Below are 140,207 nucleotides of genomic sequence, written 5' to 3' on the forward strand. Positions count from 1 at the left end.
GTTTATATCAAAACAGAGGGTAAAAAAAACAATTAGAGACGAAGTTATTATTGAGTAAGCAGCCATTGCAGAAGGTGAAGAGGTCCTTTACTAAGCTGCAGCAAGAAATGTGCTCCACTCATCTCGGAGAATTAAGAGCATCCACCCTATTGAGGCAGAGAAAGACCGGAGAACAATAACATTACTTTCCCTTCACCGGTCCTGAGTGAATGGTGGCTCCCGGGGGAGAAGCTGAGCAGTGGATGGATACTGTAAAAGCGCATCAGGAGGAGAAAGACACAAGACAATCTGCATTATTTGTAGCCTGAGTGTTGGGGAGCAGACGGGGGGGTGTATGGGGCTATAAGGCCACTACTGGAAAGGGAAGCGTCTCCTTTCATCCCTTGAGTTCAAAGATGATCTCGAGGCTGAGTTGTGTTGATGTCTGCCAGACTGAGATGAGAGATGTTTTAGGGTCACGTCAGCTCGGGATATTTTGGACCAATCCATCCACTCGCAGAGGCGGGACAGAGAGGAGGAGGGAGTGATGATGGTAGGATGAAGGGAGGTCGACGGGCCCAGCTTTGACCCTGTTCATAAAGCCCTATTGTACAGTCCTGAAGAGAGGGGAGGCCTCTCTCTCACCGCTGTGTGTGTGTGTGTGTGTGTGTGTGAGAGAGAGAGAGAGAGAGAGAGAGAGAGAGAGAGAAATAGAGAGAGCTTCATCATATCAGCTTTACATCATTCAAGACATTGTGATTAACATTGTATTGACTGTAAACATATACTGTATATGACACTGTAAATTACATGATATATTTTACTATTTTGTCGTTAATTTATAATATCTTGTTTCAGACAGATGTGTCTGAGGCTCTGGCAGAAAGAGCAGATGATGGTGTCTGTTGGTAACATAACATTAGGACAGCACCCCCTAGTGTTCAAGATAGATTCTACACCAATAAGGTTTCTCCTCTCACTGTTTGGCATGTACTGTCTTGGATTTCTTTGATGGGATTGCCAATGGGTGCGCGGTTCATGCTGTCATTCCAGGTTCTCTCCTGGTAAATTGATAGTTATTGACCTATTGGTGACTGCTACTCTGTTTTCCCTCATCCACTGAGTCTTACTGTCCTCTACCCCCCCACACACACACACACCTCACCCAGTTCAGTTCATTCTGTCCACTTTCCTCACCCCCCAATTCAGTCCATTTTGTCCACTCCGCGCTGTCCTCACCCCCTAGTTCAGTTCATCTTCAGCAGAGCACTGTACATTCCTTTTCACAACAAACACTGGGGCACCAGGGATTTGGATTAGAGTGTGTGTGTGTGTATGTGTGTGTGTGTGTGTGTGTGTGTGTGTGTGTGTGTGTGTGTGTGTGTGTGTGTGAGTGAGTGAGTGAGTGAGTGAATGAGTGAGTGAGTGAGTGAGTGAGAGAGAAAGAAAGAGAAAGAGAGGTAGACAGTTGAATCACCCTACATGAGCATCAGCCAAGACTGGAACAATGAGTTCCCTGTTCGATCCCCCCCTACCTGCCCCCCGGGGTTTGTCCCAACATGATCTGTTGTAATCAAGAGGGCAGAACAACAGAGAAATGAGCACGGATAAAAGCAACAACTAACATTCACGTTGTCAGATGCTTATTTTAATGAGTTTTGAAATCCCCCTACAACAAAAAGACTTTAGATTAAGCATGGACAAGGGGGAGTGATGTTTATTGCACAAGCTTGGTCATAAAGAACCCACAGAGTGCCACACACACACACACACACACACACACACACACACACACACACACATACACACGGCCCTGGGCATGAATTGACTTTCATTTGCAATAACAATAACGTCCTGCCTCAGCTATTTGGCAGCAGGGAACACAAGCATTTTGTTTGGCCAACCAGAGAGACAGCAACAGCAAATACAAAATATTGATAAACTTAATTTCTAACCAAATGGGGAAAAATAAAAATCCATCATTATTTTAACACAATCGTTACAGCAATACTGTTTTCACATTACCGGTAATGGCACAAGAACACACACAACACATAACAATTGGTTATTATTAACAAAACAACACGATTGGACCCCAGAAATCCCAAATAAATAAGATTAAAGACTTTGGTTAAGTTGGTAAAATACAAACAGATGAGTATAATTATCTAGTAGCAGTTACCAAAGAACAGAATAGCAAAAGGCACATGAGTGAGGCAATAATAAAACAATAATCAGATTGCACTCAGTAGAGTGCATACCTCCGCCAGCACTATGCAATTGTCAAGATATGCCAGTTCCACATGTTGGATTTTCACCAAAAGTTAATAATTTTTTCCATACCCCATTACCAACCTGTTTTACATTAGGAGATACACACAAATTCTTGCCACTTTTAAGCATTTTAGCCAATTATGGCAACACCACAGGGTGTAAGCACTATATGTGTTCAGTGGCCATTAGGGCTGCCCTTCTACCATTGTACCAAATTTTGGAAAAATTAGCAGGCGGTTATGTCTAAACTGGAAATGAGCTCTCCGGTGCCCATATGTTGTTTGATTGGGCCGATAATGGAGGGTTTGCCTCTTCTTATGTCTGCTGGGCCCTGTGGGTCCGGTCGCCTAATCAGTAGCAAAACAATAATGTTTCAAGAACCACTAATTTCTACTTTTTCTTGAGCCACTAATTTAAGTGAAAACAACCCCTGAAACATGGCACCAAAACAGAACAGCAATGAATATGGATTTTGAGCAGTTTGACAACAGCTTCTGGTATGTAAGGAATGTACTGTATGTGGAATGGAAAACTGTTTAATCTCTGTATGGAGCGTCTCAATGATCTGTCAGAGCTGCTGATCTAAACAAGACACACAAGGCAGGGCGTCTTCAGGAAGCAGGAACCTGAAACATTAGCAGTGATGTGCTGCAGTGCCTCCATGGCAGGGTACAATGAGGTCTGAGGTTACTTTGTCTGTCTGACTCAGTGTTGTTGGGTCATTTAGAGTCACAGTGAAAGACACGGTAAGTTAAATATTTTCCTAAAATCTTCAATAAAACACTTTTACACCCAGATGTGATTACAAACTTAACACTGCACAAGTCAACAGCACCCAACCATATAGATATTCAACATTCAACTTTCAATAAATATATTGATAAAGTATGTCACAATATGTTCTGAATCATATTATAATACCATCTGCTCTTCTCTTGGTAAGATCAGGCTACTCTTGTGTGTAGTGAACACACTTTCATACATATAATGGGTTTGGCATTTGGCACCGGAATAAAATATATTATACTTTACAATAAAACTATAATGTTGGTAGTAAACTAAATTAGAATCTGCATTGTATAAAAATAATTGGCATATCATAAACACAAAATCATTAAAGGCTTTGTCTTAGTTATGGAAGTTATCGCAGTTTATGTGACTGTAAACTGCAATCTGGCTCCTCTGGCCTTCAAGCCATATTAGGCACGCAGGAAGAGACAGAGAGCCACACTAACTCAAGAAAATAGAGTATGACACCTGTATACTTGCAGTAAACATCAGTAAAACAGCTGTGAATGAGTAAAAATGATAATGTTCTTCACTCCTGGTCTTGTCAGGTGCCTTGGTGCTAGAGCATCAACAAAGCCCGGCACACACTGCAGCTCTCCAAGACCAAGACTGAGCTTCTGTTCTCTAACTGTCGGGCTTGCACTCGTCTGCAGCCCCTGTCTATGAGTTCTTTGACTTCTTGGTTAGCGTATTAAGTTCAGCTCTCTGTTGCACCCCCTCAGTGGCTAGGTTTATGTTAAGGAAGAAGGTATACTGATCTCGGATCTGTGCCTGAGGGCTAGGGAGCAGGAAGCTGCTGCCCTTTGCGGCCCTTTAGCGTCTCATTCTGTCTTCCAGACCGTATTCAGAACCTTCACCACCTCCTCGTAGATGATGAAAACTATGGCCACGTCCAGACACACACGGCCCAGCCGGGGAACTGTCCCTTTATAGAAACTACAGGGGGAGAGAGAGAGACACAGAGAGAGAGAGGGAGACAGAGAGAGAGAGAGAGAGGGAGACAGAGAGAGAGAGAGAGGTGAATATAGGACATTGGGAAAAGGCACGTCTGTCATTCAGCATATTCTTATAAAATACAGATGGCATGTCTGGTCTATTATAATAGGCTACTGGCAGACTACTAAATAGGTTAGACCAGTGATTCTCAACCTTTTTCATATCAAGGACCCCTAATTTAGTACACATTAGACCCCCATTTGATGAGATTTTGTCTCTTGGACCCAAATCTGAGAATATTTTTATTGTTAGATATGATTTTGTCCAGAATTCCATGACTATCTGTGTTGTGGGTAGAGAGATAACAGTGAAACTATGATCAAAAGTCATTCTTCTACATTTTCTAATTGTATTAACTTCTTGTAAATGAAATAATGCTGAAGTTTAACACTTCATCAATTTGCTGGGGACCCCCTGGAACCCCCTCAAGGACCCCTGGTGGTCCCTGGACCCCACGGTGGGAACCACTGGGTTAGACCAAAGCTTTGTTAGGTTTCATTAGGCTATCATTCATAGATTTAGTTTGTTTATTTGTTTTTCACTGTTTTTCAATTCAATTTGTTAAGTATGTTTGATATCAAGGTTGAACTCAAATTCACCAAAGGGCACACAAAGGCTGGCCCAAACCTTGTTTATGTATGACATTACATACTATGCTTTTTAGAAACAGTTGAGATAATGAAGATGCCTCAAGGAACACATGTAGGTTTTTAGGAAATGAGGCCCAGAATGAAATGATGCTAAAATAAGGCCAATGAACATGAAACAGCATCATTTGTAGACTGACAGAGATGGAAACTCCCTTTGATGAAAGGGGACACGCTGGCTGTAACACCGACCCTATAAAGTTAAATCACATTAACCAGAGTAGAGGTGTACTCACGCTTTTAGGCCCTCATGTCTCAGGATCTTAACAGCACAGTCCAGTGTGCTTTTATACTTATGTGCTTCCAGACCCTTGAAAAGAAAGGAAATAGCTTTGTTATTCCTAATCAATGTCAATAGGTGGCAACAACTTGACAAATTCTGATAAACAGACCAGGAAAGAAAACATGTATGGGTGAACACATGCTTTGTAATAGCCATCATGTTGTGGTCTGTACCTGCATCCTAGTCTTGATGACATCTAGGGGAGTGTTTCCAAACACACTGGCTGCTCCAGCTATGGCTCCAAACAGTCCAGTTATTACAGGATTAATAGCTTTGTTGGGGTCATCGCCTAGGGAAAGGACATGACATAAGAGTAAGTAAGAGTCACAAGTCTGGATACTTGTTTAATGCTTATGCTCAGCAATTTTTGAAAGCATTTTTTGAAATCCCCACTAGAGGTCAGCACTGTAATATGAAAGTAAAGACACTGGCCTTGTTTTACAAAGGGAGAGTCCATATCATCACTGTCGGGTGAAAACCTTGTATCTCCAAAATGTCAACTTTTCAGAAACTAAGTGTACCGCCTTGTTTTTAGTTTGACAACCAGGTACTTTTGAGTTTATCCAATGGGGTCTGAAAGGGTTTCAAAAGCCCAAGAGGTCCTACAACTTTCTCAACCCATAGAGAAGCATGTAATCCTTGAGAGGTTTTCACAGGACAACAGTGATATGCTCCAAACTGATCTTAAATATGCATTTATCTTCCCACAAAAGTCAGTATTTAGCAATTTGAACTTGATCAAACCCGTGAGATCGTTCTTACGCCTGGTCTGAATGTGTGCACACTCATTTTAAGTGGTTAAAGCTTTGTTAAAACATGTTAAAGACACACTGGGTGACACAATAGCTAATTTTTTGTTATTTGTTGAAACCTACCACACACAGTACACAGACCTAATTTTAATTGTTTCAAATAAATAGTGTGTTCTGTTGAGGACATGGATAGAGCATGTTAAGCAAACGACTAGCTGCATCAGAATGAGGAAGTGAAAGCGCAGATGAGCACTCAGCAGCACTCAGTATTGGTCTTCAAAGTAGAATGCAAATCAGCCGGTATGACTGCATTTATGCAGCAGGCCTACTTCCAGAAAGGTATTCATTGCAGCGCACTGCCACAGTTGGCTTTGTTTTGGTGATCTCAAATCGAAACTGGAAGAGAATTTAAATAATCAAACCGTCAAAACGTCAAACCATCAACCATCTCAACTCATTTTCTAGCCCTGACTTATTGTTGGTTTCTTGTTCAAGTATCTCCTCCACTAATAAACAGACAAAACACACATACACACTCACACACACACTGACCTTTGTACCAGTTCCTGAGAGAGGTCATCACATAAAAGCGAATAGCCTGGTTGGAGCCTTGTTTCAGGACGGTGGCTGTGAGGCCCTGGTATGTCCCACTCAGACCTGCCAGGCAGGAAGAGACAGAGCCAGAGAGGATGAATTCATTAAGTTCTTCTCAAATTTAGTACACATCATCATCTAAGGTACACTTTTTAATTAACGGTATGATTTCAGCTGCATTACCCCGTCTGAACAGTAGATGTCAGGTCAATTCTATGCGTTGAAGCTTTTCTTTACCTTGTGCTCTGATGATCTCTCGGACTCCATGGACGAAGCCCTTGTATTTGGGGTTGGCTGAGCTCTGGTCATGGATGAATTTAACCTTGGGAGATAAAGCAGGGACAGGATGATCATCAGCTCCAAAGCAGAGAATGAGCGCTTTATGAGAGCTTTATTATTGTTTCCACTTGAGAGACGACAAAGTTTAGTCTGGCTCTCTCTGTCAAGGGACGTGTACTTTCTAATGAAACTGAATTCAGGGAATGTGCAGGGTCACACTATCAAACCTTCAAAATCAGCATTTCCAAAAACAGACTGCATGACTGACAGACACTGCTTTAGAATAAGCAACACCTGCCCAGGTTCAAGTATTTCCTTTAAGCCTACAAACAGGATAATCTGTTTCATTGTTCTTTATATGATGAGCTGAGAAGTGCGATTTATAGTAAAATTGCTTCTACTTCTGATTATTTCTTTTGTTTAGATGGTTCTGAAAGTCCTGACATATGTTTCAGAAAAGGTGGATTCTACTGTATGTGGCACATGTTACATGTAAAGCCTTGGAAGCACTTGCACTATACTTTGTTTGCATAATACCTGATCTTCTTTAGGAACACGTTTGTATGGATGTTTTTTTGTAAGCTGATGTTAACTGGGCACCCAGAGTGCATGACACTGAAATCAAACAAATCAAATCAAGAATCATAGACCATAGACCAGTTGGTAATATACCTTGATGGTTTCCATGGGGCAGACCACAACAATAGCCTCCATCACTCCAGCTCCAAGCCCACACAGCAGGCCTCTGGTGCTGTCCAGCCGGCCAGACTCATCCTTCGCATGGTTACTGAGAAACTCAAACACCCCGAACCTGAGGAGGAGAGCAGAGACAGCAGGGAATTATGGGAAAAGTTAACACTGGACTGTCCAGGACTGCTGTAAATTAAGTACATGTATCATACAGCGATTTTTGTAAATACAGACTTTAATTTTGTTTCTTTTATTACTATAGGCGGACAACAGAAAAGTGGACAAACAGACACAAACACCTTTGTAAAAACACACAGCACATTTCTGCAGAACAGGTCTATCGGTGACATACAGTTGCCTTAAGGCCTATTTGAAAGACCAGTCTTGCTTGAAATATCGGCAGCTCTAAAAACACAAACATATTCTCACTGACAAAATCTCAAACTGGGAGACAAATACAAAAAACTGTAATGTTGTTTTTGTGGTGGCACATCTGCACCTGTTGCTGGAGCTTGATTTTGCTTCTGTGAAGCTGGGAGAGAAAACCATTCTACAACCTGATGAACTTTTAGTCAACCAAGATTATCTTCAAGTTAAAGTCTGTTTGCTGCAAAGGCTGAGGTAACAAAATAAATAAAAACAGATGATCTTGCAACAGGGAGATAATGAGATTCCCTGTGTTATTACCACTAAAACAACTACAGCGTGAAAAAGTGCCAAGCAGCATGAGATCATTACGTTGCACCAAATCAGCAGAAATCAGGTGGCAGGAAGGACATTATGACTGTCATGGAGAAATGAAAGGAAATACATGGATACACCTGAAGGCAAGAAACTGCTTCCTTCAAACTCAGAGACAAACTGCTGGAAGTGCAGAATTTGCTAGAGGCTTTTATTTTATTTGTCCTGCACTCTTCCTTGTTAAAGATGCACCAATAAACTGCAGTGTCTCCGTAACCAACCAACGAGCGCCCGGCAACAGCTGCCATGGAAGCCAGCCCAGGGACAGGGAGAGGGAGAGAGAGAGAGAGAGAGAGAGAGAGAGGGAGGGAGAGAGAGAGAGAGAGAGAGAGAGAGAGAGAGAGAGAGAGAGAGAGAGAGAGAGAGAGAGAGAGAGAGAGAGAGGGAGAGGGAGAGAGAGAGAGAGAGAGAGAGAGAGAGAGAGAGAGAGAGGAAGTGTGTGTGTGTGTTTTAAGTACCACTGCAATCAGAAAATGTTGTGCCAGCGAGTCCTTCCTTAACAAGAAAGGTTATTTATAGATGGAATTGAATTGTGGTGAAGGCAGGACACTGTCCGTTTAGAGAAAAGGGGCGGGGAGGACAGAAAAGACGAGAGGGAGGACAGACGCTTGCTATTGATGAATGCGTTGTTTTCCTGTGTGTCTGCTCTCAGTCTAGCCCACTAGTTACCTGCCATCTTCACACATCTTGCAGGATTCATTTCTTAGGGTTGGATCACGCGTGCGTTACGTTTAGGTTTCTCTACGGAAAGCTCTGCTCATTAACCTTCCTTCCACATCTATTCCTCTGCCTCGCTCTTCGCACAGGTTTGGTATTTGCTTTGAGTGACGGGCGCACAATTAACTGACTCCCACTGTCAAACAGGAACAAACGCACATAAAATAAAAATACATCCGCTCATCTCTTTATCCGCACAACTCCCCCACTGCAACCACATTTTCAGTTTGGGAGATTCAGCAAAAGATGTATTCCAAAGGTAAATTCCAATTTTACCCAAAGAGAACCCTAACCCTGTTTTAGAAAAGTGGCTGACTCTCCTACAAGTAGTAACTTAGCTGGACCGCAAGGAGATGGCAGTGCACTTAATCACTAACCTTGTGAAACAAATACTGTTCATTAAGCCACTGGAGAGAAATATGCTGCTGCCAGGCCGGCCCCCTTGCCAATTTACTCTCCAATTTTTTCTCTACCAATTTAACTTTAACAAAACTTTACGGTTAGAATATGACACATCATGTTTGGGCCGACATCCATGGACTGCAGTGAGTCATTCTGGACAGCGCAGCACTGCCCAATCTTCATTAGTGGCTCTTTCTACAAGGTCAGACAGGTGATTAGAAGTGGAGGGGAAGGAGAGAGGAAAGAAATAAAGGAGGTTGGGCAGAAAGGAAAAGCTGGAGAGAGGGATGTAGATGTAGATGAAGGGTTAGGGGAAAAGGTCAATGGCTCCCTTGTCTGTCCCTCTCCTATCTCTTCAACAACCCCCCCCCACCTCCTTCAAACATCCAGCAGACTGTATGGCGCATGATGGTGCACAGGCAATCAGTTAATGGGACGGGGGGGAGAGAGGGTTGCTGAGGAGAGGTGGATGAGAGAGCAACGGAGAGATAGTAAGGGGGAGGGGAGGAACGACAGAGGCAATAGAAAAAGCACGGATCGAAAAACGGACGCAGAGGAAGCGGAGGGAAATGGGATGATGTTAAAAGGGATTCTCCATAAATCAAATCTATCTCTGTCTCCAGTGTGTCAACGTTGACCTCGTCTTTCCATCTCGCCACCATGTTTCTTTTCCTTTTTATTCACCACTTTAATCGTCTCTGTATTGCCTAAACGATGGAATAAAAATCCATATAACTTTCTCAATGTAGCTAGATGTCAGTAGCAGGCAGATGACACGGCCTGCACCTCTACACCCCTCTATGCCACATTTCTTCAGTGATAGCCTGCCTTAGGGTGACACACAAACAGAAACAAAACCCTTGTGACTCCCTCTGGAAAGGGTGCTAAAGGCTGACTGACAGAAACACACATGTGCACAGCCACACACACAGCCACACACACACACACACACACACACACACACACACACACACACACACACAGTGACAGAATACCCACACAAGGCTCCCCCTCTGTACCCCTATTGAGACCCTGCCTGAGGTTGAGTGGCAGCTTTGCTCCGCCTGGCTGGGCCTGTCTCTCCACTATACAGACAGCCTCTACCCTCTAGCATAACACACACACAGACACACGCAGACACACAGACACACACAGAGAGAGAAAGAGAGAGAGAGAGAGAGAAAGAGACCAAGAAAGGGTGACACACTGAAAGTGCCTGTCTGGCACATACTTTTGTGCAATATGTATGGGTGTGTGTGTGTAGGTGTGTGTGTGTGTGTGTGTGTGTGTGTGTGTGTGTGTGCGTGTGTGTGTGTGTGTGTGTGTGTGCGCGCACGTGCGTGTGTGTCTGTGTGTGCGCGCGTGCATGTATGGGGATAAATGTCATTGCTGTGAAAGAATAACATAATTACACAGAAGGCTAGTGTGGCATTTATGCCTTGCATTGTGGGTAATGGGCTAGAATAATTGGAGTGTGTGAGTTAGTGGTTCCAGGTAGAAGATCCCAACTGCCTGGTAATTAAACTGGCCAGAAAGCTCACTTTATTTCAGCTTTTACTCCTCCCAAACTAACAGTTATGGATTTACTTACGATTGTTACTCACAGATGTTAGTAACAGTCTTGATTGCTTCCTTAAATATGGATTATTAAATATATTTAGATATAAATATATATATGAATATAAATGTGTATAAACATACACATGAGCATATTTGCTATATACTGTATGTATAAATTTAATGTATACAGTATGTGTGTGTGTGGGTGTGTGTGTGTGTATGCGTGTGTGTGCACATCTACCATGGTTGCAGTCTGGGGTGTGACAGGATCTTATTTGAAGATTATGAGCGTCTGTGTGTACAGTGTGTGTCAATGCCTTGTGTGTTTTAAAGGTCAAAGGTCATGACTCCATATCAGCAAAAATCACACCCATAAATGCTGCTAAATGACACGCAGTCCAGTTTCACCACTCATGCAGCTGCAGCTCTTTGGCTTTGCATGGCAGAACTGTGGGAGTTATGTCACATACCTGACTGCTGATTTGGGTATGGATCCATAGAGCAGTGAGCTGAGTCCTCTGTACAGTCCTCTGATACCGTGACCCTGTACCGTCTGTTTCACACAGTCACCTGGAGGAACACACACACACACACACACATACTTAACACCATATAAAATGCCCACAAACACAAGCAATAAGCTAAAACTTTGAACGCCGCTATGCAGGTATACAGTGTTTACCCAACAAACTCAACTTACCTGTTAAGTGATGAGAACATAGATACCAAATTCTTTAGCATACAATATATTGAGTGATAGTAGATGACCACCATAAGGAAAAATAGGCCTTTTAGTAATAAAAAGTTGTTAGTGGTTTTTATTATATGGCCTGTAAATTCATTAATTTAAAAAATGAAATATAATCAAGTCAATAGAGCTGATGTAGCCAGATTTATTTTTGGAATTATTTCAGTGATTACAGTGATTTTTAGCTGTACAGTCTCCCATTGCTATGTGAACAAGGAGAGTCAAGGAGAGTAGCTCAAAACAGTATGTTATTTTTGTATCATATCTTGTGTAAATTTTACCAATCTCAAAGTTGGCATTTAAAATTACTTACCATTTAGCTTTACAGCTGCAAAAAGTTCTAATTTTCTCACTTTTCAGATAATGCTAGTCGCCTACTATCACTCAACACAGTGTATGCTAAAGAGTTTGCATGGAGCAATGGAGCGAACGATCTACTGGGGACACTTGGATGATGTTGGTGTCTATGTTCTCCACACTTAACGGGTAAGCTGGCCAACGGGCCAATCTCCCAGAAACTTGGTGTATTTCTTTAAGCTCACTTCTGGCTCTTGGAAACATCAGTCCAGTAATTCAGTTCAGCTAGCTAGCCAGATATACAACCGAGCAGGAAAAGCAACAGCTGTCTTGAGCGCTCATTAGGAAGGTCTCCGATCCTCAGAGCTCCAGCCAAGAGTAACAGATTCCGTGCGTGTGTATATGTAGTGTGTGTGTGTGTGTGTGTGTGTATGTGTGTGTGTGTGTGTGTGTGTGTGTGTTAGAGAGAGAGAGAGAGAGAGAGTATTTGTGCATGCCCGTATGCATGTTTGTGCATCTGTGCATTGGTCTGTTCTCTGTCATACAAACAAGCGCGGTGACAGCCTGCCAGAATCTCTAATGCACCTGGGGATGATGGGTAATTAGATAATGAGCTCCTGAGAGAGGTAAGAGAGGCAGACAGACAGCCGGATGAGCTACATAAGCACACAGACAGACAGACAGACAGACAGACAGACAGACAGACAGAGATAGAAATTAGATATGTACCTAATTCTTACTCTACAGTATAGAACACTTGGGTTCAACCGATATGGGTTTTTGAAGGCTGATACATTTATATATTTTGGCTGAAGCTGTTGATAACCAATATTTTGTAATATCTTTGCATTTAACCACTTTAATGCCAAAAACTTACAAGGATTCAGTGTTTCACTCGGTATTTTGTTCTTTTCAGGGTGGAAAAGCCTCTGAAACAGAATCTAGACCATGGGACACTAAAACTCTCCAGTCAAACCCGGACTAATGAAATTAGAGTTAGCAGCAGGGTGACCTAACTACAGAAAATATTATTGAAAATTTAAATGAATACATAAAATATGCAAAGAAAATATATTTTCGTTGCAGGTTTTGGAGACTTTAGAGTTTTTATGTAGCTGTAGTAGGAACCTCCATCATAACGGTGGTGAACAGCATGACTGGCTGACATCTGATGTTTAATAAAAGGCCAATATTGGCCTGATATATTGGCAAACTAATATAGCCATCTAACCTTAAGGGAAAACACAAATACACACACACACACACACACACTAATAATACTCACCTATTCCCCTGTATTTGGGAGGGTTGGCCTTCTCGTCCAGCTGTAATTGGGTCTTGACATACTCTGTGGGGAAGGTGATGCAGATCTCTATGCCACCTGCGATTCCACCTGAAAACAACACAGATAGGTAAATCAAATCAGGGTTTATTCATATGAAGAATATTCTGAAGAGGCATAAAACCAACTGGAAGTGATACGAAAGCGGGTGTTGGGGAGGGAAAGTAAAGGGCTATCTCACCAGACAGGCAGCACTGTTAATATACTGCCGAAATTTAGCATACTATGTACCTGGCTGCAGCCTAACCGAGCCCGATTCAGTGCCCCGTCCCCCTATGAATCACAAGGAGGTGCCATTACGTCATGGATCATTACATTGACTCCACAAATGGCTTTCCTCCATAAACATTAAAACCACTGCAGCCGTGAGAGGAATAGTAATGAGCTGGATAAAGATGAATCAAAAATGTGTCAGTTTCCGCCACGGACAAACTGAACAGCGACTGTACTGTTTGATGAATGAACAGTGAGTCAATACACACAGACATGATAAAAGAAGAGAAGAGAGGTTTTGTACCAAGAGAAAGAAGGAAAGAAAGAAAGAAAGAAAGAAAGAAAGAAAGAAAGAAAGACAGACAGAAAGAAAGAAAGAAAGGTGTAGTGTGTAGCCCAAAAGCCTGCACAGTCAATGAGTTCAGTAGATGAGGACAAGTGTCTAAAAGCAAGGCTAATGCACAATACGGATGAGTCACGAGGGGAGGAGGGAGGATAGAGAGAAGGCTCACATTAATTAAATTAGCTGCTCTGCCAGCGGGGAGGGGCTCCATTACCCGGGCCAAGACCCTCCATTAACTCAATGACACAGACACACACACGCACACAGAGCGAGGCAGATACACACACATCATGCAGTGACACGGGTGAATACATACATGCCTGCAAATAAACGAAAGAAATTCTGTTTAAAACCCTTCCAGTGCCACACATTCATAACTCCGCAGGTTAATTGTGAGAAACAGTTAGGCGATGTGTTTCTGTGCCAAGCCTGGAAAGCAGAATACATAAATATGTCAGAATAGGCTGTAGTTCCCAGCAAAAAACAAATCCCAAGGCGCTCTGTCTCATTACAAAAATTAAAATGCCTTTATTCACATGGCAAGTCTTAGTCTGGCCTTCATTAGGGAAGTAGTTCCAATGGGAAGTGGTTGCAATGACTCACAGCGCCTTGGACATTTTTTTTTTTTTGCTGGGAAATCCTTATTTTTACTGGATCTTAATGTATATTTACAAAAACTTCCCATGCACTGGCCTATTCCGACTCAGCGGTTACCAGCATCCAAACAGCACCTGTCCGTTCTACACTGACGTCCCAGTGCAGCGCTCCTTTGCTTCTGGTTTTTGTCTAATACAAATATTCAGCTCTATGACTTGGCCCGCCTCGCTTCTCACTGCTGCCACCGCCTTATGCCAAGCAAGCCTTTATCACTGCAGCCCCTAGCAGCAATGCATTCACTTCAGATAAAATATATATATTTAACCCAGGACATATAGACATGGGAGGATTTTAAGTGGCTGACGTTAACATACCAACTTGATACGGGAATATGCAATTGCTTTCCCTATACAATGCATGTACAAAACATTAGGGATATCGTCCTGATAATGAGTTGCAGCCTCTTTTGCACAATCCACATCTCAGTGTCAAAGTTTAAAAATGCTTCCCTAACTCATCTGCTTCTCTTCATCTGCATCTCCTCCTTTGTGATTGGTATAGATTTAATAAGGGAAATCAATAAGTGATAATGGCTTTTACCTGGATTCACCTCATCAGTGTACTTAGTGAAAAGTGTCATTCATATTTTGTTCATTCAGTGTAGTGGCCAAAGCTGAATGATGATGTTCATGTGATCACACACACACACACACACACACTTAAACTTTGATCGCCAGGGAAGTTAGTTCTAATTCCTCTAATCCATAGCGGAGTAGTTAGTAAATGTTGCCCAGCCAAGACCTAAGAAGGATCACATGAGGTTTATGACGCTCCATTCCAACCACACTGATCCCGGCTCTATGGGTCAGTGTGTCTTGGGGAAGAAGGAACAATAAGCCTCATTCATCTGCTTCAGCCAAGACAGCGCTGCCTCTGAAACGGCGCCGCGTGTGAAGGCTGACCAGGAGCCGCTAAGAGGTAGTGACTTAGCAACCATTACAGACGCAGCATACATGATCAATCCTCATCTCACACAGAGCGCTGGCGGAGTCGTGGCAGCTTGTTTGTCTTCTAGTCCATTACGTAGCCTACACACACTGACACCGTCGCTTGAGTGCACACATACATTACACACACACACACAAACAGACGCGTTTAAAGATGAAACCTTAAATGACTCCAGTGCAGCTGCCAAACGTGGGTAGATACAACGGCAAAATATGCCATTAATCTTTATCTTCACAACCGCACTCTCCTCTCCTGTTCTTAATTTTTCTCTCCCCGGTCCCTTCCTTCCTCTCTTCCTCATCCCGCAGCCACTCTTCTCCTCAGTGTGCCATAAAATCGATGCATTCACACAGGTCTTCGGCGCTTGCTATTACACAGAAAGCAATGAAATCTGTCATTTTATGTTTGGAAACAGAAATGGCATTGGAGTGATATTGCACAGAGCCAAAGTGGCAATAAAAAAACAGCGAGGTGCCAGATGTGTTTCTACCAAGTCTTGGTACACAAAACTGTTATGATGACACTACTTGCCTCCCTTCTTGAAAATGTAAAAAGCAAAATAGCAGCTTTGTCAAACCTTAATTAAATCAGACAGACAGACTGACTGACTAACTTGATGTACTGGGCAAAGGTAACTCTCTCTCACAGCCTGTTTCCCTCTCTCTCTCTCTCTCTGCCAGGACGAGATAGATTTATAGCTTAATCAACACCCTACAGACTTCACAGCTGGGCCCCTGCTCGCATTTCTGCCACTCAGTTTACATGTGAGCACACACACACACACACACACACACACATTCATGCATGTACACATATGCACACACACGCAAATGCACAACCTCTCTCCTTGCAGCTCTGTTGAAAAGCAGCGAGTGTTCCTGGGAGGCAGAGAGGCAGCCAGGTGAGCAGGCAGACAGCCAGAGACACAGAGAGGGAAGGAGGGAGGAACAGTTTTTGAAATCCTGTCCTGCCTGCTTGGGCGATCCTAATGAGCATCCCCCACATCTGGTCCATGAAGAAACTTCCTATTTTTTAGGAAGAAGTGACAATCTAGCAGCGTAAAAACATGAAACTAATCTCAGAATCTGTCAGGTTCTAAACGTTTTTGAAGATCAAGGCCGCACTGAAGACAACTCAATTCATTCAGCTTCATTTCCTTCAAAATATCGAGATTTTCTAACTAGCGACAGAGCCAGACACTCCGGCTTGCTGCCTTCTTCAGCAGCTGCGGTGTTGCAAATTTTAAAATAAGGAATAATTTTTGAGTGAGTGCATTTCCTGCTAAATTCAATTCAGACTATAAAAAAAATCAGCCAAAACACTGAACAACAAATGTATCCATGTGCATGCTTGTGTGCGTGCGTGTGTGCATGTGCATACGTGCACGTCTATGTATGTGTGCGTTATGTGCATGCCAACAAATTAATAAGCAGTTTTGCAGCTGAATTTATCTATTATTCATCCAGATGTTCCTTATTTAGATTATTAGTTTCTCCTTAAGACAGACATTTTCTCTGGAGGGCTGAGAATACAGGAGAGAATCTGAGGAAGAGATGTTGTTATGTCCACATCCCCGGTCCAAATGGAGAGCGTAGCCAGAGGACTGATGTACTTCAAACATGAGGTAGCTTATTAATAGAGCCATACTATTTCTGTTTGCCTCACGCAAAAGATGAAAAGAATTATTCATCTAACGTCTGGCCTTTTAGGCTTCCTCTGTCCAAAACAACATTCCCTGACGCTACACTGATGCTTAATTACAGGAGGGATGTTGATTAATTTTACATGGCAGCAGTTTTAACTGCTTATGATCCTCCGGTATACAGACTGTATACAGATCTGCATGGGCAGGACAGCTGCGTACAGGTTGTTGTGAAACAGTGTCTACAGATGCTAACAAGGCTGCTAGGAGCTAAGAGCCTCCAAGGAACTCATGATATTATATGAGACTGTAAATATAATACTGTGCTGTCTGTCATACTATCTAAATTATGTACTATAATCTATGATGCTGTTTGTGTGTCCATAGACGCATTACACTGACATCTAGCTGATAAACACTGAAGAATTGCAGAGCAGTGCCTTGTGATTTGTTGTCTCTCCTCCTGGTACCCGGGGTTTGTGAGGAGCGGAGCTGTGGAGGGGAGTGGACTGTGTGTCGTCTGTACTGTGAGGAAACAGGGAGTGAGCGCACACTTTGATGAGCCCTCTGAGCCTGAGAGGAGACAGCCACTCAGAAAACCTAACTGGCTGCCCTGAGGGGACAGGAGAGAGAGACTGAAGGGACGGGAGCGGGCAAAAGAGAACGAGGAAAAAGGCGAGATACAAGACAAGCCCGTCTCAGTAGAAAATTCTGTTCAAATCAATGATGAAATCGTGATGCAAAGGCATTGTCTCTTTCCCTCCGTGCCTCTCTCTGCCTCTCTGACCCGCCTCTCTCCTGAACAGACAGGGTTACGCACGGTTTATAAATGAAAGCCACAACAGTGAAGGCATGCACAAGCACAAACGGACGGCAAATCAAGACCAGAGACCCATTTAGCCCTCTCTCTCTCCCCGAGGCCACACAGATAAGACTATCTCCCTCCCTCCGTGTCTCAACTTCAGTCATGACCACTGGCTGTTGAGAAGAAGAAGGCTTGAACTAACCAATGGGAGCAGAGAGAGAGCTCAGATACCTCTAAGAGCTTTGGAAATGTGCCCTCCTTGCCATTGTCTAGGTACTATTAGAAATGAAGGCTCTCTAATCCATTAAGCTTTGACCTTCCACTTCTTGCTTTGTCTACTCAGAGCCTTTGGGCCTATAAAAGTGACTGTCTCTCTTTCTCTCTCTCTCTCCCTCTCGCCACATAGGCATACAGCTAAATATAACACATAAATCTAAAGTAGCATCAGCATGTCAGAGCACTGGGAGAGGTGTCGATGGGATTTATGAAGTGCCACACTTTGTGTCAGGAGGAGTTTGTATCCTGGCACAGTAAACCACTCGCTGCAGGTTTTGATGGACAATATCTCAGGTCAGACACAAAGGAACAGTTTACTTGATAGCGTCTATCGCTGAGTCATCTGAGTGGAGCTCTGGTCCAAAAGCTGTAATTTCATCAACCAAGTACAGGTGTTGCAGCACACACACACACGCACGTGCACATGCTCACATTTCATTTCAAAACCTCTAGAAAACTGTAATAAATCAATACTTTCTTGACAGTGAGGCTGGGAGGAGTCAGAGGGAGAAGAGGGAGCAGAGAGTTGAGACAGAGAGAGAATGCAATAGTGCCGTTGTTGCAAAACTGGCCAGACAGGCTTGAGACGAGCTAAATGAGACAGAGAGAGGAGGAGAGCAGAGCAAGGCACCGTATCCAGTCTATCAGGCTACTGGGAGTGATGGGGGAGGGGAGAGGTCACGCCACGGGCCCATTTCTATTCCTCAGCAGCTGATTGGAGGACATGAGTCAGGAGAAGGGAGATGGCAAAACATACACAGGCATGCTGTACTGCAAAAGTTGTGAACTAAAATATATATAGGAGTTAATGGTAAAAGTCTGTTTTGGAGTTTTTCCATTCACTTCATTGATCACCAAATCATAACAGCTCTATCCATTTTTATAATCCTTTTTTTTATCATTTTTTGACACACTGTTCTGTTTTTCTGGGTTAGTGTTGCAACATCACAAGTGTCTGGGTTTATATGGAGCCTGATATTCCAATAAAAATCAGAATGAAAGCCCAAGCAGAATAAAAATGCCTCAAATGGACTAGGCTGTTCAGAATTAGAAAGTTAGAAAGAATCAGAAAGTTTTCACCATGTAAACCGACTACTTTCATTGGTTGGGACACACGACATTCCTTCTGTACATGTTCGTTCACTCCGAAATTACGAAAAGTCTAAAACATTCATTCTGATTACCTGCTTTGATGCATGTAAAGACACCATCATTTCACTTCATTTAGCATTTGTGTACACAGTTCAATTCAGAATGATAAAATATTCTGCATGTAACTACAGCCAACAGACACAGCTGAAATCAATAGAGTGGTGCTGTCAGTATATAGTATAGTAGCCTATAACAGCACCTCTGAGAGCCTCTTCATTAACTAGACCTGCTGCACCCTGATCATCTCAACATGTGACCGGCACAGGGTCGGGGTGGGGGGTGTGTGTGTGTGGGGGGGGTGTCATGTCTGGCACAGCAGCAGCAGGGGGAAGCCACTGAATCACAGAAATGACTAAAACAACTATGACTGAAGCAGTGAGAAGACAGTATAGATACGTATTATCTAGATTTCATAAACTGATACAATAATGTCAACGTTTCTTGTGTTTCATTCCCACAGTGCTTTGCAGTCTTTGATTCTTGCCCCACAGACAACCTGGGACCTTGGTGGAATCGCTGCAGTATTGTCAAAGGAGTGAGCGTCCCGTCCTGCTGAATGGCCTTTTGCATCCCTCCACTCTAACAGCATTATGTAAAGTGCACCAGAGGTGATCTTTAGATTAGAGTGATAAAATCCCGTCAGTGCAGCACTCCAGATTTGACCATGACAGTTTGAGGCTACAGGGCGCCTGCTTACCGGAACAGAGAGACAGAAGAAGAGAAACATTGCTTTCTTCTTGGGCGCTGAGCTCTCAAGGCCATTTAATTTTAGTTGTTTTGTTATGTTTTACACTGCAACAGCTTCTAGTGGACTTCTAGGACTGATAACACAGGATCAACATGGTCAACTGCACTGGTTTGAAGGATGAGTAATCAATTAGATGCAAGTGGCAGTAGGGAGTGGACATTCAGTGGCCTACCTTTGTAGTTAAACATTTTTTACCAGTTGTTTTACCAGCTCATTGCCTATCCTTAGAAACAGAAATTGTAGCTTACACTTTCTCTGTGTAATTCTAACTCTAAATACTAACTACTCTAAATACTAATTTCAGGCTCAGCATCACCCAAAGTGGAATCTGAAACGTGTCATTAGAGAAAGAAACGCCCAGGTTATCCCAGGTCATCCCAGAAAAAAGCCATAAAGTCAAAAGAAAGAATTATTCTATCCTTTGGTAATCTTGTTCTAGCATTGTACTAACTATATATATATGTAGAACAAGATTACCAAAGGATAGAATAATTCTTTCTTTTGACTTAATGGCTTATTATATAGTTATATACAGTATAACTATATGAGGCAGAATATTGGATCCCTATATGAATTATATAACAAAAAATCAAGCATGCCTACAATATAACAATATTTGTAGAACAGAACAGAATAACAATATGAACCCCTGTGAAGTGGCGTGGTAATTTTGTTTAGTTTTGTATAAATCTCTGGGGATTCCAGTAGTTTGTAATAACTGGCACGTTACTTTTTTGGTGAGTGTATCGTTATTAAACACACTCAGGAGTCGCATATACAATCATGATGTCTGCAAACTACAATGCACAATTAAGGAAAAATCACTATATTATTCCAATATTTCTATAAGCACTCAAAGCGTGTCTGTATTGAATGGTGCGTGACCTTGCAGCCTATTACTATAGGAATTGTGTGTTATTTGTTCCCTATAGTAGCTGCATGCTGTTTTAAAGTTCAGCTGTGATAATTGTATAGTGTTTCTAAAATGTAAATGCACACTCTACGCCTAGTTCGCTCCGCTGAGAACCAAAACAAACAGGAGACAAAGTATCAGAAACAACAATACTGTCTTGTAGCATTTGTGTCACAACCCAGTGACTCCACTCATGTTCGCTTGTATACACGGTACAGGCATGCACAGTGAAATTTTGTCCAACTCACTCTTCCGTGTGCTAAATGATCAACTTACCTGCCAAAATCGCCTTTCCCGGGTGCGTTAATTTCGCTTTCCCCCCCGGGGCCGCTGCCGCCAGACACCGCGGTCTGTGGAACGGGCTGACAAATGTTGCTCTTCCCTGCATGATTACTGACAACACACAGCAGATCTGCCGAGATGCGTCTAGTCTGGCGAGTCTGGTCTAAGTAGGTACAATTTTTTCAAGTGGACTAAAGCGCGCAACACATGGACGCCTGGTGCGCTTTCGTCAGTCCGGCTGGATGATGCTGATCAGTGATGTGTCCGGAAACCTCGGCGGATCCCTGTGTTGACAGTGGGTGGATACTGGGACCAGCGGTTGGTAAACTGGGCGGTTATTTTACAGCTGGGAGAGACGAGACTGGCCACTTTTGTTCCACAACAGGAGAAGGGCGGGGCTCGGTCTCTCTCTCGCTCTCTCTCGCTTCATTACCATATGAATTTGCCTCTGCCAGGAAGAATAAGGACTGTTTTCCCTGTTATTACACCCTTTACTAACAAAACCATAAATGTTTCCCAAGCAATAGTCAGTGGATGTCCAAACTGCCTAACCACACCCTCCCTCGAGAAATCTGGACAAAGGAGCTGCTGGCTCTCACAGAAACCATCAATCAAGTCTTGTAGCTTGGTTACCAAAGTGACAGTCTGGGTCCAACAACCTGGAAATATGAAAAGGGCGCAGCAGATTGCCAGCATAAAACATTAATTCAATACTATAACTCACTTCTCTTTTGTGTACACAGCTGTCAACTCCGGCCCTTGATAGTACCTATTATTATCCCCCCACACACACCCCCAAAAACACAGACCCACACCCACTGAAAAGAGGCCAAATCCTCCAGAGAGGCTGCTCTCTCCTGATGTGAACGAATGAACAAACTCCACAGACGACACTGTGTGTAAACTTTATTTCTCTTTCCGTATGCATGACTTGTGCAGATAAAGGGAGTGCTTGTGTGCAGCTCGGGTTTTGCTTTTCCTCTCGACAAATCCGAAGTTGACACAATGGTGGGGCAGAGCTCAGTGTATAATACAGAACTGGAGGACAGCATACCCACAAAAATGCTCTCTTGGGACCTTCTCATTGGTTGCTTCAACAGGAAGTAAACAATCTACTAAACTGTCGCCACTTTTGAGCAGCCTTTGCCACAGAGCTTGCCGTTTATTATCCTGCTGTTTTTGTATTTTGTCCTTTTCTTACAAAAATCATTATGCTTTTTAAGACTACAACAATACACTATAGACAATACATATGGTACGGTATTCCATAATATTTGACTTCTTTGATTAGTTAGGTATTTCAATATATCTTTAAATTATACACTGCTTTCAGTACAATAATGATTATTTTTTTGAACCACTGGCACCAGGATGTAAGCATGTGAGCTATGTTCCCCTACATTTCATCTCCTCAGTCTGTTTGCTATTGGAGCTTCATCACCATTCTCGTTAGTTGGGTGAGAAAGTAAAGGTTCCAAAGTACATCACTTGATTTTTGACACAACATTAGTAATACTTGATATACTCGAGTGTAACATGAAAATTGTGCTCCTGGTTGCAGCATTATATTTTGGCAGCACATGCACAGACAACAGCACATAGCATTTTCTTTTTCTTTCTTTTTTTTTTTTTTAGATTTCACCTCCTCTTTTGTCCTTTTTGTCACAATCATTGTGAAACTCCAGACTTCCAGGATCGTAGAGGTGAACAGTTGACTGATAACGGCATCCACTCTGACTCGGCAAAAGGTTACGGCTGCACGGGGGGGGGGGGCATATCGGGGAGGGGCAGGGGAGGGTGGGGTTTCATTGAGTGTCTCTTGGTTTGGTGACGAATCCCTCGAAGGCTTGAGAGGCTACGCACACACACACACACACACACACACACACACACACACACACACACATACGTAGACAGTACCGTAACCTCAGAAACAAGTGTTCTTAGTCCGTATACAGCATTGCCTTGTTCAGAACACTTCGTACCTGTTGCAAAGGACAAACAGAACTATTGCACAGTTAACTGTCTTATAATCGGAGCACGAGACAGTTGTGAAAATAAACATGAATAATGACCCAGGTTTGCCACCTCCTCTAAGTATAAGGCCTTAGCAGTGCTTCTGGAGGGAGGGGGAGGCGCCTGTCCTGTCCTGTGCTCCCCCTCCCCTCGACTCCTCAGTAACAAAGTCTCTCCCTCATCAGTGCTGTATCTCTAGGAAAAAAAAAAAAACAATGATCATCAAGAGCTGCTCTATGGTTAATACAGTCTACATGGAAGAGCGACGGGATAGCTGGATAGTGAGTGGTTTAATGTTGCTAATGTTATCCTCGGTATATTATTTCCTCTAGGAGCTGAGAGGCGACTTCATGCTGTGTCATTAGGTGATGTAGTTATTATCGTCTGGGTGGGGGGGGTGGGGGAGGGGGGGTCCAACAGCCTTGATGCCATCCTTCTCTATTGAAGAGGAGAGAAACTGGGTGCAGAGGAAGGACAGATGAAGCGCTGAGTAGCAGTTTCTATGAACGGGGCTGGGATCCGTCTCCGTGGGAATGACAGTCGGGTGTGGTGGTGGTGGTGGTGGTGAGGCGTTCAGGGGTCTCCGTTCTGTAGGTGGGCTGGTTGTGACCCAGAGCAGCAAGATTGGGTGTGGTTCAGGTCCAGGGTGTGTGAGGGGGGGGGGGGGTTGGGGGGGGGGGTTCAAGGGGATCAGGACTACATGTTGAAACCGTACGCGGGCTGAGCAGGGTATCCCGGGGCGGTGTAGCCGTAGCCTGGGTACGCCGGCTGGGGAGCCACTGGAGCCGGACCGGCAGTCAGCATCAGCTGTTGACCTGCTCTCACACACATACACACACACACACACACAGATATTGTGTTAAACTTGTGTTTTACAAAAACCCAATTTGTCAATTCATTAAAATGATAATCAGTGAGATTGCTGTGGTGTTTCTGCACTGCACTTCCCAGAGATCACCTGTCAATCAAACAGTGTGTCCAGTACTGTGACCTTTATTTCCTTGGATTTTCTGTTGGTGAAGTTTGAGTTTCTGTAGGTGGCGCTCTTTCCTTTGTCTTTTCATGCTATCGCTGCTCATGCTAACTACTTAGTTCTTCTATGTATTCCAAACAAACAGCTGTTGCTGCTTCCACTAATGTAAAACACATCGCTTCCTGTGCACCAGAGGATTTTTCCTGGTGGTGTGCCAAAAAGGAAATGAACTTAATGACAATATATAGCCTGACAACTTCCTTGTAGAATCAATGGATGATTATGGCTTGAGATAACAAGATCACAAACAAGTGTGATCTCAGTTCATTACGGGGCAAGTAGGTAGGAACTAGGAAGGCTACGTTCAATCTTTGCAATCCCGTGAAATGTTTTTGAAGCAAGCGATAGGAAAACAATCCTCAAAAATTCATAAAAACACTAGGAAACAGCTACCCTACACCAGATTTGTAGAACAGCATGTAAAAGCTTTCATGAACTGTATATAGGTTGAACCACTATTGTTATTTTCATTACAGTGCTATACAGCCCCCTTAGACCAGTGTAAATTTGGTAAATGCTGGATTTCAACAGCAACAGACACTATTCACCCAGGTTTTGCCACAATTGGGCCAGTAGTTTCTGAGGTATTGTGTGTATATAATGAACAAACAGTTGGCCAGAGACAGATAAATGGTCCAACTCCCCCTGTTTTCTCTTCAATTTACCCACCAGAAGCGTCTGTCGCTCTGGGTGATCTGCTGTCAGTAAACCTACCAAACACTATCGGCTGAGGCTCCGTCACCTCCTCTTCAGTTTTCCTTTGGCTGTCGGACTCCTCCAGTTTGTCCACCTGAGGGCAATGAAGACAAGAGGAGAGATCAGAGGCGGATTACTCACACACTGTACAGAATGCAACAAACGGCTGCTCTAATACATTGTAGGTATCCTGCAGAAACCGTGTAACTCCAACAACTCCGCTTGTCAGGGCCTGCTGGAAAACTGGATGATTTTCCAATGTGTGTTTTGTTTTTTAAATGCATATTCCAAAGTTTAGCTTGGCCACATGGACATAAATCTTTTCCTACATGTGGAGGACAATGTCAACCATCAATAAAAATTGTAATATTTGAGATGCAAGATTTTTGCTGGACACCTACAATCTATAATTCACAGTGATGTGCCTTTTTCAGTTTTTTATGACAAATACAAGAAATTTCTTATTTGATGTACTACAGTAGACCATAAACTCCAAGTCTGTGGTTTGTATAACTACGGTAAAGTACTGTATTATCAAGACTTGAGTAAAAATTGATACATATTAATAGTACACACACACACAAGACTTGTCACACTACATATACATTACAAAGTCCACTTGTGAAGTACAATACTACACATAATTCACGGTGCATCTATACTGAGGCTACCTAAGAGAAGATGCCATGCAGGTTTGGTGAGAATTTCTACTACAGCTTCCAGTACAGGTGAGAGGCCGTGTTAAGTTAATTGTCTATGCACAATTAAAAGCAGGAAGGGGTTCTAGGTTAAAGAAATATTTCATTGTGTGTTCAGTGAAGGAGAAGCTGTACATGCCTATATGCTGATGCTACATTTTCAGCCATTCACAGTCGCAGTCCCATATCAGTAAACGACAGTCACAGCTTACACATGCTTCCCATTCATGGCTGTAAGCAGGCCCTCCTAACAAAGTTTCACTGAGGGTATTCTGCAGGGTTAAAAGCAAGCTACAAATGATTAACTCATGTGTTACAATCATCCTTGCCAGGCATATTTGTGGTGAGTTGGCTGTAGTGCTGATTTTGCTAGTTGCTAAGTGCAGAGAAATGCTCAGGCATTGTGCTTCATCTACATAGTCAGCTAAATACAAAAGGCTAAACAAAAGTTAGCAAGGTTTCTGATGTAAGTCAGGTTCGATTATGTGAACAATGGTTCAACTCAGTTCATTTCGATTTTTTAAATGTAGAATTTCTCAGTCATAATTTCAAGTAAAAGACCCCAAAAATAAAACAATTAACTATAAAGCAGTTTTCTGTACATGACTACAAAATACAGTGTGTGAATGGTAAGAATTCCTTAACTGTATATATGGAATAGTACAACGCAAGTATAAAAAAATGGATATGATTATAGTATATACTGCAAAACGTCACTGGGTATGCTGCCTGTTTGACTGCCCACTGTAAGATGGGGGCCGTGGCTTCGAGAGACGTCTTGCGTGACAGTGCTGCTGTCTCTTGCTAGGTGTTAAACTACAGGGAATTAAAAAGGAGTCAGTATTCTGTTTCCTCAAGGGCTGCAGTGACTGGCTGCTAAGTTTGATCTCCAGCAGTTTAACCAGTGATTTATGGACCAGAGCGGCTGGTCCCTGGGAAAAAAATTAATAACTATAACTGATAAATTGAAAGAAGCTCCACAGGGAGAGGAATGAGGGGAGCCCAGAGCCCTTGAAGTTAGTGGTTGTGCTGATGTATCGCATAACAATTTTAGACTATCACTTGTTAACCTGGAGTTAGCAACCTGGGGATGCATCTAACAAGTCTAGAGTGGCTCCCTCTCCGCATCCACTTTGTCTTTGGTCTTGGATTTTGGAGCAGCACAGATGAAAAAGACGAGATCAGAGAGAGATAAAAAAAAATGCCACATAACACTAGATGCAGCCCCAAGAGAGAAGAGTTAGAGGTGAGAGGAGAGAGGTAAGAGTTAGGCCTGGTTAGACTAATCCTGGTCCTGAGGAGCTGTATAGTGCACAGGCTTTGCTTCCAGCCATCAACACAGTGTTTGCATTACGGGGGTCTCAGCGGGTTCAAACCTCCTATTTTAGACCACACTACCTCCTGGATACAGTGAAAATCTAATAGTCAGAGGAGCCCATGTTTCAATTCAACAATCAATCATCAGCAAGAATCACATAATGCTGCGGAGCTGGAAGGGAAGCTAGGGCCTTCCAATAATCACTATAGCCTTCCTGCCTAGTGCACATGGCGAGCCATTTCATGTGCACCCAGGGTCTCATATCAGCAGTGCACATCTTCCTCAGTTGTTGCACATTTACACAAAAGTCATTCCTGTAGCTAGTTGTATTTCCATTGTTAACCAAAAAGCCTATGTATTCCTTCATACAGTGGTTCTTAACCCTTTTCCCGTCATGCCCCCCTTTGAGCATTTGAGTATTTCACCCCCTAAGTCGTAATACTAACTTATTATACTGTAGTTACAATAAATAGGTCAGAAAAACCAAATAGACAATGCAACTTAAGCTCAAACTGAGCCATTTATTTGTTTAGCCTGCTACTATGTGTGTTTACACTGACACTCAATAGACAGTGGTGCTTGGGCCAAATACAACAGATTTTTATTTTTTCATGAAGTTGGTTCTGCTCCATTTTCCCACCCGTCTTGTCGCTCCCCCTGCAGTTCTCTGGTGCCTCCCCTAGGGGGCACACACCACCAGTTGAGAAACACTGCCTTCATAGAAAGTATTAACTGCTTACTGTAATTTCAATTGGGCTATGCTTCATTTTCGCTGTTAATCAAGCATGTCTGTCTCATCTGACAGTGAGTCATGTCACAATTTGCAAATGGAAATTTCATTAACCAATACCCGCAAGGAAAAGAGGTTCCCCCAGGAGAGTAATTTCAATACTGCTTACACAAACGCACAAGTACATTTTTCTAGAATGTGTTGTGTTGCTGAGCCAGAACAAAAGCCTGCACACAGTATAGCTCTCCAGGACTAGGGCTAGTTAGGCCATACTCAGTCTACAGTCCATGCTAGGTTCCTACATCAGAAACCTAAGGGATAAGTTACAACAAAAACAGACAAAACACAAAAGAGAAATAAAGAGGGCCAGAGACCGTCACCTTCTCTGCAAACTCATCAACCTGGAAAAGAACCCACAGAGATGACCTCACATGATCTCACATGGCTGCAGGGTAACATTATAGGAAATCATGACGACCATGTTTTGGAGGGAGTTCAATGTCACTGACAAACAGGAAAAACTACTATCACTTAAAGGGGGAATGCCGCCCTTTTTCAGTGGTAAAATATGTGTCCTCTAAAGCCCATTTTTCAATACCTCCAGAGATAGCATCAAGGACTACTGTCCACCTTTCACCTGTAGGGACAGGTAATCTACAGGAAATTAATCATCTGAGAAAAATAAACCAATTTAGTTCAAAGGGAAATGCAGTCTGCAGAACTATTCTATTTTCTGAAAAATATGTCCACTAATTAATAAACTTAATTTCAAAAACATGTTTTAGCAGTAACTGAAAATAGCAATAGTAAACTGTCTGCACTGTTTTGTAGTGGAGCACTAACCTTGCTGAGATACTCTCTCATGACCTGGATGAAGTACGGCATGGCAAAGTCCATGATGTTGTGTCTCCAGGCCAGCTCCAGCACCACATCGGGGTGCAGCAGGTCATAGGAGGCGAACAGGCAGGCAGCGAAGCACTCCTTCCTGCCCTCCTCCAGGAACCACTGGAGCAGAGTCTCTGCCAGCTCAGCATCCTTCGACTCTGCAGCGTACAGCATAGCATCCTGGGAGAGCCACAAACACGCACATGACTGATTATGAGAAACATGGAGGACTACATGCAAGACTGGTTATAGATGTCATCTAAACAATCGTGTTTAAGAGGAGGGATGGGCTACTGGTGAGGAGCAGTGAAGTGAGCTGGCCCACATTACTATCTCAAGACAAAAAGTAAGTTAAAACAAACAGTGCCATCTATGGGAGCAAGGAGGTACTTGAGAATTGAAAAGCACTTGTTTTCTCAAATATTGTCTGTCAAGGTTGGATTTTCTACCTTGTAGAGTTTGTCCTTCTTGCAGAGCTCTACACTCTGTCTCCAGCGGTTGTTTCCCTTGTACAGGTAGGCAGCAATGCGTCTGAACTCAATCAGTTCATGTTTCTCTAATCTCTGTGCCAGGCCAATGGTGTCGAAGTTGTCGTACGCATCGATGGACGCTCTCAGGCCCTATGGACACACACACAGTAAAAAAAAAATTATACCTCAACCCAAAATGCTTCTTGGTGCAACTAGGCCCCTGTAGTTGGCCCTCAGTAGTGCCCCCTAGTGACGGCAGAAGCCAGGTCCAGGAGTTTCAACTGAGTGACAGAGTAACATTTATCATTTTAAACATGCCAGGTCCAACAAACAGTCTACAACATGATTAACATCAGTAAAAGAGTGACTGGCAGACCTGGTAGTCTTCCTCCTCTGTCAGCAGGTTGTTGAGAGCTTCATTGACTCCCTTGTTGTTGTGACTCTGGACAGACCGCAGGTAAGGCTTGACCAACTTCAGCTGGTCAACCTGGTCAAACAAACACACCATGTCATCTCAACACTATTTTGCACTGTATACCAACTGAACAGAAAAACAGCAGTTGAGATGACCTAATGATTACCTTGGAGAAAAAGGTGACGGCTCGGCTGTGGTCTAACCGCGGGGACAGAATGGTCAGCAGGTCATTCAGTAGCAGAGGCTTATACTCCAGATAGAAGGAAAGGGCTTTATAGTACAACTCCACATTGGCAACCTGAGGAGAGAAACACACGTAAACATCACCAGAAGTGAAGGTGTTTGAAAAGAAGATACTTCAGCCACACCTTGATCATTTAAATAGGAGCCTATAGGTTACCTTAGCAATAATGTCTTTGAACTGTCCCTCTTTCCATGCATCCGTCGGATGTGACATCATCGTGATGACAGCGTTGTCGTACTCCTCATATTTATCATAAAGGAAAACCAGCTCCGCCCATAAGTGAGACTGCTCCGCTGCACGTAGCACCTGATGGGCAAAACATAGGAAACAGAGAGCAACGTTCAAGGTTCCCGCAGCCATTTGGATATCAAATTCATTAACCTTTCAATGATTTTCAAAGTCTTGTTTGGTGAAATTCAAAGACTTAAAATGTATATGTTTTGGGGTAAGACATGACACTGGTCAAAATTACAGGGGTCTCATTTATTACTCATGATCCTGTCAAGTCAAGAAATCACAGTGCTGCTATATCAACGCAAATATCCAACACAGGCTCTTCCTCAGGATGTGAAGTGTTGATCCTGAGGTCCAGAGAGCTGAGGCATATTGATGAATTTGGGTGCTATATTTTAATTTAAAAAATCAAGTACTTTCAAGGCCATCCATTCATCTTCACAGACCTTTAAGAGTTTTATTTTTCTGAAGTCCAGAAACTTTCAATGATTGCTAAGGCCCGTGAAAACTCTGAATGTTGCATATCGTTGCTGTTGGGTGAAAACCAACCAAACAACAGCCTTATTTTTAGCTTGATCACAATGCATTTTTAAGATGATCCAATAGGTTTTGAAAGGGTTTCATATGCCCAAGAGGTGAGAGAATTTTTTCAACACCTAGAGGAACGTCTAATCCTTAATTTAAAGTGAAAACATGAAAATCAGGTTCACACAACAACAGCGATATGTCAGTACATTTTCAGTATGATCAAGAAAACACACAAAAAAATACTTGTTTAGAAACACACAGACACACACAAACACACAAACACACACACACACACACCTTTGGGATGTTGACTCTGGACCAGAAGAGCTCCAGGTGCTCCCTCATCTTCTGGGGTTTGAACTTGGAGTAGAGGATGGCCAGCTCGGTGAACATGCCCATGTGGGCCCTCTCCAGGCCCAGGGCGGCCTCCAGCAAAGCGATGAGCTCCTCAAAGTATCCTCGGTCCTGGTAGTAGCTGATCAGGTCCTCTAGCTCATCAGCATGGATCACTATGTGAAGGCCACAGATCTGTGCCAGACGAAACTCCTCGCCGTCCACACACGCAAAACACACCTGATGGCCAGAGGGGAAGAGAGGAGAATTATCCAAGTAGAAAGGAAAAGAGTTGATGCAAAAGAGGATAATGAATGATGTATAAAACCCAGCAGGTGCAAAGGCAACTAAAAAACAAAAAAACTCCCTGCCTTCTCATAAAAAAAATCCTCAGATCTACACACTTTCTCAGTGATGCTAAAATATGGTTAAAAACAAACCAATCATGAACACAATAAGTGTAATTATTTCATATTCATTTTAATGGATTAGACTCACTATCAGTAAGTCATGTTGTAAATTTCCTGTGGTTTTATACACACTGCCTTGTAATGTTATAATGTTTGTTGTAGTGTATGTATATATCATTCTATTTTGTAAGATTTGTATGTATATTGTACTTTTGTTCACCTGCCAGGCTGCGGATGAAAATTTGCCATCTAGCTATATCTCTGTACAATACATCAGACATCTTGGAAGATAATGTTTCAGTGCACATGCTCCCTGTTAAACTTATATATAAATGAATAAACAAGTAAGTACAGCAGCAGGTAGTATACCTCCTTCCATGTCCGTGTGCTGTTGGCTTTCCTGGCGCTGTCAACAGCTGCCTGGTACTCTCCCAGGTGGACCAGCGTGGATGCCAGGCGAGCAAAGTTGGACACATTGTTATACAAGAGCTTGGCCGCTTCGTACATACCCTCCTCATAACACCTGTCGCCCACCTGGAGGGAGAGAGAGAGAAAACAGATGTATATGCAGCTACTAGTGATTATTCAGCATCCTGACAAAGGCAAACAAAATGCACATTTTGCTAGAGCTCAACATAATCCTCTTAACGTAACACTGCAGCTGCGATGCTTTTTCTTACCTGCTGTATGTGAGCATTGTTGGGCCCACTGACAAACTCTTCCAGCTCAGCCAGACGGTTTGTCTTGGCTAAAGCAAAGATCAGCTCCGTCTCCACATAAGACTCCCTGGCTTTCTTTCGAGCCATCTGGAGGAACTTAACCAAGTCTTCCCAATTATCTGCAAAATAACAATAGTTCAACTCAGATCAATCGCACAAGAAATGAAATCCCTGCCTCTGATAGAATCAATATAACCATTTGGTGTGCAGTAGAGTTATACCGGAAAGCAAAGCCTTACTGTTCTTGCTGGCTGCATTGACCACCTCCATGTATGCTGAGGGGTCATCAGCTTTAATATAGGAGTCAATGGCCTCCTTGACCAGGTCTCTTTGGAGCTGAGCTCTGGCCAGCTGGCTCCACACCGCAGGCTCGTTGCAGCGCTCGGCAAACTCATAGGCCCGGTCTAAGTTCCCTATGTGCTCTATCAATACCTGGAGAATGGAGAGGAAGGGAGAGCTGCATTAGATCATCTGTCGTACTTACAGAGTGATAATACACCAGGAATAAAAGTCAATTTTATCGATTCTAATTTACAGTTTATATCCAATATCCACTAAAGCGTGAGTAACCTGAAGCATTTCACTAAAGGCTGTTTTATAGTTCTGCGTCGTAGTGTCGTCATTTGCGGCGCCGTAGGTGTCTACAGCGGTGTGAGCCTTTATAGTCCTGCATTGGTGATTCTGTGCATAGAAGACCGAAACACTAGATGGCAGCGTTGTGCTTTGTCAACACAGAAGTAATAACAACAGAGGTAGTAGTGTTCTCTGAAACTCATGTTCTGGGATATTTCTCGCCACAAATTCAGTGACATCTAGTAATCTTTATAATTTGGGGATGAGGTGTCGTACAAATTAACGTATTTGTGAACCTCCTCAACTAACCAGATACAGGTAGGAGAAAATATGAAGCGTGCAAATCACAGTTCTTGCGGTCTTGCGTTGCCCTATGCGCAATAGCATTGTTGGAGATGTGCAAGTAAGCTAAGACCTACGGCGTAGCTACGGCAACACTTCGACGCAGAAGTATAAATAAGCTTTTACTGGTAACACATCCACTTTACCTGTATGGCTGAGGTGTTGACATCAAACTTCTTGAAAATGGCAAAAGCCTCCTCAAAGAGCTCATTGCTGATAGCAATGTTAGCAATATCTGGAGCGTCATAGTTGTCTAGCCTGTTGATGTACTCCATCACGCGAGTGCGGTCCGCCTTGATGGCTGTCAAAATCAGCAGGTTCTGGAGGTTTCTGGGGGAATACAGAGTACAGAAAGGTGATTTGAAAAAAGAGAAAGGGCTGTAGCTCAGTTATTCCATTGCTGATACCGCTGAAAGAGTCAGATGCCTGTCAAGGCCAGCTATGACTTTGCGGTACCTGTGCTCGCTGAAGACAGAGTTATCGAGTACAATCTTCTCCAGCAATTCAATCAGCTCGTTGGGCAGGTCTGCTGTCATGAAGGCCTTGACTGTGACTGACACTTCCTCTGGGTCCTGGGTCTCAGACAGAGCTGTCTGCACCACCTGAGATGGAATAAAATAAGGAGTAAACAAGAGTAAACATTTGTAAATTAACACCCAGTCACTGCCTGCATCACTAAGGAGGGGAGCTGGAGAAAACCTGACCTGGTCGATGAGTTGTCTTCTGTAGGGGTTGTTCTCCTCCAACACGTTCGCCCATAGTTCTGGATCTTTCCGTCGTACCAGGTAGCGAGCTTCGCTCTTGAACAAGGAGTTCTCATTGCACACCTGCATCAGAAATGAAACGTAGTGATGAACACACCCGAGACTCAGAATCAGTGATAATGACATATCAGCAACAGTATAAAAAACCTTTTGTCTGGGATTATGCAAATCATCATCTGAATGTTATGCAACGTAAATTAAACTACACACTTTGATGAGGTCCAGGTCACACTGGCCTCTCTCATAAGCCACACAGGCCAGGTGGGGGTCTCTCTTCTCACAGTAGCGTCCGACCACAGCGCTGTCGTAGAACGGGTTCTCCTTCAGGAAGCGCTCAGGTGTGTTGTTGCTGTCAATGTAGATCTTGGCCAGTGCGTTGTGGGTGGCAGGCTCCTCGCAACCCTCATGGATACGGGACTCCAGCCACGGCAATAAAAGCTTTAATCTGAGAAGAAATGGTGAAAACAGCTTGTTTTGGTATAACAGCCTCACTACATAACATACACCATTTGGAAGATGCTTTTATCTAATGCGCTTTACATTACCATGAAGGCATAAATGTTTAGCATAGGTGGCCCCAGAAATGAACCCCCTAACCCTGCTGGTGTTAGTGACATGTTGCATCCATTGAAGTACACAGGATAAGGTGTGCAGGCTGACCAGAAATAGTGAAGCCCATTCATGAGTTAGTCATAAAGTACCTGTTCCTCTTCTCCACCTCTTCCACCAGCTCATCAGTGGAAAACTGCCCTCTCACCACCATGATCAGGTTCTTAATGACGTCCTCAGCACAGTCCACATCCAACAGACCACCTATCACCACTGGTAAACGACTGGGGTTCACCTGGAAACAAGCGTGACAAATTTCAAATAAATTGGAAAAAATGGCAAGAAGCAGCTCAAATGAGGAGAGACAGCCTGGCAGTAGATATGGCACAATACCCAGAGAAGTAATGTTATCAGAGAAGTATCAGAAGTAGTCTTGATCTTACTTTCTGTACATAGATTTCGATGTACTTCTGTAGACTGTTGCGGTAGAGGTAGAGCACCAGGTCATGGACGAAGTCAAAGCGATCACACACAATGATCAGAGGGAGCTGGTCAGTAAGCTTGGCCTCCTAATTGGAGAAGAAACACATGAGGTTTTAGTGTTGACTGGATGATGATTACGTTGTAGACTCATTCATTACACCCTTATGTAATGTAGTGTTTTGTGATTAAACTATATGAAAGAGGCAACACATCACAAAGTTGCTATTGATTGATAAAATCAATCATAAATTCAATGGCATTGGGGGAACTTTTCACCTTGAGGAAGTTTTTAACCCTCTCTGGGTCGTAGCAGTTGCTCTCTCTGCAGATTCGCTCCACCTCTTTGATCTGGCCGGTCTTACAGGCAGCCTGGATGTACTTAAAATGAACGTCAGGCTCCTGGCTGAAATTCACAATCGACCCGAGGAAGTAAAACAAGCCTTGAATGGAGATGGCAGGGGGGGAGAAACAGCGTGAAAGTCAGCTCTGTCAATTCATTATTACATACAGCCTGCACAAAATAGGAAATCACTCATTTAATACACTCTCTCGTTTGAGTCCGAATGAACACGACCCATGGCCCATTTCAAAGCGTAAAAGTCAACCCAAGACCCAAACCCTAAAACCAAAGACCAACTGCAAGCACACCCTTTCCCCTCATGTGTGACCTACCCTCGTAACTCTTGAAGGACTCAAAGAGCTCCACCAGCGTCTGAGTCCCCAGCTGCTCATGATACTTAGATGCTACCTGGACACACAGCTGCAGGTTCTGCCTGATGTTAGCCGACAGCATGGCCCTCAGGCACTCGACCGAGTCCTCGACTGACAAAGACCCAAAGAAGTTCACCAGCCACTAAAGAGAGAATCGGTGAAAAATAGTGAGGCCAAAGGAGTGAGACGGGGAGAAAGGGAGAGAGCAAGGGGGGGAGGGGAAGGTCAATAGGCACTTTCACACATCATTAACAAAGAATAAAAAGATGGCTGCTGCCAGGAGAATGACATCCACAAGCGTGAACGCACATCGACACGCATACCTCGGGGTTGAGCAGATGTGTGTGCACCACAGCTCGCTTGATATCATACAGGTCGGTGTAGTGTTCGAGAGCTCTCTGCAGCAGACCTGCCTTCTCACACAGCTGAGCTACGTGGGCACGGTCATAGTGGGTGAACATCTGGTTCCCCAGGATCGCATCTGCTACCTAACAAAGTGTACACACAAACACACACACACACACACACACACACACACACACACAACATGTTTAATAAGAGCAGAGCTGTAGCTGCTCTAATAGTCACGGCAGTCACATTAGTTTGAATGTCCATTGTACCTGGGGGGCATGTATGAGGTTCATCTCAAGCAGGCGTGTCTGTAAATGTCCCTCGGCTGGGCGGTTGTTCTTTAGAGCATCCAATAGGAAGGAGGTACACTGCTGGATCAGATTGCCCTCCATGAACACATCCACAATCTACCAATCAGGAGAGAGAAAGAGAGCAAGGGAGGGGGATGAAGAGAGAGCACACAGCGAGGAGAAATGATAGATTTTTTAATTCCTATTTTCTGTGAACCATACTGAGTCAGCATATACGGTCCTATAAAGCGCTCTATTCACACGCTATTAAGGATCACAGGCCTGTCGGCCAGATGTTCCTGCTTTCTTAGTTTAACGACACGTGGGAAGGCCACAGCTGAAACAGGGCCGGCTGCTTAGCTTAGAGAAGCATCAAGTCAAGTTTCCTGGTTGAGATCAAGACTGAGCAGAAGGGATGATGTGGCCTTAAAAGGAGGAGAGGGTCACCGACTCGGTGAATTCCTGGCATTGCTGGCACATCTGGAATAACACAGAAGCAGGCTCCCACACTGGGCACATTGTGTGTGTTTGCGTGTGTGTGTGTTTGAAATAGAAGGCATGTGTAGTAACTGCGTGTATCAGAACTAGAAAGTGGCTAAGATGGTCATGTTGGTGTGTGTGTTACCTGGTTGATGTTAGCCAGCGGCTCCTCATCCTGGACCAGCATCTGGGCAAACTGCAGTCCTTGGTCTGGACTGACGCGCATCACATTCCTCAGCAAAAACACCCAGTCTGGGGTGTAGCCCACCTACAAAAAGAAGGTAGATCAAAATGCACTTTTTGATTCAATAATTAATGATTCAAACAAAGTAATTTATGGACACCTATTATGTTCTGTACAACTTTAAAGCTCTGGATGAAGCTAAAAAAAAACTATGAAAAACAAACAAAAAAAAAAACATTCTCCCACAATGTCGCTGTTTTTCCATGCTGGGTCACATATGCAGTGAATAAATTTGAGTCAGTTTTTCCACGCATAGTTACTAAGCAAATAAGGGAAAGGGAAAGGCTTCAGAGCTCTCGTTACCTTTTTGGCATACAGCACTATCTTCTGGAACTGGCCGGTCTCAGCAAAGCACTGGATGACCTTGTTGGGGACGTTGGCTCTGAGATACACACTAAGGGCTAGGGTGGGGTCAGAAGCCTTCACCAGGTCTCCCAGCTCCTCTGAGCACTCCAGCTACAACAGAGATACAATCAGTTAGCGCACATAAATGTGTTAGCAATCATCAGTCATCAATGTGTAGGAATCAATCATATACAATCAATCATATACAATCACAGAAGACAGAGTCATCAATGTGCAGGTGATTCTACACTGTAAACATGCACAGTTCAAGGGTTAGGCCTTTTATTATTCTTGGGCGATGCCAAATATATGTAAACAACCCATGTTGCTTCCATCTTCTAGTGCAGTGGTTCTCAAACTGGGGATCGGGACCACCCAGGGGGTCGTGAGATAGTTTTGGGGGATCGTAAAATGGATTATGGGATGGGAAAAAACATATCTATCCTATACAAATGTATTATTATGTGTAATTTTTTAGATTTTTATTTAGATTTGCTTTTTGCTTATGAAATACTAAATAGTTTTCAGCCTCTAGGCCTTCTCTGCTGATCAAATGAAACAGCCTGAAAAGGGAAAATCATTTTTTGGGTGAACTGTTCACCACTCTGCATATGCAGGCTGTGACAGGGGTCGTGAGTAGGCATTGTTTAATTTTAAGGGGTCACGAGCCAAAAGGTTTGAGAACCACTGTTCTAGCGTACCAGTATCTAAATCACTAAGAAATTAGGTTCTGCTATATATCTTATTGATCAGCCCAAGCTTACGATGGGTGCCTTGTTGTTCCAGTACTCCAGTCCTACCTTGTCCTCCTTCAGCCACTTCTCCAGCAGCTGCTTGCGGCCCTGCTGGAGGACGGGCCTGCACAGCTCCAGAGACTCAAACTTGTTGAGTTGGCCCTGGTCCAGCAGAATACCAAAGTACTGCAACAGGGGAGAGGCCTGGCCCGGCTGGGCCGGCACACTCTGGAACTTACGGATGGTCTCCGCCGTCCGCAGGATACCCTGGAGGGAGGATGAGGAGAGGGGACAGTGGAGGAATTATGGGTAAAGGAAAAAACAAGGGAGCGGAAAAGGAGGGGAATTTCGTTGAATCTTTTGAACTAGTATGTGTTGGTTATTGTGTTATACATACTCATATATTAAAGAACAATTCTGCCCACAGTCAATATTAAGCCCATTTTCCAGTGTGCCTTCTCTTCTTTCTAAAAGTTCCTGTGGATTTTCACAAGCTGTCAGAGAAACAGTTATCATGCAACTTATTTCCCTACTTCTAGATTTGCTTTCATTCAACTCCAAACGACATCAAAACCAAATTTCTGAGTAAACTAAACGTAGTAATGTAATACAGAGTCTACAAATTTTAACTAAGCATAAAAAAAAACTTTATTTTGTGAATGAAAAAGTAGTTCCTATCCAATTCCTATTCAACAGATTTGAACATTTTTGAATTAATATGTGCATTCAAAAAGCCTTCATTGGACAAACGTTAGCTGAAAATGTAAACACTGGAACAAGGAAGTAGGCAAAGAAAAATGTAGACATACAAATCAGTTGGACCTAATGATAATTAAAAGTTTGTTTCTTATCCACTATATGAAAAGCTAGCTACAGGTTACCACACAAGAAAACACAGGAATTTCATAAGAGAGAGAGAGGGCACTCTGGAAAATGATCTTAACGCTCACCATGGCTGGAATTATCCTTATAATGATATCGCCGTACCTTAGGTGCCGAGGCAGCAACCTTAGCAGCCTCTGAATAACTTCCCTGGGCAAACAGAGTGTTGAACTTCCTGGCGAAAAGCTCCTCAGCCCCAGCTAGGTTCGACCTCACAGCCATCCTCAAGCCCAGGTCGGGGTTTTGCAGGACGTTGGTGGCATAGTTCACAATATTCTCCTCTTCCACACACACTGATAACACCTAGAAGGAGAAAGAGAGGATAGATACAGATATACTGTACATACAAGGCACTTAGAGGAGTAATGTAAAGCTGCCATGAAAGGAGGCAAGTCCAATTAAGATATATTTAAATTATTCAACTCACTAATATAATAGCAGTGGAAGTTGCAAGAAGGGGAAGGACATTTTAACAAGACAGCATCAACAGCTGCATTTTGGAGAGACTGTCTAGCAGCACTAGGCCCTTCATAGTACTTTAAAGGTACATTAAGTGAGATGTTTACTGTCCTCTTACACATAATGACCATAATATATCTGCAGGGTTTTTAAAAGGGTTGTTGATCAACACCAATGACTAAACGATTACTTTGCTAGGCTTTCAAAAACTAATTTTCCAGCCCATAGTTTTGGAAACACACACACACACACACACCGCATTTCAACTGCTCAGAAATGGAGGACAGGGCTACGAACAAGTGACCGGTGTTGCAACCCATTCCTTCTCAAGCGAAAAAAGCTAACTACAAAGCAGTATTATTGTGCTTCGTGATATATTACCTCTTCTCTTGACATTTCTGTTGGATATCTGCTGTAATTAGCTGCCCTACTCGTACTATTGTGAAAATGTAACTTTTGCATTTCTGTCCATTACAGGCTACCGTAAGCTGCACCAAAGACCTGTTGTTCATGTCGTTGCAATTCCAGTAGAGGTTGATAAAAGTCAGAAATTACTTAATGCCCCTTTAAGGCCAGTTTCTCACCTGTCCCTTCTTGTTGACCCCAATAATTCCAGAGGTGGGTTCATGAGGGGAAGTTACAAAGATGGTTTCTGCACTGATCCGGTTCATGTAGATACACACTCCAGACTCCAGGTCATACAGATGGATATAACCGTACTTTGTGATCAAGTATATTACACCGTGCTTAGTCCCAATCTGAGGAGAAAGATTAGAGACAGAATTAAACACACGTCAGTCATACTTACTCTACCCAGAATGAATGAGTATTAGGTTTCCTTCCTTACCTGCATGGCTACAGGGAAGTCTGTCTGGGCCTCTGGAGGGAAGAACACATCCACTGCTTTCTTAGCAAATGGCTGGTTTCCTGTAGCTGGCTGACCAACCTCAATGATATGCAACTGGAACGCGAAAAGTCATCATACATGTGAAGAAATAACCGAGGTGGGCAGGCAACCAAAACAAGGCAAACATGAATGTGAAAGAAAGCAGAGGTGAGTCCATGAGTCCAAAAATATATGATTTGTATGAGGTTCTTTGGCTGAAAACATTGGAGAGCTCATTTTGGTGGTGTAGGGCCTTTCTTGGTAAATTTCTGGAGCTATATAAAAACATTTTAGAAAAGAGGTTCTACATAGCACCACAAAACACCCTAAAGTTACTAAGAATGAAACACCAAGACTGGTCCCCCCTATGATCTTAGCCAAAGAACTGCTTTCCCTTTGTTTTAGAGAGTAGAATTAATACACTAAGGTAGATAGCACATGAAATCCCTGCATATTATCTAGAGCCCCTCACCTTTCCCCCAGCCTGAGAGCGCACAGCAAAGCAGAAGAGGGTGGAGGGTTTGGCATTTCCCTCCACCTTAAACTCCCCGAAGGCTGCCGCATGGCCCTCGATGGGCTGGGATACCTTCCTGTCCACAGAATACAGCTGCATCGCCCCAACCACACGATTTTGCTGCAGGACAGACAGAAGAAACAGAGAAATTAAAGGTGAGACAGTGTAGATGAGGGACCAGAGAGTAGATAATCCATGCTACTTCATCTCAGAGGGATTTTTCTGTCCACACATGTACTGTAGGAGGAATGAGTGCATGTGTGTTTTCATACCTGTGCAGAAATCCCTATCAGCAGTAACCACTTCTGTTGTTCGTCAGTTCTGTAGTTGATGATCTGACATCCCGCCAGACTGGCGTGCCGATCGAATACTTTGGCAGGCTGGGAATCTCCCTCCATGCTCCAGTGATAGACGGCTGTATCGGTCACCAGGGCGACGGTGTTAACCGATATCCACTTCCAGAACATGACCTCCTCTGTCATGGTGTGAGCCTTCATCTTACTCTTCATCTCAATGTTGAAGATCTGCAGTGTCTTGGCAGCTGAGGGGGCAGGGAGGTAAAAAGATAAAGTATGATCAAGTGAGACAGACAGCTAGCAACTAGTAACTTCTCAAGTTTCAAATCTAAGCAACAAGGCATGTGGCTAACAGTCCCTCCCAATAAACCATGTAACCACAGTCTAGATTCAAAGTGTTTCATGACAGGGAGTAACAATGTTTACATATTTATCTGTCTGGCCCTTCCCAAGTGCAACTGACCACTGGAAAGGTAGAAGGCTGTTTTAAGAAGATTATAATGACTAGTTAAAATTGTGGATACTACTGGTAACTATGGCATGAAACCATGGCAATGTTCCTGTGGTATGTGTATTATTTTGTTAGGCCTACGACCAGTAAGGAACTTGATTTGAACATAAAACTAGATTAAAGAGGAAAGAACAGGTGAGGTAATGGTGATTCAGGTGCATTGTGGAGCTGTTCTGCGGACCACCATCCACACACACACACACACACACACACACACACAGATATAATGATACACGTATGGCATACCTTATATGCTGCAAGGAGAGATCTAGACATGGATATGGCTGCCTGGCACACGCTCACACAGGAGTGGAAATACAGACACACACAGTACCCCAACCTTTTTCAGTGTGTGATATCTGATGATGCATACCACACATACACTCTACCAGCATACAGCAAGTCATGCTAACACATGTATAGTTCTCATAAAAGTATATGTGCCAGCAGGTTATATTGTGGTGGAGTTGGGGTGTGAAATTGAGACCAGCTACTGGGAATGTGTCTGCAGTGGAAAACATATCCAAACAATTGTCTGTCTTTTGATTGGCTACTGGTCAGAATAGTATTTGAGAGGGGTATGGGGGAAGCTTTTATGAGAGAGACATGGCTACTGTATCATCACAACAGAGTGCCAGACAGGCAGACAGGCAGAAAGCAACTCACCGTCTGAGAAAGGACAGAAAGCAAGGGAGAAAAAGCAAAGTGTCAATCAGAACGTGAGAAGACAAGGAGAGAGAAACCATAGGGAAAGAAAGAGCAAGGACATATTATCCTCAAAACGTGGGAGAGAGAGAGAGAGAGAGAGAGAGAGAGAGAAAAGCGTTATAGCCAAATCATCCTGATCAGCGCTTGTGTTTGTGCTCTAAGGGCCAGATTCAGTGGCAGAAAATCGATTTGCACGACCAATTTAGTACATTCCAGCAATAGAACTGAGTGCACTCTACATATTTATAGCGTTGACAGAGCATTAGTCATCTCATGACCATGGCATTCCTGCAGCAACACTAGATAACTAGATTTGTTAAAACTAGAGACAAATAAACAACAGTGTGAATGCCATGCACTCTGAAGCAGACATCATTCTATTAGGTTGTTGTCCGAGAAGTTAAACAACAATAATGCCCACAGCTCTTGCCGTAAAACTAATAATCACAGCGGCGAACTGTTTTTCCTCACAACAGCACGGTATTGACTGTGAGGTTGTGACGTCTCACCATACACACTCTACCTTTAAGGGCGATGACCTTGCTGGCGGGGTTCATGATGGCACTGTCGGCAGAGATCGGCCTTCTGATCGGGTTGGTGGGGTCAGACATGTCTACTATCACCACCTGGTTCTGCTCGCCCACCTTCTCTCTGATGCAGATGAACTTGTCCGACTCCATGGTCAGGTAGCTGAACCCAATGTTGGCTGGGTTCACCCCCAGGTTCTGCAACTGGAAACATCAAAGAACACAAGCGTCAACAATGACAACCTTTAACATAATCATCGGAAAGGACTACTGCACAATAGTGGGCCTATAGCCGCCTACACTTGGGCTAAAAATAAAATTCAGTTAGTAGTGGAATATCCCAACTTGAAGGAGTTGAGACCTTTGAAGGAGTCATACAAAAACTAAAATTGCAGTGGGAAAATAAACATGGCAGTAGCTGACATTTGCCTCGAAGGGGGAAACCGTAAGAAGCCGACCCAAACTGTGTTTCTATTAAAATAGCAGCAGTTCTGTTCCAATTTTCCAGGGATATTCTTGAAGGTTGTTTTCCAGACGGGAGGTTTGGTGGAACATACAGCCAGGGAACAAGCGTGGGCACACAGCAGACAACAGGATATTAACTCAAGAGAGCTTTATTTTACACTCTTATTATAGCTGGTAATACTCTCCTGCATTGACTGAAGCTTTTTAAGAGCCATGTTTGATGACAGAAAATGTTTTTATTGTAATGCAATAACCATCATCACAACTTCAATAATACTGGAATAGTATAGCATTACTTTATTTCAGCAAAGCCTGTGATCAAATCCTGACCTGACACTCTCTCAGCTATGTAGGCAGCCAGCTGTAAGAAAAGGTCTAAGGTTTACTAAATCATCTAGCAAAAACAGGTCTGAGACAAACACCAAAGATTCCCCAGTAGTGATCTGCTCAAACCAAGAATGAATTTGAATCTGAATCTTTAGTAAAGCACCATCAGCAAATCCTATTCATTATTCAGCATATTTACTTTCCTAATGAGAAGAAGCCCCAAGACCTGACGATGCACTAAGTAAGACTGAGTTGATGTTAACTTCCCCTATGTCACATCTTGGTAGAACTAACAAATGTCCATCTTGGTTAATGGGCAGTGAACAGAGGAACAGCTCTGTACATCGTCAACCTAATTGTGAACTGAGAGGGCAGATCAAAACACGCAGCCTCACTCTGACGACTGAGCTGGGAATAGCTGACTGTATTATGCAGTCTGAGGCAAGCGGAAAGGAATCCTTACGCTAATCACAAGGACTGTACTATCTGCCCATTGGCTTGTAGCGCAGGAGAGCCGATTCTGACTGCTGAGCCCTTTAAATCATTTTAGTCATCTACAAAACAGGAAGGATGTAGTCTGGTCAAAGTGGGCAGTGGGTTACAAAGATCATATAGAGAAGTTGTGGTCTAGCGAGTGAAATGTCCATAATGAATCATATCCATAATGACATTGCATCCCACCCATGTTCACTGGAAAAGGGTCAGATTTTGAGTTCTCCATACAGACATTGTCAAGTCTATGTGAAGTTATGGGGGGAAGTATGAGAGCGAGACTTGAAAAAGGGCACAGAGAAGACCTGAGGCAGGATTACAGCCATATGCTGCATCTCTTCAGACTGCCAGAACTATCTCCGGGAGGAGAGGGGAGTAAAACGACAATAAAGATAGCAGAGGGAAAGATAAGGATGGGAGTCAAGACACCGTCTGGCATCGTACTAAAAGCGGGGGTGTCAGAAGACAGCCAGCAAAGGGAGTGTGTGGAAAGCAAGAGTGATAGATATACCTGAAGAATGAAGGAGGAGGAAGGAGAGCCAGGGAAAACCCATGTCTGTACAGTACAGTTCCAGTAACACAGGCCTTGGGCAGTCTACGGGTTGGGGTGGGGCGACTGACTCACCGGAAGAATACCCCCCCACCCCCTTCTTAGTAGAACATTCCAGACTAAATCACACTTCTACCACAACCTACTGTCTCCAGCAACCCGCTAACTAACAGATCCTCACACACACACAGACACACACACACACAGTCTCCATGCTATAACTTCTCTCCCCTAAGCAGTAACCCGTAGTACAGCTAAGATTAAGCTTACACCAGCAATATATAAACATTACTAACAATAAGACAGAAAATCACTGGTGATACAACTTGAGGGCAGTTGGTGAGTCATGGATTGGGTGGATGCGTTGCTGAGGCACTGACACGTTGTACTATTTTACAGCAGAGGGGTTTGGGTCCCTGAGGAGAAATGTGGGTTACACAAACACAATTAAAACTGAGGAATGTAGCAAACAGACCTGAAGTGTTACTAGTTATATTCTGTGGGGCTGAACATGCAAAACCACAGCTTGCACTGGAGGTATTATATATTGTTACATTAGAATAGGTAATCACCATTACCATAGCCATAATCTAACACTAAAGAGTAGGTGTGCGAGTCATGAGTAGTATTTTTGACATGCATGCAACACAAAATTACGTCCCCTCTATGTGAATGACTTTTGTAGCCATGCAGTCTAGATTCATGATTGAGTTTTGATGACTGAAGACAGGCGCTCATCAAAGTCCTCACCAGGCGCTGTCACAATCACAGATGTGTTCTGTTCAACTGAAAGTGATGAAATCACTTCCCCGTCCTGCTTCCTATCCTGATGTGATTTGCTAGGCTTAAATGGGCCTGCTTACCTCATCCGTCTATTGCATCCGTTAGTTTGACGTGATGCCATCATTTCATCAATACAGAGGCAGGACACCGCCGAACACTGCAAGTAACCGCAATGTAGCAGGTTGGACTCCGCTAACCTAACTTGACAGGACAATGTTCATGAGCTTTGAAGCTGCAGGACATTTTTGCACTTAGACAAGCCACTGAATAGGCCGTTGCACAGCCAGCACAGTAGCAAAGCCACGCAAGCTGCAAATGAGTCTCACATCATCACTTTCATAATTCAACTAACCATTATCTGTCCTCGTCTGCCTTCATCTTGGCACCGACATGATCCAGGGAACCTAACCACAGTTTGGAGACCACAGCGATGTAGCCTACATTCTGTTCCACACATCCAAGTACCAACTAGGGCATTGAGCGCTAATCCATTTAGTCAAATAATTACACACTCTGACCTGCTCACACACAGCCTCACACACAGCCTCACACACAGCCTCGACTTGGGATCATAAACCAGACCAAGATAAGTAAGCAAAGAAAACAAAGAATAACAATGGAGAGTAACTTTACACACAGCTTAGCGTTAATTACAGTGTAAGGTGGGTAGGCCATGTATAGCTACTGGTGCGTGAGTGAGAAAATGACTAGTATCGTTTCTCCCACAGCTAGAACAATAGCTGTGAGATCCACAGTTCATCCTCCATGTCCGCATTAAACATTGCAGTAGTGTTAAGAATTGCTTTTGAATGGAACAGCCGAGGCTTTTGGAACAAATCGAGGTTATCTCATACAAGGGCTAGTTTACCAAACTGAGCTACAGTCCACCCTTTAGCACAGAACGCTACCTAAACCAGGACCTGGGTCTGTGTTGCCGGTTCCAGCTGGTAACAGTCCTGAACCTCGGCCCAGACTGCAGGGAGAGAGCTGTAAATACCAGGCCAAGAAAAAAGCTAAACAACTTGAGGCCCAAAGTCCTGGGTTTGCAAATTCCAAGCATTTTTCACTCTGCTGGAGCCACCTAGATTCACAGGGGGATACGACTGGGGCAACCGTGATTTCACGGTAGTGGTGGAACGAAGAGCAGTCTGTTGCTCATCAATGTCCAAAGGCAAGTTTTTTTAAGCAGACGTATAAGTGAAATTTATGCGCAGTCGAAAGCAATTTGAGCCAATAACCCAGAAGTTGCAGGCACTGCACTGCCCTCCATCAGGTGCAGTAGTGTACCAGCCTGTCAGGAAGAGATGAGACTGGTAGCAAGCTCTCTTGGCTGGCACAGTTTAGTGGATAAAGGATCTTTGGCTGAGGAAGTGGGGCTACTGGCCAGAGGAAGGGAGCAGGGAGGGGGTGGGGGCTCAACGCTTTTTTCTAGTGAAAGGCCATTTCACTGCCTGCTGTTACCATAACAACAGGCTACAGAGGAGGGTGGTGGGGTGGGGGGTGCAAAACGCGTCACAAAGTTTCTCTTTGGCTGCAAGACACCCAAGCCATGGGCTGCTATGGGACAGCGATTATTAAACAAAGTCCACTGCTCTCCCAACCAGAGCAAAGAAGAAATGCCACCACAGCCACCCAAATGACTGGCTGGTTGTTTTCCTTATTCAGCACACACATTGTGAAAGGGTGACTATTCTCTATTCTGTTTTCACCCAGGCTATATCTGTGGAGATTGCCAATCTACGGCTCTAGGCCCTTTGCTACTATATAATGTTGATGTTGGGGATTTTCAAGCTGCTCAGATGCTTTGAAACACTGAAATATCAAACCAGACAGTGCAGAGAACCCGGGTATTTGTAGGGGCACATGGGCCAATGTTGTTATGAAGGTTACAAGTGACAATATGTTGCTGCAGAACATGACAGTAACACGGTAGCCACAAAGCTACATGCAAGTGTCATTCAGGTTTCAGTTACAATGTTACCGCGAACAGCTGAGCTCAGTTGTCTGCAACAAAGTGTCAAAACACTGCAGTTTCACCGGCGCCAATGCAAGATTGGAAATGACAGCGGCGTTTTTCCACTTGAAGAAATTGCGGCGTATTCACATTGGTCCGCATTAGAGCTGTGTACGATCTGACTGTTCAATTTTTACAAGTCATCATCTGCCCGGCAGGAGAAAACTAGGCCTGTAGCTATATTGAGCACCACCCTGCAGCCCTATTTCAGATTCCTTTTAAATGCGACATGTGCTGTGTCTGTGTGGACCGACAAGGACGAGGAGCTGCGCAAAAGACATAATCCTGAATTAATTTTAGGGCTTTTTGCGTCTCCTTACCTGCAGATGTTCCTGAAATCGTATCGGCAGAATCTGAGCCATTTCTTGAGGATTTCTCTGTCTGAAGAATCCGTAAGGAAGGAAAGGGGAAGGGGACAGCAGGAGGAATGGATGTGGTCTTGTACTGTATGTGCCCTAAACGTCCCCAAAAGTCAAATATGATGGGCAGTAGGTAGTCTGGGCGGCTTGCGTTGGTATCACACGAATCCAGTGACTGCTCCCATTCAGTAGCCCCCTACAACAATCCTGAACCAAAAACTCCGCACCTCCGCTAAGAAAACTAGTCCACTTTAACTACTATTCAGCCCCGTGTGTAAACCACTTCTTCGTCAGACCTCGTAACGATGCAGGACTACCCTATAATATACACACTGAGTTATTATAAGTGGTGAATTCGCAGAAGCAGCCTGCGCAGTGGATTTTCTCATGAATATCAATGCAGTGAGGAAAAAAATCGGATGTGCTCTTTGTACCCCTCCGCCGCAGCCCCTTCCCCCTTCCTTTCCACCAACTTCGAAATCAGGGCTCGTGACAAGCGCCCCACCTTTTCATGATTTCTGCTAAATCAACACCCCCCCTCCACTTCCAATAAAGTGTGTTGTGTATAGATGACGCATAGGACTGGGGATTGCTGACGTTTGAAAGTAGAATTAAAGGGATCTGAAGCTACTTCCATATCACTAATTGTAGCCCATGTATCTCATCTATGGGCCTGTACCCTTCTCTCTTCTCATCATCATCATCATCAGTAGCAGCAGCATCATCATCATCATCATCATCATCATCATCATCATCATAATCATCATCTGTCAGCAGGTTATGCACAAATTTAAAAAATCGAATCTAGGACAGAATTCAACCTAAATTAGAATTTAAAATGTTATTCATATCTTGGTCGTGTTTGGGATTGTTAAGCGCTAAAACCAAACTATTAACCAACAGTCTATTCTGTTATCAAGCCACATTTTCTGGACATGTGGGAGACTGACTTCTGGACACACAGAATAGCCCACTTATGTATACTGTGAAAGAAACAAAAAACAGTGAAAATACATTGTTTGGTCTATTTAATGTTCACAATCACTTAGAGCTGTAAAACAAAGCCAGGTTGATAGATACTTCCTTTTGAGATCAGCAAGGCCAATACACCACTGATGTGACTCATGTTACACACAGGATGCAGACAGCACACACAGAGTTTCAAATCTAAGATGCTCAATTTCCCAAGAATCAAGCGTACCGTACACAATGCAATTTTAACTTCTCCTATTAACAGTGATGCACTAAAACCACTAGATTAAATTACATTTAATAGCAAAGAAAAAAAACAGGTACTATATGGAATAGGTGGCACATTTATGAACACCCAGGAAAAGAGCTAGTTGATGTTATCATTTAACAAAAAGTTGTAACATATTAATAGTGAAAACACATAAATGCATATAGTACAAACACTTGTGAAAACAGTTGTATTTACAGTAGATTATAATGTGTTTACACTGCTAACAAATTGTATGAGGGATTGTTATTTAATTACTGATAGAGCAGTGGCCTAGTTGACATGAAATTACATTTTCTCCAAGTTAAAATGGAATTGAGCCTTATTGAAAATTAAAAAAAGATATAATTGTTATTTCTTATAGTGATTCTATGAGATTTGTGTAGCAAAACACTTGTAGAAATAGTTTAGGGATCTGTTGGGTTCAGAACTAGAGAATGTATCAACCAGCAATAATGTGCAGAGCTCCAAGGTGCCTCACCCGGACCAAATTACTCTGGTTCCAGGAAGTTATTTAGTGCTCATTGATAGCATATGCAAATATTTCCCCATGGCCACAGTTCCATTCGGTTCTACATTGTCAGTCGGTCCTGAAATCTATCATGTTATGTGGCCAAACAACTTAAAATGAATGCTAAAAAAACTTAGTAGGTACCTTAGAACATGCCAATGCCTAATGAGCTAAGCTGATACTCCATGATGCTTGTGTAATTTTATGACTTTTTGGCTGATTGCAGCTACTATCCAGCATCATGACTAGTTTTCAAGATTGGATGAAATCCATGCTACACAGCACATTTTCTAGTGTTCATAAGTGTTGATTTTTCAGTGGCAATTATTTGAAGTGTTGATTGGAGAGCTGTTTGTCCTCTCATGGTGCTGATATGGTTCCGGGGCAGCTGTTCAAAACTAAACGTGTTAAATTAACTCTGAAGGGTGTGGATAGTGTTGATCTTTTAGTTAAAGAACGCTGATGCTTTTGTAGTGTAGTATGCTGCTAGGGCCAAAATCAGGTGGTTTGACACTGGGAGTGAGGTCACCCAGACAGGAAGCTGGTGTAACCAGTGGTCTCTGGTCAGTGGCCACTGGGAGGCAGTTCACATCCAGCTCCTGTGTTTGTCTCAGCTAAAACCACAAACCCTCGGCTCACCACAAACCAATCCTCCTCTGAAAAGGATCCATCTCAAGAGGGGATTTGACAACAGGTGCCTTGTTAGCAGCGGGTTTACTCCAGGGGGCTTTATCAAGAAGCAGCGTTCACATTATACTTACTCCCCTAAATGAACTCCACACACCACAGAAACCCCATCTGAAGAGCTGGACTCAGTTATAGTATCTGGGTCACAGCACCACTGTAACTGATGCTTACTGACCAATAACAGCAATTCCAGCAGGCTTAGTTTAAACTATAGAAACCTGTTCACCACCACATGAATACAAAGGTTTAATATGCAGTGCCACTTGAAAAGGATCCACCTCAAGAGATGAAGCAGGTGTATTTTAACTTAGTACTGGGTCTACATTACACAATTCCAACAATATCACACTAGAATGAATTACACCTTTAACGCAATATACAAAATCAACAATTAGACACAGAACTAAACTAAACAGGAAACCTTAATTATAATTTACACACTGAAAATCCACACATGACTATAATGATAATGATTGATACATGCACAGGTGTTTTTCTTCATGGTTCACCACACATGACCACAGTCATGGGAATGAGAAGTATAGGCACAAAGTGATATGGATCGAGCTGTACGTAGGAGAGATCATGTGATAATGTGATGTCACAGTAGACCTACAGTATGTGTATGCTCAATGGTGCTGTAGCCTAGTTGTTGTCATGGGAATGTTGTGATCTGACAGTAAGAATATTAATTCTCAATCCGAAGGCTGAAACATTCATACCTAATGGCTATTATAATAACACAGTCAGTGACACTTTTTCCTATTTAGTAGAGGACAGTTAGCCTATGTGACAAAGTTAGGCAATTATAGCTAAAACGATGACATGATGTAAAACAACAAAATCACTTTTTGGGCTTATATACTGCCTTCATGCCATGTGGGAATAAGGCATCTTGGAGTAACTGTTTGTGAGCATTCACTGTTTGTGAGCATTCACTGAAAGGTTTCAATGTTGCAATATCAATTTCAATTTAATCGCAACATGAAGACTTTATATTCCCTGTATGTCTGTTACTTCACTGTTAGGTCTGACTACATTTTGGTGAGCGCTGTACAGTCTTTCCAAGTGCGATTACCCTCATATGACCATATGAACACACAACGTGGGAGAGGTTGTGGGTAATGTAGTTTTAAGAGCGAGCGGGGTGCGTGAGGTACGTAGTGTGCTTGGCCTGACTCTTGCTGTCAATCAGAAGCAGCTGGTTATTCTTGTGGTGAGAAATGATCTCCTGGAGACTGCTGAAAATCTGAGAGAGAGAGAGAGAGAGAGAAAGAGAAAGAGAGATGAGAAGACAAGACAAGATCATCCCTCTGTTTAGTCTGGGAAGTGTATGGTGAAGGAATGCTTACTAAGTTGCATTCCTTCCACTAATGCTTTTCTCCTGCATCATAACTCTGTCCCTTTTGTATACTCAAACTATTCCTCTTTGTTATGTTGTTTATTTCCTTCTCCTCTTTCCCTCTCTCTGTTTGGACACCGCTCTTCTTCTTCTACTACTCCTTCTCTCTCTCTCTCTCTCTCTTAGTGTATTTCCCCCTCTCTCAGTCCTGCCTCCTTCATCCTCACCTCTTCATTCTTCTTGCCCTCCTTTCCGAGGGCGTAGCCTTGTGTCTCCTCCAGGAAGCGAATGGGAATGTTGTACACCTTCTGCCGGTAGAGCACAGCCAGGGTGAACGGCTGCCGGGCGTTCTGGGCTGAGCTGTGCCGGATGAGGAAGGCACCGTCCTGCAGCACAGAGAGAGAGAGAGAGAGAGAGAGAGAGAGAGAGAGAGAAGAAGAGAGAGGGTGAGACAGAGTGGAGAAAGCAAACAGAAAGGAAATGGTAATAGGAGGGGGGGAAGACAAAACCTGACAGAGGATAGGAAAGAACAAGGGGGGGAGGAGGAGGAAAGGTGAAGAGGAGGATGAGGGCGAGAGAGAATAGGAAAGGAAAAACCCCACGTGAATTAACCTCAGCGTCATTATGTAACGATCTTCTTCCCCTTATACTCTTAATACATTTTTTTTTTTTTATTCTGATTGTACAAATGGTTTAACTACTGTTGACAAAATGCGCTTTGGACAAAAGCGTCTGCTAAATGACGTAATGTTATGTAATGTAATGAAAAACAAAGGAGAGGGATAGACAAAGAATTCAGAGTGTGTAAAAACAGTGTACATGTTATGCACAGTAAATACCAGCAATTGAAATATTACTATCATCGCAGGCCAGAGGGCGTTTCACTAAGCTGGGGTTAAAGGTTACACAGAGGGCTTGAGTGTGTGTGTCAGCTAGATCCTTAGGCTAACACCCCCCCACACACACACACACACACTCCCGCCCTTAACCACTAACTACCACACACACACACACACACGCATACACACTGAAACACACAATAATTAATACATTGTCTGTCTGCACAGCAACCTTGCCATAAGCCTGTGTGTTTTCTTGGTTGTGAATAAAAACAAATTGTGGCTGAAATTACTCTCACATCATTAGCTGTTCATTTTAGCATGAAATGAGACAGGGCCTCTCTGTAAATCAGGACAAAGGGACAGCGAATCCCTCATATAATCACATAAAAACTGTTTACCTTACCTTGTTGACTCTCAGCAAGAGGTCCTCAGCAGTCTTTCTCTTGCAATCTCTAGCAAACCATTCTTTGTCCTGTAATATATCATGACATAAATATATCAACATCAGAGCTTAGAACCATTACTCAGTGACTCACACTGTATTTTCTCAGGACTGCAGGGAGCCATACCTCATTTCCCGCCTGTTTGGAAGCTTTCATACCACTAGAAGACACTTAAACGAGATAGAAAACATGTTATGTGTGAAGTGAGGGTTTGAGAATTCCTAATTTAGCCACAACCGCGTGGTAAAATGAGTCTGATCCATGCCATGTTATGGATTACATTATAGGGAGAATCCAGCTGACCCCAGATGATCACAGCCATCCCTTAGGATTTTCAGCTTACCTGCAGGCTTAGTGTCCACTATTGGCGGAGGTGGAGGGCTGAAATAAAGACAGCAAGGCTAACATGAACATTGAATTTAATCCTGATATATGCATGCACTCTTACACTGATGGGATCTACTGCAGAAACCAGTTGGAAACAAATGTTCCTCCGTGCAACTTTACAACTTGCAACTAATGTGATATATGTACAGCACATAGCAAAAATCCTCTCCCATCTCCCTTTAGTACCTGCATTACAAATCCCACTACCGCCCTTCATTCCTTGCCTCTAACCTGGGTTTAGCTTCCTTCAGGTTCACCGGCAGAGGGGGCTTAACACCAGGAGTCGGTGGAGGGAGTTTGCCAGGAAACGTGGGGCGTCTTGCATCTATGGGAGGAGCTGGAGCGACAAGATATGTTGCTTTTCATCATCGTGATCATAAATGGTTGTTTTGGATGTGACAGGGTCTGTATTAAAGGTTTTCATGCACAAAGGAGATGCTGTTCTTACCTGTTTTTACCTCATTAAAGGAAGGCAAGAGTGAACTCTGAAAGAGAGCAAATGATAAAAGAACAATGAAAGAGATCAAAATGTTTTGCTGTTATTGAAGGTGCAGTCTCATACTAAGGAGTTGAACTTAAACACACAGGAGTAATGAAAACTTCAAATATTCAGTCTGTATCTTGGCAGGCTTCTCTTTAGATGAGATTATAGAGGATCATAATAATCAAACTAAGCACTGAGATGAGACACTGAACAGAGATACTCACAGACTTTGCTCTGGGAACTGGAGGCTTCATCCTGCAGATAGAGAGAATATCATTTTCCATATGCTGTGAATACTCTATTAAGCACATTTGCATTTTTCTGTAAATACTAGTCTGATACGACATGGAGCATAATACTATGCAGACAGGCCATATCCTAGACTAGGACCAGGTCCTGGTCAGGCAGCTGGCTCAAAACTGCTTTGACCCAAGGTGAGGTGTACTTACATGGGTATGTGGGAAGGTGCTGCTGCTGTCTTGGGAGGAGGAAGCATCCTCATGGGCCCACAATGGGCGGGAGGGCAGGCTGAAGAGCAGGGAGAAGGGAAATTAGCATTTTCACCAGACTGAGTTTACCTTAAGTTACATCATCTGCAAATGAAAGCCGTCTTTCTTCTGCGCAAAGTTAGTAATCTAAGTGATATATCTGTAGCCATCAGCTGATCACTCTGCACTGTTTATGCAAACTTATAATCAGCACTGCAGAGCTAGTTTTGTGGAGTTTGATGTAGCAGGAGTGACTGCAACCTACCAACTGTTGGCTCGAGATACAGGTCATCATTATCTCCCTGAAACACAGAAGTACAAACATCAGCACATCATGATAACACAGGGGAGGGAGTATAATAAAGTTATCAAATTTCAGTGATACTCACCTGCTCTTCATTTGGATCCAGATACACATCTGAAATGCAGAAAGGAAATATCAGCAATGCTCTTTACAAGTAGCTGTTATGGTGTAATACAGTCCCCTAGTGGTGAAATACTTCCCAAACACTTCCTCCATAGTGGACTATGAGAAAGAGCATGTACCAGAACTCAGTCAGACAGACAGTTTGTCTTTTTGTTAGTTAGCCCATCTGTTAGTTAGTTAGTTATTTAGTTAGTTAGTTATTTAGTTAGTTAGTTAGTTAGTTGGTTGGTTGGTTAAAGTGGTAATGCTTGAGTTCATTTTTTGGGCAACATCTTTGGTGCTGAGTAGTCATTGCTGTGGTGTTTTTGCACTTCACAGAGATAAATTTGCAATAAATTTGTTGATGACTTTTGAGTTTGTGTGGGTGCCGCTCTTTTCTTTATTTGTTCAGCCACAGTGTCTATCTCTGCTCATGCTAACTGTCCAAACAGCTGCTGTTACTGCTGATGGAAATGTAAAACACATCTGTTCTTGTGTGTCAGAAGATTTTTCCCGGGGCCTACCAGACACTAGGTGTTTAGAACAGCAAATATAAAAACTTTCATGAACTGGGTATAGGTTGAATTACTGTTTTGCTATATCAAACAGGGATAGAGAGAAGCAAAACAGACACTTATTTATGTGGACAAGTCTTAAGTCAGATCTTTAGTTGTCATTCTTTGCACAGTTAACACCCAAGTGGAATATTTACCCTCTTTCCAGTCCACATAACCAATGTAAATCATTTAGACATTCACAGGATGTGTGAACTACCTGCATGAAAGACCTTTTTTGTATTGGTAGCAGTGATTACCTTCCTCAAAGTTGGAGGCCGGGGCCCGGGTGGGAGCGGGTGCTGGAGCAGCGGCAGGACGGGCAGGAGGAGGGGCCATCTTCTTCACGGGAGGCTTTTTCCCAGGCTTCTCTTTTCTATCTATCTCAGGGGCTAGGGGGGGAAGGGAATGGATGAAGTGGGAGTTGAAGGAAAGGGTTAAACAGATAAAGACAGCTGGGATATACAGTAAAAAAAAAAAAACACTGACAGTGGCTAATGAATACTGATGAATGACTCACGTTTGTTGCTGTTGGGATCAAAGTAGAACTCCTCATCATCATGTTGAGGTGGCTGTTTCTGGATGAGAGGGACAAGATAATTTAATTTGAACCAATACAACAACATGAGACACTGGGTTTTAAATGCTTTGACTGGCATGACATGACGGCTAAATGCACCGACAGATGTCACACTGCCAGGACACTGAACTGTAATTACCGAGGCCTTGCCCATTGGTCTCACCTTGGCCGGCCTGGGTGGAGGAGCAGCCTGCCTTTGTGGAACAACAGGATTGGACGACCTCTCTGGAAAGCCAAGTATCATCATATAAGGTCATATCAATGAAAATGGTGATTTTTATGATGAGGTATTGTCAAAGGTATCTGTATCTGAACTATTATTTAATATCTGTAATAAATGATTCAGTACAGCGCTGTTACCCAGATAAACATCCTCTTCCACTTGTCTAGGCGGGACTTTCACAGCCGGACGTTCACATGGAGGTGCTTCGTACATGTCCCCATCCTCTTCATCCTGCCATAAGCAAATACACGGGCAATTATCTTAAAGGTGCATGTGTGTAGCATTTTAGCAAGAAATCATTCCCACATTAATTTTGAGATATTAGTATAAATATTGTTGACACTGAGAAGTTTCTCAGCGTTTACCGGCCACTGGGTCGGATTTTGCAGGAAATCTGCTGGATTGCTTTACAGCACAAAACACGAAGAGGTTCACTGTTTTTCCAGCATAAACAGAGCTTTGGTAGATGGGGGAACGAGTGAAAGGCTGATGGAAAAATCACTTCCAACATGTTTATCCTTTTCAGTAAAGCAAATGAGAAAACAAACACACAGAGCGATACCAGGGATGAGGAGGCGGAGGGTGGACAAGTAGCAATATCCTCTTTCTGACAGAAAGCAGCAGGGTTTATGGGAAATGTGGTTTTAATTCTGAGAAACACAGCGCTAGCACTGACAATACCACTGGCGTGAGATAGAGCCTATCAATTGTCTCATTTATTTACGGTAATTATACCAAAGTATTACAACTAATTTGATAATGTTATATTGATGTTTAAAAATGCTACATGAAGCACCTTTAATAAGAAGTGGATATCTGAGAAAACATTGTCGACTAATTACATTCTACTTACAAACTCATCCTCTGGCCAGCCAAACCCTGCATTGTTATCTGAAACAGAGTGAGACAGAGAGAGAAAGAGAGAGAGGTGGGTATCAAAAAGGAAAAGTAGAGGCATACAATCCAATAAAATAATAAGCAAACAAGTCATTTAAACATTTTCTTTTTTTTCCCCCTCATTAAAAAATCTCACCTATCCTTTTGGGTGGAGCTGGAGGCCCGCTGTGTCTGAGAGGAAGAGGAGAGAGAAGCTCATACTGCAGTCTGCACATTCTCCTTTGTTGTTTTGTTATTATCACATGCATGATGTCATGCTTTCTACCCTTATTAAAGCGTAGTATAGTCCCATAGAATAATACATGAATGACAAAGGTAATTTGGCTATGCAAATCGTTACTATACTTACAGGTTCTTCAGTTTTCCAAAGAAGCTCTGAAAGCACAGAAACCACAAATTTGCATTCAAAGACTTACAGAGAGAGAGGCGAGTGGAGGCGGACAGACGGGGACACAGGGATGCTCAATTTTTTAAGCTGTCTCTATGTGACATCTCACAATTAAGTGCTCTCTTTAGATGAAAGCAGCATGTCTGGTTTATCATTTACATGTAGTTAAACTTTACCAATCAGCCCCGTCATCAGACCTATTACCAGATCTGGATCGATGGCTGCTTTGTGGTGAAGGCCACACAGATAGTCAAAAGAGCTTTATTACTGTAAGAAGACAAGGCGTCATGTTGCCATTAGATACGGTAAAAACACTGCTACCCCAAACTTCAGTGGGTGGAGTCATTCTTACAATAACTTATTTTGTCCTGCAATGGTTATTTGAGAATCAATATTGCTGTATGTGAGTCCTGCTGTTCTGAAGCACAAATTAATCAGTGAAATCACAACAGTGTCCATCTGTAGGGATAGAACTGAGGTTGTACTGTGCATTATTTCATCGCCATGGTGAAGCGGAGATAAATACACTTGTTAAGGGTAAATCAGGAAGTGGCGCTATCTCTGTTTTCCCACAAAGCCTGTTCTCAGCCGGCCGCCATAGAGGAAGTGTTGATGTAAATGACCGTGGATGGACAGACAGGGAGAGGGGGAGGGATTAAAGAGCTGTTAAGATTTTTCGTTAACTGTTTCTCTCTCTGCGACTCTCTCCCACACTCTCTCATAGGCACACACACACACACACACACATACAGAGCATGCCACACACCTGTTGATTTACTGTATCTGGTTAATGATGAGCAGGTGAGAGGTGGGAGAAAGGACAGAGCTACATTCATCCAAAATTCAGGATTCGATAATTTATTGCCGTATCATCATAGCTGAGGGAAATTTGCCGCGGTGTAGCTCCATTAAAAATAAAGACACAGATGACAGTGAAGTTCATGAGATACCATACATACGCACCTAAAAAAACTCATATACCAAATCCACATCTACACGTTACATTCTAACACAGTGCAATACAGTGCAAACTACTGAGTAAAATAAGATTGCCCACGCCTTAATAAAGTGACCTTGTGCCTTACAAAAGCCCTTAATTAGTTGCTATTACAGAGGCATGAGGTTCGACAGTGCTTTGAATCCAGGTGACATATATGGAGCTCACAGCCAATGATCTTAGGGTTAGCACACTCTCAACGACAGACATATACATTTCTGTTCTTCTACCATTTGTCCATTTGTGGCAATTTCTTACAACTAATATCAACAATTCCAAAAAAATATCAGCGTTTCTATCTCTGTTCAAGTAACAGCAACAGTGTTCTGCTGTGTGCTAACCATAATGTTTTACTGCTACCTGCAGTAACTTCTCTTCGATGGGGAATTTCAGAGGAACAACAACACCACCTTTCATGTGACTATGAAATTAAATCTGATGCAAACAAGGGCAAGACACCGCGAGTACCATCATTCAAATGTTTCATTATTCAGCCAGTAGAAATTATGTAACTGTTATCACGTGTAATGGCACTGGATAAAAATGACAAGCTATTTTTATTTTGCATTGTGATAAGATACTACAGCTATGTAATACATTGGGCTGAACATCACAGGTATTAGGCCATCGTACCCAGAGGAGACAGTAACTGAACAAGCAGTAGCCATTAAAGTATTGATTGCAATAATGTCTCTATCTTATGGTAAAAGTGAAAGTCATCCTTACAGTGTTCTGTGTGTTCTGAAACCCAACTGAAGGGAATAAACCTCTCATGTTGCAGGTGTTTACAGACCATGCACAGTGTTTTGAATCACATAAATGGTACATGCAATACACCCATAGTTTTTGAGGTGGGCACCAATTCATAATGCAGATGAATAGAGAACACAGAGATTTACATTAGGCTTGGAGATATAGTTGCATTTCCACAAAGCATTTACTTTACATATGATAGATGTTAGATGTCAAGGGGGCAATTTCAGTGGGCATGATCTGTGTGCTTTGAAACGCTCGTCAGAAATTTGAGAACTATAGACACATTTCCTTCTGAGATGTCTGCACACAGTAGGGTCTTACTCATTGTCTCTAGTTCTAGTGCAGTAGACACCTGACTGGCCCTCGCCCCCCGTACATTATTTTAATATTTACTTCCAACCTATGACCATGCAGGGAGTTGAGATGAACCTCTGGGTAAATAGTTCAACCACAAAACAACTTAGCCAAATGAATTCTTGGCACTAGACAACAGAATTATAACTGTCCAAAAATGATCACCATCTCACAACTATATTATATCAAGTTTCTACTGTTCAAGTTCACCATCGACTTGTAATAGTAAAATGAGACAAAGAAACACAGCAACTGACCTCCAACACCATCTGTAAGTGAACCACACCTTCCAAGCTATGTTCATGTTTTCCTGCACCCTACAACCCTATTGAAATGTATTGTTGTTGGCAAAAAAGGCAGAACTGAAAGAACTGAAGTCTGAGTGACAAATTATACAAAATCTTCAACAAATACTGTATGTAGCAGTGTCACAATTTGGCCCAAATGAATTTCTGCATGCTGGATTTTCCTTTTATTTGTATTTGAGAGCACCTGTACCAACTGTCATTCAGTTGTATAAAGTTGAAATAATAATTACATAACAAATGTAAATATTCTGAATATGTTTAACTGAAAAATAGATTGAAATATGATTCATTTAAGTTACTCAATAAAGAAATTGATTTTATGGAGGACTGCTGAAGAAAGTTTGCAAAGAATAAAAAACAAAAAGCTACATTCATTTGAGTGTTTAACAAGCTTGCCTGATCTCTCTGAGCTTGAAGCTTCAGTGCCCTTGCAAAAACACTAGCTGTCCAGTAATTTCCACTGTTTTTCTTAGTTTCCACACAATCACACTGTTTCCAACCACTTTAACAATGTAGGTCTTCTTTTACACAATCTTTCCCCTATCAAACAGTCTAAAAGGAGAGATGTTAAAATAAAGAGGAAAGTTTACAGTGGACTCATTTACAGTGGTAAAACTGTCATCAACAACCCTGACTCACTTCCTTCTCACACCGCCCAAGGTTTTCAGAATACAAACTAAAATATGACAAAATTAAAACATGTACATTACCATTGTCATGATTTAGGATGAGTCCCACGGCTCAAGTCATGAGGAAATGTCCTTTGTTTTGGGTCTCAGATGCAAATGGTTATGAGATTGAAACAGAGCGATACAGAGTGAATGTGCAGAGCAGCTCTACCTGTCCTCATTTGCATTTCCTACCTGTGTGAGACAAACAGTCTCACCTGCCGCTGGCCAGTCTACCTTTAAATGAGCTCACACATGAGTGCAAACCTGCAGTGTGCAGCTGTAGCCACTGTACACTTTACACTGGCTCCCAGCTTCCCTACAGTGACCTGCCAATGGGCGTAGAGCCATTTCTGCATTTGCTATCACTTGCTGTAACTGGTAAAGGCTTCTCTTCCATCATCCATCTGCCAGCCAAAAAGGAAATTATTAACCTTTGTTACACACACACACTAGTGATAACAAACTGTCAATGAAGCCATTAGTAAGTCGTCATTAAGTAAGACATTAGCATTTTTGTTTAGGTATAAAACACAAAAATCAAGTGAGAAAACACAATAATTGCCTTGCATATGGATTTATACCAATTTATACTAATCACCAAATTATCCACTTTACCTTTTTTACACAGTACTTATCTTACACCTATCAAACAGCATGGAATGAGCAATAATAATTCCCCACTGTGTACATAGTGCACTCACAATGTTATAAGCTCTTTCTTTGTGTCATGTTTTGGTACTGCCTCACTGTACACTGTTCTTTTTGGTAAGAAGGCCGGTCATTATTATTATCTAATATCACTGCTGAATTACTGATGAAAGATCAGTGTGGTTAGCTGGAATTATAGCTTCCAAGAAATCACTTGCTCTTAGGTACAAACCATCTCATGATCTGTTATTTGCACACAGGATCAAAACATTTCATGGAATTGTACATATGGAGGTTTTAGTTGGTAAGATCCATGGATCCAAGTTGAGCTGAAAGTGGCTAGCCTAAGAAATCTTTTCTGTCAAGTATGGCTCTTGCAGACATTGTTCACAAATGTGGTAATGTGTCATGTGTGAGATACGGGTGAATTGAACTATAATGATTAACCAAACCACTGATTTAGTTGATACCAAGACACTTTGTCACTTTACTCCAAACAAGTTGAATTTAGTTTTTCCAGCTCAGAGTTTCATCAATCATGACTCCCAGGAATGTGCTTGATGAAACTTTCCTTGGAAGTTAGTTGCCTCAGTCATTCTTAAACTGTAACTTACTGGGAAAAGTTTAACTTTAATGGTCTCATAATAATATTGAGAGCATTTTGAAAAATAGGCTTTACCATGATTAATGTTTAAACCTTTCGCTAATAATTAGGCCTTCTCACATTAATTTGTCAGTGATTTATTGATGGATATAAAGTGTCACAAACGGGTTGGAAAAAGTGTGAAACATAAAGAGATTTATTCAAAACATGATTTATTGAAAATGGAGTATGTTTGCCAGATGTGGTTATAATGGCAGTGACAATAAATTATTAAACTACACACAAAACATCACACATTAAAGTCTCTAGAAAACAATATAAAATACACATAAATATTAACTTAATACAAAACATCTAAAACCCAATTTCCCTTGAGAGTCTATCACATAGCAACCCTAAGAAAGATGAAAAAAGGAGTCTAGCTTTGCAGTCAACAAGCAGTTCAGTATAGTACAGACAAAACTCCTCCAAGTCTTTGCCAATATAAAATCAACATTCAAACAACATACATGCTAAATGCAGAAGTGCTCTGGGAGTTTATGCCCGGTCGTCTCTTCCCCTCGTCTATAGTGAATCTGAAAGAACTGGACACAGTTTTGTTGAGTGGAGTGTAGCCCACAGTTTCCTGTTTACACCTGTCCGAATCTATTCACATCTACAAGGGGACCGAGTGACCATGGAGGAGGGAGGAGGAAGAGGAGGAGGAGGAGGAGGAGGAGGAGGAGGAGGAGGAGGGGTTTTTGGTGCACAGAAGGCATAGTCTTTATTGAATCTGAACCAGCAGATAGTCTTGTGGTTAGTATGAAGGTCTGGTACTATAAAAAATAACCCCAAGCCCCAAATAACCAAATGATGGAGAACACAACAAATTTATTCAACATAACCTTATATCTAGATGATGAGTCTGTAATACAATCCTTGCACAAGCTTTTACAAAAATCCGTTTGGGGGTAGCGAAAACATTCCTATGTGGCTTATTGTGAAAAGCAAATGTTGAGTGGAGTGTGTGTCCTTTTGGATTATAAGTGCTACTGACCTAACATCTACCCTAATGACTTCATTCCATAAACTGGCATGAAGCTAAGTAGAATGAGGCTAAAATCCATGTGCCACCTGTCAGTGGAAAGGAATGTGCTGTGTCACATGTCTAGCAGACGTGACATTTCTCAACTTTCCTATCATTTCCCTGCAGGTTCTCTGACTGAACCCGCAGCTTGGTGATGATCTGCCCTCCACGCCCCACGCTGGGTGTCAGATGGAGAGATGGAGAAGCAGAGACTCGTATAAAAGTACAAAAAATCATGACCCAGACAGCACAGGAGGAGGAGAAAGAGCTTAGACGAAAAGTAGTGTTCTGAGCTTCTGTCCATGTCTAGCATCCTTATTTAATCAGCAGAGTAAAGAACAGCAAACGGATGTGACAACGTGGAGTTACACTGAGCATTAAAAACACATCACTGAGGTTCTTCTTGTGCATCTCGGTAGGAGTGGTGTTGCTGGCCGCGTTTCGGAGCTCCATCGGTTTGGTCGGTGGATTTAGATCAACTGGTAAGCAGGCTCGAAACAGAACCACAGTCCTGCCTGTTCTGTCTGTCTATCTGCTCATCAGTAAGCTTGTCTTTGTTGTATTACACACTCTATCTATGGCTACGTTCGTCCAACAGCGTCTTCTTTGCTCTCTCTTTCTCTCTGCAGGCATCTGGTAGATCCTAAACAACCTGGTTCGCCTTCATTTTGCCATTGATCCAGTTAATGTAGTGGGTGACGCGGGTGTACACCCCCGGCTTGTCCTTCTGCCCGCAGCCGTCGCCCCAGCTGATCACACCCATCAGAGTCATCCTGCCGGCGTTCTGACAGACGAGAGGGCCGCCAGAGTCTCCCTGCACATGAAGCCAAAAAAAACAGAGAGAGAAAGAAAGAAAGAGAGAGTGAGTCATGTGTACAACCAAACAAACAGAAAGCCCTATGCCAATGAGCAGAACAGGTCCCTGCCACTAATTTTACAATGTGGTGCAATGTCTCACCTTGCAGGCATCATCCAGGCCGCGGGTGTCACCTGCACACAGCATGTTGGGGGTAATCGTGCGGCCGGACAGCACATCGGGGATGCAGCGCTCCTGGGGCCACAGGCGAACGTAACCTCTCTTAACGCGCTCCGAGTATTCTGCGGAAACTGTGGAGAGAGCGGCCGTTGAAATCGATGTTCATATAGAAGGTGTGAGAGCACCTACAGCTAAGTGGAAATGCTTGTGGAGAGGCTAGTTTGTATGTATATCGCCCTCTGCTGGTCAGTCAAATAAGTGTAATGACTCTGCACTGAAACATCTACTGTATATCCTCATGCTGATCAATTAAATATTCTTCAATCTGAATAGCGAGCGTCAGTCATTTTTTAATGTGCAAAGCCTTTCTTTTTCCTAGATTTCCATTCTCCACACTGTGGTACACACCTAATTCTAAGTCTTGAGCACAGTGTTTTTACTGTTTAATTTTGAAAACCAAACATACTATCTGAATCATATCAAATAGATAATGTAACGTCTGTATGTATAATGGGTATGCCACATAATCAGCAATGCAAAACGAGAAAATGAGATGTATTTTAAGGGGATGTGTTGCTTACATTCTGTGTCTTTTCCATAGCCAGAGATCTCGCACTCAGTCCAGTCCGGCAGCACCAGTCCTGGTTCAGGTAGACATGCAGGCAGAACCTCCGGAGAGTTCACCGCACAGATGCCAATGTCAGTCTTCAACTTCAACAGGGCTGAAAGTGCAATGTGACCAGAGGAAAGTTAGACATGGGGAGAATGTCGGGTGAAGACGGAGAGATGATTTAAAGTTTTAACAAGCCTTTACTGCACAATCAAGGTTCCATATCGTCACTGTTGGGTGAAAACCTTGTACGTCCAATGTTGGCGATTTTCATGTTTTGCTTAAATTGAAGGATCACATGCTATAGGATGAGATAATTCTACAACCTTTGGGCTGATGAAATCCTTTCAGTTTGATAAACCAAAAAGTGCATGACCGTCAAGCTAAAACCAAAGCTGCTTTTCTTAGTTCCTGAAAAGCATTTTGGCGATACAAGGTTTTCACCTGACAACAGCAATATATTGAATATTACATATATGGAAGATTTAATAAATAAGTACAAAATTGTTGTCTCTTGAAATCTTTACTCACCTATGTCATTGTCAAAGCTTTCATTGTCAAATTTCTCGTGGATCCAGAACTTCTCGACCTCAAAAATCTGCTCACTGGTAGAATTCTGTTTCCGAAACGTTCTGCCCAGAACGACCTGCAACTTCTTCGCGTCAGAGCTGAGACTGAAACGGGACATGTTTGTGAGTGTGACATATGGGAAATATGTTCATTTCTATTTCTGTGTGTGTGTGTGTGTGTGCAGGTGAGTATGAGTCTGTGTACAGTTCTTACATGTCCTCAAAGCAGTGTGCAGCTGACAGGACCCAACAGGAGTCAATGAGGATTCCTCCACATCGGTGGAAGTGGTTTCTGAGACGGGACTGGTAAACATTAATGGCTGCCTGCCACGGCTGCTCCGTGATGTCGCTGTCCCGGCCCCCAAACATACGGAACGAGGGGCGGCTCAGGGTGTTGTCAGATCGCTGCCCACATGTTCCTACAGAGAAGGACAGGTTGCAGTACCCCGGTTAAAAAACAGATTTTAGTGTTCTTGATATTGGTTGTTTGAGATATATACACCACAAACGTAACAAGAAACAGTGGAGGAAGAATATAGAAATAAAATGGGTCTGCTGGATGAATTCTCTGTTATTTTCAGCGAGTGTAAATATATCCTACCTCTGTCATTGTTGTTAGTGGTGGGGCCGCGAGGGCCAAGAGTGGTGATAGTACCTGGATGCCTCGCTGAAAAAAAGGCAAAAATTATGATTACCATGACAGTACATCACAGTCCAGAGGATTTTATTCATTCCATTTCTGACAGATAGTTGACTTATAGTGCAAGTCTGACCAATCTCACTGCCATGTATCAACATCATCATAAAGTTAAAGATTTTGCTGTGCTGTCACTACGGAAACAAGGATACTTACAGCATTTGGGTATGTCGCACAGCTCCCAGGTCAGCTGCAGGTTCTTGTAGATGTGACACCATGGACCATCATCACCGTCTGGATTCCTAGTGGATAAAGGAAGGGGAAATGCGGGGTAAGCTTCTGATGAAAAGTTATTCTGAATTTTCTGTGTGGGAGGAGTGCATGGGGGCATATGTGCGTGAGCAAGCACTCGTGTGTGTGGGTTTGTGTATGTGTGGGTCACTACTGTGTATTGTATGTGTCGGTGTGTGTACCTGCAGTAGCTATGGCTGCCCAGCCCCAGTTCCAGGGCGTCAGATCTCCATGCGTTGTAGAACTTGCGCTTGATAAGGGGGGAGTCCCACGGGAGACAGCGAGAGCCGCTCTTAGTGACGGTTGTTGTGCCTCGGTAAGACGGGCCAGAGCCCAGCACACACTCTTGGTACTTATCTGGACCCAAACACAGAGAAACAGCGAGGTCTAAGCATTTAAAGTATTCACACGGGGGGAGAACTATTTCAGTTTAAGAATTACTAAATATTTTGTTTGGTAAAACCTCACCTTCTGGACACTTGGGCAAGGAGCAGAACTCCCAGTCAATCTGAGTGCCTTTATAGATGTAACACCAGGGAGTGTCGTCATTGTCGGGGTTGCTGTGAGGGAGAGGCAAGGAAAACAAGTAAACACTTCATCCCCCATGAATGATGTAGTCAGTTAGTAACAAGATGCATCATTGCTCCAAGTGTCATAAAAATCAGACCAGTGGTGTAGCAGTTATGGCCTTTCAAAATTAGAAATCTTGACCTTTGATTATAGCATCCACATCAGGCCAATCAGTGAAACAACGCCAGAAGAATGTTTTATGTAAAGTTAGACCAGTGATGTCTGAAATATTTGAGAGAGATTTGCACTTCATTCCTAGGAAAGCTCCAGCTAGTGAATGTACTAAACTAAAACAGACTGGTAGCGTACCGGCAGAAGTTGTGGTTGCCCAGTCCAAGACTGCTGGCGTCTGGTCTTTTTGCTGTAAACCTCCTTCCCCTCAGAGACGTCGAGTTCCAGTTGATACACTCAGCTCCTGTGCGGCTGATGCCCCACGTCCCGCGGTACCCTCCGCCCTGCCCCACAACACACTTCTCATTGGTGTCTATGGGGGAAAGAGAGGAGTTATAGTATAGTAATATGATACTTTCACTCATTGAGTTATGACACTGGTATCAGTCTAAAATTATTGGCCAAACATTCCAGTTTTCATTTGTTTCATATTTAGTTTGACAAAATAAAAACTTAAAACTACTAAAACTACTAAAAAAATGAAAAAACTATGACAACAATGTTACATGTGTGCACAATTCAGTTTAAATTAAATGAATGTGTTGTTAATAACTCTTCAGGGCGTGTTTGGTTTTGTCCTAATGGCAGTTATATGGTATTTTTTCAATTTGTGGTTGCAACCAATGACGGAACATAAACTATGATGATCATAAATGAAATCACATTTATTGAGTCTGGCTTCTCTCAACTCATTACTCTTTAGCTGAAATCACTTGGCTGTAAGAATGGGGTTAGCATAATTATTGTGTTGAGTGGGTGGGGTGTCCAAAAGCCTCAAGAAGTCGCCCGCAGAAAAAACATTCATATCCCAGAATTTCTTTCCATGGTTTATGATCCTTTCTTTTCCCCCTCAAAACCACAGGTTCACGACACCTATGAGTCACAAAGTGAGTCTGTTACCCTATCTTAATCAGTGTTGTGTCACGGTTCACACTGCTATGGACATGGCTGGGTTTAGTCTGGCATTACAATCAACATCAACAGTATCCAAACTAGACACAGGCAAATGTGAGGCGTACTCTGCATCCATCCATGGCTTACCAGCTGCAGAACAGTTTACAGAGGAAGTGTTTTAAACAGTAGTCCAATATACGGGAGCAATTAGACTAAATAATGTTTTTAAGAGTTTGTTGAGTACTTACTGATCTCACACTGAGTCCCTCTGAAGCCTGCAGGACACTGGCAAAGGTAGTCTGAAGAGTACACCGCCTCCTTACAGGTCCCTCCATTATAGCACCGAGACGCGTGGCAGTCTAAAGGCGGCAGATAGTGAGCCGGTGAGTTCGTTTGTGATTTCATTCACTATTTCAGCACAAGTGATAATCCTAACAATCAGAATCAGAATCAGACTGATTGGCCAAGAAAGTTTGCACATACAAAGACTTTGACTTAGGTCACATTTAACATAAAAACAACACAAAAAGTATTTGTATGAAAAAGTAGTATATAGCAAATTTCAAAGTGGAAATTAGGGAATAGGTCATTTTTTTAGATAGTTTATAAGTAATATATAAGTATAAGTATAGAAATACATGTACAGTATGTACATGGTTTGCTGTTGGAACCTGACTGATTTCAATATAAGTGTTTTCTAACATAGTAGCAGATGTCTTCATTAGCCTGACTTTCAAAATATAACATCATTTCACGCCACTCTGTGCTTTTAATCAAAAGGGGCTTTTTGTTTACCAAAACTGGTTCTAAGCGGTTGCTACACCATCAACAATCCAGTATTTTCTTTATTATTTTAAAATTTCTTAAAGGCGAATGTACAAAGTAATGGCGCCCCACTCACTTCTAGTGGTATGAGCTCACAGACCATGCAGTTTGGCAGACTGAAATGTGGTTGTAATTTGTCTCAGGGAGGGGCGTTTATGCCTCACAGAATTCGTCAATGGGGGTGAAAGTGCGTATAAGAGCTGGTCTGGCAAGAGTATTTAAAACAATCTTAGACTAAACTACGCCCACTCAAAAACACAGAAAGCCAACGGTTCTTCATTTTGAACTACGAAAATAACAGAGAATAGGACATGTGAATGAGAGGAGGGCAAGAAAAAAAATGTCTAAGGATGTAACAGCAAGTTACAGAAGACAATCAGGAAAGGGCAGGCAGGCAGATAAGCAGACAAACAGACTAAACAGCAGAAGAAGGGCAAATTGTACTGGTTGTGAACACAGATAAAATCTGGGGAGGTAGGAAAGAAAACAGAAAGGCAGACAGTGGAAAGACAAGCGGGTCAGCCGATGTGTGTGTCTGTGCGTCTAAGTCTCACTCACTGATGACGGGCACATAATGACAGCGCTCTCGTCCTCTTAATGCACAGCGGCAGAACTCCACACGCTGTCCCCTCCATCGCAGCCATGTGTCCCCATAACTACGCACTGCTGACGTCTGACTATCCACACAATGTGCTGCGAGAAGACACACACACACACACACACACACAATAAAAAATTAGGCAAACAAACAAGAAGATACACACAAACATAATCATTATTACATGTAGAAAAAGAGGGAATAAACATGAAGGTAATGAGTACCAACACACAGAGGGAAACAGACACATGAAGGACAACGGAGAATTAACAGAATCTAAGTGTGATGATGATGATGATATTAGTGAAGACAAAGAGAATGAGTGATGGGGCTCACAGGAGTCAAAAGAGGGTGAGGACTTGTCGACACGAATAATCAAAAGGGTCCGTCTGGGAGTCTTCCGGTCAGGCTCACCTCTGTAAAAGCGAGTCCCTCTCCTAGTACGTAGGAGCTTGACCTGGAAGAGAGGAGAGGCATTTAGCATGGCAGATGTCTCACAGTCTCACAGTGCAGCAGTGCATGGATGACGATGAATAAATACTGGTAACGAAAGGAATCTATTTAATCTGACAATACTGTTGTCTTTGGATGAACTACTTACATTGTCCGCTAGGCCGCAGCAGAGAGCAGACAGGAGTATTAGAAGTACAAATGTTCTGGTCATGGCTTCAAATGAGGACTTCAATCTGCTGGAAATGGAATAAAAACAATTATGAGAGACAATTCCTGAAACAAAGACCATTTGCACGAAGGTGAGGCTCTGATGTCTAGAGTAGCGGTGCCTGAAAAAACAAAATCAACATCTGAAAGGCGAGACGAGCGTCAGAGGTGTCCAACGTTGACCCCTTTCCTGCAATTCTTTTCCTTGTTGGCTCGGTATCGATGGCAGGTTTACAATCGGAGATTTCCACTGCTGCCAATACACACATACTGTATGTTTTTATTCCATTCCATGTATGTATTTCTATCAGTGGAAATCTCCTATTGTAAAGCTGTCATCAAGCCAACAAGGAGAAGAATTGCAGGAAAAGGGCCAGCACTGGACGCCTCTTCTGCTTGTCCCGACTTTCTAATGCTCCTGAGTTTAACTTCCTTCCTCTTTCCCCCGCCTTCCTCTGACTCTTCCCTCGGGCCGGAGAGACAACTGGGGAGGAAAGGGAGGGCAAGGTGGGATGAATGTGGGAAACGAGGGTAATTTCTAGTTCCTTGAAGTTGTGTTGGTTTCCTGTGAGCATGGTAGAGTCAGACCGGAAGTAATAGCCCAGTTACGGGCCTGACCTGATTGGATCATTCAACAGAGTGAATGAGTTCAACAAGTTTGTATTGCGTTTGAGGGCTCAGCGATACTCCTTACCTTCCTTCCCCTCAGACCCAATTCCCTGATTCAATTTCTTGTCACTTTCCACCTACCAAAGGCCCTACTTCATACAGTATAACCAACGTATCATCATAACTTCTGTATCTCTTTCCCGCGGGGATAAACAGGACGCGGATCATCTTGACTTTACTATTTCAGAAATGAAACGCTGACCACCACATCAAACAGAGGCCATAAACAAAACAATTCGGACAATCCTAGAGCCAAGACCGGAGCACGCAGAAGGACTCTGCACCATCTTGAGAGCATTCCATCTTTAACAGAGCAAAGCACCAGATGCAGCTGGATAAAGTGACTCAGAGCTTTAAAATGAAAGGGGAGAACTCTTTGTTGCCCGGGGTTATAAAAACATCTAGGAGAGATGTTTAGACTTATTCTTCTTTGTTTAAAAGGAGCTGCATTATGTAGAAAAGTAATATAGAGGATAGTGCCTGTTGCCCCTCAGTCAAGTGTGAGTAAACATGAGTCACACAAGGGGGGTGGTGGGGGGATTTAGGAAGGAAAATGGGGAAGAAAGATCTAAAGGGAACACAGGAAAGAGAGGAGAAGAAAGAAAGTTGAACATAAGACTGAAAAATCTGATCTCAGTTTTGCTTTAAGAACAACTAAGTTACTTAAAAAGCCAATTCTACAGACAAGTACACACACAGACACAAACACAGACACAGACACACATCAATACCCATCTGCATACATGCATGCACTGACACTTCTATTCACAGGCCCATTTTTACACGCTGTTCACTGCTGGCTGGTTCTTCACTGACTCATATTCTGTGGTTGACTGAGCTAATAGAAAACAGTGTAGTGTTTTGATTTATCAGTGAGGTAAAACGGCCACGTTGGCAAACACACACACACATATACACACACACACACACACACACACATACACACAATGTGCTTTGGAACGTAGAGCTAATCAACTCTCCCAGACACAAAGATTCACTGTTCATTCTCCTCATTGTTACTGGAACAAAGACTCCCTTGCAGGATTTTCACTTTGAAAACACACACGTACATACACACACACACACACACACACACACATACACACTCACCATTAAGAGGACAGGTCCCTTGAAACTAGCCTTGTGTCAACCAGATGAAAACCCTGTTGCTCTGTGCTTTCACCCCCTAACTGAACCTCATTGGCAGGACGTCAGTAACAGAAACGGCTCTGTCTAGTTTCCTTTTTGTTTCCTTTGTGCAGCTGTTCAGCTCTGTTCAGTCGCCCCTGTCTCCCCCCGTCAGCCAAAAACATGTGTTTCCTGCTAAAATACTGTCAGCGTGCGTACAGTGCACAATCGTAAACATGCATATATCAAACACACACACAGGCACACTTACACACATCAGACATCAACATATGTTCATCCCACCCATTTTAAAGTCTGTGGTATCTGTCAGGCAGAGGCCCTGCTTGGGCGCCTCCAACACCGCAGGATTATCAGCTGCTCTTTGACAACCCCACAATCCAGTTGGCCTGAGTTTTAGCTGCTTTTGTGGCCTGGTTCATAACGCTTAATGCATGCTCACAGACATAAACACATAAAACGAACATAATGCACAGACAAAATCTTGGTAAAGTAAATTTCTGGTTGAGGCAGCAACTTTTTTAGTTTTATGTAGCATACAGTTGAGCTAATTTCCTAGAGGGGATTAAGGCATTTGTCTGTCACACCCAATGGGTTAATGGCTGCTTTTGACATTATGGAGAAGAAATGTGTAGGACCAAGTCTATTGCATGAGGAACTGAAGAGAGCGTGGCTCTCTTAGTAGGTCAAACCTGAATGGAACAAATGAAAACAGCAGCGGAGTAGGAATTAAGCCAGAGCCAGACTGTGACTCAGCATCAACTTATGACAGCAATTTTAAGACGCACCACGTTATTGGAGCACACATGCACACAGATAAGACAGACGGGCACACACAGAGAAACACAGATGCGCACACACACACAGTTAGATTTACGTCCAGAGCTAGTAGTAATGGGTAACCCTCTAACGCTATTCATTTCCTATCAGTGTGTTGTCATGCAGTTACAGCATAAAAAACTGTCTTTAAGCGTTGACCACAGCCACTAATCGTTGACTCTAGCAGTGAGTTCACCGGACCATTAGCGAGGATGTGCAATGATGATGGTGTGCTGAGTTTGTAAAGGTCATGGTGAGACATTCCTGTCTTCCAGTAACAAGGTCAAAATGTCAGATCAGGTGTCAGTGTTTATATGGCGCTAAATAAAGAACAGCCCAAAAGCTGAAGAATGGCTAGAATGCTGAATTTACATTCGCTGAGCTGGCATGGCCCACATGAAACGCTCTTGCATCTGCCTGTGAAGTCTGAATTATGGTTCACTAGATGCTATTAAAAGTCTCTGTGCCTTCTTTCCTGTCTCTCTTCTCCAAGACTGTCAGGGGAATTTATAAAGTACTTGAGGTGCTGCCCACTCCCTTTTAAAAGAGAATGGCCTGGCACCCAGGAGAGGAACTGGCAGAGGAAACACCTTTACAGTGTTTAGTGTAACATTCTTACGGTCTAATTGTTTTTGGCAGCAAAGTTACTTTCATAACAATATTTCTTAGAAAGCCGAACATTGGCGGGGTTGAATTGTAAACACTCTTCTCGTTCTCGTCTCACGCCAGGCTGGCATTGTCGGTTTCCGCTAGAACATCATAACACGAAGCTGCTTTGAGCTAGTTTGACCCGTTGGGACCCCTATAGGTGCTTTCAACTTCTACAATAGCTTCTATTTACTATTGTACCTCAACTTAAACGCCCTGCATTCATGTGATACGTTTACCTATGACAGTTATGAATTGTAATGCAGGTATCGTAAGCTACTTGGCAGGCATTATCCATTCCTTACTGGGGGTTTTCAGTCAAGCTTCAATAAACCCAGTGTGATCTGGCTCTATAATGTCCCGCAGAACAGAGAGCTGCATTGTAGCCTCTCTCAGCCTCAAGATTTAAAGCCCTGCTCTCTGTATCAGAAAAGCTACACAAAGAATCACAGACTCAGAGAGAGGACCGAGAGAGGGGAGTGGAAGGAGCAGGTGATGACATTGGAACTGAGTAGAAAAAAAACGCTGAAGAGATGATGGAGAGTGGGATAACTGCATGGAAGGAGATGAAACAATGGAGAGAGCAATGTCAGGGCGAGAGTGAAAAGAGGAGAGAGAAAGGAGAGAAAGGGGAGAAGGGAGAGAGGAGGGTGAAGGAATCAAATCCCAGAGGTCAGCAGAAAGGTGATGAGTAGTCCTGCCTTTCATGCAAGAAGAGTTGAGTCATCCCATCTTCCAGGACTACACAGAGACAGATGGAGATGGAGACACAGATGGCGTCATAAATGGGATTCTTCAGCCACACTGCTGGCTATTAGATGAACATACAATTCCCTTGTTCGGTCAGCAAGAGCAAGAGTAGGGATGAGAAAGACGGTTTATTCAGATGCAAGTATGAAAAGCGGTCATTCTAAAACTCCAGCTTGCTGCCAAATATCGAATTGTTCATTCTCAAGAAATCCGACTTCATCATGTGACACTTGTTCACAGTCTGATCCAGCTCTATTCTCTGTCTGACCACTCTGACTTACAGCTTATATAGGCCTGGTCCCATGAGTCACAAGACTCAGTCTGAGGCTCCAGCGCTCGCTGCCAGACACAGAAACCCTAATGACCACACTGGGAAAAATGTAGATAACAAATACAAACTACTTTCTCACAGCGCATGAAGACGCAAAACTACAAGGTATCAGTGTGATGGAGAGCCTCGGCGCTGATAGATAGAAGGGAGTGAAATTCCCAAGGCGTTAGCTCAGACGTAAGAGCCTGTAGGTTAATGATCCAGTGCAGAATTAGTCAGTTTTTGGCTCAGAATGCATGCATGTATACACCCGCCCCCATCCACCCACACACACAGACACACACACACACACACTAAGAATCGCAGTATCATGGGAGAGATATTCCTCAATGAATATCATCACGTTCTCCCTGTTATCTCATAACAGTTAAGGAAGAAGCCAAAGAACGCTGAGTTGTTTTGTGCTGCCAAGAGTTTTGCAGTGATGTCATTCATGCAATTGTTGATCTACTGACTGAGAAGAGTTTGGGGATGAGGAGTGAACGCCTGATGTAGGAGGACTCATACCAGACGAAAAAGGTGGAGATGGATGGAGAAAGGTAAACAAAGTCAGGATAGTGAGAATAGTAGTAGAATACCAAATGAATGAGCAAGCACTGGTTATTCCAGAATCACACACACTTCCAGCTCCTGATACAGGTGATGTGAAATTGTAAGACTGTGTGATATGGACAAGATTAATACAGTAACACAGTATAAGGATATCTGGCAACATGCAAAGTCACCTGTTAATCAAATTGATATTCATTGCATTGAGCTGCATGGTGATGTGATAAAACTGTCATTTTAAAATAATATCCCCTAACTAGTTTCAGATCTCAGAGATAAAGTAGTATTTGCTGTTAATCATTAATTTAGACAAAAAAAATTGTGTATCATGACAACTCCATATCATTATTTCACCACATATGATTCTATTGAAAGACTACAAAAGATTGCCCAGCAGCCATAGAAATCAGTTGCGCTGATTCAGTCCAATCTATTTATCAAGTGTGTGTACAAAAATGCTTGCTTCATTTACCTTACATCAAACCCCAACGAAATAGATAACTTTCTTTGTGTTGCCCAAAACAACAAATGCTGATAAAGCCAAACAACTAACAGCCAGTCTGTGACATTTTGCGACTGCATCATCACCAAAAACTAGCCTAGCCTACTATGTCGCCTATTCCATAAACCCAATCAATAATCCAGATTATAAACTATTTATCTAATGGCATGATTCAAACTGAAACAGTATGGACAGAAGTTGTTTCAATAAAGTAGAACAGACTGCGGAATAGTCCTAGTTCTATTTCCAGAATAATAGGCTACACGGATCGGGAGCCTGCTTGCATATGAGTAAATAATAAGGAGAAACAAGCTCTTACCGAATATAATGTCCTTTGATACGGTCGCTTCTCAGTATCCCTCGAGTAGCACAGTCGCTGACCTTGGGACGTATCGCTCGGAGTGTGGCCGTTTTCCCTCTCTTCCCAGGGTTTTATCGGAGCGCTCCTGTCGGTGTGTGGAGGGGAGGGGGGGGGGGAGGGGAGGAGGAGGGGAGGGCTGCTGTGACCTCAGCGGGGAAGCGGGGCCGGCCGGCCGGATGATGGGCGGTGCCGCTGCGGGACTCTCCCGCTCCAGGTACCGGATGTTTCCTGGGAAAGAACGGTTTCGTAAAAGTAACTGGAACTAAAAACAGTGTGAGGTCAACAATGGCGTATTCTGTGATTAGGAAATCTATCTATCTATCTGTCTATCCGCCTGTCCGTCTGTCTGTCTGTCCATCTGTATTTCATGTGCAAATAGCCTAAAACATTTAGCAAACATAGCCTTCTGGCACAAAGCAAAATCCTCTGTGTTCATTTAATTTTTTAAGTGTCCTAATCATGATATAACACTGACATATTATTAATTTAACACTTTTACATTTGTTGTTTTGAACAGACAACATTGATCAGAGCCATATCAGCTCCATGGGTAAACAACTCTCCAGTCAACACTTGTCACTGAAAAAAATCAACACTATTAACATTGAAAAAATTGTCAAATGCCAAATCGTGGATGTAATCATACCAAAAGTCACACAGCAATTTTCTCACACTCTTGAAAAGGATGTCATTTTAATGCAGGGACAACACACATTTCTGTTACAAATGTTAATGACAATGGACCTATACATTTTAACATAACAGATGTTGTTATTAAGAGTATTGTCTTTGTGTTATGTTGTCATTTTTAAGTGTGTAGTGTTGTGTTGATTTTCAGTGACAATCATTTGAAGTTGACAAGTGTTGATTGGACAGTTGTTTGTCCACTCATAGAGCTGATATGGCTCTGGAACAGGTGTTTAAAACTATCAGAAGTGTTACATTAACTCTGATGGGTGTGGGCTTGTAAAAACACTGCTGGTCAGATGCTGGTCGGATGTTGCATTTGGAAAGGATGCACTTCAAAATCTCCACAATATACTGAACCTTTTCATTTCTTGCGTCGAACAGTTCAGGTGAATGCTGGAAACTCACTCTGATGCAACACACTTTATCTACGTTTACAAACACACTTTAGAATGCATACAAAACTCACATGTATCTGACCTTTCCCTGACGGGATCTTAGATTGAGGAGGGCCCACTCAAGATCACTTTGGATAATTATGTTTGTGAAAAAATGCTTCCTGTTTATATATACCAAGTGTAGATTGGGGAGTTATTTTGTCCCTTTCTAGAGCTAATATGGATCTGGGTCGGCTTTTTAACACTATCAGAAGTGTTAAATTAACTCTGATGGGCGTGGATTTGTATAAACACTGGCATAGGATTGATTTTTCACACTGCAGTGACCTCTTGAAGCCGGCTGTGGGTGAGAGTGAAGCGGTGTGGTAACCCAGTTGGCACCAGGAGTCATTTGTGGTGACTGTAGTCCCCTTGATTCAACCCATCCCTTCCTCAGGAAATCAGTCACTTAGCCTTCAGGATGGCTCGATGTTTTATTAGACCAATAGTGATTTTAATTGCATTGGATAATTCATGTTTATTGTTTTTACTGTTTGTTGCAACTCCACATTAAATAGTTGGGAACATGGCGTTTTAGGATGTAATGGGCGAGGGCAGTTAGTTTGGCGTCTGGCCTCTCCGAGTCCATCTGTGTTAGATTAGTGTGAAGTCACAGTCCTTGATGAGGAAATTCACACACACACACACACACACACCTACACACACACCTACACACACACACACACACACACACACACACACACACACTGGGTTATGAAGGTTATGCTTTCAAAATGTAATCCATTACAGTTGACTGATTACCAGCATAAAATTGTAATCAATCACACCAATCCACCAAAATCTATCAATATGAAGTGTATCAATATACTGTATGTGAGTAATTGAAAAAGTTATTATTTACTTATTTTAAGTATTTTTTTTTAACTTTACTTACAATGGATTGCAGTAACATTTTTGTAATGAGATTTATTTGATCATATATTCAGTTACTCCTCAATGCAACACAAATTCACACACACACACACACACACACATATAATAAATAATTAACCTCATGTATTCAGTGTCTTCAGTGTTACCGTGTATAAACCCCCTGCCTTGGTAAATTCTGTGGAAGCAAACTAGACTAAACATTGTTTTTCAACGTTCTTAGAAATTTTTATTGCCTAACTATGTGTGGGTAAATGTGTTTTTCATGGTTCCTTGTAGTACATTTCCAAATTCACAAACAAAGTACCAAGTGCCAAGCAGGCTACAATGAATGTACAGGAGTCTGTCTTGGTGACATTGGTGCTGAGACACAGCTCCCAGTTTCACAGTTCATCCTGTTTCACGTGATACATGGACAATAGAGCCTCATATACAGCGGACAGGAGACTATACATATCACTGTACATTTATACATTCAACATCTATAGCAATGTGTCCAGTAAAATCACATTACAAAAAGTTATTGGGCCGTGTAAAATTCAAGTCAAAAGTTACCAAGCAGAAGATTTTTCTAATTGTATAAAAAATATGTAAGTGAGGCCATTTCCACAGGTTAGGCTTACCTGACAAGACAAAAGCATGGATCTTAATAGACTTTACACTATGAGTTGCATCTTTCCTGATTCCTGTGAAGCCCTCTCCATCGTACTGAACTGGAGATAAGGAAACAGCACCATGTTTGGTAAATGTAAACAGGAAGCATTTTGTTACAAGCATATCCAAAGTGATCTTGAGTGGGCCCTCCTCACTCTAAGATCACGTCAGGAAGACGTCAGATACATGTGAGTTTTGTTCACATTCAAGTGTTTGTAAACATTGAACATAAGTTCATTGCATCAGAGTGGGTTTCCAGAATTCACCTGAACTGTTCGATACAACAATGGCAGAGTTTTGTATGCATTCTTCACAAAGTGTGTTTGTAAATGTAGATAAAGTTTGTTGCATCAGAGTGGGTTTCCAGAATTCACCTGAACTGTTCGATACAAGAAACGAAAAAGTTCAGTATATTGGGGAAATTCTGAAGTGAATCCTCTCCAAACACAACGTCCATCTGATCAACAATGACACTGCAAATTGGTCACAGAAGAACAACATAGTACATAAAAAATTTAACATTTTATATAAAGAAGTATAAAGTAATTAAAATAGAGATAGGATTCTTTGAGCACTCTGGATGTTTTGACCCTCTATAAAGATTGTTTTGAAAAAAACAACAACCAACAAACAAAACTGGTAATCAGGTTTAACATTTTTTAACAGTTTGCGTGTGCGTCATGTATAATCTCATATATTTCCATGAAACTGAATTGTCAAGCCTACCAAGTTAATCCTCTGCATTACCAAACAGGGCCAATGAACATTTCCAGGCACATCGCCTTGACGACAGATGCAAAAAATACCCCTGTGTCCTCATTGTGTATGATAGAAAAGTGCTAGATGAAGAAATAAGATCCAGGGAGAAAAGTTTAGAAAAAGCAAGACAGAAAAAGAAGCAAGTTTTTCAGTGCAAGGAGAGGAGGATGATGTAAGAGAGCAGATGTAATTCAGGAAGGAGACGGAGACGTTAAGTATTTCTTGGTAATTTTCTTGGTAATGAGTTTTCAGATCACCAAGCAATATAGGGAGTGGCTCTGCTGCCCTGACTGGTTTGGGAAGGTGATCGCACCGCTGGCGAGAAGAGAAGAAGTCATAAAATTGAGCCTACAAATGTATTAGGTCTATTCCCTAAATAAACTATGAGCCATCACTTGCATAATCAGATCACTGCTCAGGACATAAAAGCATTTTGTAATGCATTTGCAAGCTATGATTACGTCATGGTTTAATGGCTAGAGCAGGGGTTCCCAAACGTGTTCATGTCAAGAACCTATGATGCTTCAGACCACAGACTCACATTTGTTCCAGGGACCCCCAGTCTACGATTTTTGTCTTCTTTCTATAGATAGATGGTGGGGTGCAGAGACAATGATAGTTACACATGATAACAGTAGTTCTATGATGACGGGCTTGATTGGCTTAGGGGATGAAGCCCGATCACCCCTGTAACACTAACATGCCAACAACATGCTGCATCACAGGTCTGATTGACAGTAACTGTGCAGTCAAGTATACCAGTTATGGTCTGTCCCTCTCTTACACAATAAACAGTGGTAAGGGAAATGTCATATCCATCACAACACATGAGTCTCCAAGCATAACCAGACTAGTGATAAGTCTTACTAATGTTCCAGCATTTTAAGACTCCATCACCATAAGTCCTCCTATTCACAGGTGCTGTGTCCAGAATTAAGCAAAGACCCCGACACATCCAACAGCTGATGAATGGACAGGGCATCGACCGTGATGCTGTTGTACCTATCTCCTCCACACTTATTTCCACTGGCTGTTGATGCTGCTACACATCATGTAGAATGAGCACATATAGCCACCAGAGGGTCTCTGCCTGCTAACACATAAACTTGTGAAATGCCATCAAAAAGCCGCTGAGCTGGTGCCTTGCCTCCACTCGCTGACCTAGTAGGACACTTGGTGGGTCTGAGAAAGGCTCTGAGAGAGACAGCTAACCAGCCGCTCGTGTTTCTCTCTGGTGCAGAGAGAGGACAGAGAGTGGGCAGGGACAGCTATCCCCAGAGACAGGTTCGGCGCCGAGGCACTCAAAGTATTGCTGTGGGGATCGATGGCGGCGACCAGTCCAGGACACATCGGGCAGTACTTCGCTAGTGGAGTGCCAGACGAAGCCATCCTCAGCAGTGTTGTCTTTCAGGCGCAGAAGAAAAGTGGATGCAGAGTGTAGATGCTTGCCTTATATAGGGTGGAGTGCCATAGGGTTGTATAGGCTCATCCTGATTGGCTGAGCATGTGCATTCAAATTTTAGTGCACTGAGGCCACTAGATGAGTATTTACGCCAACAGAGCCATGTTAGAGGGCGAAGCTTGTATGAAATAGAACAGAAGAGTGAGTAAAACCTCTGATCAGATTTATCATTCATATACATTTTCTCATTCTGCAAACGAAGTGAATTAAATAAAAGTGGAATAAAACAAATCCTCATTTTACTGGGGACCCTCTGGAACACCCTGGAGGATCCCCATTAGTCCCTGGACCCCAGTTTGGGAACCACTGGGCACAGAATTCAGTGTTAGCAGACAACCAAACTAGTTAATTAGTGATGGTGACAAGTCACACACAGTGAATTCAACCTCCTCCCATCATGTAGCCTCTTTCTGCCCCCCTAGTGTAAGACAAATAGAATATACCTTTTTACCAGAAGAAATGAACATTGTACATAAGGATCATGAGGTTTCTAACACTAGACAGGTGTAAACTATTATAATTTCAGCTTTATGCGTATGACTGCTGACCTCTGCCCGCACTTTGCACTTTATTAGCACAAATATGCAAATGGCCAACTGTTATCTGTCTTGTCTTGTTTTTGTTATGTGATATGTTTATTCTATGAGTTGTTTATTTGTACCTTTTAATTGCATCTTTTAAATTGCCCCATTTGGGCTAAATAAAGTTGTATTTAATCGAATTGAACTGAGCTGAATTGAGCTAAATTGAATTGAATTGAATTGAATTGAATCCCTTGCATTCCCCATCCAGTCACAAAAATGTAGTTGGCTATGTCTAAGCTGAAGATGTAACAGTTGGCAGTGGGATTCAGGCTTGCCTGAGCATGAAGTAAACTACAACACGGGCCTAATGTGTCAGGATTTGTTAATAAAGCCTCTATGATATGAAGCCACCAGTGTGTGAGTTGGATATGTGAGCCGGCGACTCTGCCTTCTTGGGGGCGGGTACGTCTCGACAGCGTGCAGGTTTACAGGAAATATGAGTATCAGGAAGTAGACAGTTTTTGAGATTTGTTTTGTCGCCAAAATTAGAATAGCCTTTAAAAGTTTAATCCGGGATAAAACAGGATACATTCCATTCAAAGCGTAACTTAGGTGTGTTTACGTTGTGAACTTTCACTCTTTTCTGGGCGCAGCGTACGAATTCCAAGGTAGGATTTAGTTTAGATAACACTTCAGTTTCAGTGCTTGAGTGCATTAAAGCAGTAGCACTGTAATAACCTCAGAAAACTGCAAACACAACAATCAAAGGAAATTTTTACCGAACTTTATTTAAATCGAGGCTGGAGAGGTGAGATCAAAGGTATTCGCGGCAGCGCGTAACGGCAGAAAAAAGGAAGCAGGCTGACTGACGTACAGAAGTCAACTGTCACTTCAGTGTTGTAGGCTATAGGCCTGAAAGTATCGAGTAATAACAATAAAGAGCTCATTTGAGAGGAAATTATGTCTGCCATATCTGAAGTGAGCGCTTTATAAAATTGAACTTGAAGTATATGGCTGTGAACCTTTACATAGATTCTGTGCTGTTGTGTATCTTTGCTCAGGAGCAAACAGCTAAATCGTCAGTGTTAATTTAACTCTCAGAGTGTACAGATCAACACTATGCCAGTGTTTATATCAGTCCAAACCATCAGAGTTCATTTAACACTTTTAGGCGCCCAGAGCCATATCAGACTGGACAAACAACGCTCCAATCAACACCTGTCAACTCAAAATCACTCTCACTGAAAAATCAACACTAACTAACACTGAACAATTTTCTGTGTGTGTTGGTGAGTGTAGGAGCAGCTGAGGACATGAACCGTGTCCCCCTGCAGCAGCCGCAGAGCTGCGGGTCCTGGGAGCTGAAGGAGCGGCTGGGGACCGGAGGCTTTGGAAATGTCACAAGATGGCAGAACAAGGTACATAACATAAACACGTCTGCTATTATGGCAATAACTGCTATTGCTCTTAATAAATGCTTTAACCTTTCCCCTACATCTCTCCTTCAGTTTACGTTGGATTAAGAAAAGCATTACTATGAATGTCCTACTGTATTTATTGGTATTTAGGTGTTGGTTAGGTGTTTGTCACAGGTACTAAAGAGACCTGCATCCACAGAATGGACCAGATGATGGTCTCTTGGCCGGATTTCTCCAAATTACTCTTTGCACTTTCAATGACCCCAGAGAACCTTCCCTTCCTTCATTAAAAAAAAAAAAGTCACATATGAAAACCCACATGTGAATTCCAAAGCACATATGTTGTTGACACATGCTGGTTTTTGACATGTGAATATGTGCAATTTCTCATGTGAAAATGACATTTTCACCTGTGAATTGTCTCTTTGCACATGAAATTAAGTTTTCACACATTAAACAAATATTGTCATATGTAATGACAGGTAAAAACATAAAAACAAATGTTAAAAAAACAACACTTTTCACCACCTATGAATTGAAATTTTCACATCTGAAGTAAAAACAGTCACATGTGATGTCAGAATACAACGTGAAAACAATTGTTCACATTATGAAAACCAAGCGTGTCCAAGTGTCCAAAAAGCAGAAAAGTGCTTTGAATTCCCATGTGGGTTTTCGGATGTGACTTTTTTTGTAAGGGGTATGACATCAATCCAGGAAGCGGACATCTTTATGCACCTGGTTCAATAGAATAGATTGTGGTTGAATGATATCACACCCAGTCACAGGATGAGAGCATTGTAGACGTGCATCCTTAAAGCATGCGAACATGGACACACCCACTAGTGGACCTTCCTCTCTCTCTTCACCACTGTACCTCAGCAGTATTACTCACACAAGGCATACTTAACTAAAATTGGCATATACCATATGAATCATAATCACTGCATACAAATGATAATGAGTCAAAAACAGATATGCTGAATTATATTGACCCGAAGTATATGAAAGGGCGATCCTTTGGGTGAGGAATCTTTGTCAGAAAAGGTTTTCTCAGGTGGTTTCAAGTCCGGATGTATCTGTGCTCTTGTTTGCACAAAGACTTGTCATTACTAACTGTAATAAAATAAACAGGTGGCAACCGTTTCCTTGTCCCTTGGTGACCCCACTACTGGCTTTGTTTACATTATGATTTATTGAATGGAACATCAAGGTTTATTTACATTTGTGATATTTGGAGAATTTGGAGTAAAACACACCTGTGTTTTGAGTTATGATGGGCTATGGAAATTCAGAAAAGCTCATTTTAAATCTGCAAGTCAAACTCTTTAAGAATATGAATAAAATTTTGATTTAGTCAAATAAGCACTGGGTTGAATCTTCCAGTTGAACCTGATACAAACATGTACTCATATTGTTGCCTGTCAGGTTTATTCTGCTATTTACTATAATTAAGGATATAGAGATTATTTATTGTCCAACAATTTCATCACCGTGAAGTATTGCTAATCATCAGTGCCACTCCAAGCCGGGCTGTGAGAGGAAATGGAAATGACAGGGGTGGAAATGACATCGGGGAGTGGCACATTAGGGCAGGACTGCCACTACTGCTGGTGCTGTGATGATTAAGCTTCCTCCTTAGGAAATCCCCAGTCTCCCTGGATCAATGACGATTATCCACGATCTATTTGAGAACAAAGTTATGGGAACTAGGCTGGGAGGCTTTTTCCTTGATGATGCCATGAAGAACGGGCAATGAGATGTACTTCTATTGCTCAGCATGTTTGGCAAGTGGTTAAAATATGTGTATGTTGTGCCATCGCCTCTCTTTTCCATCTATTCTACTTAAACTAATTTAGCAGCAACACCCTACTGTAAGCCCTACTGTACCTGGACAACAACAACACCTATGTGAGAATGCTGTTCATCGATTTCAGTTCAGCATTCAACACCTTCATCCCCTCCAAACTGATCACCAAACTCGGTGACCTTGGCATCAACACCTCCCTCTGCAGCTGGATACTGGATTTCCTAACCAACAGACCCCAGTATGTTAGGTTAGGCAATCACACCTCCTCAACCCTCACCCCGAACACTGGCGTTCCACAGGGCTGTGTGCTGAGTCCTCTCCTCTACTCCCTGTTCACCTACGACTGCACGCCTGTACATGGTTCCAATACCATTATCAAGTTTGTAGACGACACAATGGCGGTGGGCCTCATCAACATCAACGATGAGTCGGCCTACAGGGAGGAGGTCCAGCACCTGGCGGCGTGGTGCGCCAACAACAACCTGGCCCTCAACACCAAGAAGACCAAGGAGCTCATCGTGGACTTCAGGAAGACCAAAGGCTGCACACACACCCCCATCCATATCAATGGAACGGAGGTTGAGCGTGTCACCAGCTTTAAGTTTCTGGGTGTCCACATCTCCGAGGACCTCTCTTGGACCCTCAACACCTCAACCCTGGTCAAGAAGGCACACCAGCGTCTCTTCTTCCTGAGGAGACTGAAGAAAATCCACATGTCTCCTCAGATCCTGGTGAACTTCTACCGCTGCACCATCGAGAGCATCCTTACCAACTGCATCACAGTTTGGTATGGCAACTGCTCTGTCTCAGACCGGAAAGCACTGCAGAGGGTGGTAGAAACTGCCCAACGCATCACCAGTACTCCACTCCCTGTCATCGAGACTGTCCACCTCAAGCGGAGCCTGCGGAGGGCGCGCAGCATCGTCAGGGACACCTCACGCCCCGGCCACAGACTGTTTGCCCTCCTCCCCTCTGGGAGGCGCTACAGGAATCTCTGTTCCAGGACCAGCAGGCTCAGGAACAGCTTCTTCCCCTCAGCTGTCACCTTACTGAACTCTGCACCACGGTGATAGCCCCCATCCCCGGATACCTCCCCATCCCCCCACCCCACCGGTACCCCACACACACACACACAACAACACCCAGACACCTTCCTCCAGTGACTATACATACTTACTATACACATGTTCATTCTGTATATACTATACACCATACTGTTCATACTGTTATTTATCTTAGCACACTCATACTATACTGTTCATACTGTTGTTTATCTGTTATTTATACTGTTATTTATCTTAGCACACTCATACTATACTGTTCATACTGTTATTTATCTGTTATTTATACTGTTATTTATCTTAGCACACTCATACTATACTGTTCATACTGTTATTTATCTGTTATTTATACTGTTATTTATCTTAGCACACTCATACTACCCCTTACAGTTTATTCTATTTATATACTTAAGTGTATTCATACCACTCTGTTCATACTGTTCATTCTGTTAATACTGTTCATACTGTATATACACCATACTGAATATACTATATATATTATTATATACATCTTGCATATTCCTATATCTTGCATACTCATATCCACTGTTCATACTGTTGATACTGTTAATACTGTTCATACTGTATATATCTTAGCACATTCATACTACCCTTATAGCTTATTTTATTTATATATATATGTACATTACATTGCACTGCACTTTTACTGCTTCTTTTGCACTTCTGGTTAGATGCTAAACTGCATTTCGTTGTCTTAGTACTTGTACTCTGTGCAATGACAATAAAGTTCAATCTAATCTAATCTAATCTAAGGCCACCTTAAAGTAATAAAGATTTTCACTGCTATTTAGCCATTATAAAATATAAATTGTTGTATATAATGTAATTAAACAGAAATGCCTTGATTTAAGATTTTTACTGCTATTTAGCTTTTGTAATGTGTATTGTAAATATTGTAAACAGTCCAATTAAGCAGAAATGCCCAAATTAAAGGCTGAATTAAAAAATAATATTAAAGATTGTTGCTACTAATTAGCCATTGCAAAATTTAAAGTATCGTTTACAATCTCATTAAACAGAAATGCCTTAATTTATGGCCGTCTTCATATTTTTGCTGCTTATTAGCTTCCCTAAAGAATGAACAGCCTATAGATAATAACTCTGTGTGTGTGTGTGTGTGTGTGTGTGTGTGTGTGTGTGTGTGTGTGTGAATGCATGCAGGACACCGAGGAGCAGATCGCTATAAAGCAGTGCCGTCAGGAGCTGAGTGAGAGAAACAAAGAGCGATGGTGTCTGGAGATCGAGATCATGAAGAGGTCAGTTTCATTCTGTCACATCACAGTTCATGTAACAGTTCAGACGTTTATTTTTTAGTCTGGACACATTTTCTCATAAGGTACCTTTGCCTTTACCTTGTCATTTACAGTTGTACTCTTTAGGAAGCTGTTGGTGGTGTCATGTCTGTGTCTCTTTAGTATAAAACAAAGACTAGAGCACAGTGTTTTCAAGCCACACTCAAATCAGTCAACAGAGATTTGGTCTTTACTATGCGTGAATAATAAAGACCAAATTTCCCAACTCCTGACAGTTTTTCTGTCTGCCCACAGCATCTTGCCTGAACTTGTCTCTGTGTTTACAAAAAAATCAGGATTCTCTCTTTGCACTGTGATGTAGCTACTGACTGTAATTATTTAACTCAACTGAGGGAATCTTTCAAATTATATTTGCTTATGGAAATTGTAAAATGTGATTTTCTTGTTTCCAAAAAACTGTTTTTCACATTGCAAACACCTCGGAGAATCCTTTTGCCATGCGAAGCCTTTGATGCTTGGCTAAAACGTCTTTCTGGCATGCGAGACAAGCATTGGTCTGGCATGTTTTGACTCACCATGGTACATTCCATGACAAGCTGCGAGCTTATGACTTTGACATTTTAATTTTATGTACCCATCTGTTTTACAAGTGTTCTCAAAATACAAAGGGGCTAAATTTATATCCTGGAATAGTAAAAACTCACCCAAGACATTAAAAAATCATGACAATATGGCAGTTTGGGCTATTTTAGTCCGTTGGTGGTTATTTCTGACAGAACCATTTGCCACCTCCTCATCTTGCTGTACTTTGGTGAGTGTGGTGCAGCTTGGCACAAATCTTTGTTGTCTATGAGGGCTTAAGTTTGGTTGTCGGGTCTCTGGAGTGGGATGACAGCTTGCTAGGGTTTTGATTTTTTGTGAGTTGTATGTGTGTTTTGTCATTTGTTGGTGTGAGCACGGGTATAAAATCGTCTTTTTTTCAGGTCCCGTTTTAACAAGTGTGTTGTTTTCAGACAGACTTGGTCACAACCACAACCCTCTCATGCACCCACGCTCAACTAGTGGAAAAAACCACAGGGCAGGGGACGCATATAGGACAACCTACCATTATATTATTACAGCTACTTAACACAGATGTAACACACACATATACTGTTCACACACAGCTTTCAGAATGTTTTTGAGTCTGATGCATGTGTATAGCGCGTGCATAGCATCGGTTTTTCATCGGCATATGCGTCATTGCTGAATGGTCTAGTCAAAACTAAGAGAAAACACCATACACCCTGCAAACTCATGCAGACTCACTATTTAATCTCACTTTCACACACTCCTTTTCTATCCACATACCCCAAGGGACATTCCCAAATAACCTTAAGGGAGGCAGAGAAGAGATGAGAGAGATATTTCCCACATCAGGTCATATAATTCTTATCCCCGCTGCATCAGGAAGACTTCTGTAGTACCGTGATATCACTGTTATGATTTTCTCATCATGTTTGGGTTAGCTTGCTCCATCTGTCACCATTCACAGTCCAATGCGGCCAAGAACTAAAGGTCTGCGGGAAAAAAACACTGATTGATATGCTTTATTATTCTAGTGATGACTATTATCTGTATGAACCCACCACCTGCTATTGTAGCGATTACAGCACACTGATTCTATGTTGTACAATGGTTCCAGTGTAAAACATTTGCCTGTGGGATATCAATTGGTGTTTGTTATCTTTATATTTTCCCTCTGCTTTTTTAATGGGCTGTTCAAAGAGAGCCTGATCCTGTGACAATCAGAAACACATTGTTTCAATTTGAGGTGCGCCACAATGAAGAATGTGAAACAGATAGAGAGAGAACACAGCAAGTCAAAGTTGAGATGAGGGAATGGACGGTAAGGTTTAGAAGGTGCCTGTAGTATTAATAAGAGTATGTAACCATGATTAATTTGATTAACTGACTGATAGATGTGTGTTTCTCTTTCCTCACTCAGGTTGGATCATGTTAATGTGGTGGCAGCCAGGGAAGTTCCTGAGGGAATGCAGAGACTGGTGGCCACCAACGACCTGCCACTTCTGGCCATGGAATACTGCCAGGGAGGAGATCTGAGAAAGGTCTGTCTGTATGCGTGTGTGTGTGTGTGTGTCTGTGTGTGAGCGTGTGTGAATATCAGGGCCCGAAATGAATGGGGGCTCCAAGCAAAAATGCCCTTGAAAGTTCATAAAATGCCTGTGAAATCTAAAGTGAGAGGGGGGAAAAAATGCCCCTGATAATTAGGAATACCCTTTTTTGCATTTCACCCTGTTTCACCCCGTTTAATTCGTTGAGTTGTCAAATATTCACACGTGAAAGTGACTGCTGTCCCCCGTGGGCCACTGTAGGTGATTGGAGGGATTCTTTCCAGTTTGCCCTGGGCGAGAAAAAATGAAGCGCTTTTTTTAGCAGAGAACAACTGAGTACGCGACCTGAAGCAGTGGAAAGTGTTGGCACCATGCAGCCGGCAGTCAAAGAAAATGCCAACGCCATACAAACCACTGCGTCATAAAAACTAAAACAACCAATATGGTAAAAAAACAAAACAATGGAGGGGTGGAAGATGGGACTATTTGGGGACAGAGAGTGGAAAACGGCATCATCCTGCCCTGTAAGATCTGCCAAGAGTTTCCAGTAGGGGGAAAGAAACGTGGGATGTGTGGAATATTATTATTTTAAGTAAAACAAACCTTAGTGGTACAAATTGAGTGCTTATTTGGCAATATGCAATGCAAAATTATATAATTTCAAAGTTCACTAAAACTGCCCCTAACAATGACCAAAATGTACCAAAAAATCTCTCTCTAATTTCTGTATGTGTGTGTGTGTGTGTGTAAAAGAGAGGGAGTCCATTTGGGTTTGCTTTCTGCTCAAATCTTCAATCTTCAATCACATGGCCTCCGACACAGTATGTCTGATCCCTTAAACACACAATCTACTTAATGGATGGAAAATACCTATTTTATTGTACATTGTGTTTTGAAAAGAGCAGAAAGTTCCAAAACATTAACAAAGAGGACAGATTAGTGTGGAATGAACCCTTAACTATGACTGTGACTGTCTATAGCAGACTGTTTTCTTTCCATAATTCACAGTATCAAATGTCTGTGTTTGTGGTCTCTGCAGTATCTCAACCTCTTGGAGAACTGCAGTGGAATGAGGGAAGGATCTGTTCTGATTCTGCTGCGGGATATTTGTGAGTACGCTACATAACCCCAAGCTCCAGTGTGACTACTAACAAGTTTTGCATATATGAGAGAGGGGAGAGGGAGAGAGAGAGAGAGAGAGAGAGAGAGAGAGACAGAGAGAGAGAGAGAGACTGAGTGATTGAGTGAGCTGGCAGCGTGATTAGCTTCCTGTATTATGGAGGATATGGTCGCTCATGGTGACCAGTATCATGATGTCATCAATGACCCTAAACCGCAGCCCTGAGTCACTACGGTGACAGCTCACACTCATGCAGAAGTATACGTCAGAAATCAAAGACACTCACACTCTCTTTTGCAAACCCGTATGATGTGTGTGCATGTACCCGTGCACACACTCACCTCATACGCACATATCACACACACTGTATAAACACATTTGAGAGAAGACACATATGGTATGGATCACACACATCTTCAATGTCTCGCCTGGCTCGCTTAAGAGTCACACACACACACACACACACACATAGAGAGAAACAGAGAAACTCCTTTTCCTGTTACCCATTGGCAGACATTTCCTGATACTGACTGAGCCTTTTAAACTGTACCACCAGCTAGGGTAAAGACATAGGCATGCACACACCCACCTAGCCCACACACACACACACACACACACACACACACACACACACATACACTTAGGGGCCCAAAGGTTATGAGTTCTGCATCATTTAACACTCTTAGCCAACACACTCACTAGTCACCCTTTGACGCACAAGTGAAGTGACAATATAGTTTCAATTGTAAATTGAGACAAAGCCCTTTGGGCTATAACCACAGTCACTACACATCAGTGTCTTTGTTTACATGCACAGAGTAACCCGGCTACTGGCCGCACTCCGGTTAAGGTCTTTTTTGGATTAAGCTGTCTTCATTCACCTTTGCCACCAGCTATCCTCTACATATTTGACTGAGGTTACTTTTAATGAAGGGCAAAGAAATTATCATCCCAACAGTAATAACAATAGTAAATACTGAGCACTGACATGTTTGTTGACAAAAAAAAAACAACGTAACCAAAAAGTGAAAGGAGTAAAATGTTTACATGCCAAAGTAACTCATTTAACCCAATTTTTGGAGTAAGTGAGCCAGTTTGAGCTTAATGGGCTTATTCTATCCAATTTATGATGTTTACATGTGTTGACCCAAACTTTGGTTATTTGAGTAACTGGGTTAAAAGGGAATTCTCTGTGCATGTAAATGTAGGCAATGATTTACTGGAAAACAAGCAATATACTTGGGAACGTTCCTGTACACGTCCATTCACACACCATCAAACATCAACATCAAATCAGTTAGGATACATGCAACTCTGTACTTCTCCATAAGCTATGTGACTCTTCTTCTTCTTCTTCTTCTTCTTCTTCTTCTTCTTCTTCTTCTCTGTTTCTTTTCTCCATTTTCCTTCCCCTCAGCCTCGGCTCTAACCTACCTCCATAAGAAGAGGATCATCCACAGGGATTTGAAACCGGAGAACATTGTGCTACAGCAGGGGGAGAAGAGAGTGAGTTGAAGACCTTCTGACCTTCTTGTTATTACAAATACGCCCCAGATCAAACCAAAAAAGGTCACATACAGGCTAACCGTTATTAGTCGCTTCATGAGGAATAGGTACAGGAGACAGGTCTGTCTCACATCCTCATGTTTTACTAGGTGAGTGCAGTATTGTTGTGTTGAATGTCAGTTTATAATTTAATTTAATGTGGGAAGTTAAAACTCACTCTATCTCCTTATCCCTGCAATTACCAGAGGCTTCTGGGATTGTATACCGCTTACCTTCCTGTATGGGCCTCCCTCTGTTTGGTTTATTATGTAATATACCATCTCATCCCCCGGCCCGCCATAGAATGCACGGAAATGAAGCGTGTTATATAACTGTGGCTAGACATATTAAAGATGTTTATTCATGTTTATGCGCATACTGCTGTATTTATGGGATTGTACTAAATACACTTTATCTCTGTCAAGTTTACATTTTTACATAAAACACTTGTTTTGATTGTTTTTTTTACATAATAGAGGACAGTAAATCCAACATACTGACGCAATTGTTGATTTAGGTTATTGAGGCAGAAGTTGGTATGCACAAATGGAAAGAAAGGCATCAAGAGCTTATATCTGTTCATGTGTTCGTGAGCCACTCAGGTTTAGGTTATCCAGTAGTAATTACAGGATATCATTTTGTCAATAGCACTTATTTATTTGACTTTCTCCCCCAATTTCAGTTGATCCATAAGATTATAGATCTCGGCTATGCGAAGGAGCTGGACCAGAGCAGCCTTTGTACCTCATTTGTGGGAACTCTGCAGTACCTAGTAAGTGATGAAAGGTCGAGGTAAACATGCATTTGTGTGTGCACATGAGCTCTGAAGTGTGTTCCACACACTAACAACTGAACCTGTTCTTTCTCTTTCCTCCTCCCACCTTCCAGGCCCCAGAACTCATCGAGAGACAGAAGTACACAGTCACTGTGGACTACTGGAGCTTTGGGACTTTGGTGTTTGAGTGTATCGCAGGATTTCGTCCCTTCTTACCAACCTGGCAACCTGTTCCCTGGTAGTACCACCCTCAAACTAGTCTGCATGCTGAATCACAAAACTTCCATACCTAGGCAAATTTCAAATAAAATAAACAAGACTAGACTAGACTGTTTTTTCTTAGTAAGTTCCCTGAATAAGGGCAATGCACATCAAGCATTGTGCCAACAGGGTGGCACCCATTTCATCCCCCTCAAATCTCCCCCTCTCCGATTGCCAATGAAATTACAAACACATTCCTCAGCTCCAATGTTCCTTTACACCTCACCCACTGCAGCCTTGGTTTTGAATAATAAGCTGTACGATTACATTTTCTTTTGAGTTGGATGTTTAGTAATGATAAGCTTCATTCCAGATAAATATTGTTATTACATGAATGGATTTCAACACGAGGAGAGAACAAACGAGAGTAGCCAGAGGAAAGAATTGAAGGAAATGTGGGTTTGTGCCGAGGTCAATTCCCTTGGTACTATTAATTTGCACCGCCAAACCTAAATTTGTCAGGGATTTTTTCCAAATGATTCTCTGCCTCTATCTCCCACATAATCCATCAATTTCCTTTTTAGGCATAATAAGCTGAGGATGAAGCAGGATGCTGACATTGTGGTGTACGAGGACCTCACAGGAGAAGTCCGCTTCTCCAAACATCTCCCGCAGCCCAACAACCTCAACAGGTAACAGACACGCACACTAATGCTTACTCATGACTATAAGAATCTCAGCGCAACATCTGAACATTGTGTTTTACAGTCTGTTGTTGGAGCGGCTGGAGAAGTGGCTGCAGCTGATGCTCAAGTGGTCTCCTCAGGAGAGAGGCAAAGACCCCCAGTCCACACCCAGCGACTGCTTCTCCCAGCTGGAGACCATACTGGAGCTCAAGGTTTTCTCTTTCATTCGTTCATTCATTCATTCATTCATTCATTCATTCCTTTTGTCTTGTTGTCCCCCACACAATGAAATCAAGACTATAGATCAGGCTGTCTCCAACCGTCTGTCAAACGCAATATCTTAGACACCACTGGTCTGATTTTGACGAAACTCAGAGGGATGATGCGTCTTTGCAATGTGTTCCAGCATTTTAAAATATACACTGCATACATATAAATATACACCTAATGGTGGCACTATAATTAAAGGTCACATTTTTAATCTCAAACGTGATATCTCAGATACCAGTGGAGACATGATGCATTTCGGCACTTCGTTCTAGTGTTTCCAAAATTACACTGATAGGTCTGATGGGGTAATCATCATAATAAAAGGTCAAAATTTCTATCTTTGGAAGGCCCTAACTGCTACACCAGTGGTCCAGTTGTGATGAAACTTGGACAGATGATACATCTTGTTTGTGATTCTGTTTCTGATTCACGGGGTGCCTACGTCATTTTATAGGGGAACATCATGTTTGCTTGTTCTTTCTCCACCATGCTTAATCTTTCTCAATCTCTCCTCCCCCAGCTGGTTCATGTTCTGAACATGGTCTCTGCTAAGATCCTGACGTACTCAGTTTCGGCCAGTGAGACCGTGGCTGACTTGCAGCTGAGAATAGAAAAAGACACCAACATCCCTCCAGCCAACCAGGAGCTGCTGCTGGAGGCTGGATTAGCCTTGGAGCCTCATGGAGAGGCGACGCAGTGCGCCATAGATTACACAGTAATATCTAACATAAATACATACAGCACCCACATGGACACGCAATATTCACCCATCGAATACACAATGTGAGAGTGTGCTGTGTTACAGTATGATATCTGTGTCTGTAGGAGATAGACGGGCGACGGACAGACTTGCCTCTGGTCTTCCTGTTTGATCGCTCCTCTTGCAGTTACGAACCCCAGTTTGCACCTCGCACACTCCCTGAAAACATACGCTTCGTCCGTGAGTACACTGCTTGTTTTTCCTTATATAAGAATAAGAAAAATACTTCTTCAACCTGTATTTCTCTACAATGGCTTCTCAGAGTCTTCATCTCTTTCTGCCTCTACCTCTGTCTGTTCATTTCAGGTGAATCTACTTTAGTGGCTTGAACATGATGAACAATTTTGCCAAAGCATCTAAATATAATTGAATAAAATAAATTAATAACATTTCATAAGTACTTCATAACAATAAACATCTGTTCCATTTGTCTGACTGTATGTGTGTGTGTGTGTGTGTGTGTGTGTGTGTGTGTGTGTGTGAGAGAGTTGTGTAATGAAAATCTGGGTTGCTGTGTATTCACTGCACAGTGACTTTCAGTACTTCTTTGTGTATGGGGCTAGAGTGTTTCTTTCAAAAGAGCGGGAAGAAAAAGTCAAGCAGGAACATTCACATAATGAATCCATCTGTCTCCGTCTCTCTCTGTCTTTGCCTGTCTCTGTCTCTCTCATAGAGACGGACCCTAAGCACATGCTGCCTTACAGTCCTCTGAGGAGGACTTGTGGCCAGGCATGGCACACCATCCGCTCCCTGAAGGAAGACTGGCAGAGACTGCAGCAGGGGCAGAAAGTTGCCATGTAGGACGCCCTCCCCACACACACACACACACACACACACACACACACGCGCTGTATGTCTATATTTGATAAAACATATACATATTTTCTCCTCTTTCTTTCAGCATGAGCCTACTGAGACACAACTCCTCACTGTCCAAGCAGAAGAATGAGATGGTGTCCATGCACCAGAGACTGACGGCCAAGCTGGACTTCTTCACCACCAGCCTGCACATAGACATGGACAAATACCAGGAGCAGAGAGCCACAGGGATCGGTACTGTGACACGAAATCATGTTGATAGATATCAGATTACTAAAGGGACTTAACACTGCAACTGCCAATATCGCATTACACCTTTAAACGGGTCATTCTTACTTTCCATCATCGATGATGTCAGTACCCCCCCAAATGAGAACAATCCTAATTGTGTGCAAGTTTTACTTCTTTTTTCGTCAAGGGAGATTGAAATAAAGAATATGTCAGGGTGTAAATTATTTAGAGCTTGATTTGGCTTGTTTTTTACCTCAGGTGGAAAATGCACAAATAATGTCCATAGTGCAGGAACCATCATTCTTCAAAAGCTATTCCCTTAATTCTATGTTTTTAAGCAAAAGTGATGAATAAACGTAAATATATACAAATGCTTACTGGTAGAATAGCAGTGGATCTCGGTCTACACTGTAAGATCATGTATCTAGACTTGAGTACTGAGTACAATTCATTCTGCCGCTGACTAATGATAGTCTGGTTACGTTTTCTAGCGTCAGAGAAACTTCTGGGTGTGTGGAGGGAAATGGAGCAGACTGCTGTCAGCTGTGGTCAGGTAGAGTGTGTGTGTGTGTGTGTGTGTGTGTGTGTGTAATTGTGTACACGTGTGGAAGGATTCATATACTGAAAACTAAAACCCATACTGTGGTGCAGGCCAAGGTGAGTGAACTGGAGGAGGAGATGATGCAGCTGCAGACAGACATAGTGGACCTGCAGAGACAGCCGTGGAGGAGTGGAGAGGCCCTGGACACACTGTAAGACACAATATGATCAGTCTGAACCTAACTTCATCATAAAAACAATTGCTTTTTGGACGTTAACCTCCATGCTTCTCTCTCTCTGTCCTTCAGTGAGGGAAAGGCCATGGAGTTGTTCCGCAAACTCAGAGAGAAACCCAGAGGTTTGAAATGAACATGCATCTGTTCACTATACACTTTACACTTCTTACAGTATTTCCATCTAAAAGTAAACCTGCTTCCTGCATCCTTCCTGTCTTTCCTTGTCCTTGCCCTGGTCAGACCAGCGGTGCTCGGGGGACAGTCAGGAGGTGGTGCGCTTGGTGGTTCAGGCTGTGCAGTTCTATGAGAGGAAACTCAGAGACTTCTACACTCACCTCAGGTACTCACACACAAACACGCTACATTCTCATAAAGCTCCAACAACAATTACAAGAACATGCAGAACAGTATACATTTTGCAACCTTACAAAGAAGAAGTACACATTTTGCAGTCTTACAAGGAAGAATAACTTAACTAAATATATAATAATAATAATAATGATAATAATAAACTTTATTTATATAGCTCTTTTCAAAAAGTTACAAAGTGCTTTACAACAAGAAAATATAGTTTAAAAAGTCAATAAAATATAATACGAGATAAAGGACTTAAAAGTAGAAAAGAACACCATCTAAAAGAAGGAATGCAATGAAATGGAATACAATAAATAATAAAAAGAAATATAATAAATTAAAATAGAATAAAATAACTTAAAATAAACACTAAGAGAAGGCCTTTACATAAAAGAAGTGACTTAAAAGATGATACTGAATATACTGTATATCATAATAATATAATAAGAACTAAATATATCATTGTATATGGAGGGGTGGCAGTAGCCTAGAAGTTAGAGAAGCAGGCTTGTGACCGGAAGATGGCCAGTTTGTATCCCAGGATCGGCTAGGAAAATGTGGGTGGGGAAAGTGAATGAGTAACGCTCTCCCCTCCTTCAACAACCTCTGTTGCGATGCCCTTGAGCAAGGCACTTAACCCCCAACTGCTCCAATGGAGCTGCTCAGTGGCCACCAGTAAAGGACTGTGGTTGTACTGGGCAGCTCCCAGGTGTGAATGTGTGTAACTGTACGAAAGTGAAGAAGGGTGTTGCTGGAAACAAGCATGCATGCTCAGGTGACTCTCCCTGGATAAATAAAGGTATATCTTGGTTGAATACAAGATTTTGTAGAACAAATTTTAATTTGTGTTGCTATAATGGAACACTGTGTGTGTGTGTGTGTGTGTGTGTGTGTGTGTGTGTGTGTGTGTGTGTGTGTGTCTGTGTGTGTGTGTGTGTGTGTGTGTGTGTGTTTTGCAGTAAGACGGTGGTGTGCCGTCAGCGTGTGATGGAGCTGCTGCCCAAGGTGGAGGGAGTGGTCCAGAGGATGGCAGAGAGCGAGCAAGTCCTCATGAGTCTGCAGGAGAAACGACAGAGGGAGCTGTGGAACCTGCTCAAAGTCGCCTGTGTGAGGGAACATGAAGTGCTCTCTCTCTCTCTCTCTCTCTCTCTCTCTCTCTCTCTCTCTCTCTCTCTTTCCCTCACTCTCTCTGTCTCTCCCTCTCTCTCTCTCCCTCTCTCTATCTCTCTTATTTTACTGCAGAAAGTGCAGTAAAATAATTTGCTTCCTCAAATCATCAAGACTAACAATTGTGATTAATAATCATGATCGCAATATCTAGCAAAATAATTAAGATGATCATTTTGTGCCATAATTGTGCTGCCCTGTTACACACATATTAATTAGCACAGATTAGTACATAATAATATGTATTCTCTTATCTAGAGTAAGGTTCGCAGCCCGGTGAGTGGGAGTCCTGATGGCATACGAACCCCCTCTTCAGTACCCCCCCTACTGACCCCCAGACACAGCTTACAGCAGTTGTGAGTGCACTCATACACACACACACACACACATACACACACAAACACAACACACAACTTTCAGAATGTTTTTGAATTCAGTACGTTTTCGAAGAGCCTGCGTTGCATTGGTTTTTCAGTGCTAAATATGTCATGCACCTGCTGGCTGATCAAGTCAAAGCTAAATTCACTCACTCCACTGCTATCCATTCTCCCCAAAGGATATCATCAAATAACCCTCTGGAAGGCACAAAAACATTTCCCATACATACAGTAATGTTTTTGAGAATGAGTAACATCTGGATGAATCATTCTGGGTGTGTTTGCAGTGATGAATCCCTAGTGGAGGAGAGCAGGACATTCGAGAGTCGACTCCAGAGTCTGCTGCATGACACCATCCAGGAGTCAGAGAGCAGCATGGAGGTAAACACACACACACACACACACACACACACACACACACACTGCGTGTTGTGATTTATAACTGTATTAAAGCCAATTTTAGCTAGTTTTCAGTACCCATCCTTGGATCAGCTGCATGAAGAGAGCTCACATTACTCCTGTTTTAAAGTCTCTGCATTGGTTACCAGTGAGCTGTAGAACAGACTGAAGATTTTTGGTAGATGGTATGCTACCAAAATATGTTCCTGCTAGAGCCATCGGATCCACAGACTCTCTTAGTTGTCTCCAAAACAAGGACTGAGACTTATTATGAGGCTGCTTTTAGCTCCTATGCACTCAGGCGTTGGAACAGTTTTCCATTTGACTTGAAGGCAGATAATTCAAAGTTTATAAGCCTTTAACTCTTAAATGCCCTGATGTAAAGCGCATTGCATTACATTTTAATGTAGGAAATGAGCTATATAAATAAAGTTGGATTGATTAATTGATTGGAATGCAAATACTTAGAAGTTAGGTGCCCTTACACAGGGGCAGCAACGTTTTGACCACTCTTTCACACACACATGCATATGCACAGTATGATTTTCTCTGAATTATGTGTGATGAAGATTATCTTGATCTCTACATCACTGCTAGGTGCTGAGGGAGTGGACGTGGCTGAACGGAGGACAGAGTTTCTCCAGCGATCTCTCCTAAACTGTCTCAGTCTTTGCTGAAATGTGAAGCGGTCCTCTGCTGCCCCTGTGTGGAAAGGATGGCAAACTGCATGAGGCTGCAGTTTCTCTGTGGACCATTTTGAAGGGATGCTCCCATTCATCAGCCACTGATTGTTACTGGCAGATATTTGCGTAATGAGATTAGTGATCGGCTCCACTACTCCTGTCTGACTTTGTAAAGGAGGAAACATTTTTTGCTTCCATGTAGTACATTGAAGCACATTCTATCTTTGATTAGCAATAACATAAAAGAAATGTGTTCGAGGTGGATCTTATTTATTCACTCGCCTATAAATTTAAAGTAAATGTTAAGTCATTTTTTTGACGAAGCTGCACTTCACCTTGCCCAGAACAAATATTAAAGCAAATACTGGTATCAGGGATCGTATCAGCTGATTTTCTTAAGACAAAGTCTGTCATCTGTTAATATAATTCCAATCAGAGCATTCCTACAGTATTACTGTATGTAGAAAGACGTTTAAAACTTCTCTTTTAAAACAGTGGGCTGTGTGACCTTAAAACGGTTGACAAATGTATTAAAAAGCACATTTTATGTTCATTTCTGAAAACGAGAAGTTTATAAATTAGTGTCATCGATTTGTTAATGTGATAAATCTTGTCCAGAAATATTTCTCTCTTACTGTATGTTTTTAGCCATATATTTTAGTCACATTTTAGTTTATCATTGTTGCTCTACATGGTGGACTTCTATCAGGATACAAACTGTATTTTACTAAGGCTTCATGATTGTGTTCAAAAATTAGGTGTTTCTGTATTGTATGGTATGTAACTATATTTCATTGTACTTCAGTGTAGTGTTTCTCACTGGACTTTCATTTTTAAGATATCTATTTTACTAAGCCAATCATTTACTGAAATGGGAGGCTATTATTGCTATATGCTGGATGATTGTAAGAATGTTGTGTCTGCATTTATTCAGTGGTTTTGTGCCCACTGATAAACAAACTGCATGTAACGAAAGAGACTCAGCCTGTCCAGCGTCCCTTGGCAGCCCGAAGACAATTTTCTGTTTTTCATTCTTGTGTTATTGCAGCTATTCTACTGTAGCTTGTCCCTGCCGCATTTGTGGCATTTTGGGTTATACGAGTCCCAAGGGCCGGCCTGCCAGTCAGAAGAAATATATTGACATAAAGGTCAAACCCAGCTCATCTGGCTTGGTTGAAGATCACAGCGTACCAGGCGAATGCCAGTGACTTTTGATGTAAAACCTGATTTTGAAACATTTCAATAAGGTCCAATCTATACTCTGTAGCTGAATTTTGAAAATTGCTACCGAGACGATTAACTCACTAATTGTCAGTTTTACATTACATTAGATTTTACATTAGTGTGGGCTGGATCTGGCCACTACTGCAATATTTTGCAGCGCTGTTGAGATTTTCTTTACGTTTGGCTTCAGAGCTGCACCCCCATCCTGCCCCCCAGTGATGCCCCACAGAGAGAATAAAGTCATGCATACAGGCACGGCCGCTCACTGCTGTGTTCCCTCTTAATCCCAGCTGTCAGACCTGGCTAACAGTACTGTATACAGATAGTGCCAAGTGTGGGGAGATGTTACATATTGTCAAGTGCCTGTGATGTCCTGTTGTCTGTATGTGTGCACATGTGTATTAAAAGATTGATAGCTGTAGGATTGTCATTATGTCAGAATGTACGACTATTAAGACATTTCCATCATGATTTTAGAAAAAGCTGAATATTGTTTTTTGAATACAATGATTTATTGTACTGTAAGCGATGTTTTTCTTTATTTTATTCCCAATCCCCTGGGAATAAGAGCACAAATTCTCTTCCCTTCCTCCACCTATTCCTTGTCAACCAAAAAATACAAAACAGCAGAAAAATACATAACTCACATAGACAGCGATGGACAGAACAGTGTTTGACATTCTTTATTCCATGAATTCAATAAAATCAGTTTGAGGTCTTAACTGCTGACTATTTTCCCTATTCAAAGCACAGCACAGACAAAGTGAAATGGTAGTGGTGAAGGTCTAACAGGTACAGGACACAAAAAGAGACAAGACAAAGAGATGACAGGGAGTTCCTAATTGCCATTGGCCAAAACAGGACCAGAAAAATAGAGATCTTTAGGCAACTGAGGGAACACAGTTTGTATTGTGTTGTTGAGGTTGAGCGGTGGAATCGAAATCAGTCAACTCATATGAGAAGTTAATAGTCCCTCTTTGTCTTTTCTGCTTAGTACTCTTTCGCTACTTTTATTGCATCAGTTTACACATCAGTCAATGTACTTGTCAATGTGACAATGAAAAGTCAAAATAAAAACTTAACACTTCCCTCTGGCTTTGAGAGCATGCACCGAAAAAAACACAACATAACAAAACAAGCATCCTCTATTAATCTCATTAGCTTGAAAAATCAAAGGTGAATCCAATACATGATCTGAGGGAAAATGAGCTGACCACACAGTCAAACTAAGAAGGTGCTTCAAACCTCATCTCATAAAGAATGATGTGTCTGAGGGACCAGGACAAATGCTCGACCGCCAATGGGGTGCACTTTGTCTGGTCAAACTGGTCAAAAGTAGCACATTATCTGGAGAAGAGGATGTTTTGTAGGAATTGCCTACTGACCACTGTGTTATTTTGCTGTACTGTGATAAATACTTAAAAGTTGGTATTGCTGTGGAACCTGTAAATGATGTAGAACCTAAAAACAACCAGGATAAATGACTCTTGATTCCTTTTTGATTACAGTACTGGAGGTCTTGGAGGGTGCTAAGGGTTGTAGGGTTAAGGCCAAAGAATGTGTGTGTGTGTGTGTGTGTGTGTGTGTGTGTGTGTGTGTGTATTTGTGCGTATGTGTGTGTGTGTGTGTGTGTGGGACTCAGAAGGGGGATGTGTTAAAGTGTTGTTGAGTGGACTTTTGAGGTGTTGTCACATTTGGGCTCTTTACTTTTCCCTCTCCCACGTTGCTTTCCTCTTTCCCGCTCCGTCTTCCCCCCTGAATCCCTACGCCTCCAGCTCGAAGCCCATGCCGACCTTGTGCCCACCAGTGTTGAAGTTCTTCCCGTCGATCAGAGCTGAGAGAGTGAGCTTCACTCCTGCAGGGAAAAGCGTCAGAATAATGATTCAGTTGCCGTAGCTCACTGTGCCCACGCTCTCCTAGCTGTTGTTACGGAAACATGCGGCAAGAAGAGGACAAGGAATCGGTGATGAGCTTACCTGGCCTCAGGGTTTGTGTGTATCCAACTCCAACGAGGCAGGCGTTGTTGACTTTGGTCTGTGCGGAGAAACACAGGAACGTGGACAGGTTAAGATAATCATGTGTGCAGCATCAGTAAAAGTAAGTACACAGTCATTAATATAAGATGCAGCTACATAACTGATACCATAAACCTGGTTCCCAAGCCTTTTCTCCATGACTTCTCCATGACTCGTTTTAAAATGTCCTTGTCCAAATTTTGAGACTGAATTAAAAAGTAACCATCAACTACACTAACCTTAAGCATTAGATTATAACATTATTTTAACTCTGTAAACAAAAAACAGTCAGCAACCAACAATATTTTTCTCCAACAGGGAAGTCTAGACTGTTTCAGAGCCAGCCACTGATTTTAGCGACATTTGACAGTATTCAATAAAATCATCAACGTCACAAATAAAATTTCATGACTTTTCCAAACCATTTCTCCCTTTCATCATTTTTATAACTTCTCTAGGCCTGGAAAATACTATTTTAAAAATCCATGACTTGTCCAGGTTTTCCAGGAGTGCACATATATATTGATACATCCGTCTGTTAGGCTTGTAGTTGTCTAGTCAAAGGTCAAGGTTTTCAATAAGTTACTTAAGTGAGAGTGGGATTTATGAGTGTTTTTTAATGATGTTAGTTGTGTCTATGAGTTGAAACCAGTACTTACAGACAGGGAGGTATCCTTATCCAGCTGGTATTTGGCTCCAATTCCAAAGCGTGTGTTGTTGCTGCCGGCCGTCCAGGCCAGGTTGACCGCCGTCTCCAAGTTGCCGTCCACTTTTTGGTAAATGGAGCCACCGAACTCTGTGCCGTCGTTACTGAAATAAAGCACCAGAACACCAATACAGCGAGGTGAGAACTGAGAAAAAGTGCAGAAAAAACAAAATCGACCTTGGTGGCAGTCGAGTTTAGACTGAACTTTATGATTCCTCTTTATGATTCCTCTTCTCTCATTGTCCAAAAAATAGAAACAAAATCCACTGGACTTGAATTGAAGAGCTGAAGACGTTTCGCCACTCATCTGAGAGGCTTCATCACTGTTACTGAGTGGCGGGGAATTCCCAGGTATTTGACCTCTGTGGGTGATTCACACCATGATGTCACGTGAAAGTAACTGAGGTCACATGATCCCCACCACTCAGTAGAACTGATGAAGCTTCAGTCCAGTGGATTTTGTTTTTATTTTTTGGACATCTTACTACCTGGATGACTGATATGAATCTACACACAGACACACTTCTCTCATTGCTGCTCTTGTTCCATACATAGCTTCCCTTTCCTGCCTCTGTATATGTATGTGATGTAGTATATGATGTATATGTAGTATGTATATGATGTAGTGTGGTATATAGTGATGTAGTATGGTATATGACATGTAAAGCCCTTTGAGGCATGCTAGTGGTAAAGGGCTATATAAATAAACTTGACTCTCTTGCCACAGCTGCAGTACTCACACGCTGGTGTGAAGCTGGAAGTCTCCGGCCTTGTATCCCAGGGCAAAGTTGTTCTGGGTCAGTTTAGATTTGGCAGTGTCAAAAGCCAGCTGGTAGCCGGCCAGCCAGCCCTCGTAGCCCAGCACAGCGGCCCCGTGGACCGTGGGACCGTCCATGTCGAAGTCCAGGTCGCAGCCCACGTTGACGAAGTCGCGCTTGTAGCCGGTCTTCAGCTTGGCACTCTTCTTGCTACAGAAGGAATGGCAAGGGAAGGAAGGAGGGAAGTGAAAATCAATTAGATAGCAGAGGTAATGTCTTAGTCTTGCATTACTATTATATTGTCTTCTATATTGATTGATTAATCTATTCCCTTCATTGCCCAAGTCATTGAAACTTTAATATTAAACTTTAACATTGACAGGATATGAATATGAATATGAATAATATGAACAGGATGGATCTTACCCAGTGTTGGGCACAAACGACGTGTCCAGAGCCAGCTTCAAGCCTTGAGTCAGCTACAGACAGACAACAGACAGGGGAAACAGACCATGAGATAATAGTTGATATGAAAAAGTATGCATTGATGTATATTTTTAATGTCATATACATCTAAATAGAAAAGTATCCTATTTGGGGTTGATTTTATAAACTGTTATCTGTATAAAATTCTAATGTATTTTCCTCAAGTGCACACAATGTGATTTAAAAAAAAATCAAATATCATATTTGTTTTTTTGACTCACCTGGTCCTCCATGGTGATTTCTGTGGTCAGAGTATTGTCTGTGTTCCATTTCTGGTTGAAGCTGAGGCCCAGCTCCTTCACTTTGTACTTGGTCTCCAGGTGGCCTCCTGACTTCCCCGTGTCTGTGTTGTTGGAGCCGGAGGTGGCAAACTCCTGAGAGACGGAGGGGGGGATGGAGGGAGAGAGGGAAGAGAGAAGGAAAATAAGGGGGGGAGGGGAAGCAGAAAGGCACATGAGTGACAATAACAGAGCCATATTAAGAGAGCACAGCTGTGGAAATTGGAGGGAGAGAAGGAGCGAAAACTATTCAGCGAGAGAAAAGAAGAAATAGAGGAAGAACAAACAAGGACCAGGGAGACAAGCATCGCTTCTGCACATTTCCTTTGCCACACAATCCCTCTCAGGTTTGTATGAGAAATACAACTTTAGGAGTACTAGTTGCTCTTCTGAATGACAGGAATGATGGAGAGATGAGTGGGGAAGGAAAATAGGGAAAATATAGACGAAACTGTTTGTAACTGGGTGAGGGAGAGGCTGCTTCTGACTCTATTAAGGCTGTAGCAGTAGAGGGAAGGGAGTCAGTTGGAGGAGCTACAGCTGCAAAGAAATGTTGGGAAGAAAGCCTGCATCACACACACACACACACACACAACTGGTATCACTGGCTTACCCTGCAGTGCACCTGTATTTAATCACAGCTACACATACACACACACACACACACACACACACACACTCTTACCATCTGAGAGGAACGTCCAAAGAGGAAGCAGAAAAAAAGACAGAAAAGAGAGAAAGTTAGGGAGAACCACACCGCATTTTTCACATTTGCCAATTTATCCGCTCACTGGGAAAAATGAAAAGCAGTGCTAAAGAAAACAGAAGCTGTATCCTGTGAGTTTGGACACTGACGGAATACATTTATAAATGTTTTGAATGAGGTTTGAGCTTTGTGGCATGTGGGAGATCCTGTACTCAAGCACTCATTATGGTTTTACCATGGCAACGAGTTCGCAGCAACAGAGACACACTGCAAGTCTGGAGCTAACTAAACACTTAGTGAAATGAAGTGCTTTTCTCCTCCATGATACAGCACACTGCCTGAGGGAAAGGAGGATGAAACTGGTCGGACAGACACTGGTACTCTGCTGAGTGTGTGTTGGACCGAGTATATGTCAGGCAGAAAACACACATCGGCATGGACTGCTGCCAGGCGGTGAGTCAGCCATCTGATCTACACCGCAGAGTCCTGAGAGAGAGGTCTGGACATGAAACTTAAAGACATCAGGCTTGCAAAGAGGACAGAGCTGTTGTACTTACAACTCCACTCTGGGACTTGGTCTTCAGGTCCAGTTTCACAACTCCAAAGCCTGGAGAGAAAAGAAATGGAGGAAGGATGGAAAAGGAGCTTTCATGTTGCACAGTATGATTCCAAAACAGCTGCAGCAACAATAAATATTCTGCATTTTAAACTGCACAGATCAAACAAAAAATATGACTCCTGCTTCAGCACTGCTTCATTCCAAAATCAATAACAGAGGAAATTAAATAGCAAAGTCTAGCAACAGTTCTGCATATATGCATGCTTTAGGAGAATTTGCTGACGTACCATAGCCCTTGTTGAAGATATCTTTGGCAGATTTCCCCAGGTCTGAGTATGCAGGAGGGACGGCCATTGTGCCTGTGGAAACAGACATGCAGGTAAAGCTTTCGAAATGTCTTCACAGTGAATAAACACACACACATACACAAGCACACACACGCGGATTTCACTGCATCACCCTGACTTATGCAGCTAAGCGGCATTTAGCAAAATGCTACAACAGATGCTAGAAACAAATATCAGCTGAATGTTGCTTGAGAACACAAGAAGCGCTGCACCTAAGAGAAAGCTGAGGATTGCAATGGAGATGGCACTCCTGAAGACACACACACACACACACACACACATCAGGTCATCAAAGCAGCATCTAAAGTATATGCTCACGCACAAAGCATTGCTCCTAGTCTTTCCAACAAATATTTGCAGACCAACAGAAGGCCTTAGCCAGTGCAGATGGAGCAAAATCACCTCAGCTGGAAGACACTAGCCATCTGGACGGGGCCTTACCCTGATATACGGCTTCTCTCCTCCCCCTGCATTTCCACTTTAACCCTATTGATTTCCTGGCTGCAGTCCATTAGCAAGCAGCAGAAATTGTTAAACTAATGGGACTGATTCTCTAGAAGGAACGGACTAGAAATGTTCCAGACCATGGTGAGTTAAATATTCTAAAAGACCACACAGCCATCCAATAAATGAATGCTGCTGCATGCCTGGATCTATTTACTGTTAATAGCATCCCTAATATGCTACCAGCGTTGTGAAGAGAAAGAGAAAATGTAAAATATGTGAAGAAATACGTAAGCCATGGCAGTAGCTCTGCTATGCCACTACATGCTACAATGCTAACATAAGCAGAAGTAGGTTTGGTTAGTCAGCAACTACTGCACACACCACTGCACCGCACCGGGCTTTATACTGTCATCAGGGTCCCCTGGGTCACCGCATGAAGCTCTGTTAGTGAGGGAGCACACACACACTCTTGTGTGAGTGCAGATGTGTGTGTGTGTATGTGTGCACGTGCATGTGCACATGAGTTTGTGAAGGTGACTTTGCAGGAGCATTCAGAATATCTAACATCCACTGATAACCTGAAAACACGATTCCTGACCCTTGCTCAGTGGTTCGTGCTGTTGCCTCACAGCAAGAAGGTCGTGGGTTTGAATCTCAACAACTGTGTGGAGTCTGCATGTTTTCCCCGTGTTCGCGTGGGTTTCCTCCGGGTGCTGTGGTTTCCTCCCACAGTCCAAAATTGAAGACTCTAAATTGCCCATAGGCATGAGTGTGTTTGTGTGTAGTATGGTATATGATGTAGTAAACAATGTATATGAAGTATGTATATGACCTAGTATAGGATGTATATGATGTGTATATATATATGTAGTATGGTGTATGACATGTATATGATGGTATGTAAAGCCCTTTGAGACTTGACTGTGATAAAGGGCTGTATAAATAAACTAGATTAGATTAGCCCTTACTATTAGCTCCCCTTCCTTTGCCTCTGTCTCCCCTCCTTGATGATAACCACAGATACGTTCACACTTCTCTCACCTGTCACATCCTTTCTGCTAAAGATGGAGACAAGACTCTGCCAAGGACAACGGAGCCAAAGCTCAATCCCGGGACCCTGATGACACGTCATGTCTTCACCCACCCACCCCCGCCCCACTCACCATGTCCCTTGGGTGCGTGGTGCTCACATGTCACACAGTGGTCTTTGTTCTCTGCCTGCTTGCCTTTTCCTGTCCTGTCCTCCTGCTGCACCACGCTCTGCACTCCTTTCTCTGCCATGACTCTTCAGATGAGGGAAGTGCAAGGAGGGACAATAGAAACTTTGGCAAGCAGTCTTACACTGTTTTCATCACAACAGTGTACAATATGCGGGCTTGTCTGCTTCTGAATAAGTAGTCTTTGCCTTGTGTGAATATGTGCAGTGTGGAGTACTGCAACTGTTGTGAATATTAGCTTGTCTTCAGAGCGTCTAGTCAGCTGGTCTGCTATCTACACAGTAACCTGGCCAACTATTGCATCACATTATCTGTGCAATGGCCAGCAGTTGCTGAACGTATGTACTTTGCGCACAACATGTGAACATGATAAGGCCTGTACACGGCCCCTGTGTGGCACTGGCTGGTGGTGTTTTAACCAAAGAACACTGATTAGCTGCATTTACAACAAACAATGTATGGGCCAGAAAATGATGATCTGGTAAAACAGACCTGTCCTACAAGGGAACAGAAAACACAACAGCACCACATGGACTGGCCTCATTCTACACACACACACTGCTCATAGCCTGAGCTTAGCAAAGCCTTTATACAAGCCATCATATAGGCAAGCATCAGTCCACAGGCCTTGCATGATCTTTATTCTCTTTTTATGCATTTTAATTCTTTATTTGTTCTCTCTTATTACACGTATTCATCTTATCCTGTATTTCTTATCTTGTCTTTATATACCTTGTGTAAAGCACTTTGAATTGCCTTTGTGTATGAAATGTGCTATATAAATAAACTTGCCTTGCCTTGCCTTAAAAACACTTTAAAAAGCCTATAATGTCACATGATGTCATTTGTCTTTCATTCTCTCCCCTAATAGGCTAGTGGAGCGCAGCACCAGTTATACCTGTAGTCTCCCTCCAGAGTTGCCTTTTTAAAATGTCTTATCCATGTTCAGAGTGGGTGTAGTGGTTGCGATCCCCATCTTCCTCACACACAAACACCTTACCATGAGTCAAGCAGTCGTGTTCTCTCTGTTGTTCAGTTTTGAGACACTAATCGACTGTCTGCCAGCTGATCTGAGCGGGCATTTTGCTGACGTTGTGCAATTCCTGGACTGTCTTTGTCAGTTCACTCCACCTCACTCCCCTCCACCCCCCAACAGACAAATCCCCACACACCCTGTCTCCTTCTCACCTCCTTCCCCGGTCCATTTTTGACCTCTTCCATCCTGACTTCTTCCCTCAGTCTCCAAACCCGGTTCTATATTTAGCCCAGGTGAACCTGACACTAAAACACATGTGACTCGTGTTTCAAAATGGGTGCTCTTCCCCGTTCCACTTACTAAAACCCCTATAAAAACAGATTTATTTATTGTACCTCCAGACTGTAGTTATATGGAAAGACACACACACACACACTTACTGAAACCTCCAGCCCAATCACACACACTCCTCTGCCCCTCACCCCGACACTCTCTTGGGCAGCAACCAGATGACAACATTCACCGAGCTCCAGGGTCAAAATGACACCCATAAATCAACCAAATACGTGACAGGAAAACAGCTACCACACAAACAACAAGATGGCGGTTGCGGTTGTCTATAGCAACACAACCTGAAGAATCAAACAAAGAGAAATTATTTACCAGACAGTGTCCTTAAAACAGCACAGTCTCAGCTTTGGTAGTTTTTCCGATTGATATGCATGTTAGTCTACGAAGAGCTAACTACTGTTTTATGTACTGTACTTACAGTCTATTAGCCTAAACCCATAATTGTCACCTGTGTAAATGAGCAGTTCAGTCCCATGGCACATGAAGAGGTCCTATAATATTTTGTGAACAGCTTTCAGCTCATATTGTTCATGTAGTCCAGACCTAACCTTCAAAATCAGGCATAGCTGTTAATACACTATATATACAGTACACAACAAATTTCCCAGTGTTAGTAAGTGTTGATTTTTCAGTGACGATTATGTTGAGTTGAGCAGTGTTGATAGGAGAGCTTGTCCTCTTATAGAGCTGATATGGCTTTAGGGCAGCTGTTCAGAACTATGTAAAAGTGTTAAATTAACTATGATAGGTGTGGGCTTGATAAACGCTGGCATAGTGTGGATTTACACTCTGAGTTAAATAAACACTGACAATTTTTGCAGTGCACTAGGCCTATATAAAGCATTCCTGATAGACCCATCATTAATGAATGGATAATGCAGCCATAAGTTTTTTTTTTAAGCTATAAAATTAGGTGAACAGGCAGTTAAACCACGTTGGCCAACCCTCCTGATAAAGTGAAACCAAGGCCAGTGTGTGGCATATAGCAGGAGGAATGTTTGAGTGTGAGATAAGGTCAAGAGCAGTCAGGTTACACCAAGACAATTTATAGCCTGAATGTACAGTGCATTGGCTGGGAATGCATTCTCTCCATAGTATGACCTGCTCAGCACGAGGTTCACGGGCAATTTTCCAATGGACTTCAAGGTTTATGATGAGAAAAGTCACTATCGTGGCAACACCTGTTCACCAGTGGACTTGGGCCTATTAATACATATCAGTGCCTGCTGTATTCACATTGCCGCCTCATATTAATAAGAGACTTCAACTCTAAAACAGTGCGACCACTACCGCCATACGATTCAGCGCTGGCCTGATTTCAGAACTTTGGATAGCGACTTTTTTTTTAATTCCCTTAAAAATGTCCATGCCAAAGGGCTTCAGTCAAAAGAAATAACCTTTCACTTAAATCTCTTTTCCCAAACCGACCTTGCCATTTGCCAATTAATGCGCATGGTGTCGATAATACGTTGGGTCGAACAACTATGAGCAGATTATTTAATTACCCCCTATACGCTATTAAATCGGAGGCAGCGTGCGTAAAGGTGACGGTGTCAAAAAATGACGGACGTTAAATTTAGCTGTTCATGGATCTTGTGCTTCTACACACCCAACCAGGTAACCATTTTAACAAGATTTATGACTTCAGGTCGCCCTCTGATGATGTTTTTATGAGTGTTTTTATTTGCCAGATGCGTCCACTGGTTTCCATTGTTCTTACGTCAGTAAGGCCTCTTTTGTCTCCTATGTGTCCAACACTAAAACTACCAATATAACTTTTTATACAGGAACTCTCTTTTTTAACATCATACAATCTGAGGATTGTACAGCAATGGCAATTATACTTCTTTATGTGATTTACAGAGGATATCGAGCTTCCTGTCCCGTGTAGACAACAATCGCCAAATTTGGCCAAAAGACCCCCCTTAGCCTGGATTAATGTTAATTCAGTTATTAGTTGTGAATGTCACTGAACTAAAGGGCCATACGGGCCTGGACTGGCATTGTAGCCCTGACAGACTCGCCTACTGCAGACTTTCACTCCCACCCTTTATGTGTGACTCCCATCTCATTAACAGTCAAACAACCCCGTGTCAACTACAGTGTCTTTGCCATGCAGTTAGACCCCCATAAGAAAATAAGTTTTGGAGAACAAGATTTAGTAAAAGTCACGTATTGCCTACCTTTATTTGTGGGGCGATGCGCGGAGTTTCACAACGTTGTTTCGCGCAATGGGGCACCGTGAAGGAGAAAGCAGAGACTGACAGACTGGGCAGGCGCAGCTCTGTGCGCCGAGGGCGGGGCCGTTGTGTAATTGACATTGAGAAGAATGCTGTCCAAATATTTTGTGTGTTGGTCAGTAAATCCAAAAATCTTGTCAATGTCAACATCCTAACGGAAAACGCGAAATAATAGGCATGTTCCTATAGAGACTTGAACTGTGTCCTTGGTAGGCCTATAGTTTTAGTGCTTTATGGTATTTTTTCTGTTCTATATCCTTCAAAAAAAAAAACATTATGGCATTAGGTACTATGCGTCACAGTCTTTTTTTTCGTGAGGGCTAGTTAGTCAACTAAAAATGTCAAAAACAAAGAATGACCAAAGGGAAATACCTAGCGTTAGAAAACTGAAACTCCTATTGTTCATGTTTGTTTAAACTGATAGGCTGCAGTAAGCGAAGCTATAAAAGTTGTTTGAATTTAATTGTTTGATGACTGCGACAACTGAAAAAAATGTGACGTTGCATTTAAGCGTCACATTTTTATGATATTTGGGACTAGAGGCAGGTTGTGTAGCACATTGCTGTGGAAATGCATTTATTTTGGTGTAATAAGACTATTTCACCGCTCGAGGGCAATGGCCTGCAGCTGGCAGTATAAAGCGACAGGATTAGATAGAAATAGGCCTACTAGAATGGAGAAGGAGTTCAGACATAAGGAAACAGGTAGCCTTGCTTATCAGGACTAACAACCAAGTAAATTATTGAGTGTGGATTGTGTATTACCTATTGATCAGTCGCTGTTTTGACTGAGCCTGATCCTTCAAATTAGTTAGCTGTAGCTATCTAAACAAAGGCCCTATAGGCAAAATTTTCTTTTGAGACGAATCCTACCCACCATCAAGCAATAAAGACTGAGTAAAAATGTAGTGTTTAAAGCACTGTAGTTGTGTTACTTTTTACAAGATACAGCACATGAATATCAAAATAAAATGTTATAAATACAAAAGTGAATGTGGCTCTCTCCTCTTGTGTGGACATGATCTTAAAATTAGGGCTTTCACGGGGGCCTCAGCCAATAAGATCTATCTCTTGCTTATCACAGCATTTCTGTAGCCTGTTTGTTGTTGTTGTTTTTGGCATTCCCCTTTCTATTTAGTTCTTCTGAATGATTTTTGACATTTCAGTTTAGTTCTGAGTATGAATTCTCCTGAAACGAGGAGGGCAAGACTTGAGATGATGTCAGACAAATCTAGTCAGTTTATGGGTGACTGCTCGGCTGTGTGGACAGGGTGGCCGTATAGGGCTAGGGTGTTTTTACACAGATATGGACTTAGGCTATGTAATTGCACTTTGATGAAATAAATCTCATTTAGTGTAAAACCTAAACCCAGTTACTATACTAGGAGTCTAAAACAGTCTACAATTCTATCACAAAGCCTAGTGTTTGAGTCTTGTTTCCCCTCCCGCTTTGGTAGAAAGTTCTTTATGTTCAACAAAGGTCAGGAATTGTCAAGGGCTGCATTTCTGCTCACAAAAGACAAGAGCTATAAACGCATGTCGAGTCGAAGGCAATTTTATATCTAGAAAAATTCAACATTGGTACCATCAGTCAAATGCCTATTGAATTGGATGAGAATTTCCTTTCTATCAACTCTAATTCTATGTGTGGCTACACCGTTGTCATGGTGAAGAATATGACAAATGTTGTTGATACTTCGGCGTCATCAATCTGCGTGGACAAAGTCCTCAATTGATCATACACACGATATTTTCAAAGGTAAATTAGTTAGTAAATGTAAATATAGCATAAAATTGCATTCGCAAACTCATTGCAATTTTGTATTTTCACGAGGTGGAAATGTTTTGTCGGTGATAACGTTGGCGCATGAGCGCAACAACAGAGCGGGATCTCGTCGAGATTATCTAAATATAACGCTAGTTAACAAGAGCCATTTGCGCTAGTTAACTAACGTTAGTAAACAAAGGAGAATACGGTCGGTGCTAGCCATATACTCTCAGGAAATTGCAAATTATTTGCTATCTTGGTAGAAATATTAAGTAACAAATATTCAGTTCAGTCATTGTGTGGAAATTCCGTCTATTAATCTGTTTGTTTATATTGTTAGCTGGTATCGTAACTGTCAATTTCTCATGGTTAATTTAAGCAGCTTCTGATGTGTGAAGGACCTTCAAGGATATCTGGGCCAATCCCCCCGGATCCCTCTCTTTTCCCCGAGTACTACAGACGACCTGTCTCTGGTAAGGTGCAGCGGTGCTTTGGACTGTTAATCTGCTCTAAGAAGAACCATTGTTATCCGTGTTGTTATTGGAGTGTCTCTGTCTGGGTCAGTTGTGTATCAGACATACTGAGGAGTAACATGGCACTACACACTCTTCATTTAAAAATGAACGTTTTATAGTAAAGTGAAATTTACAATATCAGTTTGGGTGTTTTTTACAGGAGGTGTCCCGATCATTCATTCCTATGAAACCAGTTTATTACAGTAACATCTTTACTGTATGTGTTTGAACACTTGGAGACCTCTTTGTTTTGTGAAGTATGCATTAGCTACAAGCAACATTTCTTAGTTTTCTTTCTTCCTCCAGCCCGTGGCCGCTTGGAGGGAAACACAGATGGGACTTTGGCCCTGCTGTCAGGGCCGCTCGCCCCGGACCCCATGTTGTACCCCGGCTGCTACAGTTCTCGTACCCCTCCCCTTCCCCCCCGCATCAGCCCTAATGCCACCCACATCCTGGAACGAGGACAGAGAGGGGTAGTGGGTGCACTACTCAAACTAGACGGGGTCTCCATCACCCCTAATACCCCTAAACAAAGTAAGTGCAACTGACTTGTCAGTGCTGACTACAGGTTTTATCATCTCTGTAATGCTCTTAAAAGTTGGGCAGTTCTGTTTTGTCTTGAAGGATGGGGTGAGTGTGTCCTCGTTTCCAGTTTTCCAATTTCTGAATGTTGAACATCTATTATCATTATTATTATTATTATTGTTATTCTTTGTTTTTAACAACATAGTTGTGCTCATAGAAAGTCATCCACCTTACATTATCTCCTCCCAGAGGTAGTGATGGAACATCACTCATGTTGCCTGAAAAAGTAATTTAGACAACTTTTGTGACCCTTGCCCTCCAGAACAGCTGGTGCATGACTATGGTCAAGAGAATGTGCGTCGGCTCAGGGAGATCCAGAGGCGCTGCAAAGAGCAGGAGGCTGAGAGAGCACAATCCCGCCCTGTTCCAGTCAAAGCTCTCTGGACCTCCCCAAAATACCAGGATGTCCCATCCAGGGTTATGGCCCAGCTACAGGTGAGGGTTGTGTCTGCGAAACATGGAAGTCCTTGAGTGATTTCCTCTGGTTTTCTTCTAATCCAGTCTCTCCCCTTCATGCAGGAGGCTAGCCCATCTATTAAGCCACAGTGTCAAAACTTCCTGAGGGCCCACTCTAACTACGGGTCTGCTGCCCCGCTCAGACAACATTGCAATGCCTCTCCCTCTGCTTCGCGACGCCCAGCCTCCTGCAATTCTACACAAGACCAGAACCTGCAGGTGAGTATAGCCAATGGATGTTTACTTACAGATACACATTGACATAAACACACAGTAAGATGTAGGATGTTGATTTGAGCACTGGCAAAGAAATCACCTAGCACACTATGAGTTGCATTAGCTCCATACAGTTCTGTCTGTGGATACAGTTACAGATTCAAGGCAAGAGCGTGGACTTTATAAGCTATAATGCACGGGCTGCAAGAAAGACTGTGCTGCGTCGGTCCCAGTCACTGACAAACCTCAAAGAAAAGGCTGTGCCCAGTGCCGTCAAGGGACAAGTGCCTCAGTAGTGAGTATTCCTATACTACATTCACAACCAGCTGCCAAATAATGTAAAAGTAGCCAATTTGGTAGAAACACATGATTTTTCACTACAGGCTGATTTTGGAAAATTTTTCTTGATCCCCTCTCTTAACTACTGTTGTTCTTCTCTGTTCTCTCTCTCACGGACACTCAAACACACACACAGTCTTGAGGAAAGGAAAGAACAGTGGCGTAAGGAGGAGGAGGAGAAGAGGAGGAACGCACCTGATCCGACCATCCCAGCCGGTCACACCCTGATGTCAGAGAGGGAGAGACAGGATACACTGCAGTCCCTTAAAGAGTGTATGCCTCTACAGAGAGCCTTACGCCTTACATTAATCATGACAGCGTTCACTGAGAGGAAGACCTGCTGAGTAATCATTCATTGGCCTCTCTGACTCTGTTCTGTCTCGTTTCTCCTCAGCCCACCGGTCGCTGGTGAGGGAGCTGCTGTCTCTGCCGGTCAGAGCAGACACTCTGAGCGTTCGATCACGTCGCGCTCAACTTGATCGCAGACTCTCTGAAATGGAGGAGGCCATCAAGATCTTCTCCAGGGACAAAGTATATATCAAAACAGATTCCTAACAGGCAGACCTGGGTCTTGTACAAACATCTGTTGAATCAAGATTCCTTTTTGTTTTGTAGTCATTTTATATAACATTACCTTGAAGTTTGTATATAGCTGATGTATTATCTTGCATAAGGCCATCTGTTCAGGCTACTGAGAGCTAATTACTGACTTGCTACTTGCTACTGAATATCTAACCTTCCCTTAGAGGAAAAATGTACTGTAAACCAAACAGTAAACCATGAGGTCCCTGAACTGGTTCAGAATGAGATCAACATGTATCATTGGTTGAGATGTAATTTTTTTTCTTTGTCTAAAAGTGATTTGTTTTTCAATTACTGCTTATTAATTATAAATATTGTATGATAAAGTCACAGTAGATGTATATTTTTTGAATCCTTGAAAAATAAAGTCAGTATGATGTTCAAGGAGAATCAGACATCTCTAATTCATGTTTTGAATATGTGTACCAATTAATTTCACACACACACACACACACACACCATCAATATATTGCTGAGCACGCAACAAGTAATTTTATTTATTCAGAGTTCATTTTACTATGAAAATTCAAAAGCTAGTTATGCGGATGTCATCACTTTGAGGACCTGTGACGTCTTACGTACGCCCTGCCCCCATAAGTCGTTCGGTCATTGTTTCGCTTGGGCTAACGTTAGCTAATGTGCAAGTTAGCAGCTAAGGCTATAAATAAATGTATTAACTTTTCATACGTGCAAACAAACCCGAGTGAATTCCCGTCACACAGTTGAGAACGCGACAAATCGACGATGAGTAAGAGGAAAGCGCCCCAGGAATCCCTAAATGAAGGGATAACAGACTTTCTAGTCGGTACGTGCAGTGGAGACAGGCGGTTGAGCTGAGCTAACGTTAGCTAGCGTGTCAGCTGTGTTCCGTTGTTAAATGGCCAAGCTTCTCAGCTAACTTAGCATAAAGATAGATGGGTATTTTGCTGACTGACGTAGCTTAAATTGTCCTGTATATGTTAAATAAATCAAAGACATTAAAAGATGCAGTTCTTTGTAGTCACTTCATTAGGCTGGCAAGAGATTCCAAGTTTCTCTGACGCAGACACTGACTGTCCTGTCATTTAAATCCCCTCTGCTTCAGCTGAGTTGGCAGTTTCTAGTGGCAATAAACTACAGACTCAGATACCACCAGTGTGAAAGAAATATTAACAGTCCTATGTTGTTTCACTTTCACCCCCAGAACTGGCCAATTACGAGAAAAATGTCAACAGAGCAATACACAAATACAATGCCTACAGGTAAGCATACTTCCCTTAATTTCAGAGACTCAATTCTCAGCAGTGTTAGTGAGGTGTCCTTTGTGGAGGGGTGTGGGTTTGATGACTGTTCACACAATAACATTTAAGAAGGAACACATTCTCTAGTCCATGGCAAGAAAATTACTCTGTAAAATACATCCAGAGGCCCGTCCGTATGCATGGAAAATACAGACAAAACATTGAATATCTCACATTTTCCATTAGGGTGCCCGAGGGAAACTTGGGTGGGGCTATCTAAGAGTTTAATGAGCAGGGGAAATCCTGAAAGTACTTTGTCCCACCTTGTAATAACTGGAATTCAGCAGAAACAATTTATTACCCCATTGTTTTGCATTTATACATAACTTTTCTTGTGTCCTGTCTGTAGGAAAGCAGCATCTACCATTGCCAAGTACCCTCAGAAGATCAAAAGTGGCACAGAGGCTAAAAAACTGGTGTGTACACTGAATATAATTTCAATGCCTTTAGTAGCTGGCTTTGTAGTTAGAGCATTTGCCAAGTACTTACAGGAATGAATCATTTTACTCTCTCAAGTACAATTCATGTACAGGAATATGACTTGGTGACATTGGTGCTGAGACATAGTGACAGCTTATGTAGTAAGTACATAATGTCACACAGCAGTGCAGGGTGCAGGGACAACACAACACAACAGGACTTCACATTCAGTAAATGAGTAGTTTACTAAATGGTAAACGATACATATCATTTGACAAATATTCATTCTGCATTCAAGCAGCATGGCATACAGTACGGTTGCAGCAATAGAAAGAGATTGTGACTGCAGCAGTGCATCAGAACAGTGTGCCTCAAGAAAGTTTAATTGAGGTGGATGAAGTGCATGAGATGATTGCTATGGCTTTTGTGGTGTGGTGCACAAGTACACTAAAAATAGTGCAAGATTGTGTGAACACAGCTGGGTAATAAATAGGGTGTAGTAAACAATACTCAGTACCATAGGGGGAGGTTAGGTGGAATCCAGAGGTTGAGTGGGTGTATGGAGATTGAGTCTTAGGTGGGCTGGATGAGTAGGGTACAAGTCTTAGAAGTAGCTGTTAATGTGGTGGCTGGTCCTGGTCTGAATGGACCAGTACAGTTTTGCAGCAGTACGTTTTGTGATCAGGTGGTCGCCTGGTTGTGTAGGCTTGATGGCAATCCTTCTCGCCCTTTTCTTCACCATGGCACCATGCAGCTCCTTCATGGAAAGCAGCTTACTGCCCATCACTTTTTCAGCAGTGCAGCCAAGCCAATATGTTGGAGCTAATGCTAGGAATAGAAGGAAGCAGAGGACGACTAGACTGTGATGGAGGATGAAGGATGCTTTGGAGCTTTATTGGGTTATCATGATAAGGCAGGAGATATTCTCATCTCATTTGATGGTTTCGGTGGACCTTAGCAACATGAAAGACTCAGCTGGGTTCACATTTATGCCATTAGTGTGCCAAATTGTGTCAGGGAAACAAAGTTTAGATTTTACTCAACCTTCTAAATTCAGTGTTTTTCAGCAAACTGCCTAATGTTGAACTCTGTTAACGCAGCACCATCTGCATTTTACAGAAATTGTATTATAAACTATACATAGAAATTGATCTTTATTACAATAATAATAATAATTATAATAATAATAATGATAATGTGCAACACTAGTTCCCTATCTGTGGTCTACTCTGTTTCCTACTAGAAGCGTGCCATGTTTCATTTTTCAAATTAAAGTCATTAAGGAGTTTTGTCTTCACTTTTTGATACATTTCTTGATACATTTTATGGTGACCTGATCAGATTCACTGTGTCTCATTATAACATCTTAAAAGCCCTCAATGATGATTGAGGGCTTTTAAGGGCTGTTGAACTGGACCTGGACAGATGAGTTGACATTTACTATTTTCAGCTGTTGAAGGAAACGCACCTTTCATTCTGCCTCCTTGGTGATGGAGTGGATGTTAACATTCCATTTCAGTGTGCTGGTGCCCAGAAGCTGGAAATGACTCGAACATCATTTGTCCTCTCAACCACTAACGTGCTTATGTTGCTGTGGTTGTGTGTTATGTGGTGCCCTCCACTGTAGCCTGAAGATGTTTGTCATAGGTTTTTGGCAGTCAACAGCAGTTAGCTACTCTGCATGTCTTACATAATCAGTGCGGATGATAATGTTTAGCACCCTCACGTTGTTTTTCACATTTCAACAGGATGGTGTGGGAGCTAAAATTGCAGAAAAGATTGATGAGTTTCTACAAACGGGCAAGCTACGGAAACTGGAAAAGGTGAGTGTTTGGAAGCATTCATGCCAGACTGTGTCACAATTATGCTTTTAATTATAGTTTTAACTTTCACACATAGAATGATGCAATGCATTTATTTTTTTCTCTAGATTCGAAATGATGACACCAGCTCCTCCATCAATTTCCTTACCAGAGTTACTGGAATTGGGTATGTCTGAGCGTCTAGATTCAAAACCTATTAAATGGATACTCTCAGTCAAATGCTTCATGACTAATTAAAATGCACTTGGTTATCCTATCACTGGCAACACTGACGGTCTAGAGGAATGAATGGGTTGATATTTAGCTTTAGATTAAGCATATAATATTTGTTCTTTATGTAACAAACTGCATCTCTTGGACCTTTCCTTTAGCCCTGCCGCTGCCAGAAAGTTCTTTGAGGAGGGAGTGAAGACACTAGAAGGTTTGTTTTGCAGTTTTAAGTTTCATCTTGCATTACAGTAATTTGATGAAAAGCCACCAGAGAATCTCACATTGTTTCACATACTGTTTAAACCCAGTCCTGGTCTGTGTCAGTATGTCATACATACCATATCTGACATGCATAATCTAAAGCTACAGAAATGTGCAGCATGTATGGGCCTGGCAGTATGACAGTACTGACAGTACCAAGTAACTGTTCTTTGACTGTTTTTGTTGTATTTTTAGATTTGAAAAAGATCGAGCACAAGCTGAACCATCATCAACAGATTGGACTCAAGTGAGTTAGGCTGAATGCTTTTAGATTATTTTATAAGTTTCTACGTATAGGTATACAGTATATAGTCTTACCATGAGCCGCGTTTAACAGATCTTCCTTCTGCTTCCTTCAGGTACTTTGAGGAATTTGAGAAAAGGATTCCACGAGCTGAAATGGAGAAGATGGAGGTGAGCATACATTTTGATTTTTCTGTGTGTGTGTTGGTGTTCAAACAAATCAAAATCAAATCAAATGAGTTTTACCCAGAGTTGTCTTACACTGTGTATTTTCTGTATGCGTTTGTTCAGACTCTGATTCTTAAAGAGTTGAAGAAGGTCGACACAGAATATATCGGAACGATCTGTGGAAGCTACAGGAGAGGTAAAAATTTCCCTTGTAATTTATTTTAATTTGTTTCAGTTCATGACAGCAGCTAAAACTTAAGCACTGGCAATACTGATATTCACATATATTCATATCTTTTTACTTCCATGTCAACAATTGCCAGGTGCTGGATCCAGTGGTGATATTGATATCTTGCTGACCCACCCAGACTTCACCTCTCAGACTGAGAAACAGGTAAGAGTCTCCACTGTGGCTCTGTGACCCTGTGGCAAATGTAGTATTTGCAATGAATTGCATTCTCACTTTTTTATCTTTTTAAAATTATTTTTCTTTCTATTGATCTATTGATCTGTCCTTCTCTTCCAGCCCAAGCTCCTCCATGCAGTGGTAGAGCATTTGGAGTCCATTGGGTTTGTGACAGAGACTCTGTCCAAAGGAGACACCAAGTTCATGGTGAGGCCTCCGTTTTAATTTGCTTCTGTGTGCTAAGCTGTATGTTATTTGATGTGATTGGTAATGCAGTTAGCACAGTAACAAATTCAATACTGCCTTAACTTTGCTCGACCTATGAAGCACATGGCTGTGGTCACGATGTGATGGCTCTTGTTTTTCTAGGGTGTCTGCCAGCTGCAGGAGAGCAGTGAAGATGAGGAAGAGTTCCTTCACAGGCGTATTGATATTAGGTGCCATATTTTATATTGCTCTCAACATTGACATTTAGGTTTTAGGCATTTAGTAGACGCTCTTATACAGAGCAACTTAACAGTGAGTAGGTAGGGGTTCAGTCTCTTGCTCAAGGACACTTTTACATGAACCATGACTATTTTAAGTAACTTTGGTTGCTGAGGGGATCAAACCTGTGATTTTCATGTCACAGGGTCAAGTCACATCTCTACCCACTACACCACCCTGCAGGCCCAGTTACATTTGAATGTACCGTAAATACAGTGAACAGGCATAATTTTATTGTTTCTGTACTTTCTTATCCATCTGTCTCCCTGTCCCATCTCCACAACCCCAAGGTTAATTCCCAACGACCAGTACTACTGCGGTGTTCTGTATTTCACTGGGAGCGACATCTTCAATAAAAACATGAGAACTCATGCTCTGGAGAAAGGCTTCACTCTGAACGAGTACACCATACGACCACTCGGGGTCACTGGTGAGTCGTGGTCAAATGTAAACTCCGCATGTCAGATTTATCAGTGCTGTGCAGGATTCTGGTCCAGCCCAGTATAGCTCCTATCATTAATCCTTAATCAGTCATGCTCATGCTTTCAAATTTTAATATGTGTTGTTATTTGTGCATCTGTTGTAGGAGTGGCAGGGGAGCCTCTGATGGTGGACAGTGAGAGAGACATCTTTGAATACATCCACTATAAATACAGAGAGCCAAAGGACCGCAGCGAGTGAAGCAAAAGAGAGTTTTCAGTTACATATGTATTTGAAGCTACAGTTTACCTGCCAACAAAATCTGAAGCATGTTTATGAATGTGTATGTGTTAGTGTGTCAGTGTTTACATGGCATCATTTTAAAATATCATTCAACTGTTATTTTGAAAAGAAAACAGCTGCCAAAGCTTGTTTTAATTTTTACCATTTTTGGGAATAGCTTTCTTTCTATTTAAATGCAAGTATTTAAATTGTCACCATCAATAGAATTTCAATCATAACACACAATCATGCATCAGAACTGTCAAAGTGTAGTTTTACCCCCAGTTTTAATTCTCCATGGTTGTATTTATTTGAGAAAACTTAAAGGCTCCAGAACTTTTCAACATTACCATGAGAAATATTTTGCAGAAGTATGCAAAGTAATTTTAATAACAATGAAGAACAGTGGTTTATATATACCACTCTTGTGTGTATATACTTTTTAATTGACATACCAAACCTTCACTGTGAAATACCTATACTAGAAACTAGAAATCTTGATTTAGGCATGCTTCTGGTGTTGCCAAATACTTTGCTGTTGCTTTGTTTGTGTACCTTGACAACAGTTGGTGCTGTTGGATCTGGATACAGAAACACTTAGGCACCATGTCGCAGTGGTACTGTTAAGACATAGTTGTGTTACACACACAGACAGCACAGCAGCATCATTGAGTTGTGTTTCCCTACACTCTAACCAGTAGATATTTATCTTTTATCTATGATGTTAAAGTTCATGCATTTCTGATTCAGCCTGGACAAACTGATAAATTGGTTGGTGTACTATTGTTATATTAATATGGGTTAAAAAGAAATGGAGGTTGACACTAACATTTTATCCATTGTTGATGGAATTGATGCTTGATTTATGGCACAATTTCTGATGATATACAATATTTTGGGACAAAATTGACATGATTTTTAGAGACAGCCTACTCGTGTCTCTAAAAGTAAGATTTGAAATTGTGACAATATATTGAGCTCTAAACCTCAGTCAATGATGTGTGAGTAGGACTGTGGGTCATTTCCCTCACACATGCTACTTGTTTTCATGTTTATTAATGTTATACTTCAAGGGAATGTTTTTATTTTAGTATTTAGTGTGGTATGAGTTGATAAGAATGAATGTGTACGCTAGGTCAGGAATCATTTTTGCAGATTCACAGTTCAAGTCCACTGCTATCTGATTGGAAACCTTTGATTTGTGATGTTTGCAGAAATTGTAGTAAGGTTTCCGGTTTCACCTGGTCTGTCAACACCTATTGAAATATAAAAATAATAAAGGTGAACTATCTTTGTTCTGGTTTGAGGTGAGTGAATAAAAGAAAAACAAATGTACATGAAAAAGTATGTGAAATGTGTTATGTGATGTCGTTTTTTGAATATTCAATGAAAAAAGATATGAAAACATAGCCTCACCCTTGACTATTCATTTGTATATTTTGTTGTGTTAAAAAATAGTTCCAAAATGCAATTTGTTTTTTTAGGCTAGATAAAAAGGCACCTCCCATAAAAATGTGTTTATCTTGTGCATCTGCCTGAAAGCTAACAATAGCAGGACTAGGTAACATACCGTTTATAACTGTCATGTTAGCAACACAACAAGTTAGCACTTCTGATGCCTATTAATCAGCTTTATAATGTAGGAAAACAAAATGTTATTTTAGCTCAAAGGAAGATTAGGCTAAATGTAAAATGTATTTGGCACTGTTGCTAACAACGTGTTATATTGGGTTGTGTAAAGAAAAACATGTAACGTTAGCCTATTGGTTTAGCCTATTTTACTTTTATTTTCAATTTTAGTCGCTTCAATAACTTCGAAGATCTAATAACGTTAGAGTCACACTATTATATAATATAATATTATATAACATAACCGTATATTACAATGTTAAATCAAGTGTTCATCTTGAGAAATCAGATGGGAAGAATCGGTACACTATGAAGTGTTCGGTATAAACTTAACATTAACATTGGTATGTATGGTGTTTTTTTCCGTTTTCAGTAGGCCTATATTGGTACGTAATATTGCCTCCTTTAGACAATGAAGTAATTAATACTACTTACTACTACTATTACTACTACTACTACTTTCTGCTGCAAAAGCAGCAGCAAACATCTTTCCTTCTGTTTCTCTGGGTGAAATTGGCTGGCTGTTAGATCCGACCCGATTTGAGTGACGAGCATGAGCAAGTTATTTACAGAGGTTGTCACGGTAACTAGCCTATAACCGCAAGGCATGATGGTTTGAAATAAAATGCAGACAGAAACACCAGAAAAACAGACCAGAACGAGCCAATAGCTGTGTCCTGTGGGTTAGTACCAGCCAATAGGAGGAAGTCAAGACAGCATTCTATGGCAGTTACACACCCACATTACTTTTGTGTCAACCACTTCGCGGGAGTTGACGCTGTAGGAGCAATCGTCTCTTTAAAAGTGGACAAACAATCTACGGACGAATCTTAGGTAAATCAAGGACTTCACATGAAATTAATTACCATAAGATTAATTTATTATCTAGTAAATGTGATCAGAACGATAAAATTTGCGTTTGTGTGAAAGGACAGTGATTTATTTTTTTTTGCTGAGTGAATGAGCTGCAAGCTAACGTTGAGCGTTAACTAACGTTAGTTTGTCAGCTCATTCATTACTGGTGGCGTGGTGTTGATAGCTAGCGATTGCTTTTCTTATAGCTAAAACCTTACTCTACCGTAAAGCCTTAAATATATTAGCAGGGAGACTTTGCATGAATTTATTCATTTTTACATTATTTAACGTTAAAGGAATTGAGTCTTGCGTTTTGCATGTTGCCTATTTGCAGAAATGTAAATGCCCAAGTTAGCCTTCATTTTGCTAGTTGCCGCACAGGTGTGAAGCCCAATTGGATCAGATATTGTCGGGCTCATATTTCATAGGCATTCTTGCTGAAACCTCAAGGAAATTTCTGACGATAATCCTGGATGTCTTGCGTATCCATAGAAACTACGCAGAGCGCGCATCTAGCTAGCCTGGTGCTGATGGAAGTTGTTATGCAACACAAGTAGAAATGGCTAGTTCAATTGGATGTCATGTGTCAGTTATTATGTAACAATAACTTCCATTACTAGCTTGTATGTTGCTGGTTGAAAACATACCTTGTCAGAAGATGGTTTCTCTGCTCTCCATACAAAGATAGTTAGTTGATTGATAAGGACTATTGGGATGCTTAGGGTCTTGTGAGTCGATTGCATTGTTGAATGCGCCTTTGAAGATAAATGCCCCGCTGTGTTTTGGTTTCCCAGGGCAACCATGTCTGACAGAAAGGCAGTGATCAAAAATGCAGATATGTCGGAGGAGATGCAGCAGGACGCTGTGGAGTGTGCCACACAGGCCCTGGAGAAGTACAACATCGAGAAAGACATCGCTGCATACATCAAAAAGGTAATTACTATTCACTCTGCGCTGACGCAACGGAAATCCACCATTCACTTGCACTCACTACTAACTGGACAGCTTAACTGAATATTCTTAAGCCAGTGACTGCCTTCGCAGTGCTTAACTGCCCTGTGATTATCGACCAGTGAGATAATACTAGTTATCAGATATACAGTTAATGTGTTGTATATTTAACATTTGCATCATTCTTACTTTACACACCCAACCTGGTATTTGCAATTGTCTCTACTCTTCCTCAGGAAACTTGTTCTTAGCTACTCTTGGGCAAACTATCCTATAATATCCATATGCCCTCTTTATGGCATCTGGGGGTGGCATTGGAAGAAGTTTTCTTAATAAGATTCATAAATTAATCCACTTTCTGTACAAATCTCTGGTCATGTATCATTGTGATAGAAATTCAGTCTAATGTGAAAAACAGAGAAATGGAGATTGTCTAGCACGCCATCCAACATGTATCTACACAAGTGATTCATCAATACAATGTCTTGTCTGTCTCTGTATCACCCAGGAGTTTGACAAGAAATACAACCCCACCTGGCATTGCATTGTTGGGAGGAACTTTGGCAGCTACGTGACTCACGAGACCAAGCACTTCATCTACTTCTACTTGGGCCAGGTCGCCATTCTGCTGTTCAAGTCCGGCTGAGAGGAATGCTCTCCCTTAACTCCAACTGACCATAAAGTACTGACTGACTCGACAGAGAGGCTCTATCATTCCTGGTCAAGGGGCACCGCCTTTTTCTGTGCTGCTTTCTACTTTGTTCTTATGTTTTTGAGAAAAAAACGTGGCCATGTAAGAGAAAAGAAACATGTATTTATTTTTGTCTTGTTACATTAGACATGTCATTTTTTTAATTAAAGCATAATTGTTTGGCTGTCTGGGTGTTACTTCTAGAGTCGTTATTTCATCACACTGCAGTACTTAACACAAATCATGGAATCAGGATGTTTATAACCAATATATAACGATTTGTTGGTATTGAGATTTACTTATAGATGAAGGCTGACTGTTGCGTGCATTCTGTAATGTAGGAAATATGAAGGACTATGGATCAATAAGTCAGCACCTCTAAAGTGGCATTGGCCAAAATACTATTACAAGATTACCTAGTTCCCACTCATGATAGCGCTCACTGATCTTACTCCCTTGGCCATCATGTATATGGAAAATCTTCTGGGTTCAGTACTTGGGAAGGGCATGAACCAAGTCTTTGGAATGACATCAAGGAACTAAGTGTATTGTAATTGAGGTCAACAAGTTCAATATGAATGAGTCAATGCTTAAATGAGCCTGCTCTTATGATTTACATATTTTAGCGTTCACCTTGAACGGCCCTCAGAGGCGCATTTCATTTGTGCCATTGTCAGTTTCAAGGGAAAGCTCAGTCCTTAGCAGACACTATAGAACCCATTTCGTGGTAAAAATAAATCACTGCATCTACCAGTTTAAAGCCACATATTTTTACCTAGGGCAAGAACTGCAAAAACTCTTCGGTCCACACACACCAACTTGTACATGCCCGAGAGGTTTTATATCGATAGGACGGCCAGGATATTGATGACTATCCCGCTAGGATGCTTAAAAATTACATCCGACATGTACAATTCCATTACAAACAGACAACTGATGGCATAGGACTGTGGTACTCTTTATTACAACACATTTAGAAAACCAGCTTGTGTGGATAGACACCATTGGACAGGCAGAAAGTAGAGCGCAGGTAGCCCTTCAGCTGAGGGACCTTCTTGATGAGGGGCAGGAGCTGAGAGTCCACAGCCTTCTGGTCCTCCTTCCTCTGCTCTGTCAGCTGGTACTTCTGTAGATGGAGATGAGAAAAAAAAAATGAGTAAAGAACAAATAACCTGGGAGTGTTTAGTCACAAAACATCATGATAATTGTACAAATGTGTTTTCTCAGCCAATATGCAAGTATGTCACCTCTTTCTCTGTGTCAAAGATCTCTCCCTCCTGGTGACGGGGCCTCCTCAGCCTCTTCTTCTTGAAGTAGGCATCGGACAGAGTCTTGGGGATCTTCATGCCAGAGATGTCAACTTTGGTGTTTGTGGCGATGACAAACTTCTGGTGTGCCCTGCGCAGAGGGACTCTGTTCAGCGCAAGAGGGCCTAGGGGGTTCAAAGAAGGAAACACTTAGGACAACAATATAAAATGCCACAAGTGACATTGGTGCGGCCACTTGCAGTGCAGTAAATTACACTGTACTGCCATCACATGGGAACTGATCACTCCAAACAGCTTCGCCACCAAAACATTCATTAGTTATCCTCACCAGTGACAAGCAAGAGACCACTTGAGAGCTGCTTCAGGAACACCACGCGCTGAAAAACAAGGAGACAAAAGGCTTATTTAGTACACATTGATGTGTGTGTGTGTTGGGCGCACACAAAAATCTGATGTTTATATTTTCATTCAAGCTGAAGGATGTGTGATCTGAGGTGAACATACTTAAGGATTCTCTAAAATTAAATCACTTCTAAAACATGACAAACCCAATTACAACACCAACCATTGCGGCAATAAATAAGGGAATATTAACTGCCAAGCTGAATATAAACAAAAAAGCTCCCTCGAATATACAGCTCAAGAGACTGGCAGGGCAGTGAACCAAGACAAAACCCCCAAACAAGTATTTCACTGCCACTGCGTCAAAGATTCATAATATTTGTGCAATTTGAATAAGACCATTTAATATCTGCAATCCATTTACATAAATCTACACCACACAAGCTGTTTTCGGGAGGAAAAAAGATCTACTTGACACATACTCCCAATTTTATCAAGAGGCTTCTCTGCCTGTCAGCTTCATAGCTGACACATTATTTAGGTCAACCATTGCTCATAGTGTGTGGGCACAGCTGCGTACTTCCATAACTTGCCCATGTAGTGTTTGCGTGTGGGAGGGAGGGACAATGTCTCTGGAAGCAATGGTGTGTGAATGTGTATAAATCCTAATTAGTGATGTGTCCAGCACAAACATTAAACCCACAACGTGTGGTTAAGCAGAAAATATGTTTGCAAAAAACAAACAAGGGTTGTAGAGTGGTCTGAAGGTTAGGGAGGTGGACCTGCAACTGAATAACCACCATTTTGATCCCTGCACCAGTCGGTGTTGGGCTGAAAGATACTGACAAAAATCTAATTGGGATTATTTGACAGCATATTGCGATTTAAACTGAGATTCATATAACAAGTTTTTCTTGTCATACATTTTTTGGAACTTTAAAATTGTTTTTAAAAAATGATTGTAAAAAAAAAAAAAGATATAGAGTTTGAGTATGATATTACAATATTGTACTTGATTCATGGACCAAAGATTACCTGGAGCTCTAACATGTATAATCATTTATAGGTCAATTTTGGACGCCCCTCTCTCTCGCAATTAATTCTCTGTGATTTGGAAATTGCAGAAGTTCATGTTGTGATTTTTTTTTTGGTTTCTTTTCGATTAATTGTTCAGCTCTAATCAGTGTCCATTCCCATATCTTGTGTATCTGCCTGCTGAAAATGGCAGACAGAATCCTGCACTTAGACCCCCATGGTGGACCCCATATTATTGTGATGGATATACATGCATCCCAGGAAGAACATGTGAACAGTCTTTGCAATCGAGGAACTGCACTCGCTTGTATAGGGGGCATTACACCATCACCATGTGTTAGGTCCCCCCTTTCCAATCACCCTGATTGTACATTACATGTGTTCCATAACTAATTTCAAACAACTTGTGCTGTGTTATGTGAATTGAATCCCTTAGGTTTCTGCTTAACCACAAGCACATACAAACACTAGTGCAAGTATGAGCAAGGAACAGTCCTCACCTTTCCACGGTGGCGACCGGTGAGGAGGATGAGGACAGATCCCGGGGTGATGGTGGCACGCAGCTTCCTCTTGTGCTGGCTGAAGGGCTTCTTCCCGTGGCTCTTGAGTTTACGGGGAACATCCTCTGTGGGGTAGTAGCGGGGCTAGGGGAGGGACAACATACAGAAAAATTTAATAATCTTCATTTATTTTTGCTGCAACAATCCAGGGGACAGTATGAGCATTCAAAACAAATAGAAGCATGTTACTTTGCATTTGACAGGAATGGCTATACTGTTTTTCTGTAAGTTTAACAGCACAGGTATTTAACACATATCTGCTGATATGACCCCCCCTCCGTCCAGGATGCTCTACAACTTGGCAAAGTTAAACCTCATGGTGATTCAATCTATTAAAAGTTGTGCTATTTTGCAGTTACCAAAATAGCCTGCACATAGCCTTAATACTCTGTGCCGAATGTATGTGGTAGATAACAATTTCATGCACCTTGTGTCGCATTTAAAATTGAAAACCCAACTGAACAGTTCACTTGACACCACAGGCTGAAATGAACATGGGTGGCACAGGTAGGTGTGTGTGGAGGGGGGTGGGGTTAATTTCCTTGGCTCTGGTGTTGTGAGTGTGCCTCCTCCCTGGCCACCATGCTATACTTAACCTCACCTGAGGCACATGCCACATTGAAAGTTATGTAAATCATTACTATGACGACATTTTGGTTCCAGTTGTCACAAGCTTTATGTGACTTAGAAATCTGAAGAGAAAACATAAGGGATCATGTAGCGCTCACCATCTTGCGCAGCTTGACGACACGAGTGCCTCCATTCTTGTCTCCTCCAACAGTCTTGATGACGGTGGCTTGGGGCTTCACCTTCATCTTCTTCTCAGTCTGAAACAAAAGCAAAGTGTTGCTTTAAAAAGATGCAACCCACAGGAAAAAGGTACAGAGGTCTGCCTACCAACAGACCAACTTTAACAAGAGGTCTATGTATTGATGCATATATATTATACATGACGGTCCTCCCCTCACCTTGGTCTCAGTGGTCTTGGTCTTCCTCTTGTACATGGCTCTGCGGGCATACATGGCAGAGCGGGAGTAGCGGCCAATGCCCCGGGCCAGAACCGGGTTCCGGCTCCCGTGCTTCTTCTTGGCAGCCTTCTTCTTGTCTCCCTCTGCCATCTGAGACAATTCAAGATAAACAAAGGTAATTATAACACAAGTAGTACTCAATCACAGAGAAGGGGTCTTGTATCAATGACAACTGCAGCATGCACGTTAGTTATGTTCCCTCTGACTTTCAACAACACAATGAATATGTTCACTGCAAACAAATGCCTTAACTTTAACATACTGAGAAAAGAATGACATAAAATCGTTTGGTCGCTTGCCTAACTCTACAGACAGCGCATTGTAAAGAACAGCATGACAAGTGGCTAGCACTTAGCTACCTCGTACAGTGGAGTTGCTTCACTTGCTAGCCAGCCACTGAACTTTACAGCATATTTGTCAAGCTACAGAGTATTTTCACGGAAAATAAAATGACACGACAGTCGTATCATACGGCTCAATGATGTAGCAAACTCTTACAATGCAAAAACGTGTTTTAATAGCCAGCGTTCGTGATCAACATTGTGCCTGACGTTACAACGCGTACAGATAGCACGAAGGCTAGCCGGCGGCCTAGAACTGCCGACACACAAATCCGTTTATTACAAAGTTATCATTGATAAAAACAACCCAATAACTATACTCATTTGATCATCTAAACACATAGATCAGTCTCGTGATGTTCGAAAAGTACGATGTTTATTCAATAACATAGATGAAAACAGATTTTGTTCCTACAGTAATGTGGGGGCAAGGCTTCCTTACCTTTGCTATGAAAAAAAGACCGACATCCGGGGATGTGACGCATATAAGGACGCTGCATAATGACGTTGACGCAGGCAGCGTCGTTTTTCAGGGTTGTCATGGCCCTTGTAGTCCAAATAAAAAACGTTGAGAGTGAAGTTTCAAGGGAAATCAAATACTATTTTCTATGCGTAAACCCAAATCCTATTGGTAAAAAGATAAAACCAAAAAACTGACTGAATATGCGGGCCTGTGGATAAAAATAGGCGTAGATTTAGGCTACCTAGAACCATGCAACAGGGTGAGAAACTCTTTTATCTCCCTGCCACCCAACCTGCTGAATCCTCACATGCCAGTTGATGATGACTGCTCCATATATGACAAGGTTTAGGTTTTGCACTAATGATGGATGAGGTTCATGGTCATGTTAGTTGTGATGTAACTGTAGTGATGATGGGGCTGGGTGACAGTTGGATGTATTTTGTTTTATGCTATAAGGAAGATTTTATGTACATTGTATGTATTTCATGTTCTATGTTTTTTACGTGGAAGGTTATATACATTGTATTTTACATATTTCGTGCTTTAAGTTTACGTATAATGTATTTTATGTATTTTCACCTGGCTGCAAGAAGAATTTCCCTCCGAGACAATAAAGTTGAATTGAATCTATTTGTCAAACATCCATATTCCCGGCAAAACCAGAAAAAACACGGTGAACACGCAATACAAATGGACGCAGGCTGCTGTACTACCAATACTGCCAAGAGCCGATGCCACTCAGTGGTTAATTGAATGCAAGTCTTAATCAGTAATGAGAGTTTATACAAAAAAAAAAAAAATTTTCAAACTGTACTTTATTTAGAGATGTTCTTTGACACAGAAATACAAAATCATTCTCTGCTGGAGCCCCGACAGTTCAGACATATTTTTGGGCAAAACTGATCCCTGATACGGAGTGACCAAGAGCATTTTAAGGCAAAAAATAGAGTTAGAGTGCTTTCCTCCACATGGAAATAGCCCATTTCCCCCAATTTTTTTACTTTGAGTTAATAATATACTACAGAGGTAAATGTGGCCTAGGAGCTACGTCTGTACTCAAGGCTCACACAGAAAACAGCCTCTCACACACCAGCACACTGGCTGGACAAAAACATGAGTTAGCCCTGTATATTCACAAGGCTTCAAGGCAACATTAGACAGGAACAGTTATTGTATATTTGCATATAAATAAACTGAAAAAAGTATGAAGTAGTATGAAGCAGCAAAATGAGTGTTGAATGTTAGTCCTTTTATGTACCAGGGTAAACACAATCAGTAGAGCCTCACAAGTGATCATTTGCCATCTTATGTGTGTAGAAGGGTGCCAAAATCAACTTTTTTCTAGTGTGGGTCAATGGCATAAAATTGCTCGTTATATGTGAACGGACGGTGATTGCGTAGGAGATTCTTCTGAGCATATCAACGGCTTCTTCACTGCATGTTCTCAAGGATGATGGCAATGCCCTGGCCGCCACCAATGCAGGCAGAGCCAACAGCGTACTTGCCCCCTCGTCGCCTGCGAGAAGAGAAACCAATTATTCCAAGCTACTGAATGGACAGACATCTCAATTGAGATATTATACACATCAATAATATGTAATGACACATTAATAATCAGCAATGACAAGATCTACCTGAGCTCATGAACCAGGTGGGCAGTGATGCGTGCTCCGGACGCTCCAAGAGGATGACCGATGGCAATAGCTCCGCCGTCAGTATTGCTCTTCTCTGGATCCAGGCCAAGCGCCTTGGAAACTGCCAGGTACTGAGCAGCGAAAGCCTCGTTCACCTGTGCAGAGCAAAGGAGAGCTTAGAGATCTATAATCACTATCACAATCAATCCATACACATCAGTATGGATATTGTAGCGGGATAATTCAGCTCTGCCATAATATGAAAGGTGTGATCTACACTACCAGTCAAAAGCTTGGACACACCTGATTGAATGTACTATGTTTTTCATTATCTTAAAGCCATTTTGATCTAAAGGCTTATGCTTAAATGCTTGAAATTTGTTTCTTAGACAAATATTAATAGTGAGTTGATGCCTATGTATGAATTTCTTTCCATTACCTTTCCATCAAGGTAGTGTATGCTAAGGTAGGGAGTCACAGAGATGCATTTTTTCCAATTACAGTAACATACCTCCACAAGGTCCATGTCGCTGAGAGAAAGGCCGGCTTTTTTAAGAGCTTCTGTGATTGCTGGAACTGGGCCTAAGATGATGAAAGGACACCAGACACTCTTACTGTAAGAAACCATGCCAAATACTATGACAATTTTTTATTTTTTTTGTTAAAAGGAATGCATAAGATATTTGCTCAAATGCTACAGCATCTCCATCACACTCGTGTTACTCACCAATTCCCATGATGCTTGGGTCACAGCCTGACACATGATAGGCCACTATTCTGGCCAATGGAGTGAGCTTGTGCTCTTTCAGCGCATCCTCGCTTGCGATCACCACAGCAGCAGCTCCGTCAGAGACACCCTGGAGATGAGGAGGAGCATGTTGTATTTGGTAATGGTATTTTTCATTGTAGATATGAGAATACTATTTATAGAAAATGCTCTTTTGCTGTCTCCCATTTAAACTGTTGCCACAGAAAATGAGACTGCAGCAAGTCATATACTGTAATTCCTAATGGAGTGTTAAAAGACCCAATACACAATCCAAAACCTAAAAAGGCTTGACCCACCCCAGATAACACAAACATGTGAATGGACATTCTTTCATTCCCAAACGGACTGACTACTTTCTTAATATTGGGTAGTACTGCCCCCTTTTCATCTTTAAATATGATGTTGAGAAAATCTTGTGTCTTCATAATCAATTCAACTTTTCAGGTCTCGTCTTTAGCTTGACCATTATGCAATTTTGAGTTTATCCAATGTGTTTTGAAAGGATTTCATAAATTTTCTCTTTTCACATGACAACAACAATGAGCTTTAAACACATTCTGAAGCTGCAAAATATTTGTTTACAATTGTATAGTTTGGAAACACTGGTGTGGGAATGGAATGGGTAAAGTTGATAAAATGATAATCTCAAAACTTCACAAAAAGGGGGTGAACAATGTGGTGGACTGGGCTCACCGATGCGTTGGCAGCAGTAACAGTTCCTCCCTTCTTGAAGACAGGCGGCAGTTTGGCCATCTGCTCCAGTGTGGTCTGGGGACGAGGGTGTTCATCCTGAGCCATAGGCACTTTACCTTTCTTGGCCTTCACATCAATGGGAGCAATTTCTGCTGCGTAGTGACCAGCCTCATGAGCTGCAGATATAAAAAAAAAGTTAAGATCCCAACAATAAAGACTGAACTTGTGTTCCACAGGGCAGAAACTAGATATCTTAAATATGTGTAGGGTAACCAGAGCATGGATCTATTAGACATGCAGCTGCTCTCACCTGCCTTCCACCTCTGCTGGGTCTGGTGTGCGTACTTGTCGCAGTCTTCTCGTGTGATCTGGTATTTCTCTGCCAGGTTTTCTGCTGTGATGCCCATGGGGATCTTGACATGCAGGTCAGTCAGCCCCGCCCACAAAGTGTCCTCCAGCTGTCAAGGAGATGACGAGACGTTTATGAAGGACCGCATCTCTGTTCCCTACTGGCCAAGGTATCTTGTGATAGAGTAATTTTTTTGTTCTTGTCCTTTGGAGGCCTTTGGAGTTACATGAACAAACTGTGTTCATGTATAAATAAGGAATTATAGTGAGTGGAGAAAATTACAAAACACAAACCTTGAGGTCAGCTCCAAACCTTGTACCAAATCGTATGTTGCGAACAGCGTACGGAGCCTGGCTCATACTCTCCGACCCACCGCACAACACCACCTCTGACTCCTTCAGGCAGATCTCCTACAAACACACACACACACACACACAACACACTCGTCTTTCATTTTGTTTATGAACAATGGTAAGACACATAATATGGATCACAACTGATATGATGATAGTATGAAATATTGTGATTGTACTAATGCAGGGACTAAGGTCTTTGTGACATATTTGATACAGTAATTAACTTTAATTAACTTGTTCACAGTGAACTTGTTTAACTGTAAACAATGTTTTTGCCATGAGGAACATCATCTGTTATTGGAAGTGCTTACTTGAGCACCATTGATGATGGACTGAAAACCAGATCCACACAGCCTGTTCACAGTAAGAGCAGGCACTGGGATGGGAACGCCACACCTCAGACCCACATGACGTGCGATGTAGGGTGCGTCGGCGGAGCTCTGAAATTGAAAGGTGGAGGGGGGAGGGGAGGGGAGGGGGGAGGTAGACACAGGGGAATGAAAAGTGAAAAGGGGAGGACCAAATTTAAGTCAGCACACACATAAATAACTTTTCCTTGCTATGGTCCTTGTGGTCTGAATCTGTTGATGTTCCTGTTGTTGACAACATGTGGAACTCAGCTGACTGTTGCATTTACAATACCTGCATGACATTCCCCATGATGACACTGTTTACGACCTCTGGAGCCACGCCCCCTGCGGCGAGGGCAGCCTTGGCCGCGTGCTCAGCCAGGTCCGTGGCACTGTGGTCTTTCAGCACTCCACCGTAGGTACCGAACGGAGTGCGCTTGGCAGACACAACGAATACACCTGCAGAGAGACAGAGCATTCCAGCGGCTTACAGGGCTTCCTCCTACACACAGTGACGATCCCCATACTCTAGTGTCCTGAGCAGACCAGTAGGATTTGATGACGGACCAGGCTAGTGTGCAAAATAACCAGTTTATAAATGACAGTACAATTCCCTTATTAGAACACATGTTTATCAATAGGCAGAGAGGAGGATGAGGGGAAAGATCAACTGTTTAATATAATCTGCGACCCTGCACCAGTCAGCTGTGACCATCTCCCACCAGCCCCAGCCACATCGCCCCCCCCCCCAGCCCCTCACCCATAACCTGCACCAGAACTTGCACTAATCACAATCACAATCCTCAGACTCAAATTTATTACACTGGATAACGACACTTTGGACATTGAGACACTTTTTAATTGTTTTATATTTATATTGTTATATTGTTTATTATATATTGTTATATCCTTTCTGCATTATTCTTATTCTATTATTTTTTATTACCTTCCCGGTACTTTGCTCTGCTACTGTACTGTACATTGCTGCTGTGACACCCGAATTTCCCCTAGGGGATCAATAAAGTGCAGCTTATCTTATCTTATCTTAACTGATCAAGTGCGTCAAGATGACAGCCTCCTGAATTTAAATCAACAAATTCCTGGCTCACCTCACAGTGACAGTACAGTGCCATCCAGCATTTGTTGTGTCTCGTCTCTTATCTGTCCAATCTGGCAAGAGTGGATGTTGACACTGGGACCGTTTGCACTGTGTGATGACTTTGAAAATCAGGAGGCTGTCATCTTTGAGCATTTGTCCCATTAAATTATGTTTATGTAAAGAATTTAACTGAATTTATATTACTTAATTGAACTGTATTGGATTTAAAATAAAAATGCATTCCAGCTTGGCTGACAGAAATCTCTATACGTTCTCTCTGTGGTTAGTCTGGTAAAATACAAAGTGGAACAGACAGAGATGAAGGGACAGAGTGAGAAAAGAGTGAAATGAAGGAACAATTATTTAAATCAAAGACAAAATAATGGAAAGGTGAAAAATGAACAGAACATTTCTATTAAAAATGTATTGAAGGGGCTGCAGTCTGGAGTTGCTGATAATACTGCCAGTCACCTTTCCCCTATTTTACAGCAGAGCATACATCAAGACCATACATCTCCTGCCGTCCGAACATTTAGACTTAAATAAAGTGTTGACTTAACATTGATAACATTCATTTTGGATTATTGTGATGATTGTGAATTAGACTGCTGCACAAATCAGATGTAACGTTAGTGACTTTAATGAATCAGTGAATAAAACACAGCAAGACAGCAGCCTGCATGTCTGGTTGACTGACTGAACTGAAACTACTTGTTTACCTCTGAGAAGCGCCATGATGTCGATTCAACAATCCACGAAAGTCGAGAAGAAAGTAGATTTTGACTGAGGTTTTGTATGTGGCACTCTCAGTTCACCCGGGCTATATATGAAGGAAAGAGACGCCTGACCTTTTCCCTAAATAATGTGACGTAAGTTTCCAGTCGGGCAATAACATTCGACAAATATGTCACGCCTACTAAGTAAAATTAAGAATATTTGAAAGGGTAAAAAAATCACCAATGTAACACGTCATGTTTGTTATTGACGATATTTATAATGCGGCCAATAATTTGCCCATGTCTCGTTTTCCTGAGCAAACAAAAATACACGAAAGTGCCACCGCGAAATCTGTCATACGACTTTGATGTTCAACGTCATCTGCCTGCGCCATCTCCGTTCTGTCGCAGCAGCATCAGTCAAGGGGACGAGCAATGATATGATTTGTAGCTGCATGTGGACATTTCTTTCTCCGAGTATGTGTTTATAGTGAAGCAACAAAGTAGAAACCATGTCTCTCGCTTTATCGCGTTCCCTCTGCAGGGTTTTATCCCGGCAGACTGCTACATCCAGGTGAGTAGTTCCAGTTGGATATTATGACCTGTCTCTGGTAGCTAGCAAAGCCGCAGCTAGCTGGGTTAGGTTTTGCCTGCTATACCATGTCAACACAACCATCAGCTAAATGCTGCTAACTTGGGCTGTGGTTGATAAAATTGTCTCGTCCAACAATAACCGTCCAGCAAATAGCATGTAGTCTCCTCTACCAGATACTCTGTGCAGTCACTTTCGACTTGGACTCGAGTCACAATTTTAATTACTTGAGACTTGACTTGATGCATGAAGAGAATACTTGAGACTTGACTTTGACTTGTACTTTGATGATTTGAAAAGGTTTCTAAAGTCTTGACTATATGTGTAGATGACTTAGATTGAAAGTTATAAGAGTTGTTCCACCAGATAGACTGAATTTAAATTGTTTTCTCAATTTGTATGGAATGATTGAATTTATTGAAGTTGAAACTGATTGTAGAAATCAAATTCATGATGTTTTTATCCTATTAAAACGATATTGCATTGAAAAAGTTTTTTTTTTTTTTTTTTTTACATTAAATTAGATTAAATTGATACTGGACTCTTGATTTGTTTTAACTTGACTTGGTGTTCTACGTTTAGACTTGACATTAATGACATGGACTTGACTTGGTAATCTACATTTAGACTTGGCCTGGGATTCAAGCAAAGTTGACTTGGTCACAATCGCTGTGAGGTTCTTTTCTAAATTAATTTGGCTGGTAAGACTGTCCAAGAGACTGCTGCTTCTTCCAAATCACTAGAGAAAGTTAGATTCCTACCAAAGATGATGTAGCCTACCACCGACTTTTATTCTGTATTATTTTACAGCTTTTTGATGGGAGAAAATTGCCATGCTGTACAAAGTCCTTGGTTTGCATCGGTGATGACACTGAAGACATCTGCTCCCCTAAGGTAAGATGGTTCAGTCCAGACTGTGTGACTTGAGATGTTGTCATAACAAGTAACGCGGTTAAACATATCTACATCCATATCTACATCATGTCTGAATGTCTGAATGTGCTCTGCTTTGTATTATGTAAGAGCGGAGCCCAAAAAGAAGAAGAAAGTGGACCCCAGGAGGGAGCAGATGATGAGGGAGAGAATGAGGAAGAAGCTGAAGAAGATGGAGAAGGTCCCACCTGAGCTCATCCCCATAGAGGACTTCATCACTCCGGCCAAATTCCTGGATGAAACGAGGTGCAGTTCATATCACTTCTGTCCACCATGCAGATATGTTCACCATATTTTATACATTGATTCATCGTCTCAAAAGTTAATTCTTACTTTTGTTTAACATATTCTCCATTTACATGCTTCTACTCGGACATAATATCTGAAAGCATAAAATAAATGTTCACTTTTATGCTGACAACACAATACACAATATTGACAATGATAGTGCGATTATTTTGCTTAATATTGTTATTGAGATATCAATTGTAATACAATATACAGACACAGGTATTTCAATATTTTAGATTTTTCAGCCGACAAGAAACATATTTAATAATTTGCTCTGTTTGAATACACTGAAAGTGTGTTTACAATGTGTAATTTCATCCATATGCCAGAAATTGCTTAGGAGTTCATTTTGAGCAACCACCATTCTGATAAAATAATTGCAGCCTCATGCGATTTGGAAATTGAAGTAGTTCACATTGCGATTTTCTTAAAATTAATTGTGCAGCCCTTACAATGCTGGAGGTCACAGAATTCTTCGTGCCAGTATAAAGACAGCAGCAAGAATGTAATTGGATGTAATTTTTGATGCAAATTTGAGTTTTGACAAACACATTTAGACATGTGCAATCATGTTTTTCTCAAATGAAAAATGTTTCCAAAATGAAGCAGTTTTTATCCTTAAGTAAGAAGTCATCCATGCTTTTATATCTTCTCACTTTAACTAGTCTGTATTCCTGCCTCAGTCTAAAGTTCCTCTTTCCTTTCCAACTTGTACAAAATGCAGCAGCATTTTTACTGGAACAGACAAGATCACATCACCTCGAATTTATCATCTATTGGTTACCTGTTAAGTTTTAGAATTGACTTTACTGATCACTTTTAAGGCATGGATTTAGGGATCGGTCTGGCACCAAACTATATCACAGTCCTTTTAACCCCATATGAGCCGGAGGTCCTCATGTAGATCCCGACTGGCTGTTCCAAAATGTACATCAAAAAGCCGATCAGGCTTTTGGCATCAGAGCTCCCAGACTTGGGAACGACCTGCCTGAGGAGCTCAGGCTGGAGAAATCATTTCTTAAAACACATTTTTATAACTTTTATGTATAGGTCTTGTCTTTCACCTAAATTTTTATGGTTTACTTTTATGTTCTTACCTTGCTTTCACTTTGCTGTCAATTTTTTACTCCCTTATGAAGTGTTTTGTAACCATTTTAAGAAGTGCTATATAAAGTTTATTTTCACTGTTTTACAAAGGGAACGCTTTACACCAAGGCTGTCCTTTGAGGAGAGCGAGCGCCGAGCTCTGCTACTGAAGGAGTGGTGTCGTTACAAACAGGTTATCTGACTTACTTTTCACAACTCCATCACTTTAAAACTCTGCCCAAACCACAGCATCACGTACAGCTTCTGGGCTAAATGTGCTCATCGGTCTGTTTGTTGCAGAAGCAGCACATGGCTGAAATGGAGGCTATTGAAGTTGCTCTGGAGGCCCAGAGGGAAGCGCTGCAGGAGCTCAGGATCGAGTCTGAGGAGCTTTACCGGGCAGCGCTGAAGCCCGACACCCTTCTCTTTCCCTTCAGTCACGAAGGACCCAGCTACACACCGCCCAAGGCCAACTATGATGCACCCGATGGCAAATACAATGACATCACCAAAGTCTACACTCAGTGATGAAAATGGAACATATATGTGGGTGCAGCTGGTGTGTAAATTGTCACTTACTGTGTGTCCTTACATGATTCAACCAGCCAAACAGATGAAATCAGACATTGAGGCTTTCAGCAGCCTAAGTGCTAAGGAAGGAACAGATATTTCCAAATAACAGTATGATCACTTCAGTTCTATCATAGATTTGTATCAAATGTGTGAACATTAGTGAATTAGAACTATTGAATCTAGTTATAGTTTGTTTTTCCACATCCATGCCTCTGTATAAAACATAACTTGTAAGTAAACCAATATAAATTAAAATTTACATTGTTTTTTTTAATGATATGCTTTGTTCGGAATTACTTTATACATTTTATGGTATTAAGCAAAACAATGGAAGGCACATCCTTCATTACTGAATCTTGAAAACATTTATACATCCCTTAATTTGACAAGACTATAGTATCCGTCTTACACTGAACAGTAAAATAGAGCAGCCAGTGTCAAATGCATCAAACCCATTTACTGAGGCAGAATGCTGTCGGCTTCTATGCTTCAATTTACACAACCTGTGGACAATGAAACATTTAGGATTGGTAAAAAGGATAGTAACACCTACACAGAAACCATATCATTGTAATTCACTGGTAAAATGCCTGTTGATTCACACTATCATCCTCATGATTGAGCACCAGATGCTGCTGTCACTACTGAAATACACAAATTACTGTGTACCTGACAGTAAATATATTATGCA

At 42.1% G+C, this 140,207-nt stretch overlaps 13 protein-coding genes across 20 annotated transcripts in view; 5 read left to right on the plus strand and 8 right to left on the minus strand.

Annotated features, from left to right (window-relative positions):
• Positions 1-1,605: 1,605 nt before the first annotated feature.
• LOC139927691 (tricarboxylate transport protein B, mitochondrial) lies at positions 1,606-21,311 on the minus strand. Its single transcript, XM_071919933.2, has 9 exons — positions 21,064-21,311; positions 13,034-13,141; positions 11,174-11,273; positions 7,266-7,404; positions 6,552-6,636; positions 6,273-6,377; positions 5,142-5,257; positions 4,922-4,995; positions 1,606-3,978 (listed from the first exon to the last, which is right to left on the minus strand). Exons 1-9 carry the CDS (start codon positions 21,173-21,175, stop codon positions 3,864-3,866), a joined length of 954 nt encoding a protein of 317 aa, XP_071776034.1. The 5' UTR covers positions 21,176-21,311; the 3' UTR covers positions 1,606-3,863.
• Positions 21,312-21,962: 651 nt separating this feature from the next.
• Positions 21,963-47,593, minus strand: cltcl1 (clathrin, heavy chain-like 1). 2 transcript variants are annotated; one of them, XM_078284978.1, is made up of 32 exons: positions 47,399-47,593; positions 42,444-42,651; positions 40,678-40,946; positions 40,364-40,525; positions 39,853-39,966; positions 39,590-39,763; positions 38,652-38,849; positions 37,731-37,931; positions 36,889-37,041; positions 36,487-36,609; positions 35,841-35,978; positions 35,544-35,708; positions 35,182-35,362; positions 34,786-34,949; positions 34,470-34,595; positions 34,179-34,321; positions 33,688-33,922; positions 33,418-33,540; positions 33,170-33,315; positions 32,860-33,043; positions 32,038-32,230; positions 31,760-31,917; positions 31,449-31,613; positions 30,634-30,909; positions 29,731-29,880; positions 29,497-29,628; positions 29,292-29,402; positions 28,895-29,065; positions 28,404-28,625; positions 27,935-27,961; positions 24,833-24,908; positions 21,963-23,900 (listed from the first exon to the last, which is right to left on the minus strand). In XM_078284978.1, exons 1-32 carry the CDS (start codon positions 47,438-47,440, stop codon positions 23,782-23,784), a joined length of 5,049 nt encoding a protein of 1,682 aa, XP_078141104.1. In that variant the 5' UTR covers positions 47,441-47,593; the 3' UTR covers positions 21,963-23,781. The 2 variants fall into 2 exon arrangements, with proteins under 2 accessions (XP_078141104.1, XP_071776004.1); XM_071919903.2 differs by lacking the exon at positions 27,935-27,961.
• Positions 47,594-49,463: 1,870 nt separating this feature from the next.
• Positions 49,464-60,162, minus strand: LOC139927607 (uncharacterized). Of its 2 annotated transcripts, none has more exons than XM_078285244.1 (19): positions 60,035-60,162; positions 56,871-56,896; positions 56,658-56,692; positions 56,478-56,515; positions 55,762-55,855; positions 55,565-55,626; positions 55,342-55,399; positions 55,082-55,213; positions 54,251-54,279; positions 54,127-54,163; positions 53,823-53,901; positions 53,598-53,628; positions 53,338-53,374; positions 53,121-53,226; positions 52,846-52,883; positions 52,629-52,672; positions 52,463-52,531; positions 51,445-51,603; positions 49,464-51,124 (listed from the first exon to the last, which is right to left on the minus strand). In XM_078285244.1, exons 1-19 carry the CDS (start codon positions 60,041-60,043, stop codon positions 51,008-51,010), a joined length of 1,200 nt encoding a protein of 399 aa, XP_078141370.1. In that variant the 5' UTR covers positions 60,044-60,162; the 3' UTR covers positions 49,464-51,007. The 2 variants fall into 2 exon arrangements, with proteins under 2 accessions (XP_078141370.1, XP_071775908.1); XM_071919807.2 differs by having other exon boundaries at positions 55,541-55,626.
• A 1,249-nt stretch (positions 60,163-61,411) lies between these two features.
• Positions 61,412-74,985, minus strand: plat (plasminogen activator, tissue). Of its 4 annotated transcripts, none has more exons than XM_078285187.1 (15): positions 74,848-74,985; positions 69,056-69,143; positions 68,791-68,911; positions 68,415-68,549; positions 67,280-67,390; positions 66,276-66,450; positions 65,865-65,956; positions 65,579-65,753; positions 65,322-65,407; positions 65,070-65,135; positions 64,683-64,887; positions 64,431-64,573; positions 63,871-64,011; positions 63,272-63,420; positions 61,412-63,127 (listed from the first exon to the last, which is right to left on the minus strand). In XM_078285187.1, the coding sequence occupies exons 2-15, from the start codon at positions 69,116-69,118 to the stop codon at positions 62,957-62,959; spliced, it is 1,833 nt and encodes a 610-aa protein (XP_078141313.1). In that variant the 5' UTR covers positions 69,119-69,143; positions 74,848-74,985; the 3' UTR covers positions 61,412-62,956. The 4 variants fall into 4 exon arrangements, with proteins under 4 accessions (XP_078141313.1, XP_078141314.1, XP_078141315.1 ...); XM_078285188.1 differs by having other exon boundaries at positions 69,056-69,140; positions 74,848-74,967; XM_078285189.1 differs by lacking the exon at positions 74,848-74,985 and adding an exon at positions 70,894-71,224.
• A 5,808-nt stretch (positions 74,986-80,793) lies between these two features.
• On the plus strand, positions 80,794-99,160 carry ikbkb (inhibitor of nuclear factor kappa B kinase subunit beta). Of its 2 annotated transcripts, none has more exons than XM_078285342.1 (22): positions 80,794-80,915; positions 81,603-81,721; positions 85,775-85,869; positions 87,854-87,974; positions 89,020-89,089; positions 90,518-90,606; positions 91,328-91,417; positions 91,534-91,658; positions 92,206-92,313; positions 92,390-92,519; positions 93,098-93,292; positions 93,403-93,517; positions 94,011-94,134; positions 94,239-94,390; positions 94,879-94,940; positions 95,039-95,139; positions 95,236-95,285; positions 95,404-95,503; positions 96,477-96,624; positions 96,943-97,040; positions 97,349-97,442; positions 98,058-99,160. In XM_078285342.1, exons 2-22 carry the CDS (start codon positions 81,617-81,619, stop codon positions 98,115-98,117), a joined length of 2,232 nt encoding a protein of 743 aa, XP_078141468.1. In that variant the 5' UTR covers positions 80,794-80,915; positions 81,603-81,616; the 3' UTR covers positions 98,118-99,160. The 2 variants fall into 2 exon arrangements, with proteins under 2 accessions (XP_078141468.1, XP_071775863.1); XM_071919762.2 differs by having other exon boundaries at positions 80,807-80,971.
• An 867-nt stretch (positions 99,161-100,027) lies between these two features.
• vdac3 (voltage-dependent anion channel 3) lies at positions 100,028-110,479 on the minus strand. Of its 2 annotated transcripts, XM_071919774.2 has the most exons (10): positions 110,397-110,470; positions 106,833-106,954; positions 105,163-105,234; positions 104,874-104,923; positions 103,554-103,706; positions 103,273-103,325; positions 102,829-103,056; positions 102,042-102,192; positions 101,344-101,401; positions 100,028-101,222 (listed from the first exon to the last, which is right to left on the minus strand). In XM_071919774.2, exons 2-10 carry the CDS (start codon positions 106,948-106,950, stop codon positions 101,131-101,133), a joined length of 975 nt encoding a protein of 324 aa, XP_071775875.2. In that variant the 5' UTR covers positions 106,951-106,954; positions 110,397-110,470; the 3' UTR covers positions 100,028-101,130. The 2 variants fall into 2 exon arrangements, with proteins under 2 accessions (XP_071775875.2, XP_078141469.1); XM_078285343.1 differs by lacking the exon at positions 106,833-106,954 and having other exon boundaries at positions 110,397-110,479.
• Positions 110,480-112,608: 2,129 nt separating this feature from the next.
• Positions 112,609-114,991, plus strand: enkd1 (enkurin domain containing 1). The gene is made up of 8 exons (XM_071919954.2): positions 112,609-112,693; positions 113,042-113,269; positions 113,583-113,755; positions 113,840-113,927; positions 113,961-113,995; positions 114,145-114,287; positions 114,468-114,604; positions 114,726-114,991. Exons 1-8 carry the CDS (start codon positions 112,609-112,611, stop codon positions 114,884-114,886), a joined length of 1,050 nt encoding a protein of 349 aa, XP_071776055.1. The 3' UTR covers positions 114,887-114,991.
• A 534-nt stretch (positions 114,992-115,525) lies between these two features.
• On the plus strand, positions 115,526-122,206 carry polb (polymerase (DNA directed), beta). Its single transcript, XM_071919062.2, has 14 exons — positions 115,526-115,718; positions 116,097-116,154; positions 116,543-116,609; positions 118,362-118,436; positions 118,544-118,602; positions 118,808-118,857; positions 119,103-119,154; positions 119,267-119,321; positions 119,442-119,514; positions 119,642-119,712; positions 119,845-119,931; positions 120,094-120,161; positions 120,501-120,640; positions 120,797-122,206. The coding sequence occupies exons 1-14, from the start codon at positions 115,658-115,660 to the stop codon at positions 120,889-120,891; spliced, it is 1,011 nt and encodes a 336-aa protein (XP_071775163.1). The 5' UTR covers positions 115,526-115,657; the 3' UTR covers positions 120,892-122,206.
• A 1,070-nt stretch (positions 122,207-123,276) lies between these two features.
• Positions 123,277-125,226, plus strand: dynll1 (dynein, light chain, LC8-type 1). The gene is made up of 3 exons (XM_071919119.2): positions 123,277-123,375; positions 124,191-124,329; positions 124,856-125,226. Exons 2-3 carry the CDS (start codon positions 124,198-124,200, stop codon positions 124,991-124,993), a joined length of 270 nt encoding a protein of 89 aa, XP_071775220.1. The 5' UTR covers positions 123,277-123,375; positions 124,191-124,197; the 3' UTR covers positions 124,994-125,226.
• Positions 125,227-125,983: 757 nt separating this feature from the next.
• On the minus strand, positions 125,984-129,383 carry rpl6 (ribosomal protein L6). Its single transcript, XM_071919107.2, has 6 exons — positions 129,212-129,383; positions 128,972-129,070; positions 128,184-128,327; positions 126,635-126,683; positions 126,286-126,470; positions 125,984-126,164 (listed from the first exon to the last, which is right to left on the minus strand). The coding sequence occupies exons 1-6, from the start codon at positions 129,359-129,361 to the stop codon at positions 126,012-126,014; spliced, it is 780 nt and encodes a 259-aa protein (XP_071775208.1). The 5' UTR covers positions 129,362-129,383; the 3' UTR covers positions 125,984-126,011.
• Positions 129,384-130,869: 1,486 nt separating this feature from the next.
• Positions 130,870-136,186, minus strand: acaa2 (acetyl-CoA acyltransferase 2). The gene is made up of 10 exons (XM_071919361.2): positions 136,045-136,186; positions 134,519-134,685; positions 134,188-134,316; positions 133,814-133,930; positions 133,482-133,629; positions 133,172-133,347; positions 132,437-132,566; positions 132,221-132,291; positions 131,710-131,864; positions 130,870-131,591 (listed from the first exon to the last, which is right to left on the minus strand). Exons 1-10 carry the CDS (start codon positions 136,058-136,060, stop codon positions 131,507-131,509), a joined length of 1,194 nt encoding a protein of 397 aa, XP_071775462.1. The 5' UTR covers positions 136,061-136,186; the 3' UTR covers positions 130,870-131,506.
• A 271-nt stretch (positions 136,187-136,457) lies between these two features.
• mrpl40 (mitochondrial ribosomal protein L40) lies at positions 136,458-139,793 on the plus strand. The gene is made up of 5 exons (XM_071919712.2): positions 136,458-136,615; positions 137,444-137,527; positions 137,657-137,812; positions 139,055-139,136; positions 139,244-139,793. The coding sequence occupies exons 1-5, from the start codon at positions 136,554-136,556 to the stop codon at positions 139,469-139,471; spliced, it is 612 nt and encodes a 203-aa protein (XP_071775813.1). The 5' UTR covers positions 136,458-136,553; the 3' UTR covers positions 139,472-139,793.
• Positions 139,788-140,207, minus strand: part of c8h22orf39 (chromosome 8 C22orf39 homolog) — a 2,817-nt gene continuing 2,397 nt past the window's right edge. The window contains exon 3 of the mRNA XM_071919737.2: positions 139,788-140,207. This exon is cut by the window's right edge and continues 540 nt beyond it. The gene's annotated coding sequence lies outside the window, so the exon portion shown is untranslated.

This window comes from Centroberyx gerrardi, chromosome 8 (genome assembly GCF_048128805.1).
Source record: "Centroberyx gerrardi isolate f3 chromosome 8, fCenGer3.hap1.cur.20231027, whole genome shotgun sequence".
In the NCBI taxonomy this organism is placed as follows: Eukaryota; Metazoa; Chordata; class Actinopteri; order Beryciformes; family Berycidae; genus Centroberyx; species Centroberyx gerrardi.

Coding starts and splice junctions, on each gene's coding strand:
- LOC139927691 (XM_071919933.2), bottom strand. CDS start 21,175: ATGCAGGGAAGAGCAACATTTGTCAGCCCGTTCCACAGACCGCGGTGT. Junction 7,405..11,173: donor ATACCCAAATCAGCAGTCAG/GTATGTGACATA, acceptor TCTCCTCCTCAG/GTTCGGGGTGTTTGAGTTTC. Junction 5,258..6,272: donor TCTCAGGAACTGGTACAAAG/GTCAGTGTGTGT, acceptor TCCTTTCCCTAG/GCGATGACCCCAACAAAGCT.
- cltcl1 (XM_078284978.1), bottom strand. CDS start 47,440: ATGGCTCAGATTCTGCCGATACGATTTCAGGAACATCTGCAG. Junction 37,042..37,730: donor AGTGGCTGAAGGAGGACAAG/GTAGGACTGGAG, acceptor TCTCTGTTGTAG/CTGGAGTGCTCAGAGGAGCT. Junction 29,066..29,291: donor CAGAGGAGGAAGACTACCAG/GTCTGCCAGTCA, acceptor GTGTGTCCATAG/GGCCTGAGAGCGTCCATCGA.
- LOC139927607 (XM_071919807.2), bottom strand. Junction 55,856..56,477: donor GCTGGCCAGAGGATGAGTTT/GTAAGTAGAATG, acceptor TGCTTATGGCAG/GATGAAGAGGATGGGGACAT. Junction 51,125..51,444: donor AGGGCAAGAAGAATGAAGAG/GTGAGGATGAAG, acceptor TCTCTCTCTCAG/ATTTTCAGCAGTCTCCAGGA.
- plat (XM_078285187.1), bottom strand. CDS start 69,118: ATGACCAGAACATTTGTACTTCTAATACTCCTGTCTGCTCTCTGCTGC. Junction 64,012..64,430: donor AAGCTTTGACAATGACATAG/GTGAGTAAAGAT, acceptor TTGCACTTTCAG/CCCTGTTGAAGTTGAAGACT. Junction 63,421..63,870: donor CTATGGAAAAGACACAGAAT/GTAAGCAACACA, acceptor CTCTCTCCACAG/TTTCCGCAGAATACTCGGAG.
- ikbkb (XM_078285342.1), top strand. CDS start 81,617: ATGAACCGTGTCCCCCTGCAGCAGCCGCAGAGCTGCGGGTCCTGGGAG. Junction 89,090..90,517: donor GATTCTGCTGCGGGATATTT/GTGAGTACGCTA, acceptor CCTTCCCCTCAG/CCTCGGCTCTAACCTACCTC. Junction 90,607..91,327: donor TACAGCAGGGGGAGAAGAGA/GTGAGTTGAAGA, acceptor CCCCAATTTCAG/TTGATCCATAAGATTATAGA.
- vdac3 (XM_071919774.2), bottom strand. CDS start 106,950: ATGGCAGAGAAAGGAGTGCAGAGCGTGGTGCAGCAGGAGGACAGGACA. Junction 104,924..105,162: donor TATCTTCAACAAGGGCTATG/GTACGTCAGCAA, acceptor TTTTCTCTCCAG/GCTTTGGAGTTGTGAAACTG. Junction 103,707..104,873: donor CCAAGTCCCAGAGTGGAGTT/GTAAGTACAACA, acceptor TCCGTCTCTCAG/GAGTTTGCCACCTCCGGCTC.
- enkd1 (XM_071919954.2), top strand. CDS start 112,609: ATGTGTGAAGGACCTTCAAGGATATCTGGGCCAATCCCCCCGGATCCC. Junction 112,694..113,041: donor CTACAGACGACCTGTCTCTG/GTAAGGTGCAGC, acceptor TTCTTCCTCCAG/CCCGTGGCCGCTTGGAGGGA. Junction 113,270..113,582: donor CCCTAATACCCCTAAACAAA/GTAAGTGCAACT, acceptor CTTGCCCTCCAG/AACAGCTGGTGCATGACTAT.
- polb (XM_071919062.2), top strand. CDS start 115,658: ATGAGTAAGAGGAAAGCGCCCCAGGAATCCCTAAATGAAGGGATAACA. Junction 116,610..118,361: donor GCACAGAGGCTAAAAAACTG/GTGTGTACACTG, acceptor ACATTTCAACAG/GATGGTGTGGGAGCTAAAAT. Junction 119,713..119,844: donor CCTCTCAGACTGAGAAACAG/GTAAGAGTCTCC, acceptor CTTCTCTTCCAG/CCCAAGCTCCTCCATGCAGT.
- dynll1 (XM_071919119.2), top strand. CDS start 124,198: ATGTCTGACAGAAAGGCAGTGATCAAAAATGCAGATATGTCGGAGGAG. Junction 124,330..124,855: donor TCGCTGCATACATCAAAAAG/GTAATTACTATT, acceptor TGTATCACCCAG/GAGTTTGACAAGAAATACAA.
- rpl6 (XM_071919107.2), bottom strand. CDS start 129,361: ATGGCAGAGGGAGACAAGAAGAAGGCTGCCAAGAAGAAGCACGGGAGC. Junction 126,684..128,183: donor CCGGTCGCCACCGTGGAAAG/GTGAGGACTGTT, acceptor CTTGTTTTTCAG/CGCGTGGTGTTCCTGAAGCA. Junction 126,471..126,634: donor TGGTCTCTTGCTTGTCACTG/GTGAGGATAACT, acceptor TGAACCCCCTAG/GCCCTCTTGCGCTGAACAGA.
- acaa2 (XM_071919361.2), bottom strand. Junction 134,317..134,518: donor TCATGGGGAATGTCATGCAG/GTATTGTAAATG, acceptor TTTCAATTTCAG/AGCTCCGCCGACGCACCCTA. Junction 132,292..132,436: donor CCCAAGCATCATGGGAATTG/GTGAGTAACACG, acceptor TCATCATCTTAG/GCCCAGTTCCAGCAATCACA.
- mrpl40 (XM_071919712.2), top strand. CDS start 136,554: ATGTCTCTCGCTTTATCGCGTTCCCTCTGCAGGGTTTTATCCCGGCAG. Junction 136,616..137,443: donor CGGCAGACTGCTACATCCAG/GTGAGTAGTTCC, acceptor ATTATTTTACAG/CTTTTTGATGGGAGAAAATT. Junction 139,137..139,243: donor AGTGGTGTCGTTACAAACAG/GTTATCTGACTT, acceptor TGTTTGTTGCAG/AAGCAGCACATGGCTGAAAT.